Source organism: Scatophagus argus, chromosome 13 (assembly GCF_020382885.2).
Source record: "Scatophagus argus isolate fScaArg1 chromosome 13, fScaArg1.pri, whole genome shotgun sequence".
Classification (NCBI taxonomy): domain Eukaryota; kingdom Metazoa; phylum Chordata; class Actinopteri; family Scatophagidae; genus Scatophagus; species Scatophagus argus.
Window position 1 is genome coordinate 8,584,453 of NC_058505.1, and position 143,111 is coordinate 8,727,563.

General features: G+C 39.2%; 9 protein-coding genes across 19 annotated transcripts; 5 read left to right on the forward strand and 4 right to left on the reverse strand.

The window, feature by feature from the left end:
• The first annotated feature begins 639 nt into the window (after positions 1–639).
• On the forward strand, positions 640–48,663 carry pth1r (parathyroid hormone 1 receptor). Of its 3 annotated transcripts, XM_046408113.1 has the most exons (14): positions 19,140–19,285; positions 19,862–19,966; positions 23,530–23,632; positions 31,062–31,172; positions 31,422–31,540; positions 35,376–35,470; positions 37,331–37,517; positions 42,238–42,391; positions 42,825–42,885; positions 43,912–43,978; positions 44,132–44,226; positions 44,780–44,921; positions 45,318–45,359; positions 45,452–48,663. In XM_046408113.1, the coding sequence occupies exons 2-14, from the start codon at positions 19,964–19,966 to the stop codon at positions 45,812–45,814; spliced, it is 1,542 nt and encodes a 513-aa protein (XP_046264069.1). In that variant the 5' UTR covers positions 19,140–19,285; positions 19,862–19,963; the 3' UTR covers positions 45,815–48,663. The 3 variants fall into 3 exon arrangements, with proteins under 3 accessions (XP_046264068.1, XP_046264069.1, XP_046264070.1); XM_046408112.1 differs by lacking the exons at positions 19,140–19,285; positions 19,862–19,966 and adding an exon at positions 640–1,866; XM_046408114.1 differs by lacking the exon at positions 19,140–19,285 and having other exon boundaries at positions 19,425–19,966.
• Positions 48,664–49,015: 352 nt separating this feature from the next.
• On the reverse strand, positions 49,016–64,431 carry tmie (transmembrane inner ear). The gene is made up of 4 exons (XM_046408115.1): positions 64,091–64,431; positions 55,248–55,365; positions 54,371–54,520; positions 49,016–49,429 (listed from the first exon to the last, which is right to left on the reverse strand). The coding sequence occupies exons 1-4, from the start codon at positions 64,199–64,201 to the stop codon at positions 49,140–49,142; spliced, it is 669 nt and encodes a 222-aa protein (XP_046264071.1). The 5' UTR covers positions 64,202–64,431; the 3' UTR covers positions 49,016–49,139.
• A 3,245-nt stretch (positions 64,432–67,676) lies between these two features.
• ccdc13 (coiled-coil domain containing 13) lies at positions 67,677–76,617 on the reverse strand. Of its 4 annotated transcripts, none has more exons than XM_046407232.1 (15): positions 76,469–76,617; positions 75,793–75,977; positions 75,429–75,571; positions 75,195–75,337; positions 74,963–75,046; positions 74,759–74,875; positions 74,530–74,634; positions 74,214–74,384; positions 73,954–74,130; positions 73,483–73,671; positions 73,193–73,293; positions 72,802–72,864; positions 72,590–72,721; positions 71,822–71,925; positions 67,677–67,779 (listed from the first exon to the last, which is right to left on the reverse strand). In XM_046407232.1, exons 2-15 carry the CDS (start codon positions 75,972–75,974, stop codon positions 67,694–67,696), a joined length of 1,797 nt encoding a protein of 598 aa, XP_046263188.1. In that variant the 5' UTR covers positions 75,975–75,977; positions 76,469–76,617; the 3' UTR covers positions 67,677–67,693. The 4 variants fall into 4 exon arrangements, 3 of the variants coding, with proteins under 3 accessions (XP_046263188.1, XP_046263190.1, XP_046263189.1); XM_046407234.1 differs by lacking the exon at positions 67,677–67,779 and adding an exon at positions 69,027–69,399; XR_006844977.1 differs by lacking the exon at positions 67,677–67,779 and adding an exon at positions 72,138–72,236 and having other exon boundaries at positions 69,693–71,925.
• Positions 76,618–76,651: 34 nt separating this feature from the next.
• On the forward strand, positions 76,652–104,550 carry gjc2 (gap junction protein gamma 2). 2 transcript variants are annotated; one of them, XM_046407242.1, is made up of 4 exons: positions 76,656–76,773; positions 76,942–77,037; positions 99,627–99,756; positions 102,185–104,550. In XM_046407242.1, the coding sequence occupies exon 4, from the start codon at positions 102,214–102,216 to the stop codon at positions 103,468–103,470; it is 1,257 nt and encodes a 418-aa protein (XP_046263198.1). In that variant the 5' UTR covers positions 76,656–76,773; positions 76,942–77,037; positions 99,627–99,756; positions 102,185–102,213; the 3' UTR covers positions 103,471–104,550. The 2 variants fall into 2 exon arrangements, with proteins under 2 accessions (XP_046263197.1, XP_046263198.1); XM_046407241.1 differs by having other exon boundaries at positions 76,652–77,037.
• higd1a (HIG1 hypoxia inducible domain family, member 1A) lies at positions 77,479–79,915 on the reverse strand. 3 transcript variants are annotated; one of them, XR_006844978.1, is made up of 5 exons: positions 79,760–79,915; positions 79,183–79,257; positions 78,903–79,037; positions 78,575–78,690; positions 77,479–78,041 (listed from the first exon to the last, which is right to left on the reverse strand). XR_006844978.1 is itself a non-coding variant. In XM_046407244.1 (4 exons), the coding sequence occupies exons 2-4, from the start codon at positions 79,250–79,252 to the stop codon at positions 78,632–78,634; spliced, it is 264 nt and encodes an 87-aa protein (XP_046263200.1). In that variant the 5' UTR covers positions 79,253–79,257; positions 79,760–79,915; the 3' UTR covers positions 77,479–78,631. The 3 variants fall into 3 exon arrangements, 2 of the variants coding, with proteins under 2 accessions (XP_046263200.1, XP_046263201.1); XM_046407244.1 differs by having other exon boundaries at positions 77,479–78,690; XM_046407245.1 differs by lacking the exon at positions 79,760–79,915 and adding an exon at positions 79,457–79,678 and having other exon boundaries at positions 77,479–78,690.
• Positions 85,522–88,043, forward strand: LOC124068777 (7-alpha-hydroxycholest-4-en-3-one 12-alpha-hydroxylase-like). The gene has a single exon (XM_046407236.1). It carries the CDS (start codon positions 85,566–85,568, stop codon positions 87,099–87,101), a length of 1,536 nt encoding a protein of 511 aa, XP_046263192.1. The 5' UTR covers positions 85,522–85,565; the 3' UTR covers positions 87,102–88,043.
• A 1,378-nt stretch (positions 104,551–105,928) lies between the features above and the next one.
• iba57 (iron-sulfur cluster assembly factor IBA57) lies at positions 105,929–108,349 on the forward strand. Its single transcript, XM_046407243.1, has 3 exons — positions 105,929–106,431; positions 107,173–107,522; positions 107,638–108,349. The coding sequence occupies exons 1-3, from the start codon at positions 106,076–106,078 to the stop codon at positions 108,027–108,029; spliced, it is 1,098 nt and encodes a 365-aa protein (XP_046263199.1). The 5' UTR covers positions 105,929–106,075; the 3' UTR covers positions 108,030–108,349.
• Positions 108,350–108,355: 6 nt separating this feature from the next.
• On the reverse strand, positions 108,356–110,795 carry jmjd4 (jumonji domain containing 4). 2 transcript variants are annotated; one of them, XM_046407237.1, is made up of 6 exons: positions 110,115–110,795; positions 109,856–110,027; positions 109,638–109,763; positions 109,228–109,495; positions 108,985–109,131; positions 108,356–108,891 (listed from the first exon to the last, which is right to left on the reverse strand). In XM_046407237.1, exons 1-6 carry the CDS (start codon positions 110,365–110,367, stop codon positions 108,556–108,558), a joined length of 1,302 nt encoding a protein of 433 aa, XP_046263193.1. In that variant the 5' UTR covers positions 110,368–110,795; the 3' UTR covers positions 108,356–108,555. The 2 variants fall into 2 exon arrangements, with proteins under 2 accessions (XP_046263193.1, XP_046263194.1); XM_046407238.1 differs by having other exon boundaries at positions 109,862–110,027; positions 110,115–110,793.
• Positions 110,338–117,099, forward strand: snap47 (synaptosome associated protein 47). Of its 2 annotated transcripts, none has more exons than XM_046407240.1 (5): positions 110,338–110,435; positions 111,223–111,744; positions 111,930–112,438; positions 112,751–112,875; positions 115,472–117,099. In XM_046407240.1, the coding sequence occupies exons 2-5, from the start codon at positions 111,227–111,229 to the stop codon at positions 115,616–115,618; spliced, it is 1,299 nt and encodes a 432-aa protein (XP_046263196.1). In that variant the 5' UTR covers positions 110,338–110,435; positions 111,223–111,226; the 3' UTR covers positions 115,619–117,099. The 2 variants fall into 2 exon arrangements, with proteins under 2 accessions (XP_046263196.1, XP_046263195.1); XM_046407239.1 differs by lacking the exon at positions 110,338–110,435 and adding an exon at positions 110,820–111,099.
• Positions 117,100–143,111: the final 26,012 nt, after the last annotated feature.

Below are 143,111 nucleotides of genomic sequence, written 5' to 3' on the forward strand. Positions count from 1 at the left end.
TGAAATTTGAGTAAATTAGTTACCACTTGCTGCGCTGCTCTTCTCAAAGCCCAAATGGTTTGTACAAAACACACACACAAGTTCATGTGAGGTCCAACAGGGAGTTAGACTTGTGACCACAAGCTTCTTCACTATGTATAGTGACACATTTCTTTGTCTGTGAATGACCATACATGTCTGTATGTATGCTGATGAATGGTCAGTGTCAACAAGCCACATGAATTTAACTAAACAGTTCAGTATATTTGGGTGAAAAAAGCATGGAGCGTGTTTTTTTTTTTCTGCTTTGAGACTTTTCATCCATTAAACGCTGCAGGGGAAAAAAAAATCAGCCAGCGTTTCTTTTTCAAAGACAAGTTAGAGAAAACTGTTAACCAGAAGCTCTTAATGTTAAAAGCAGCAGACGGTGCCTGAGATAAAAACGGACATCTTCTGCATTATGTTTCGGTAATCTAATCCTACTAGATGCAACTTTTGAGAGACTGCAGGGGGAAAAAGTGGTTTGGCAAAGGCCCTGCGATCTGTTCAATGTAGAGTTTGTTTGAGGGGTGAGAAAATATGTCATTTCGGAGTCGTGGTTTATTCCAACGTAAGAGATTGCGCACCAATGAGAGGCTTTTACGCTCCACCCTACCTGCCTCCTTTCCGCCGCCCCCCCTTTTCCATCCACATACTCACTACTGAACACGACCTGCCGCTTGCCACATCTGGAGACGCTTCCCAACACGAGAAACTTCAACTTTTGCATTTACTCTGCGCAGCAGCACTCAGGCGTTTGCGATTTATCTGTCCGTCAGGGTGAAGTTGGGCTTTCTCTTCATAGTAAGTAGAGATTCTTGAAGTCAAGTTGGCGACTTTCTCTTCCTCTGGGCTTTTTTACATCACCACTGGCAAACAGAGCCCGTTTTTGGGGAGTTTCATACATTCGGTTGCTGTAGAGCTGCCACGCTAGATTTTGATGGGGTTGACCGCGATTTCTGGAAATGACAAACACCACATTTCCAGGTTGTGTTTTCACAACGCGTAAAAGCGAAGCGTAATGAAGTAAAGGGAAGTGCAACAGAGCGGCGATTGAGTTGATTCACGCATATCAAGTGAACAGATCTATGAAAAGTTTAATTTCACACCCTGTCACAAGGTTGTTTTTATTGTTCACTGCTAGAAGCAAGCCTTGTCTGAAACCCTGCTGCTTCACTGCCGCCCGCACGATAGTAGACGTCTGCGTGGATGGTGACATGAGTCAGAGGGAATCAAATTGTGAAATTCAACAGCGACTGGTGATGGAGTGATACATTTCGGGCTTATTTTTGTCCAACACTGAGCTAACATTTGGAAGTGAAGACTGGAATAAGCCAGAAGGCGCGCAGCTCCATACTGAAGTGTTTAAGTTAGTCTGAGGGGAAATTTAAAAGACCTAAAAATACAGCGTTGGTTTCTTCCCTACAAAGAATCATTTGAACTTCCCACCGCAGAGCGAGAGCGACATAAATAGTTCTGACATGTGGATGTAATTTTAGAGGAGGAAAAAAGACAGATGCTGAGAAATAAAGAGAGTGGGCTGAGCTGGGGCATATAGTAGATTATAGGAAATTAAATCGAGGGCTGAGCGAGGCGATTACTGAGTTATGATTTCACAAGCCGCCATAAGCATCGAGAGGCCAGATGGAGTAAAAAAATCACAACTCGCTTCACTTTGAAGAGAGTTAAGTAGCTTAAATAATTTCATCCGAGCATCCTCGTTTGCGTCTGTTCGAGCCTCGCAAGGACTCTTGGAGGTAGAGTTGCCTCAGGTCAGGGATGGGATCCTCTCTGCTGCTCCACAATCTGGACTTTCTTCTCATCTCACTACTCAGCAGTTTATGCCTGGTAAGTCGTTTTATATATTTATATATGCAAGCACGTTTCCTGTGTAATAAGCCAAATGAGATTTTGTATTTGCACTTGTGAACTGGAAGAGGTGCCTCCTGTGTGCAAATCACTGACTGCATGTCAGAGAGCAGGCGGATGAGGAGCTACTGTTGCAGCTGCTCATACGTAAATGTCTTGCATCAGGACATGTTGGGGGAAATGCTAATACCTCCTGAGAGTTCAGTCAGACAAATCATGCATCTTGATCATACCTGCAAAGCTTGCTCTCAGCCTGTGATTGCTCCAATATCCGATCATTGCTTGCCTGAGCCCAGACCTTGAAATCTGTGCAATCCACCGAGTGGACTGAAGGTAGAAAAGAAGTCTAACGGGTTGACACTTGAGTCTGATCTCAGGCAAGCTCTAGACAGATATAGCATGTGGGCAAGAAAAGAAAAGAAGAATAAAAGCCCAGAAGAAAGAAGACCAGGGTCGATGTCAAACACTTTGTATTCACGTCACCTCCTCGCCTGTAATTGCCTCTGTGCTGCGTGTCACACACTTCTACTGGAATTGCTGTTATGGCAATGAATACAGGCAGAATTACAAATAGTTTGCACGTGAGCTCAAATCATGGGAGGCACGGTTTTGCACTGGCACACATATTGACAGCTTCAGCCGTACTGAAGAGGTCGGCAGGGCTCATTAAAAACAATCTGCTGCGATAAGTAATTTTGCTCTTGTTCCATAAAATGCATCCAGCAGTTACAGTTAGAGACTGATCAATAGTGGATTTTCAGAGGTCGATATAATAACAGGGTTTGTAGCAGGAAAAAGCCGAAATAGCTGATTTGATCGGCTGACAACGCTCCCCACCTTCATGAAAAATAAAATTCAACCCTGCTGGAAATGAGCAACTTCATTAGAAATTAGATAAGTGCTGAACTGAAGATCCATGTCAAAGTGATTAATAAATAAATATGGAATTGATTGAACAAAGTAAGTAAGCATGTTATATAGCTTCAAATGTAGTTATTCCACTGTAGAAGTTGACTGGTGGAGCAACTGGCTGATACTGAAAAATAGTGTAAAACCTCCTGTTTGTGCCAATAAATCCGATTAATCGGTCGTAACCCAGTTCCTGTAATAGCCAGAATGTTTCGTAGCTTTGCAAGGCTCTCACCTGCCTGAACTGAAGCAAATCTTCCGGAGAGAGTGGGAGTAAATATTTCATTCATAACTCCAGCAGCACCTGAACAATTTATTCTCTCTCCCTTATCCTTTCACAGCTGTAATGATTTACTTTTTGCCCGACATTGTGGTCTATTATTGCGCTCTCGAATATTGCCATAGCTGTATCCAGAAGGTCTGCTGCACACACGCAAACACACACACACACACACACACACACACACATACTGTGCAAGCAGAACAGCGCACCAAGTTGGTTCTGTGTGTTTTGGCTGAGGCTGTTGTGCATTCAACAGGCAGTTCGCCCAGGCTCTGAGGTACACTGCATTTTCCCAGTGATGTGGTCCATCACTGTACCGCAGTGGACCTCTAGGCTCATTGGTTTAGATGGCAGAGGAAAACAATTATAACAGAGCTGCGTATTTATAGCTGATTCAACATTCAGTCGTGAAAAGGCTCTGTCTGTGGCAGATGTTTACCCGTTTTAAGTTTGGTGTTTGCTTAGTCTTCCTCTGCACAAAAAGATAATTTGTTTCCAAACTGTGACCAAACAGTCCGTAGATTTCATCGAAAGCCAAAGTTGAGAGTGGAAAGTCTGTGTCTCTGTTTAAAGGAAGAATGCAAAACGTTTTTTAAATTGAGACATATAGCTGTAAAACCAGCCGCTTTCCACACACTTACCTTCTAAATGATAACATCCTGCTATCATAAGTAGAAATGTTGTGTTCACAGCACAACACTGGGAGCTGGTTGGGTCCATACGCGTTGGCCAGCATTTTTACCTGAAGGAAATTGGCTGATAGAAGAACAGACAAGCAATATGTCCATTGTGTTTTACACCTCAGCAGGCGTGCTGCAGTGACAGCTCACAGACAAAGCACGACCTCACAGATCCTTTGTTCGGTGTGACTGGCTGCCTCACTTACCCAGTTATTACATTTATTATGCGGAAGCTCTGCTTTCAGTAACCTCAGTGAGCGTTTAATTTCTACCTCATGACTGTGTTTTCCTCTGTGATGACTTGCATGTGTCTGGATCCTCACTAGAGAAGGACTGGAGCTGTGTCTGTATCTGGCTGTCATGGTCGAGGATTATGTCAGCTCTGGACAAAATACGACTGTGAAGGCTGTCATGTTTTGTAGTGCGCAAGGCAGTTCTGGCTAGTTTGATGTGGAAAACCTGGTGTCTTTAGAGTGAGAATTTTTTTAATTTTTTTTGGTTTGGTTCTGTGGTGTGACAAAAATTTCTCGATTAAATCAACAGTGCTCTTGTTCCTGATTACTTGTCACAGTCAGTTTCACACATTTTTTTTTTTTTTTGCCAAAGTATAACTAAATTGTAATGACTGATAGAGAACTGTTAAAATACTCACAGATGAAAGATTTATGGTAATATTTCTCTGTGAAGAACCACTCCTTTGGTGTTTATAGACATGATTAATGAATATGAAACCACATCACGACTGAAGTCTGCAGTTTCATCAAAATGCTTGCAGGAGAAAATCATGCCAAAAATGCGTAAAAATATAACTTTTTATAATAAATCACACCCTCCTTCTTTGTTCATCATTTGAAAATCTTCATAATTCTGAAAAATACAGACTGAACAGACAGAATCTCCTTCAGAATAACCTCTCAGAGTAGCTATCTCCGGCCTTCTCTGGCAAATTACCCTAAATGGAACTTCATAACACAGATTAGACTGCAGGATAATCTCATTCCAATCTGTCTCTGGTAATTAGGGGCAGCAGATTACTTCTCACTAATTCATGTGAACTGCTGGTGCATTCGTGAAATGGGCTTTAATATTGAAAATCTTTTTTGAATGTCCTATTAACTGATCTCCAGTGTGATGTGATCATTTTTTATCCAGTTTGTCTGGGTGTGTGCCACGAGGAGTATGAAACTAAGCATCTCCTTAAATATATTCCACAAGTTTGCTTTTTGCTGACTAATTTGGGCAAAACTGACTTGAGTCGGTTTGATTTCCTACTTTAATTATACTTGCTCTGTAGCTTCATGCAAAGAGTTACTGTTATTTTCCTAATAAGTCGTGATGCAATTGGCCCTGCTGAGTGATTTCAAGTTTATTAAATATTACTCATTCTTGTCTCTCTCTATAAACATATTTTATCTATAATATATAATAATTGAATACATCTTACAGGACAGAATATCTTTGTGAAAACATAACTTTGTCAGGTTGTGTTTCCACACAACACTAAAGATCATTTGACATAAATGAATCTTCTGTGCTTTCATTTTGAATATTTTAGTTCAGAACTGCTGCAATAAATATTGTAATATGTCAGTAATTGCACGCCACAGCAATGTCTTATTGTCCTTTACGTGCAACAACGGTGGAGTGGTTTTCTAATTAACTGAGCAGCACAGATGCATTTCCATTTGAAAAACAAATGACACCCCTTCACGAAAATTACAGGTGCGATGAAAGTAAAAGTCGTCCTACACTGGCTTCAGTGCTTCATGGCTCTAGTCTCTATTAGAAGGAAATCAGTCTGAAATCTGCTTCAATCCAGCCCAGTGACACAGATAACACATTTAACCAGTTTTTCATGCCATATTTACTCTGGGAATTCAAAGGGGTTGGACTGCGCCTTGATCTTGATTCCTTCTCTTATCAGACCCCATTAAGACAAATAGGGACAACGAAGCCCTGTCACGACCAATTTACTCATCTCAGTGCATGTCTGTCAGCTGGTTGTCCTTTCTTATTCCTTTCATTAAAGACCCAATGCCAGATATGCTTACACAGGTATCATCAGTGCGATGTTCACTGGATTCTAAGTAATATTGTATAATAAAGGGCTTGCTTTTTTGATGCTTGTGTGTGTGTGATGCATGACCAGGCCTTATACTGTGACCTTTACTGCTCCCATGAGTGGGAGAAGAGAAGCAATGGGAGCAGTGGGAGGTGTGTCAGCAATGATTAAGAAGCAAAGTGCAGTTTTTGGTGTCAAGATTTGCCTCTTTTTTCTGGCTGCTTTCCAAAACATGATACAAAGTCTTGTGTTTTTTTCCCCACACCATGAACTGATTTTCTTACCGAAAAGCAATCCATTACTGGTGCTCCACTGCCGTTTGTTGGCCTCACAAAGGCTTTTACAGTGTTGACATTGGTCACCTGTTGGTAACTTGCCTGTTGATTTACCAGCCTGCTACTCTCAAAAACAATAAAGCAACTGTGAGGATCCCCCCCCCCAGCCTTAACACAGTTTGTTTTCCTACTTTATCTGGTTCAACTTTAGCAGCTGAGGATCTGGGGATTGCTAATCGTTGCTTGGCTTGAGCAAATGTGAGCTCTCGCATTGGCGAAAACCTTAGGGCCAAGCCTTTGTGAACCCACCAGAATCCACACCGGAAAAACAAACAAACAAACAAACAGACCCATTGATAATCTAGCACGTGGGCTCCCCAACTGCATTGTTTGTAAGAGCATTACTAGGATAAATGCACTTTCAAGCCATTAGTGCCACTCTTTGGGAAGGCTGTATATTTGTCCAGTTGATAGCAAGTGAAAAAAAAACAAAAGATATCTGGATATATACTGGATACTGCATAGCCATAAAACAGGCAGATAATTGTGATATATTTTAATGCTAATCTGACATCGACACTAAAAGACAAAGCGTTTTTCGTTATAGCGTTAATTCGGCTCCTAGTTAATGGTTTTCATCCATCAGGATACTCCCTTTGACCTTGTCTTTCCATGTTGCAGGGCCCTGTTAGTGAGGATAATAACGTCTGGTTGCGTGGAGAATTTTATAGTGATTATTGTGTGCTTCATTTCCAATTACGACTTCAAAATTCCTCATAGTTTTCACTGTGCTAACTAAAGGGTGGAAAAAAGTTGAATTAAATAAGTTGAATAAACTCTGGGGCTGCTAGAGGAGGTTTAATCATGAAAGCACCAGGCGCTTTGTGTCATCAAACCATTGTTTCACATTGTGGTACAGCTCTTACAGGATAACCAAATGTGTTATCTTTTTGCTGTTGCTGTTTAAAAGGAAGAGACAGTTTTATTAGTCCTCACTGATGATTCATTTATGGTTTCTCTCCAAGTTTCATCCTGTTTTCATTTGTGCAGTAATAATCACCAAATATCGGTCACCTTGTCTCACTTTTTTTTCTGAAAAAAGAACCTAAAGCTCAACCAGTTTGCTAATGCTCTCTTTTCCTCAGCCTTCTTCTCTACTTCAGTTTCATACATCTCACCAAGTCATGTTTGTTCCAATATTATAGACAACTAAATACTCTGTTTATCCAGCCTTGGCATATTTAGAGCCATAGGCAAAATCTGTTCAGGCCCCACCCCCACCACACACACCCCACACCCCCAAACAACTCCCTACACATGCCTCCCAAGTACACTTCTTACCATACTCTTACTCATTCTTAACACATTAAAAATTATACTAAAACACCTTCCTGTAGAACACATGTCATCTTTTATTATCTTAAAATGTAACATTACATTTCTTAAATAAGGATACTGTTATAGACAAAAAACTAACCAAGTGCAAATGACTTTGAGCTTTGAAAATCTATTATGTATTATAAATAATGTGTGTGTCCTACGCTGCATTTACTAATATTGCACACAAACAATGAAAGGAAAAAGACGACAGATTTAATCTAATCTAAAAATATGCTATCATGGGTACAAAAACAAAAGTGATTGTAAAAAAAAACAACCAGCACTCAATGTGTATTGCGCCAAAGAAAATATTTTCCCCGTTTAATAGTTTCCTGTGAAAACTGTGGTGGTGGTAACTTCTTCCAACTTCTTCTTATAACTTAAAAGGACCTCGGCTAACAAATTCTTTTCTCAGCTTATCTGACAGGGCTGCCCAATCAGCAGGGTCATAAGTGTCGCCTGAGTGGGCTCGTTGCAGGCTGTTGCTCTCGCTGTACATGATGTAGAGGTAGAAGTGTCTCCATCGTGACATGCTGTAGTGGCTGAATGTGTGGCGAGTGGTTTAATTTCTGTACCTGCAGCCACAGAGAGACTTGTGTGCACATACTATAGACTCAATGTGTTTGTTGCTTAAAAATATAATACATTCATGGTAATAAATACCAATAAGTATGCAACTGTGATTTGAAATTATAATAATAACTGAACTCACTGGACTGAATTCATCTGCTGCAGGAGTAGCACACGATGAAGGGTCTTTCACAGTAGAGTCATCAGGTTGTGCAGCACTGGTCTGTGGCTATCATATTTCATAAGAGCAAGAGCTAGAAAATGATGTAATAGATACATTAAATTAATTAAGTAACTGCCCAAAGTCAGTCACCTAAATAATCTGCCAAATTTCAATGTCTTGCAGTTCCAAATGCACACAATCTAATCTTGTTGGTGTTAGTACAAACATTGAGTTTACATGATTACACTTTTGAAGTGGATAAAGTGATTGTATGATTTCACTCCTACATGCTGATCTTTTATGTTTTTTATTGTGTAAAACACTACAACACCTTGTCTCAGGTACTGGCAATTTAATGACTGTATGAATGAAGATTTTATGATTGGATCATTACCACTTTGAATCACAACCTTCATTAAAACTCTCACAGTCATTTCAATATGTCTTGGAGGCCGCTGTGCGTGTTTGAAATTATCTGTGAGTTTCTTTTTCTTTTTCTTTTTATTTTCTTAAAGCTTTTGTTTTGTTTGGTTTGGTTTGGTTCCATCCTTGGTGTGGATAATCAATATACATGGCGACCTGTGAATTAACAGTTAGACGGGGTGACCATAGGCCAGGAAAGCTTTTAAAGTTGAGTTTAAGGTATAGTTATGGATAGGGATTGCAGACAGCCCACAGTCACTGCACTCACTTCTCGAGTGAAAATGTCATCACCATCGAGTCACTGAAAACACACCAAAAATAACATGTTTACACTCTGAGCTTCGAGAGTATCATGTAATTGTGCTTGATGGACTGTGGGGAAAAGGAAATCAGCAGCAGCATATAAAATTGAAGGATTTGAGAGGGCGTATTCCAGTGCACAGATGGTATTTATGCCCACCTTGGTAAGATGTGATTTCTCCATGCAAATGCCAGATTGGAGACATTCTGTTTTGTAATTTAGTTTTACAGCACGTAATGTGGATTTAAGCAGCATGGAGGTGTAAAATGCAAGTCTGTCGCTGCTGTACATGGCTTGTTTCTGTAGATCGTGAGTAACTCACTGTCGTCACTGGTCAGTTAACATGTTTGCCTGAATTTTCCTGGGATCAGCATGGGATTGAGCTCACAGAGGCAACTTGTAGTGGGAAAATACCCTTCACACGCATATCATTATGCTCTGTATTTCTCTGCAGTGCTTTACAGTGGCTGAGAAGATTCCCGAGATAACTTCAGAATAATCTAATTTGTTGAAGCCTCTCTCAGAAATGCATACGTCTTGTGCCATGGTTATCTTTTTTTTTTCTTTGTATTGACTGACATATTGCTCCATTTATGGAGGGCCTGTGAGTCAGACTCATAACGTGTGTGTTAATGGGAGAGTCTTCAGTTTCACCAGCATGGTAAGGTTATACCACGGCTGTGTTTGACTCAGGAAAGGACTTGTTTTCTTGACTTATCGTGACCTCTGCTTTCTTAAGTTTTCCACTTGAAGAATGCTTGAGTATGTGTAACCCAATGCCACTTTTACACCTCGCTAAAAAAGTTACACCTCTAACAGATACTTTAATGATTTGCCTTCGTCTTATTCATAAAGAGTTGGAGTCAGTGACAAAGTCAGCTTTTTTCCCTTTTTTTGTGCCTTTAATTTTTTTTTGTTTTTTTTATCTCTATGACTTAATGATGCGTTTAGATCCGCTTGTTTGTGCTCGGTGATCCTGTGAATGAGGCATCTTGGAAAGCTAATGAGTAGCAGGTTTACGTTGATGAGTTTAGGCAACGGAGGCGCTATTTAATCACACATAAGATGCTTCAGTGGACAACATCTGATAGTTTCATTCGCACATCTCGCCTCTCACTGTTTCTCTTCCTTATTGAGGTCATAAATGAAAATGACTTTTTTTCCGCAGACAGGCAGTTTCAGCTGAATACAGTAGACGTGCTGTATGTGGTGATGGTTATCTCAGAGAAGTTAAAGCTACAGCCAGGTGTCAAACATTTGACACATTTCAGAGTGATAAGCTGTCTCTCCTCTGTCTGTCTTTGATAAGGTGGTCTGGCTCTGGTCCTCTGCTCATTCACTGCTGAGAATGTCCAGTGTAAACAGAGTCTTCACTCAAGCACCGCATTAAGAAATTGCTTGACAGAGGAATGGCAGAGTATTGAGTAACAGTTCAAAAAGTCAGGAACACCCTGATTGATTGCCAGCACTATGTTGAGTTTCTGATTCTTTTCTGTCACTTACCTGCTGTATCAATATTGTGATGCAACATGCGGACAATATGCTTGGAATCCCAGAGTAGCTCAGTTGAGTTGACATGTGAAAATTCTCAGCAGTGTAGATGCCTTTTCCATTGACCCACAGCTCTGCTCAGCCCTCCCCCCACACTGTTGGTGAAGGGATTGAGTTTCAAATATACAGAAGCTCCCAGACTCATTCTACTCCCCTAAATTCAACAAGAATTCACTTTGTAGACGGTTCCGAGTCAATTCTCCAAATTATCAAGAACTGAAGAGTAGGATTTCACACGTCTGATCCAGCTGTTTACGTGATTTGGTTGCAACTCAAACCTTGGGTAGGAATACTGCCCTGGCATGGGATTTATGGCTGTGAGGAGGCTGTATTTCTTAAAAGGACCTTTATTAGTTTCATTGCAAAACTCTGGGGCTTATGGGTTTGTAACTACGCGGTTCACAGCTCTAGATTTTCCAGTAATAAGTAAGAAATCCATGCACTGCTGGACAGAGGAAATCTCAGCCAATTTATATTCAGATAACAGTGCAAAGTTTTGCTGGACTTTCCTGCTTGAGCTCCCTGGCATTTAACATGTGAGCCAATGAGAGACAGAGAAAGTTATCGCATATCTACAGTTAAACTGCTCCATGTGAATATACTTGTATAGTTCTGGAGGGAATTGATTAATGTTTGGGACTGACATTTAAAAGTGTAATGTTAATTGTGTATTGAAGGTCAGATTGATGATTAATTCCAAGTGTTATTGCAAATTTGTTTGCATGAGTTCTTCTTCCAACATTACTGGATTTTGCTCATCGGTCAAAGTTTACTGGGTCTTCCTCTGGTAAACTGGTGACGTGTGTGTTAGGACAAGCTCCAACTGACCCTGTGGCCCTATATGTTCAGCGGAGAGAAAGCAATGGACGAGTGACTGAGTAGGTTAATTAGGTTAGTTTGCAAAAAAAACACCCAAAAAGTTAACAAAAAAAAAAGCGCAGAAATTTGTTCAATTATTTGAACTGTGTGAATTTTGTTGCAGGTTTATCCTGGGGAACTTTTGTTTTTTAATTAAAATCAAATTTAAAGTTTGCAAACACATAAAAATGTTTGTGAATTAGGACACTGAACCACAGAGCTTGCACTGTCTGTGTTGGTGCGTGTAAAAAGAGGCGTTATTTGAAATGGAGCCCATAGATTTGCTTTTGCATGTACTGCATGGTAACAGCAGTGTTTCAGTACTGAGTTGCAAAACTTGTGACACTCAAGCTGGAACATTCGTTAGAGTTTGCGGCTTATTTCTGCAGTTATTTTTATTGGTGATGTAATGTGGCATGGTAGTTTTTGGAACAACCAGACCAGTGTGGAATAAATTTATTTGATGTGGAATTACTGAATTATTTTCAAGGATAATTTGCATCATAAGGGCTACGCTAAAGAAAAAGTGCAGTAAAACCTAATCAAGTTTTATAATTCCATGTCCAAATTCTGTTTGTATAAACTGTTCTTACAGCATAAGTCATGGCCACAAAAAATATATGAAATGCAGACACAAGTGATGTCACTTGAGGCAAGTAAATATGTTCATATGGAGTTAGAAAGACGTGAGTTTACCAGACTTCTGTGGTCATCTTTGCTTGAGGCTAGCAGTTCGAGGCTACATTTGCTGCTACTAAAATAATGCGCCAGCATTAATGAATGACTTCAGAAAATAAGCACAACTAATGACATTCACCAGTGGAACATGACCAGTTTGTACTGAAAGTGATCATCAGATTCCTTTCCAACCACCGACAACGAAACAAAATGTTTCGTAAGTTCACCCATTTGCACAGAATCAGATTATTCTCCAACCCCATCATCTCTGCTCCGTGGACTCACCATCAAACCCACCCTGCACTCAGTGTGGTCCATTCCCTTAAGCTGGCAGCAGCACACTGGCTGGACAACCGAAGGACAATCACTAAGATTGCCTTTCAGACACGAGAGGTATCACTTAGACTTATTGATCAGCTGTTGTATTGAATTTCATACTAATATTCCGGACATTTTGAAGTGGAGTTTTTGTTGGGAAGAGGACTCACTCATCAGTTGAGCTGTCAGTTTTGAGCTCTGACTGCCTCCTTGATGCCATTTTGACAGCATTTTCTTGTTAACTATCTAGTCGTCTTTGTGGATTTCCCATGTTTTTTTCCAGGGAGGCAAATAAAAATGACGGTAATTTTGTAAAAAGGTTAGAATATTAGCCAATAATAGGATACTTAGTTCAAACTAAATTAGTTTTTTCCGGCCCCCACACCACCAAACCTGCTGGCCTTGGCCTTTTCACAAATGTTGATGATCTGCTTCACAATATATTTTCCAGATTTAAACCCTCTTCTTTTCCTTAGACAACAGTGTAAATAACCATCTTCATACACTGTATAAATAACAGATATTTTTAAACTTTATTCCTTTGTTTTGTGTTTTCGTGCTTCTTTTTACTGACTGGCATGCAAAGCAAATTCATTTAAACTGTGTCATGTTTACGGTGAGCTAAGTGTACATATGGTATCGACTTGTACACAACCGTACAGACTGTTTGCTTTTAGCTACAGACTCTGCCTTTTTACCCATGAGTTCAAGTCATTTTCAGTCAGATAAAAATGTGGTTCAAAGACCTCAGCGCCAGTGACCTTGTAGTAAGTGGGAAGTGCAAAGCTCATGCTGACAGGCCAGCTGCAGGCCTCTCAGCCGGAATACACCGAGGACAGTGTAGTCCATGTGTGCTCACATTTTCTTCACTCACCAGACAGTCTGAGCATCTTCATCCTCAACTGAATGGATTAACATTTGTGCCTTGGACATATTTTAAATCTTTTAAGTGCAGTTATAATGTGATGTTTCTCTATATCTCTGCAGTTAATCCATTAATGGCTCAGTACGTGATTTTGTGACTTTATCGAATCAGATTTGTAGGAGAGCAGCTATTTATAGAGTCAGCAAGTCTGCGATTAGCAAAACTGGCAAATAAAATATATTGGTCAGAGGTAGTCAAAAGTAATAGAACCCTCTTAACTCACCTGGTGTGCTTTTTGCCCTTGTTTAAGCGTTGTAGAATGCTCAACAATTTCTGTTTTGAGTTATGGTTTGACTGAAGCTACAATCTGATTTTCATTTAATCTTCTTTAATAGCTTGAGTTTCAAGTGGACTTGGGTTGTGTGGACGTTTTTTCCTGGAAGTCATGCTAGGAATTATGGCACATGATATTCATGTTAACCCTTACAGCAGTGCTTTAAGGAAAGACGGAACATATGCAAATTTTAAATATGATTTAGAAGGTCACAGTCATGTTATTGCTATCAGGTTTTCTTAATTTCTATGCAGTTGAAAAATGTATGGCAAAGTAAAAATGTTAAGGATAACCTTGTGCAAAAGATAAATTGGAAAACATTTAACTGTTTTGGCAACACGTCAACATTATTGATTACATTTTGAAACAAATACATACCTCATGATTGTTAGTACCGTTAATTAAAAGATAATTCATCTTACTTGCTCTTCTGTTAAATTAGACAGCTCTGGCATGACTTTGCCTTTGAATCATGATTTCAAATTCTTTTTTGTGCTAGAATGGCTCCTTTAAAAAGCACCTCAATCAAGGTAACCCTCTGCACAAGGTTAACTCTCAGCAGCCCCTTCAATACGCAAATCAAAAGGGTGGAATATTAGCAAGCAATGAGAGACACCCTGGGTGATTAAGCGTTGCCTAATTTGTCTACAATTTAGAAGCTTTATTGGGAAAGCAGTTACAATTAAGGGTCTTGCACAAACAGTGTCCTTGTCCTAGTTCTTAGCAGGCAGCAGGCTGCTTTGGTTAACAGTGGAAAAGGGGTTGATTGCATTGAGTGTTGCCCTCTACATGTGTCACCTTTTTGTACTCAGCTCCTTCTTCACTTAAATGTTAAACTGCGTCCACGGCACTGATTGCTGCCTTGTGCCCTGCTCTCACTGTCAGCGGCACACAATATACTTGCTGCGGAAATTATTTTCATCAGGTTCGTAAGGTCACAAGGACAAGCATTGGTTTTCGGCTTCAAAGCTTTCTCTATTGTCCCAGTTCGTTTTAGTCCAGTCCGTATGTTTTCTTGTGTATGTGTGTTTCCTCATGGACAAGTATGTCCACATAGTTTTCTGGTTTCTTAACTTATACCATTATGTGGTCAGAACCACATGCTGAGCTTTTCAGGCATTGCTGTGTGAGTCAAGATCAACCAGAACGACTGCTTTCTGATAGCTGTAGGGCTTCTTCGACTAAGGGTTACTTTATTTTTTGATTTCCTCAATTAATTGTTTACTGAAAAAAATGTCAAAACTGTGAAAAAAAAGCCATCACTATTTTCTAAAGCCTAAGGGAATATCTTCAATTTTTTGTCCGACCACCTGTCTAAAACCAAAACAATACTGTCTTTACAGAGAAAGCAGCAAATCATCATAATGGAGAAGCTGAAGTCAGTGAATGTTTTGGTAGTGATAAAGCTGATCTGTTGTCAGTTAATTGTATTGAGTGATACTTTACGTGTAAAATAACCTGGTGGTGATTGGTTTTGGTTAATTTACTGAGTTAAATACATGAAAAATCTGTAAACTGCAAAAAAGGACTTCAACCTGAGCCATTAAAGGGACGACTGCCTCACTATAAACACTATGACAAAATCTATGTCACAGCCCACATTGTCATATTGTGCATCCCTAATTGCTTGTTGCCTTCTTCTTCTTTTTTAATTTGGAGTTTAGCTGCTACTACTCCCAGTTTCATCAAGTTGTGATTACTCTTTAGTCTTCATCTGGTGGAGTTTACACAAAATTAGTGGTATGTGTCTCCCAAGTCAGCCATAACACACTTTTTGGTTTTCGTTGACATGGAGGCATCATTTCAGAGTTGTTTGTGAAATGTTTCCTTTAAAGCACCAATTAATGACATGTATTTATCACAGTAAGTGAATAAGAACACAGAAACACCTGTGCAATATAATGTTTTTAACATTTAACTCCTTTGTGAAAATAATTTACAACACTAAATAATATGTTGGAAATATAGTGTTATTTTACACTTCTGTGTACAAAAATGAGGGGCACGTGTTATTGTCATTGTTGAGACTGTGTCTGTTGTTCACTCCATCTCCAGAAGGAAGAGGGGAACAGTACAGACTGATCTGTGTGCCGAGAATGCTCGTTTATGACCCGATGGTGGTTGACACTCACATCCATTTAGACGTGTAAAATTGTTTGAGAGTCTGTTACGACACTTTGGCCTTTTTCATGTTAAACAAAGTGGAATATGAATTGGAAAAATCCCTGCAGGCAGCTAATTATAATGTTGACAATTGGATCAAGTGCTCCACTGCTGGAACAAGGTTTAAAGTAGATTTGTTTTAGAGGCTCAAACAGAGAAACATTTGTGGCAGCAGTGAAGACGCTGACATAAATGAACAGAAACAAAATGTTTGCACACTGACTGCTGCACCTGAACCATTAAATCAGACCACATGACCTGACAGTCAATTCACTGTCATCATTCATTTATGAAACCTTTTGTGTAAAAAGAAATTATCTTTGGAAAGCTTTCAGACATTTTAAGGTTTATCTTGTTTTTTTTTTTTTGTTGAAAGTCTCATTTAAAAATGGATGAGTCCATTAGAATGTACCTGCCGTCTATGCTAATAAATATTGTAGTGTCCTACTTTCTGTGATCTCACCTGTTTTTTTTTATTATTACTACTGCAGGTCAACGTAGTTTGCAGTTATGCAATTAGATTAAGTAACCCACAAATGTGACACTTCATTCATTAGTACAACTAATAACAGTAACAGGAAAATCAATCAAACAGTGAATCAATTTTGAATGGCAGAAGTCTTTTTCGCAAGATGCAATGTGTGAATATGTAGTTTCTCAGGTTGCAAAATGTTTGTTTCAGTCAGTGTTTTCTCATGATTCTCATGAAATCAACGTGAATGAATGATGCTTTTTGAATGCTGACATTATCTCATGTTTTATCCTCAGCTGCTCTGATTTAGAGGATTACTGCAGATGTTGCCAAGCTGTGACTGTGAGGGTATCATATGCCATTAATGCTGCAGTGTGTGTGGTCAAACTACACGATCTGTTACATCTGAAAAAAACCTCTTATGGATTATAAATCTACTTTAAAATATATATTTTTAACCCACAATTCTCATAATCTGTACATAAAGAAATTACTATATTTACTTCTATTGTAACACATTGTCCCGCTGGCAGTCTACCACAAGTATTATTAGTTGACACTTTGGTGACACGCATTAAGATATTGTGAAATGTCTGGTGCATTTGATTGTTGCATAACCATTTATAGTTTTTAAGCTTTTGATGAAAATTAAATTGCTGCATTTGCATTGCTGTATTGGAGGAACTCATATTATGTGTATTAAATCACTTATATAACACAAGAATGGTCCTTTTTAATTTGAGAGAACAACACAATCGCAGCTATCCCCTCCATGAGATGCATGCTGCCTCTCAGAGCACACACACAATGTTTCCATCAAGGACAAAAGTGCTGTTCTTCAGGCTTACGACCAGAGCAGGGTATAATTAGGAACTAAATGCTGCTTTAAGTCAGAATGTGGTCTGCAAGCATTTCCAAAGGACAACCAGTCTTGTGGTTTGTGGTTTTTATCATCAAATGCAAATTGCACAGTTGAAGAGGAGTGGCACTGACTCATAGAGTTTATAATATCCAGGAACCTCATCCGCTAAAACATTCATGCGGTGCAATATGTCAAAAGTAACATATTCATGTTTTTTCCAGATAGTGGACAGGCCATTAAAAACAAGATTCAGCGGAGTTATAATTTTCTAGACCCCCCTATTTTGTGGAGTAGAAAAAAAAAACGCACAGGAATGTCCATAACCCCTTGGGATAAAATTCTGAATATATGCCAACAACAAGGAAGTGAATGTTAGCCTATGGTGTAAAGAATGGCAAATGACCAAAACAAGTACATAAAACAAACATTCAACTGTATTCCCATAATAGAGGTGCTTTACAGAGACCAGAGTAAATATTATCTGTATATTATTTATCATCCATGTGACGAAGTGTGATCTGGAGAGGAAAGTCTCACTTTCTACAACCATTTACCTAAACATCTCATCCTCACTGACAGATCAGCCAACAGAGAGAAGCATTATTGGAAAACTGAAGCGATAGAGAGGATTAATATGGTTTGTGTTTCGAGTTAAAATAGTAGCAGAGTTGTTATTTTATGTCAACAGTCCAAGCAAACACTGAGGTATAACACAGTGTGTCTTTGCCCTCTTCTCTTTGCATGCACAAACACTTTAAATGTCGGTTCAATGCTCATCTAATTTTCCCTGAAAAGACAACACTTAACAAGTAAGTAAGGAACAACACTTTCCAAATACTGTATCTCACAGTTAACATACCTCTGTAAAAAGCATGTATCAGTTCAGATCATGTCTGTAGTGAAAACAGCAGTGACTGTTGTTTTTATGCTCATTTGCAGTACAGTATACGCGTCATTGTGTCATAGCCAAACTTGGCAGATCTGACATGCATGATTGGTGTAGGAGACAGTTTATGTACATCAAAACATGTCTTTGATATTGAGACAAATGAGATGTTGCTTTATATTAATTACTTCTCCTTGACATTTTTCCAGGGCATCATGCCTCAGATTTTCTGCTGTTCGTTCCGTTCTGCATTTCTATGCTCGTATTTCGTTGAGTTTGAAGATGGAGATGGAGAGATTGTCGAAATCCCAACTGCTGCTCTGAGCCAGTGACTGATTGAGAAGAGTTAGTTTTTGGCCTCTCAGTGGTCCTCTAGTGCCACTGCCAAGCTTGCTTTTCAATTTTCAAATGATCATATCTCTATTTCTATATCTCTGCTGCTACTCTACTTAATAAAACATCTGAACCAGTCTGTGCCATCTATCACTTGACTTATGCTTCTGGTTATGGTTATGGATATGTTTTCTGTCAGAGTTTGGTCATTAGCTGGTCTAATCTTACTAGTTAAACAAGTTTCAACTGATGGATGATTTTCTTTGAGGGATTAAAGGATATTCGCTTGAATGACCACAGCTTGGCCTTTTTGGGCTGCGTATTTGTTAACAGCTTTCTACCTCCTGTACTGCATGGAGTTCCCAGGAAAGGCTCTATATAGTGATTCATTTTAGCCTTGCCATTATTCAGTTATTTTTATTTGTCAAGATTAAGATGCGTTTTCTCTGTGTGGAAATGTGGGAAATGTGGAAACCAGGATTGTACACCCGTGTTAATCCTGGTGGAGAAAGTTCCTCCTAACTTGAGTTCAAAGATCACTTAGAAGTATAATTCTGTTGCTCAGAAATGCACGATTCACTGCTGTCATGGTTGAATATGGATTTAATTCTCTAGACTACTGTGCACTACTCAATCAGAATTTTGCTCAGTCATGAAGTCTCTATTTTTGGGGGATTTAAACTATTTTTTCATGGTCTGACATACTACTAATGAGATCATTGGGCTGTACTGTGACTTGCAATCCATTGTTGACTAATTATAGATAATTACAGTCCATTGAACTCAGTGGTGTTTCTGTGGTTCATTTGAACTTTTTGGATACTCAGGTTTTTTGTTTTGTGCTTTTCTAATGAAAGTCTACCTCACAAGCTCCAACATTTAACTCTCTTATTCACTGTAGGGCATTTCAGGAAATGACTTTGGTCAACCACAACTTTCTTGAAAAAAAAAAGAAAAAGAAAGAAAAAGCACAAGGCTGTCCACAATCAAGACTGTTGGTAATGTACCGGAAACCCAGTGTCTCCACTCAATGTATGTATGAGGTCTATCCACATAACTCATTTTTGATGCAATATTTTACAAAAAAAGCTTCTTTTTTCTTTAAATTTACCCCTTTGCAAAAAAATATTTAAAAATCAACAAATAAACAGTGAAGATATTCAACAGCAGTACCAGAGAAGCTAAACTTTTATAAGCTAAATATAAATCACTAAAATAATTTAGAAACCAAATGCTGGAATTAGAAAACTAAACTGGAAATGTTCCTTCACTCTCACACTAAATAGCGTCGGTGTTTAGTCGTAGCACTTCAACGCACACACCAGACTAAATACAGTTCTCTCAATATTGGTCTTATATCCCTGCAGAGAGCTACACTTTAAGTCATCAAGCCGCAGTTTACAAAGAAAAATAGAAACTTGTGGTTTATTCAAGCTGAGTTTGTATTCTAGTGATCAGTGATGAAAACACACATATTTATGCAGTGTGTATTTTTCTAATTTCCATTTCAGTTCATTTTTGGCATGCACTCAAATGCATTCAACAAAAAGATTACTGTGTTTTGAATGAAATGAAGTAAATAAGAATGTCCATGTTTCTCCCTGTCAGAGTTCTGTTTACTTTGGAGGTTTGGACTCGGGCCAGTGGAGGAGGAATAGTTTTCAGAAATAATCAGGGGGCGCACTTATTACCCAGGACTCTCTTCTTAAAATGGTAAATGATACTCCTCTCCGTCCCTGCAAGCGGGAGTCTGCAGATGAAGGAGAAATTTCCCTCTTTTTTGAGAAAGAAAACAAACCCCCAGAACTCCATGCCTCATTTTAGTTTAGTGTTTCACAGAGGCTTAAACTGTGCTGTAAAGGTTAAGACACTTATTTTTATTGTGTTGGAACAGCAGCTTCACTTACAAAAAAATTAAACAAAATGATGTGCAAGTCTGTGTTTTCAAAGTGTGGTAAACAGGATGACATTTCATTTCAGTTTGTAGTGTCTGAACATAAAAATGACTCTGATGACAGAAAAAAAAAATCAATCATCAAATCAAGAATCATATAAAGTAAATGTAGAGTACTTGTATTCAAACCACTGACTCTATACATAATGTTCTATACTGATAATGATTTATACAGTATTGCTAATGACACTTGTCCTTTCCGTGCAGTTGCCATCCAGATTCACCGTTTCTGTTTTTCTGTTGGTTGAGTTTTCACCTGAAGTAACACCAGCCAGTCATTGAGATGAAAATAGTATGAACGTCTCAGGAGCGTTCAGTGGAATATTCTATATTGGCATAGTTAGTACAGTAAACAGGTAGTATCTATCCTTGTTCGCCTGCGGTCGAATGTTGTTCCATCTGTGGTTGTTTGCTGTGCAAAGCCATAAACGTCTTCATTCTGTAACCTTATTCAGCTCTCAGACTGGACATCCTTATTTCAGGGCTGAGAGTAGTGAAAATATTGATGGATTGAGGTATTATGGTTTTGTGTGCAGAAAATCCACGACAGCTTGGTATTTACAGTTTAATTTTAAGGTCATGAAATTACGCAGTTTGCATTCAGAGACAATGTATACATGTCTTTGTGCCCAAATAACTCGACATACAGATTTAGAAGTTCCTAACTGCTTATTTCTGATTACAAACAGGCACCAGAGAGGGCTTAAAAAGTCTAGAAGATATGATAACTTTGCTTCGCTGCAGTAGCTAGTCCTTCTGTCATTTGTAGCTGCAAGTATTGTGCTTGCTCTTATATCATTTTTATTTTACTTTATATATAAACTTCACTGCATTTTAGACTTTTTACTCCACTAGATTTATTTGACAGCTATAGTCACTATTTGAAAACTATTTGGTTCTTCCTTTTGTGTTATGAGCACTTTAACTTTTGATACTTTAAGTACATTTTGCTCATAATACTTGTGTACTCTTAAGTAAGATTTTGAATGCAGGACTTTTAGCGTACAGTGTTTTACTTCAAGGAATAGATGGTGTTTTTTGAGGTGAGGTCATATGAGACACCTATCAGCAGTTAGTGTCTTACCTACAGTGGATGGCGGTCGGCATGCCCCCAGTTTGCAGAGGCAGACAGGAGTACACAGAAGCTAAACCATGTACTGCTGTGGACGGGGGCAGCAGCAATACGTACTTTAGTCACATAAAAAAAAAAAGAAAAAAAAATCAATAAGTGTACACTATATTTAGAATATTTTCACCACTGAACCTGCAGTCAGAATGTCCATTCTGACGGGAAGCTGAAGTCGCTGTATCACTCTTTCCAAAGCCACCAGACTCCTTTGACAGAACAAAAATATATCCGTGTAATCATAAAAAGTGTTCTCAGTTTGTTGTTACTGATACCATTAGGCCGAATTTGTTCCGAGTAAGCAACATCTGATGCGTACGTATTCAACAAATGCATCGTGTTGGTCGCATCATTTTTGAGATGGAGGCAGACAAATCAGTTGCATCAAACTGTTGTCACATAGAGGATAGAACATAGTAATTATCACAGTAAAAATGTCTCCACTCTGCCTTGGCCTCTTGTCAGCTGGAAAAGAATGTGTGGTTAAAGTTTGCATTTCAATTTGTTTTATTTTTCTCCAAATGGATGTGGGACATTTTTGTAATTATTTTCATCTATGTATGCATTTAACCTTTTCATTCCCTCTGTCACTTGTTTCTCTTGGCTAAAATGCCTCCTGGCAAATGGATTTCCCATCCCTACATGTACCTGCCCATATCTTGTTCTGATAGACGTATGAGCAGAATTTAATTTCTTTACATTCAGATACCTACAGTTTGTGTCTGAAAATGACAAATACAGTCGCAGTCAGAGAGTCAGCTGCTCTGAGCAAACGTCTGTCTTTAATTTGAACTGTTTACTCTGCATCACTGAACCAAAAAAACAAGCCTGGGTTTTTTTTTTTTTTTTTTTTTTTTGGAGTACCTTCAGGCACACTGCATGGCATACTTGTTAGTTTGTCTTTTATTGTGCGCATGCATATTGCATTTTGCTCCAGTATGGCTCAAAGCACCATGAAAACCTGTATATGACAGAGTAGAAAATCCTGATGATTAAATAGTTGTAGTACTGGGCTTGAATTTCTGTGTTTTCATTTCCACTTTTCTTGTCACGCTCTGTTAAAAATGAATGTGGTCATTTTCAATACAGTCACATTTGTCATTGCCCAAAAGTGATCCACAGGCAAACGGCAAACCAGACAGTGTGACCTATTAGAATGGAAAATGTTTCCTTGACTGGAAAACCACACCTGAGGTACCGCGCCACTCTCAAACACAATGTTTAAAAGCTGAGAAAATATAAGGTGTAAGCAAATGTTGGGAATGAAATGTCTTATTTGTCTGTGTTATAGCTGCGTCAAGTACAATTTGTGAGAAACATATAACCTCAAGAAAACAAACTTGAATTAAACAAGCAAAACTGATACTGTTCAGTTAAGGCAAAAGTCTTTTTCCTACTTTTGTTTTTTTCAATCGTGACTGTTAAGACATAAATAAATATTGACCTACTGCTTTGCTCATGAGCACTTTGACAGGTGGACTGCAGTGGTCAAAGTACAATCTAATTTGACTCTTCCAGATACAGAAAAGACTGTCTAATGTATCCAGACCACCCTGTTGCCTTCACTCATATTCCATTTGAGAACATGTCAGCAGTACATTTGGAGGATTATTTTACAGAAAGAAACTGATTTTAGAACATGCTGTTCGCAGCACTGTGGACAGGGGTGCAGAGGGCAGTGGTTACAGGGTTGTGAGGCACCTGCAAAGAGGAATTCGTGTCTGGACTGGAGATAGAAAAAGTTGTCAATTCAACATTAAGTGGTCAGAAAGGTTGGTACATGGTTGAAGTTGAAAAATCTTGTTTAAGTCAACCTTTCTACAGCCGGCACAGTTTAAATGCTGAAAAACTGCATTATTGAACTACCAAACCCGATATTCGCAGTGGGGATTCATACTTCTGTCTGACAGTATTTTCCTGATGATTCAATCAATCTTTTACTTTCTGAAAGCCAAATTATGTATTTTGTGCCAGTGTTAAGCTCTGACCCAAGTCAGAACTTTTGCTTCAGAAAGAGAAGCATCCAAAAATGCGGATAATGCAAAGCCACCCTCTTAGAATTAGCTTCTTTAAACAAATTGCTTAACAACGTTGGTTATTGATAGAGCTTAATATTTACAGTGTGTACATAAAACATTGCTTTCATTTTCACATCAATATTTCATTATTTTAACTCATTGTTTTCTGTTTTTGCAGGTTTATGCAGATGATGTGCTCACAAAAGAGGAACAGATAGGCCTGTTGTTCAGAGCAAAGCGGACGTGTGAGGGGAACATCAAGTCAAAGCATAAGATTTCTGGTGAGTAAAAACACAACGCTAATGGTGCAGTGCTATTTGACACAGTGGTGCTTTGAGCTAAATGCCAATGCCAGTAAAATGTAGGCTTTAAGATATTTATCATACAGTCATGGAAAAAGTTATTAGACCACCCTTGTTTTCTTCAATTTCTTGTTCATTTTAATGTCTGATACAACTAAAGTTACATTTGTTTGGACAAATATAATGATAACAACAAAAAGTTAAAAAGTTTAATTTAAGAGCTGAAGAAGAAGACTGTTTTTAAGAGTAGCCCTGTACGTGACCTGGTTCATTCGCCCTTCACATGCATTTGCCCTGTTCCACCCATACTGAAACAACCCCAGATCATCACCGATCCACCCCCATGTTTTACTGTAGGGGCAAGACAGTCTGGTTTGTTGGCTTCTCTGGGTTTCCTCCTAACCAGTAAGTTGGCTGGAGTTGGCATCGACTCAAAATTGAATTTATCCCTGAAGAAAGCCTTAGCCCAATCACCAACAGTCCAATCCATGTGATCCCTAGCAAAGAGTAACCGGGCCTTCTTCTGCCTTTCGTTGATGAAGGGCTTCTTCTGTGCCCTGTGTGACTTCAGACCAGCTTCAAGAAGTCGATTTTGAATTGTTCTTGCTGAACTAGTCAAATTTCTTGACAGTGCCCACTCATTTTTAAGATCCGACACAAGGCGGCACGGTGGTGCAGTGGTTAGCACTGTCGCCTCATAGCAAGAGGGTTCCAGGTTTGAATCCCAGTCTGGGCCCTTCTATATGTAGTTTGCGTGTTCTCCCTGTGCCTGCGTGAGTTTTCTCCGGGTACTCCGGCTTCCTCCCACAATACCAAAAACATACACATTAGGTTAATTGGCTACTCTAAATTGCCCCTAGGTGTGAGTGTGAGAGTGTGTGGTTGTTTGTCTTTGTGTGTTGGCCCTGCGATTGACTGGTGACCAGTCCAGGGTGAACCCCGCCTCTCGCCCGTAGTCAGCTGGGATAGGCTCCAGCTCGCCCGCGACCCTGACGGATAAGCGGTATAGAAAATGGATGGATGGATGGTACCAGGAATTATTTGAAGAAAACAAGGTTGGTCTAATAATTTTTTCCATGACTGTTACACACAGTGATTACAATGAATACAAAAGACATTAGGTATTGTTAGACAAATTAAAATGTGACCAGCTGGTGGCCATGTATGAAAGGTTAGTTAATTACTGAAGTCAGAGGGATTCATCCTCCCAGAAGGCCTTGAATATCTGTACCAATGACAGATTAAGTGAATAACATTAATCATCTGTTTACAATGCAACAGTCTGCGGGGAAACCTTGGGTTCTAGCAATCATGTGGATGTTCTTTGACATACAGGTCAGAGCTGTTTTGGCAGCAGCAAGGGGACCTACAAAATATTAACCTGGTGGTATTAATGTTGTGGCTTATCGGTGTATTTCAGTCTGGACAAAAAAAATGCAGTCATGCTTCTTGCACGGATTAAGAATAATAATTAACTAAGAATTAAGAATGTGGGAAACTATCACAGATCCTTATTCTTATTGATTATACAGCAAGGACATCTGTAACCTCTCAGGAGCTGATGCTTTGGCTCACTCTTTACTCCATAAACTAAATAGAGATTTCTGTCATGCAATACAGTGAGAATATAATGACAAAGGGATTACAATGTTGATGTTTATCGTGTTGTGTCCCAATCAAATGAGTGTGTTGGTTAGATAACAGATAAAATCCATAAGCCTGTCCATCACAGTTTGTGTGTATCAACCTAAAAAAATATCTTTTAAACAAGACTGAAGGAAACAAATATGTACAACATACGAGATTTTGTCAGGCTCATGTGGTGGCAAAGTCCCATCTCAGTGAGCTTCATTAGGTTTCCAATAGCGTGATTTTCCACTACCTTAGTTGCTTAGAAAAGAATTCTATAGCAGACACATGTCAAAGAAGGCCAAGCCATTTATCGCAGCAAAACCGTTTCACTGGTGAGAATAAGCTCAGCTATTGATGGAGCTCCCCAATGAATTCCAGCTAGAGCGAGCGGTTCAATGAAGAGTGCAAAAAATCCCCCAGGGGGTACACAGAAGAGATCCTCATGGACACAGATTTGAAATACACATAATGTACAAGACAGGGAATGCCATCAGACTTGCTAGGAAAAAGTTGGAGTGATGGAGGAGGAAAACAGTCTACAAAAACTATAAAGTTTACCAGGAACTGTAGGAGGAAACATCAAATCCAGCAGCAGAAAAAGAGTGAAAAGTAAGTGTGTCACACTGTAAAGACCGCCTTGTTGTCTTGATTGGATGTGATTGTTGATTGTAAGGGCTTATACTAATCAGCTGATGTTGTGTGCGCACACAGCTCAAGACAAATAATGATTTGGGGACAAATTTTTTGGTTACTTTTTGTCGATAGGTTCAAATCAACTACCCTTTCTGGAGCTGATACCAGGCAGTAGTCTGAGCACTGTAAGCTGTAGGTTGCATTCTAAAGTGCGGATGTGTTTTCTTTGTCTTCCCTGTGGCTTTCCAGAGGCTTGGATTGAAGGCAGAACTGATCCTGGAGTATATTTGTGTATTTACGGGTCTCTGAAAAGCACTATTTTCCAGCAGACCCCAGCATCTACTGTATCCCATTGTGGTTACTGTCATTTTGGAATTTGATTGTTCAGAGGAGAATTTCGGATTCCGCAGCCAAACCAGTCATATTATTTTCTCTTTAACCCCAGTGCATTGCGGTCATATTGAATTCCTTGACCCTCCAAACAATACCCCTTATAAATGAAACACATAATTAAAAATGTTTACTTCCAGTTTTTGTTCACCGTGTTAGTGGCCCGCGTCATATTTCTCAACTGTTCATGGTTTTGATAAATGTCCACAAATCCCAAATCGGATTTTAAAAAATTACAGAATTGTTCCCATTGAGAACTGCAGGCGCCAAACAGCAGCTTGCATAAGATGTCTAGGGTTTATATAACAACACTGTGCTTTTTTTACCAGGATGACCATAGATTAGCATCTATGGTCAGAGTAGCCAGTCGAACATGAGTCCTACCTCAGATCTGAGTCTGTGCTGCTCATCTGACCACCATCATGTTTAATCCATCCTGACATGTTGTAGTGACTGGCAAGCCTGTTGTCACACTTCACCAGCCACCTCCAACCACATTTGCAGCTGTATTTTCATTTACATAATGTTTCGCAGTGTGAAGCTGAAGCTGAATTTTAAAACTTACTGGAGTTAAACCAAACTGGAAATTTCACAGGGCAGTGTCAATTTTTAAAATTATTTAATGGAAGGTTGGCATTTTGGGAAGAAGATGAGAAGATAGATGCCACTCGCATGTCTATATTGTAAATATAAAGCTATAGCTAGCAGCCAGTTAACTTTGTTTTGCATAAAGACTGAGAGTAGCCTGGATGCGTCTGAAGGAACAGCAACAGTAACTTTTTGGCTAGCTGCTTTTAGTCTTTGTGCTACACTAAGTTGCTCCTAATCGTCTGCTAGTGGTAGTTTCACATTTACCCCACAGGCAAGAATGTATTTCCCAAAATGACATTTGGAAAAATACACAACTATTCCTTTAATTACAGATGTGAGTCAGTGTAGAGGTTGGCTTAATTGCTTCCATTTCGCCGTGCAGTGTAATGCCAGAATAATTTTGAACAATTTGATGGCTTTAAATTTTAGGCTAAAAAAAATTAATCGCTAAATAAAAATTAAAATAAGAATAACATTGGACCTTAGTACACCTTAAAAAAATACATTTATAATTATTATACAATTATTAGATTAATCCCAAAATAAGAGTTAGTCACAGCTTTTGCAGTGCACTATGTTTTCATGGGAATTTTACTTTGTCTGTACATCAGTTTACACTGAATCTGGACTCTAACAAGCCCATCATGTCCAACTACAATTCTGTGAAATGCTTGAGGTGATGTTTCGGTGGTACATCAGCACATGAAAGCTGACCTGCATACTTTATGATGTTGGCACTCACTCGAAGTGACTCATCAAGCATGTGGTGGCTGTTTTCTGACCTCTTTCGGAAGGTTGCACGTGTGTGTTCAATAAAAGCGGAAGGAATTAAGATAAACATATTACCTTAATAAAGAAAAGAAAAGTCCCCGGTGTGCCTGTACTTAATGCCTCAATAAGCACATATGTACTCATTTAACGTGCTTGATTTGAGATTTTCTTTTTTTTTACTTCATGGCACATGAATTCCTTGGACCTCACTTCATTTGAACTTGATTTGAACTCAATGGTCTCGTTTGGTCCTTTGTAATTAGGTAAATTATTTAAAATCTGGGTAGAGGTTTGTGTTTAGGTAAGAAATTTGAGACAAGATCAAGATTTGAGATAATGCTCAAGAAAGGCATTACATTCTGTTGACCCATGTATGTATTTTCCTTGATGTGGTCATTAGGATTTGGATGGAATTCACTCTTGTAATTTTTGTTTTAACATGTTCCTTTTTTCTCTTGCGTTGTGGTGAGACCTTGAGTCGGTGGGTTGAGGTAAACTCAAAGAATAGCAGCAAGCGTGCATTTTTTAGGACTTTTGCTTTACATCTGTATTTGTCTTGTCTGTCCAGTCTGACCACCCCCAGATTCTTTTTCTGGCATTGTAAACCAGCGGTTTTCTGAACTATTATAGGATGTGGAGTGATGACTATTTTAAAATACTAGTGTGAAATATGGGGTTGATGATGCAGTCCTTCAGTGAGAAAGGATTAGATCCAATGTGGGTCTAAAACCTTGGTTTTTATCATATTTCAACATTTAATCTATTTGCTTTTATTTCTCATTTGTGCTTTAAATACACAAAAGTCTCCATTACGTGACTGAGACAAGGTTTTCATTGAGGGAAGCACTGAGGTTTGCCTGGAGAGTACGGTGAAGGGATGTGGGTTCAATGCCCCAGACCTTGCAGTGTGAAAATAGCTCAGCCTTCAAGCTTGTGGTCTACGTGTAGAATAACATCAACAATCATTATAAAAGCTTGCGTGTATCATGAGAAAATACAATTTGTGTTTTGACATCTGCATGTCAGAATCAAATGTGCTGAAGGGGAGGGGAGGCCGACCTTATTAAAAACCCCAGTGACATCACAAATACCAAAGTCCCCCATAATCACGTTTATATTTAAATTGTGGTTAAGAAATGCACGGGAAATCATATATGTGTGTGTGTGTGTGTGTGTGTGTTTGGTGTTTAATTCAAGCCAGTTACTAGGTGGTCCTATGGCAATAAAATCTATGGCAAAAGTGAGCAGCAATTCTACTTTTACTCCCAGGATATGTGGTCAGTGTGATTTTCAGAGCTAAACGCTGTGTTTCTCCCACCAGAGATCTGTAGGAATCCGTCAGCTCCACTCTGTCTGCTCTTTAATTTTGCGCTCCAAGTGACGGGCAAATAAAAAGCATGTCGTCATTGCTTCAGATGTTTCTTTCTAAGTTTGATTACAGGAATGAAAAAATCTACTGCAAAGAGAGGATAGTTTAAGTTTTATCCTTAACTACTTATTAGTGGTCAAAGTGGGGCAGATGTTTTCAATAATACAACATAAATGCCAAGCCATAAGGGAGGCTTTTGCCAGGAATCTGTGGGGAAAGGGACTTTGCTCCCACTATCAGAGGGTTGAGGTCCACATTTTAGCTGACAATTAAGGGGCTCTATGCTTGGAAATGGCATTTTTCCCTTTGAACCTGCAGCCTTGTCTAAGCAAAGTACAGACGTATCATTACACAATCTCATGTAGTGTGCCCTTCACTGAAAATAGACGACAAACTTTCAAAAGAAAATAGAGAAAATGCTGAGTTCATGTTATAATGATTTCAGGATGTTTTACATAGTACTTTTTTCATTGAAAATAAATAAATAAATAGAAATTTCCCCCTAAGTTTAATTTCTTCAACCATTTCAGTAATTGCAGAGTCTGAACGGTGATTACATTTGTTTTTTAAAATTGATTTGATATGTAGCCTAATGTTTATTTAATAAAAAATGCAAAGACGATGCGACATGAGATATTGTAGTAGACATAAGAGTGTAGGACTTTCACATCTAAATGAGCATCTGCTACAATCAGTTCCCTCGCTAAAAGAGTTCACCCAATGATTAAGCCTATCACCGCCTGATTAATCTCTCTGTATTTTGCATACCAAAGTTTTTAAATCTGCACTCTTAGGTTTCTATTCTACACTGGCACATAATGTAAATGTAAAGATGAATTTTATGCAAACCAGCAAAGACTGGTTTTCTAGAGCTCAAGGAGGGGAATAAACCATAGCAATGGACTACACCTAGTAGGAATATGTTGGAGTCTGAGGCGTCTTAAGCATGTTGACCGTGTTTGTGTAATTTTGTCTCAATCTCAGAAGTGGGAGACAAAAGTTTTATACAGAAGGTTTGAGTTTTATTTTATAGTTGTATTGTAAATTTTATTGCCAGAGCATTTTTTATCTTTATTAGAAAATGACAAACTACGAATACAACAATTAAGCTAAAAATGAATGAATCGATTAGTTGATCAAAAGAAATTTAATTAGCAACGATTTTCATGAATGATGATGTGTTACAGTTGTTTAACCAAAAAAATGGCAAATATTCCATGTTTCTGCCTCTCAAATGAGAAGATGAGTTGCTTTTCTGTGTTTTAAATATTATTTCAAATTGTAAATCTAATGGTTTTTGACTGTTGGTCAGACAGAGATTTATCTTCCTTTTGTTTTTTTTAGACATTTCATCCACCAACAGATTAACTGGAATATAATAAAGATGAATCAATAATGAAATCAGTAATTGTAAGTTGCATGCTGAACTTGACGCAGGACAAAAACAACCTTATGATACAGAGGAGAAAATAAGCTTCATAACATGGTGCTAATAATTTGTCATTAATAGGCCGCTTGAGATACTACAGTGCAGCCAATGTTTTAAATGAGAGCCACACTGAAACCAATTCCATACAACATAAAAACAGTATGATGTTATCTACAATGTGCAGTTATGGAAATGTGCTTCAGCTGACAAACAAACCTTAATGAACACACCCGATTCAGTGGACAGCTTGTTTTCAGCATGCTCGGAATTCCATGATTGCGAGTCTTAATTATATTACAATGGATGGGGAGTTTGTTCTCTGGCTGACCCATGTTTTCCTTAAACAAAACAAAAAAAAAAGGTCTAATTTACAGTCAGACTTACCACAAATTATAGGGCTACTTCTCAGTGTTAATTTGCATACTGGGAGAAGTTTATGTATCTGGCCTACTTTTTAAAGGACAACTGAATCCTTGATAACATATAACATTGCTGCTGTTGTACATGCCTATAGCTATGTAATGCTGGATCCGGGAGAGAACAGCACTCTGTGGCTCTATTTTTAATGGTCACCACTGCTTCTGTGTCCGCAGATGGTTTCTGCTCACCAGAATGGGATGGCATTGTTTGTTGGCCTGAAGGGCCTCCGGGAAAGCTTGTGTCCACCGCCTGCCCAGAGTATATCTATGACTTCAACCATAATGGTAAGACTCTCCCTGGATAAAGTCAGCAACCCTGAAGCTTATTTTCAGTTGATGAAAAATCAGCGAGCCTTGGGTGCTACTGTATATTGTACAATAATTAATAACTTAGGCTCCATCTGAAGCTTTTTTTTTTTGTAATTTCTACAGTTATGGAGATTCAATTAAGAAACAAGCTGAGCATGAGAATGAGTAATTAACTTGTTGGTAAAATGTGTAAATACCCATAGATTTTCCTGTTTTGGTTTCTAGGACTAGCATACCGTCGGTGTGACAACAATGGAACGTGGGAGCAGGCCGCAACCAATAAGACATGGGCCAATTATAACGAATGTGCAAAATTCCTCTACCACAACTATAGCTATGAAAAGGTGAGATCTGTCTCTATCTCCACTTACAGTGCGCTCCTCCACATTAATTAAGAGCAATAGTCTTTATAAATGCATTACTGGGAGAGAAAAAAACTTTCCCGCTGTAGATATTACAGCCTTTTAGGCAACAATTGCACCATTTCACCCTGCAATTACAATCCATTTCTGACATTTTTGACATGCCTTCTCAGTAATGTACAGTGAGAGTAAACTATTCATATTACTAATCACATTTAATGAAATGTTGAGATGACAGTGGGAGATAATGACAGGATGGCGATGTGGTTGGGTTGTGATAACTTGACGTTACAATTAGCTAAGTATCCACTGAAATGTAAACTGAAAACAGTGACACATTAGTTACTTAATTGCAGAAAAACAGAAAAATCAGAAAAACTAGCCAGAAAGCATTCCATTCAGAGAATGATGACTAAACCTTCACAGCAGCGAGACAGTAATAAGGCAGCATTTACACCTGAGGAGTCTGCAGTGTGCTGGAGTCTTGTTGCTTTCCTGGTAATGATGTAATCAAATTATGAGAAGTATTGTTGCACTCCTGTTTGAGGTTGAAGTTATGTAACGTACCTTTACATATACATATACATAAATCTTGTAAATGTATTACGTTCATATGTACTGCATGACCAAATCTATATGGACATCTGAACCTTCCACGCATATGTGACTGTTGGTCATCTTCCAAGATTTTGAAACTCAGCTCGTCGCTCAGTTCAGACGCAGATGATCGGTGATGATTGGCTCACAGTTGGCAGTCCAATCCATACCAAGTGTACTCAAGGTGTTTTATGGGTTTCTGCATTCTAGATCCTCTACACCAACGTCTGACAGCCGTTTGTTGTCCGCACTTTTTATATCATGAAAAGGAGCTACAGAATAAATACAAACACATACCTTTGGCAGTGACACTTGAATGGTCTCAGGTGTTTTCATTTTTTGTCATTTGTTTGTTGCTATGTTTGAAGAAAACGGCTTTGCACAGGTGAAATGGCAAATATAATGCAGGAATGTTTCATTCCTTGTTGTATATTTTAACATTATGCTGTATAATGGTTCACAATGCAAACACACGTTGTCAGAACAATAGCATCATTGTGGAAGAGACAAATACTGTACAATGTCACATGACTATATAAACTTTCTGCCAGAGTCCTACTCTAAGCACCCATCACACCCTTACAGTTTTATTACCTCCAGCTTAAAAATAACTGTTACAAGTTTTTAAAACCACAAATTCCTAATACTGTATACTACATAAACATTATAATTAAGCTGGACCATGTGTCATCAGCCTGTGAGAGTGAAACCTGAGATCATAAATACCACAAGCACTGACATCACCCTCACACCACAGCGCATGTTGAGAAAATTGTTGTGTAAACCAAACAGGGCCTTTTGCCATATCATCCCCATGTGACTAACAAAGGTAGATGTGACCCCGATCGCTGTTACCCCTATAATGTTTCTTTGTCTGTCATTGTCAGAACACAATACTTTCAGTGAACAAACTCTCTGGATATTGTAAGAAAGGTGGAGAACATGGCTATAAATTTAAAAAAAATAACACTTACTCTGCCATTATTGTGTGTATATGTGTACAAGTGTGTGTTCTTGTGTAAGTAAAATTGCATTCTGAACAGTAATGATGCTGACATTGCTTTTATGGATTATGGTCCATAAGCATTCAAATACTCTCACAAATAAAAGTGTAGCTTGTAACCTCTAATTTTGTAGCCTTTAAATGAATGAGGTGTATTATTATGTTAGAGACTAATGTTAAGTGGCTCCAGTTTGTAATGTTGCTATTGGTTACAAAATGTCTTGAACTTTACCAATGAATAAGAGGCAGTAGGAGGAGTAGCCTATCATCACCAGACCTCTCAGTTTATTTTCAATTTCTAAAGGGGGCTGTTATCGGTGGGCGCAGGCCAAAACATCTTTGGCACTGATTGCTGGAAAAATGTAAACAGACTACAGTGTGCAGAGATGAGCTGTGATGGTGTATGTCTATGAACATGAATAGATATATATTTATCTTGGTTTTTAAATGACTGCTGGTACAAAAGGTTTTGGCATTGGTGCAGTACATCACCTCAGCTGGTTGCTGCGATATGGGCTGCAATGGCTGCAATATAATCCTTAGGGGTAACTGCACCCGTTAAAATACATCCTATAGAGTGTTTGTTTTTATTGCTGATGAGCTGAGATTATTTATTTGTTATTTGAAGTGTCTGACAACATTATGGAAAGGGTCCCTCCAGAGATAGACGTTTTTTTGGTTTTTTTTGGTTTTCTTTTTTTAAACCAGAAACAGCAGTTTTAAGGCTCTCCTCAAAGCCATCAGACAAAAGCAGGTCATCACTTCATTCAAATTCCACAGGAACAAAATAACACTCAAAAAAGTCATAACAAATGTTTACCAGATTTGATGCAAAAATATTCTGGTTCTAAACATCACCATGAGAGGTCTGTTTTAGTTTTGATTTTTACTAATTTTATCCAACATCTGCTCTCCCACATACACTTTCCTCTTCCCCTGCTTGAATGTGGTGTCGAGGATGTGGGCATAACCTCATCATGGTGCCCCTCAATTTCTTTCTGACTTCAGATGTTTGTGTAAATAGGCTCCTTATGGAGCGGTTGCAGCAGTTAATGACAAATACATATGCAAGAATAATAGTCCCACCATGCAGCACAACTGTCACACTGTGAACCACCACCACTGGACTCAGACACTGGTTCATTTGGCACAGGATCCTGGTGGTAAATTATAACAGCAGTGGAGTATCTGGTTACATCACTCAGGGATATTGGCCTCTTCAGCATGTTGACGCACAGATGGCCTGGTTAGTGGCTCTCCTTACAGTGTCCTGGCTGCCAGCTCACTGCTGGAAGATCAAACCGCCCCATCCAGCCTTTCTCAGCTCTGAAACCTATGTCAAATGCTGTTTCCATCAGTTACATCTGGACGTTTGAGACATTTCTGTCACCAAATGGAAATGTATGTTAATGTTTAGTGTGAATGTTACAGATGTTTTCCCTTTGTCTGTATTTTGACTTTGCCCCTTTTTACAAATATGCCATTTGTAATAAAATCACTATCTCAATGTTATGAATGACAAATAACACCCTTAAAACTTAAACAAAGTCTTCAAACAACCCAGCTAAAAAATTATTTATTTCCTGTATGCTTAAAATGGAACAAAGGTCTGCCAGTTATTTTCCAAGATGACAGAGTGCATACGATGTTATTTTTCTGCCCGAAGCTTATCTGTTGTACATGAGCATATGAATATAGGCTATTGCTAACAAAATTAATGTGTTTTTTTTTGTGCTCATTGCACTCCTATAACTTTATAGGCTACAATGTTACTAGCAATCTCTTCACATAAATATAAGTCAAATCTTCAGTCTTTTGTCGAATAACATGAACATAACATGAATAATCTAATCCTACACAGCCAAACTGTTACATTTATTAAAGCTTTTGAATAAAATAAAATTGTAAATATGTGTAAATATTAAACATATGCATTTTTTTTTTGCTCACAGAAACAAACATTTTTTACAGTGTACCATATTCGCATAGTCCAGTTGTCCTGCTTACCGATGCTATTCATTATGTTCTACACACAAATACCTGCTTGTTCGCCACATTATGTTTTTGCAATAATATAAATTTTTATAGTTTTTCTTTTAACACAAGAACAAGTTAATCTCAGTAAATAAATGGGATGATTTTCTATTGGCCTTTAAGGTTTCTTGATTTTATCCGTTTTCTCTGTTAACATTCTAACAAAGTGTGCTCTTCCAACAGGAGGTCTTTCACCGTCTGTATCTCATCTACACAGTGGGGTACTCCATCTCTTTGGGATCACTCATGGTGGCTGTTGTCATCTTGGGATATTTCCGGTGAGTTGACGCCGCCAATAGAATTTTTCCAATCAACCACGGACACCCCCAAGAGGAACAGGGTCATAAATCAATGTAGGGCAGCTGCAGAAGGGTTCAAAAGAAGGAGTATAAATGTTTCATGGCCTGATGGTACAATTTCTTATCATGCCATTTCATCGGTCGTGAGCATACAGTGGAAGCATACTCATTTCATGATGACCTAATGGAAAAAAAGAGGCTTTATCATGAAATCACGCAATTTGCCATAGCTGCCTAGGCATGCAATGCAGTTTACTTAGCATCATGGAAACAGCATGAAGCATGCAAACTGTGTCAAACATTACCTTTGACTTTTCCTTTGGCTTTTAACATGATATGTCTACCTTTGAGGAGGAGACTGCCTCCAGGCTTGCAGTAATGCATCCTCCATTGTCTGACATTTAGGTCCTTTTAGGTTATTTTCATGCTGATTTTAGTTTAAGCAGCCAAAGCTTGGATATTGATTTTACAATTCCATCAAGCTTAGAAAGAACACAGATCTTAAACCACAAAGGGTGCACTTCTTTCATTTTCCCCCCACTGAAACATACAAAGAAGATGAAATAAGTTCTTAAAAGATGTGAAGGATTGAGAGTTGTTACTGAATTAGAAGAGCTTTTCTTCTGTTGTAGAAATTTAAGAGATAAAAGCATTTGCCACAGATGTTGTATCAGTCTTATCTTGACCCTCTTACCTGAGAGGCAACATAGCTTAAATGAAGGAAAACCCTACAACAAGGCTGAATTCATTTTTTGTGCAGCAGCAGTCCGATTTTTTTTTTTTTTTGCCAGCTGATTAATGCAGGGAGGACGTGTTATTATTTGCTTATTTTGTTTAGCACAGGGAATATCAAGAATCGATGTGAAGGCGCTGTTTACCAATGTTCCTACCAGCGTGACTTACCATACAGGCGAGTAGTCAGAAGCCTTTAGGAACGCTCCCAACTGGCACCAGGAAATCTATGGGCCAAATGAGTTTAATAAGTTATCCCAGGGGCCCATCTGACATTCTGGCTCTGTGCTCCGGAGCACTCCAGCCATGTCTCCCCTTCAGCATGTCAGCTTGTAGACAGGAGAGCTTATAAATGTTTTCCAAAGAGAGAAAAGGGATATTTCATATTAGCAGTTGTGTTCAGTATTTTTCACCAGGGAAATGTACGCTAGATTAGTTTTCGCCCACCACTCCTAAATCAATAGTTCTCTAAAGGTAGCTTTTCAAACATTTAGCTCAATAATGAGAAAGAAATAGTTAATAATGGATAGCAGTGAGCTTATTTCAGTGTCCAGTAAAAAAAAAATTTCTAATGAGACAAATATTATAGTTCAAGTTGGCTTTTGGAATTAAAAAACATGTAATATTCAGTAAATATTATCATTGACTTTTTTTCCACTGGCCTTTTATTGATGTAACCTTTATGGCCATTGGTCCAGCAGCCTTAATCTAATACTGGAGCATGACCTCAGAAAGGCCCACCGCACAGTAAACACTCAAGACAGTATGTTTTAGAAGAAATTTTGAGAAATAAACTTGTGCTTGTCTGCAAGGAAATTCGCATGCTTTTCTCGACACATGCTTGCAATTTTGTTTTTACAGCTCACTTTGAGCCGAGCAATTCAATATTTGTGCGTTTCGAGCTCCTAAATCTCAAGAATGTGTTATAGTCAGCGTGGAATTCAGCTGGCTCTAATTAGGATGAGTATTGTTCATGTGTTATGTGAAAATGCTAACATGAAGGTGTGCCATCCCACACGTGCTCACACACATAGAAACACCACAGACACAACTTTGAGCAGAGCTGTTTTGATCTCACCATCTTTCTTTGTTTTCTTTTCCCCCCAGGCGATTACACTGCACCAGGAACTACATCCACATGCACCTATTTGTGTCATACATGCTAAGAGCGATAAGTATTTTTGTGAAAGATATTGTGCTCTACTCCGGATCGGCCTTAGAGAACATGGAAAGAGTCACAGTGGAAGACCTCAAGTCCATCACTGAAGCTCCGCCAGCCAACAAAACACAGTTTGTAAGTACACAAATACTAAAACATACATGTGGGTGAAAAAAATCACTCTGTCTTTGAAGATATACGAAGAGAGGAAAAATCAGAATTTTAAATTTAGCAAGACTCATATAGTAATTGTTTTCAGTTAGCGTACATGCTGTACAGTATGGTAGGATTACGGTGTAAAATAAACATTATGGCCAATAATGGAATTTCCCTTTTCCTCTTAACAAAACAATATCAAGACTCATCCTTTTCTGATAGCATTTCATGCTATAATTTGATTTGCAGTATCCCAGGGCATTAAACATTTTGCCTCCAAAAGAGGAAGTGGTATTTTGCAGTCTCACCTGCTTTTCCAGCACTGGAGAAAATAAACTGTACATTTTGTCACAATGCCAAGCATTTACTCGGCCCCTACTTGGCTTTCCCCTTTTCAGAGTCAGTTTTAAAAAATGGGTGAAGACTGGGTGCTTTTCATGCATGCTTTAATGCGCAAACAAACAATTTGCATGCAATATATTTAGTGGACACTTTTATCCTGGGGCTCTTCAAAATGATATATGCTGGATAGAAACCACTTCATTAAAGTAGGTTACTTATGTGACACAGTGAAGGAACATAGATTTTGTTTGTTTGTGCTTGTGTATAAATTAAATTTGGAAAATTTAAAATTTTTTGGACATCATAATTTGATGAATCTGATTCCTGCACATCTGCCTTTCATGTCTTGGATTATTGCAGTTGGTCTAGTCTGGGCTGTTAGATAGAACAGGAACAACCAATAACAGCAACAAAACTTCACTGGCAGGAACTTAACAATCAGCACCTTTGTGAATCAGTTTTATTCCTGAATCAAGAGAACATAATGTTCATAGAAAAAAAAAAAAAAATTAAAATCACAGACCTGCGTCTCTGGGTTAAAGCTGTAAAATTCAATTTAAAAAAAATGCCCCATGGTAAAACCCCTGCTGTAGCCCGACAATGTTTGTTAGAATACAAAATGACAATTATAAGAGTGCTAATGAGTAAGAAGAAGCACTAATGCTGAGTGCTCAAGTACTCATGGCATGGCAATACAGCAGTTTAAGCTGGAGTCGGGTAACTATATAGACCCTGAATAAATCAATGGCTGACTAAATCAGTATGGCCCACTGGGATTTACTCACATCATGTCAGTACTACAGCACATAATACGAACTGGATTATTACCAACCTCTGTCCAAACAAAAATAATCTACATTAACAGAAATGTCACTTTCAATAATCAATCAGTATTTCGATCATTTCAATCTTAAAGGCACAGTTCCTGGATACTCATTTTAAACCTGTATGTTTATGTGACATTTAATTTATTCATTTATTCATTTTCAGTCAACTTAGTCAATAGCTTTTGTGGCTCCCGGTTACTGCTGCTGTCCAGAACAACCCGGTGGGGCCCAGGGGAAATTCACGTGTTTCAAAACCAATTAAAACAAGTAACTTTATCACAAAAGCTACAGCTCACTCCTGTGACACCACCACCACCACCTCCTTTTCCAATAATCTCTGCTCTGATTCTTGACAATCATTACATTGTTAGCATGTAGGTGGTTTCACAGCCAGTCAACTGGAACAAAACATCCACATCAACCTCCAATTTGTATGTATTTGTTCTTTCTTTCTTGTGAAGGGCCAAACACTAAATACACACTTTTCCATATACATGTGCTTGCTTGGCTTAATTTGAGCAAAGTGGTGTGTCAACCTAGAGGTACATAGTTCTGCTTCTCCATTACAGCAGGGCTACCCATTTGAAGGGACGCCTTCAACTGATGACGTGCTGTAGCTCCTCATCTAACTATCTCACTGTGGCTGTTTCTGCTTGTGGTCTTCTCATCTGCAGCATTATTGAAGATTAGCCACAAACAAAACTTCTCTAATTCTGTGTTACATTCTTTAATCTAAAAGTCTCCTGTTATTTTGTTATTTAAAGGCTTTAATGTTGAAGCAGTGAAATCAGGGAATGTTAAGTAACTGAAAGTGAACATTACAAAACAGTAAAATAAAGCAGATTGGGTTGCAGGAGAGGAACTAAACTCCAACTCCAACCTTGAACAGAGGTTCAGCTAGAAGCAAGAAAAGTACTGAGAAAAGTACTGAGAGAGACTCAGAGTGTCTTCTGAGTCTTTAAAAAGGTGGAACCTTGAACAGAGGTTCAGCTAGAAGCAAGAAAAGTACTGAGAAAAGTACTGAGAGAGACTCAGAGTGTCTTCTGAGTCTTTAAAAAGGTCTTTCTCTCTGGTCTCCAGTCTGAATACTGGATGTGAGGTTATGAATGACAAGCTCAGAAAAAGGAATAAAGCAAACTGCTATTCTCAAATCAAGTGCTTCATATTCATTCAGTATATGTTCTTACTTTGTGTGATATATCTGCTCTAATCATACTTGTAAAATAAAAAAAAATACTTACAAAGCCTGAAGTTTTACCTTTACCTTTTAGCTTTACATTTATTAAAGAAAATTCATTTGAAAAGCAACTCAGTAATGATTCCAATACAAAATACATGTATTGTATGGTTAAAAGGTCGTTGTGGTGAGGTCAGAGTCATGGATGGCTGTGGAGAGCATTTAAGCTGCAAATACAGTGCATCCGCAAAGTATTCACACCGCTTTGCTTTTTGCACATTTTGTTATGTTAGAGTCTCATTCCAAAATGGATTAAATTCACACCCTGTGATCAATGCTTTGTTGAAGCCCCTTTAATTGGCAGCAATTACAGCCTCAAGTCTTTTTAAATGTGATGATCCTATAAGGTTAGCACACTTATTTTTGGGCAGTTTCTCCCACTCTTCAACACAGAACCTCTCAAGCTTCATCACCTTTGACTGCATGGCTTGATTTGCACTCTGACATGCACTGTCAACTGTGAGGGCTTATATAGACACGTGTGTGCCCTTCCAGTCATGCCCAATCAACTGAATTTACCACAGGTGGGCCCAACTCAAGTTGTAGAAACCTCTGAAGGATGATCAGTGGAAACAGGATGCACCTGAGCTCAATTTTGAGTGTCATGGCAAAGGGTGTGCATATGTACATGTTACATTTTTTGTTTTTCATTTTTGAGAAATTTGCAAAAAAATCAAGCAAACCTGTTTCACATTATGAGGTATTTTGTGTAGAATTTTGAGGGAGAAATCTAATTTAATACATTTTGGAATAAGACTGTAACATAACAAAATGTGGAAAAAGCAAAGCAATTTGAAGACTCTCTGGATGCACTGTATATAATCCCCAACAATGTTGGCCTGCCGCTACAAATGAAAGCAACCCTGACCTTTCATCTGCAGCTGCTTTGTTACGCTTATGTTGTGATTTACATCCGCCTCCTCAAAATGCGTCCCTCTCCTAGTTTTTGATAGCTTGAATTAATTAATTTGAAATAAATAATAAGGCTACTCTTTTCTTTGCAGAATTAGTGTTAGTGGTCTAGTTAGAAAAAAATCTCAATTTAACAGACAATTTATGCACAGGAGAACAGGTGTATAAATAATTGTTCTTGGATTTTTCATTTTAATTAAGATTTCTTTGTTTTTTTCCACATACAAATCTATAAACATAAGCTCTATATACATCATTCAGATCATTACACATCTTACAAATCAATATGGCTTACATCCTGGCATGCAAGTCAGTACATTTCTAGTCCATACGCTCACTGTTCACACTCTCTACAAATCTGATTATGGAATTCTATATCTATGATAGAGGAGAGGTTGAAGCCAGAGATTATGGAGGTGTTCAGTAGTGAAGTAGTGAGGTAAAGGACATAAATCGATACATCATTACAAGCAGTATTCTAAATTATGTTTAGAATACTGCTAGTACATAAGTAGAAAAGCTTACAGTAGGTGGTAGCAGGTACGCCCCAGTTTACAAAGAAGACGCAGCAGGAGTACATGAAGGTGTAGGAAACTAAGCTGTAGATGTACTGCTGTGAACCAGGACAGGATTAGATTGAGGATTAGATGATTAAACTATTGAAATATTAATGAGGCTCGTTTTCAAAATATATTTGGCGGAAAGTAAGTGTTAAATTAATTGCGCACTAAAAAAAGAATCATCTGTAAATGTGTTGTTTGATTTAACCGACTCAGCGGATAAAAGAATCAATTAAAAAGATAAAAAATAAAGATAAAAGATAAAAGATAATTAGTTGCACAGCCCAAGACTTTGTCTTAGTTGGAGCCATATAGCGAGAGGCTTGGGTTAACCTTCTGTCACAGCAGCACTGGTAACACCTGATAAGCTATCAGCTAATATGAGTTTTAATATTTACATTTTGATAACTATACCCAGTGAGGGTCCAAGCCCTCAGTCAGGCAATTTTTGAACAGGAATGGCACTAGTTAGGCATCAAGGCCACATGGTGACACTAGATGAGAGTGCAAGGAATACATGTCTGCACAAAACTCCATGCAGATCTATTCCGTAGATGTCAAGTGATTTATTTTCATTTCTGTACAAAATTATGTCAGATTTATTTTATCAAATCCTTTAAATAGCTGTTGAGATCTTTTGGTCTGGGAGACACAACAACAGCCTGACATTACTGTCCTGAGAACCATGTCGCTTGTGTGGCTAAAAACTATTATGTAGTATTGAGTATTTGAGTATTATGAAGTATTTGAAAAATGTAATTGTTTTTGTGAGTGTGGGTATTAAATAAATCTGTTCTCTGTGTTTGTGTGTGTGTGTGTAGATTGGCTGCAAGGTGGTGGTGACCCTGTTCATGTACTTTCTGGCAACAAATTACTACTGGATCCTTGTGGAGGGGCTGTACCTCCACAGCCTCATCTTTATGACCTTCTTCTCGGACAGAAAGTATCTGTGGGGATTTACTCTGATTGGATGGGGTGAGCTTGGCTTCATTAACATTTTACATCCATACACGTGATTACAATGTGATTAGTAGACTTAGTACCATGCAAATTAACTCATACAGAAGGTATTTTATTTTTGATGGTGTAATTTATTATGCAGAAACTTTGGGAGAACAATGAGTGGTGCCGTCAAATCCCTTGCATATATTCTATGATTAACAAAGTGGAAACCAAGGCAAATGACTTATGTCTTTGTAAAAACATGGGTTTTACAGTTCCTGCATTGTACACACTGTGCGTGTAAGTTACGTAAGCACAGCGCATACAATGTGGATGCTGTTCAGCCCAGGTTCTACCCGTATGACCAAGTTATGGACTTCTTGTTTCATCATTAGGAGTATTTTGTCACACTGATGGCCATTTTATAAGTTTTTTTTAAACAATTTTTTAATATTTTATTTTTCAGGAGTGCCTGCTATGTTTGTGACAGTTTGGGCAACTGTGAGAGCCACATTTGCAGACACAGAGTAAGTGTGCATAAGTAATAAAGTCAGATTCTTGGTAAGCCTTACAACAAAACACTATGATGATGAGTTACTTGAAACAAGGAAAGCAGGTGCAAAGTATGTTTTGCCCACCTGATGTGGTATCTTCAGTTTCAGTCATCTGAAATCCAAAGAAAAAAAGTCTAAAACTATCAGATAATATTCAGAATTCCTGATTACTGATTACTAGCAGTGAATTTCTGGATTGAAGATTCACTCTCCACTTTGGCTTCCACTTATGAAGTAGAAGAGTGGCCCTAACCCTCCCCTTACTGGAAATATGTGCGGTTACCACATTGGTCCTGTACCACAGTCGAACATTGAAAACTCTGGAGCTGACAGTTTATGGCTATGCTGGTGTACAGCAGCTGTCCACAGGATCTAAACCACTTATTTCATTCTTCAGTTAAAGGGAGAAGCAGAACATTTCTGCCTCCATTCCACCTTCCACCTGCTTTCGCTTCTTCTCCGTTCTGGCAGGAAAGGAATTTGGCTTAAGAGCAAAATCTATTCACAGTATGCCACACTGGTCATTATCAACCTGCTCTCTGTACTTTTTTTGTTCATAGATCTAGGAATCCTGTCCACACAGGCTACATAAATACAGCGAAAAAAAATAGAAGACATGATCTCAGTGTCCTCGTTGGAAGCTGCAGCTCTATTTAATGGCATGTGACAGTTTGGGCCAAGAGAACTGTTTGGGTACCAACTAAAAAAAGACACAGATGTTGTTATTTCCATGCCTCAGCGCAAACTGAAAAATCTTTTCAGAACAGCAAAAACCCTTGATCATGAAGAGGGCTTTATGTGAAGCCCAGGAGCAGTGACTCAGATCATGAGGAATGAAGGCCTGAAACAAATATTTATTTTGACAAGCTGAATTCATTTCTGAATGGCAATAATTAGAGTCACTAGAGTAGAACAGAGGGATCCTGGATTGTCACACCGAGAAGCTTGGGCCTTATTTATCTCGTGCTGATCCATTTTGTTTTTGTTGATCTTCTGCAGGTGTTGGGATTTGAGTGCAGGCAATTTGAAATGGATATATCAAGTGCCCATCTTGGCGGCTGTAGTGGTGAGTGCATGTTCACTGCTTGCACCTTTCCCCCGCTGTGTAGTAAAGCACAGTGTTTCAGTGCACCTGTGGCATTATAGCTGTTGGATAAGACACCTTATTAGGTTTGAAATTACCCTTAATTGTAACATTATGTTTCTATTTTCTCTTCAGGTCAATTTTGTCTTATTTCTGAACATCATTAGAGTCTTGGCAACTAAACTACGAGAAACAAATGCTGGAAGGTGTGACACAAGACAGCAGTACAGGTACTGAGTATTAGCATTGTTTAAAATGATTCATTTCTGAATCCTACAAACCAGCTGTTCCTCTTGAATCATTCATCATATGATGATGCACTTGTAATCTGCTTCACAGCCGTCATGATGAACCCATGAATTCCTTATTCATGACGAGACAGGCTCTAAAATGGGGATTATAGTGTAAATAACAATGTCCCTTGACTGTCATGAACCCAGTTAAGGCTGCAACTCATGATTATTATCATTACGGTCTCATTTCATACATTGTTGAGTCTCTAAAATGTTGGAAGATGGGGAAAAACGACATGACAATGACACAAGAAATACATTTTCCAAGGTGAAATTTTCCCATTGCTTGAAAAGTAGCAAATCCCATTTCAGATGCTGGAAGCAGATAATGTTTTGCAATTTCTCTACATAAATGACTTAAACCTACACTTAAATAACTCGGCCCTGCTGTTTTCACTTTATGTTTTAGCTCTATAATGTGAGGAGGTTTTGCAAATTAACACATAGTATTTTGACAGGATTATAAAATTGTACTGTTTTATTATTACAGAAAACTGCTGAAATCCACATTGGTGCTGATGCCACTCTTTGGTGTCCACTACATTATATTCAATGCCATGCCGTATACAGAGGTGTCAGGAATTCCCTGGCTCATCCAGATGCACTATGAGATGCTGTTCAACTCCTTCCAGGTAAAGCTGTCGCAGTCAGACTAATGCTAATTTAGCTCTCAAGATCTCAATAAATGTTAATGTATTTTTTTCAAGTTGAACAAACACGGATGGACTTTATCAAGTGCTCTGGCTTAAAATGTCTTCATCACCAAAAACAATCTCAGAAAAATAAACATTTCAGAAAAACACTGGAAGGGAACGGTCCCCAGTGTTCATTAGTTGCTTATTGTTGGGATAATTGCTTGTGGTTAGGTCTTAAGATAAAGCGGAAAAGAGATTAGCTCATGATTTAAAATATGATACAAAATATGAATTTATACAGCCAAAACATCATCATGTGCACACAGAAGATAGTTGGCCTTGAAAGAGATGATTGAAATGAGATGAGTGAAATCTTTCTCCACTCTTTTCCAGGGATTCTTAGTGGCAATTATATACTGCTTTTGCAATGGAGAGGTAAGAACTCTGAAGGTTTTATATTTTACACAAAAAAACTCCAGCGTGATATTTAAGCTCTTATGTGGCTAAATAATGTCTTCTCTTATAAGGTGCAAGCTGAGATCAAAAAGTCCTGGAGCAGGAGGACTCTGGCACTGGACTTCAAAAGAAAAGCTCGAAGCGGCAGTAACACTTACAGCTATGGACCAATGGTGTCACACACCAGTGTGACCAACGTCACTGCCAGAGGCCCGCTGGCCCTCCACCTCACCACGAGGCTGGGACCGGTGCCTGTGAACGGGCACCGAAACCTTCCCGGATACGTGAAGAATGGCTCAGTCTCTGAGAACTCTATACCTTCTTCGGGACAGGAGCTTCACATTCCTGATGAGGAGCATTCAGCACATACACGACCCTGCGAAGATGAGAAACCCTCACCTGTGGTGGAGGAGGAGAGGGAGACAGTCATGTGACTTCCAGGACAGCTGCATGTAGGGATGAAAACAGGGTGGGGACGGGGGACTAATCATGAAACAGTCTCAGGATGGTCTGAAGGGGATGGCTGCATGCACCAACACTGCCAGTTTTTTCCTCCTGTGAATTGAACCAGAACATTGCTGAGAGATGAGGCTCAAAGCAAAAAAAGGGTGTTTCACTTATGTGAGCTTGGCCGCCTTTATTTGAGGGATACCGACCCTCATAGTTGTGGCAAATACTCTCCTCTCTTTCGCCAACCACCTGCCACAGTGAATGTGTAAAAAAACAACATGAAAACAAGACTGACGTTTTTTATTTCTTTTCCACTGCCATAACTGTTGTTATCTTGTTTTGCTTTTTATTTTTTTAGCAAATGTCTTGTGCTCAGCGTTTGTACGTAAATCAAACTGGGGTTAGTTACAGTAGTTACCGGGAACAGCCTTAATCACCGATGTAAAGCCAGGTGGATTTTGAGTGGCACATGTGTGGGCAATATCATCAGCGAGTTTTCGGATTAAGTCTGTGTGGGTACACTGAGTGTAGGCTCGGCTTATAAAAGTATTGATGTGCTACTATTTTGAGGCATCTGTTCATGCTTTCTGGCATGGTATCTCATTTGTTCTGCATTGACTTAAATCCACTTCATTGTAAAAGGGAAGGTACTCAGGTAATTGAAGTCCTCTGTTGTTGCACACCTATTTTTATACTTTTAAAGTGGTGTTTTAGCATGGTCGGCATTTCTCTGAGGATGTTGGTTTGTTATATAAGGCTGTGTTAAATCACTTTTCTTTTTCCAAATGTTGTACTGTTTTTTTTTTTTCTGTTTAAAAGCTCAGCATTCATCTCTTTTAATCAGAACAGACGTCAAAGAGTTCAAATGAATGTTTCATATTCAGATTTTCTCCAAAAATACCATCACACACACACACACACACACACACATATACACACTCAACATGATGCCAAAGTAAGAGTCTTTCTTTGACAACTGTTTCTCTCTTTCAGTTCAGCGACAGTATCATATGCAGTATCACATTTTTCAAAGCAGGAGATCTAATTTAAAAACACAGGGGGCAGGAAACGGTCACCTATTTCAGTGGAATCTTAATTAGATCAAGAACCCCAGAAAATTCTGCTGGAATTCCAAGAGTGACGAATATGGTGGATATGAAGGAAATAAACCCAGAAATGACTAACATAGAGTAATTTTATAGACAGTCCAGTATTGTGCTGCTTTTTGATGTATAGACAAGTCACAATGTTTACAAAGATCAGAAATACATTCTAATTGTGAGCTAATAGTATTCATGTGTCTGGATAATATAAAGCTATGTTTCAGTGTATATTTTTTCATGTGTTTGTTTATGGAATGTTTGCAATAACTGATTCTGTATATAGTCCAAAACAAAACTGGTGAATATATGTACAGGTGACAGAGGGCATTCAAACGGACATTTAATGAAGCATTCAACAAGTTATTTTAAGACTCTGTACCTTCTTATTTACAGCACTTAACTGGCAGAGTTTGCGGGTTTTGTCATAGCATCTATTATACCAAAGAAGAGAAGGCATGATTTGCCGCCAGAGAAGTTATTTTGTAGCAATTTTTCTTTGTTCTGTTTTCATCCACCATCTTGTTTACAGTTAGCAAAAGGTCTTAAAGTTGCAGTAAAATCACCCTCCATGAAGAAAAAAATGTTGCTGGTGGACAGTGTAGGAAATTGTCCAAATAAAAGTGTGACATAGAGTGCTGACACTGATTTGCACTTTCATGTAAACACAAGTGAAGCAAATGAGAAAATCAAATACAAATAATGAACTAAGGCCATTTATATTAAAGGAAGTTTTGTTGGTCTTAATCCTGCACTTAGATTTTTAGATCAGATTCACCTAAATGGAGTTTACTTCACACAAATTTCAGCTAATATGTGACCAAAGCTAATATGTGCTTTTTTACACATCTGGTATCCTACATTTTTCTTTTTCTTTTTCTTTTTTTATTTTACATCATACAGTACTGATCAGCTCTATTTTCCTCTTGTTTTACACTTAACACTGACTGACTGACTACCCTGGCTTTCCAGTTTTGGTCCACATGGTGCTAGATTCTTAAAGGTGTATGCCAGGACTCAATTTTGAAAGGTTAAAACGGGGCCTCTTTCAGTTTGTACTGCCTCTATCCAGCAGATTTATAAATGAAATTACTTTTAAATAAATCAGACACTGTTCACTGATTTCCCCTTTAGCAGTTTTTTTGAAGGATGTGACTTGTCAAAGTCTTTGGATTGAAATTGGACCTGACTTTGAAGGGGATCGGTTTTTATTGCTACTCAAGGTGGAAGGATTGAATACAACGGTCACTGCAGGTGGCTACAGGCAAAAGGAAAAGACTGAGGTTGAGGGAAACCTCTGTCGCTGACCTTTACAGTATCTTACTGTATTTAACTAGCTTCTTTTAGCTGGCATTCGTTGCGTTTTTCACCTTTCTCTGAAAACCTAATTCTGACTTTGTGCCCCAGTACAGTTGTATTACAGACAATATTTTAAAATGCAGCTGACTGAAGTGGTTGCTCTTAACATTAAATTTGGCTCTCCACTAATTGCCATTGGCCAATTAAACATTATGTTGCTGTTGTTTAATACAGACAGTTTAACAAAAAAAAATAAAAAATAAAAAGACGGCTGATATCAGAGCATGAAAATATTTTATTAAAAAAAAACACTTGGAAAATTATATTTGAGCACTTTAATATGCTATAATACAGTATTTTGTTCTGATTGTATCATGTAAAATGATTGTGCTTTGGGATCAAGTGTACAGTAAGGCCAATAAATATAGAGCTAATGTTGTATTTCATTGTTTTCAAATACCTCTCATGGAAGTATAAAATGTGTTGTCTTTTATTTATCTCGTGCCGAAATGTGGAGTCAACATGAGTCTTCAGGCTTTAGATATGTATGTGAGCAGTGTTTGCTAAAGGTACATCTCACCTTCTCATCACTCCATAGTGATGTAGGCATGTTGTAGATATCAGTGTAAACTTGGAATAAAATAGGAAGATGTTTTCTGGTCTCTAATGTTCCTCATTAAATTGTGAATAAGACAATAAATGTATAATTTTACTGTCCTCTGATATTCTTGCAACTTTCATGATTCTGAAGTAGACAAATGGTGCATTTTTTTGTATGCAGGATTTTTGTTTATTTTAAGAATAATGTGATACAAATTTTATTTTACAAAAAAAAAAAACAAACAAGTGTGCAAAAGGCTTGCAATGAAAAATAAGAAATGATCTTTTGCAGTGCTTGTCCTTGGAGAGTTCACTTTTGAGCTTTCCTGGCTCCCCCTTTAGCCCCTCCTTTGTCTCCTTTTTCCCCTCTATCTCCCTTCTCTCCAGATTTCTTCCCTTTCCCTTCACCAGCTTCTTTCTTGGTTGCTACCTTTTCACCTTTTTCACCTTTCTTCTTTGTTGATGCATCCTTTTCATCTGCTTTCCCTTCTTTGGCACCCTTGCCCTCTTTCTTGCCCTCCTTGGTCTTTTTCTCTCCCTTATCGGCGTCTACTTTCCCAGAGACTGTTGTCACCTCCTCATTTTCTTCTGCTTTTGCAGCTACAGGAAAACAAGAAATAAAAGGTTAATGTAGCTTCATGGCTGCATCAGGTATCATCGGTGTCCTGCCTGTAAGACTAATTAGAAGGGATAATTTAATCCAACAGAATGCTGGGCTAAGTAGGTTGCATATAATGAAGGCACATCTGTTTCTATCTGTTCTAATAAGCATGGCCTATTTATTCTTTTAATGACATTGTCTGAATGCTGTTTGGGTTATAAATGGAGCACAAAAGTTTTCAGGTAAGGTTTGCAAGTGTTGACAGACATGTTTTTCCTCATCTCATCCTGAGAGTGTACACAGCTGACAGAGGTAGTCAGGATGAATCTCTCATTAAAGGTACTAGATTGTGTTTGGGGAAAGGCATTTAAGCAGAACATACAATGAAATGAATATTTCTGTAAAACAGAACATCTCTTCTGGATTTAAAGGAATAGCTTGTAGTTTCAGAAACAGGTTTACTTGCTTCCTTACTGAGAATTAGATGAGAAGCACATTTGTTGCCACTCATTTCTTTAAATATGAATATGAAGTGGCTTGTTATGGTGTAACGAAGGACTAAAAAGGAAAAACTCATAATCAGTTCTGTTTAAAGCTAAAAGCTAACAATTCACCTATCAGCACCTCTAAAGGTCACTTACTGACTTACTGTTCCTTTATGTGGTTGTTGCTTTTATTCATTCAAAAGCCTGAAATTTAAAAACAACAAGTTGCACTTTCAGGAGGATGACAGACAACTACTGGAGACCTCATTGTGAAGGTAAGTGGAGTTACTGCTCCTGCTCAAGAAATAGTGCAGCTTTAACCCTCTTTAAAACTGCAGCATTTTCATACATAGATTTGCAGCGAGCTATGAGTGTGGATGTGTTCCAGGGTCAAAAGACACTAACCCTTCTAATTAGTATGAAAAAAAACAATTCAACAGAGACTCATATTTCCATTTCCAGTGGCAGAGGAGAAAGACATCGTGGTTTGGGTTAAAATGGTTTTACACGTGTATTAAACCCCAGCATCCATGAGAAAGTCCTGTGTTTGGCCCATCTATTGGCTCACCTCATCCTCATCATCAGGCTTAGGGTCTTTTCCAAGCAGTTTTTGTGCCTAAACTTAACCAAAATGTTATTGTTTCATGTTCATATAACCTGAAACATAGTAATGCACAGGCTAGTGCACCATGAAGAATTCCTTTCCTAACATGTTCTCAGGTACCATGCTTTCACACATTTTTTACAGCCAGATGCCTCTTTTTCATGCTTATCTGAGATAACCTGCTGCTGGCTGTAGCTACACGTTAGACATACATTAGAGACAGATATGAAAGTGGTATTGATCTTATCATCCAACTCTCAGAAAGAAAGCGGTATTTTCCAAAGTACCAAAACTACTGAAATTCTCCATGACTGATGCTTGATTTCCTCTGTAGCAAATAATCTCAAGCCTGTCAGATAACAAGTAAAACTATACGTGGAAAGATCTTAAAACAGGTCACCTGCATGTGGAGATTTTGAACCCTGCAGCTTTTTCCTTCTAATAACTCCTTGGAAAATTTTAGCCCACAGCATTTTCTTTCAGGCACCAGATTTGACAGACAGCTTTTCCACATGAGCGGTGCACCACTAAATTAAAGCAGCTAACAGGGTCTCAGGAGAGAGTTAACACATTTCACTTAGAGATCAGCAAGAAACATTGGTGTGACTGACAATTCAGCAACTATTGTTTAAAAGCTGTCAACATTGCTCAAAGGAAAATTCCAGTTTGGGTCGAACAGTACCTGACTGCTTAAACTTTATCCTAAGCTAAACCAAAAATTTAACCTTTTCTTAAAAAAATGATTTCCCATTAGCAAATGCTGCAGAGACACTATTTACACAAATGAAGGTAAAGAAATCAAATGAGAAGCAGACACCAAATGTTGCTGAGGAAGTGCGCTGCGTGAATCCAGCTGATGTAGGAAAATCGATTAACTATGAAAAGCTAGTGAATAGATTTCTTTGCGTTTTGACTGAATTCTGATCATCTCCACTTATAAACTGCTTTCGGTCGCCCTTATGCTGCTTGTTTCTTCATATACCCCTCTGCCTTTGACAAAACGTGGAGAGATGATGCATCAGTGCAGTGGTTTAAAGCCTGGATTGGTGATGGCTAAATGTCAAATTTTGAAACCCAGATGTGTCTCAAACTTGGACGTTCCTGTTCCAATTTTGGTCAAAGTTGGGCTGCTGGTGCCTTTTTTGTCCATGTGTCCTCTTGCTGACATTTCAAAGGAAAAAAAGTAATCTTAGAAATAATGTTTCTGTTAGTCACAAGCTGTGTCACTCATATCACAAATAAAGCCTCTTGAGAAATGGTGCAGGACTTGTAACCAGACCATTTCTCTTACAAGTGCTGTGAACCTCCAATGACCCTTTCCTTGCTGGTCTTTCAAAGCTTTGGGGAACAGATGTGTTTGAGTTGATACAACAACAGCTGCAGCTGTTTGGTGACACTGTGAACTTCTTCATTTTCACAGGTGGCAAATAGGAGGGATTAATTCCTGACTGTGTCTTTTCAGTCACTGTATTTTTATTTATTTCTTTTTTTCAATGTTTGTGTGAGTGCCTGTGAAGAAGCTGGAGGGAGGGATGATGGAAGCCTTTTGTTCCTGTGTTTGCAATAGATCCTGGTTGTGCAAGTGGAAAGGTTCACTGCTTTCATTTCTCATATTTTATCCCCGATGCTTTCGACATCTTAGTAAGTGTGTGTAAATGGAGGCAGGGAGAAATTCTAAAGAGAGGATATGATTCACCAGGACAGTGTCAATTTGTGTCAATTCCTCCACACATTCAAAAGAGTTGGCATTTCTTGATCCTTATTTTATAACATTTAAGTAAGTGCCAAGTTGTGTGCTGCTGATTTTACTGGCTTCTTCAAAAGGAGGCTTCATTAAATGTATTGTTGCTTTCCATAATTAATTCACAATCAAAACTAAAAGGTTTCGCCTGTGAATTTTATTTCATAATACAGTTTTTAGCCCTTAACTTTCAACAACACCACATTCTCTATTCTCTGTATGTGGCCATTTGGTTTTTCATCTCAGTGTACTCTAAGCCTGACTGGGAAAAAGCACTAATTTGCATATTTGCTTGTACGTTTATGTTGCCCTTTCTCCATAGAAACAAACATTACAGTATGGTTTGTTTTCAGTTCATGGTTGAGAGCAGCCAACCACGCTCTTTATAATGGCTGCAGTCAGTGTACCTCCCCTTCAGCCCCTCACCGAGCCACACGGTTGATTACTCATATAGCCACTGAAGAGCACATACTCCAGTGCACATTGGATCAACTCTCTGTGATGACACAAGGGACCGGAGAGATATGGATGCTCTCACCACAGTTGGCTCACCATGTGATTTTACTTGACACGGTCTTCATGCAATAAAAGCTTATTGACAGCTCATTGCTTATTTTTCCCATAATTAATTACACAATAACTGATGAATGTATTTGTGCACATGACTGCGTGATATATCAGTGAGAGGAACAGGAGAAGACAGATGTCAGTCCCTATCTGTCATATTTCTTAACCTGCAAAAGCCACAGCTAAGCAGCTAAGATGCCTTGGCTTTATTCAAAGTTGGTACAAACACACAGCATGAAATAGACATGCAGCATGGATAAGTGCTTTCACTGCTTACAATAAGAGCAATTTTCTGCCTCTCAGTATTATCAGTCAAACTCTCTTGATGCTGTCATGCAGTCATACATAAAGCAAAAATACATGCTGCTAAAAAATATCTATACGTCTTAAGAAAGAAGAGGGGGGAAAGTATAAGCTACAAAAGAACAGCTGCCTTAAAGAAATCATATTTGCAGAAACAGCACAATCTGCATTTTGTAAAACACAGTAAAAATTTCATTTTGTACAGTACACAATTACTGCTGCATGACAGAAATTTTTAAAAATTCAAATTTTTCTCAAATTGTATTTCCTGGCTATAAATTGAAGAAGTGATGTGAAGAATGTGAGATGCATTTTTAGGTACCTGCATCTCTTTTAAATTCCATTTGCAGTAATACAGTAATATAGCATTTAAGAAAGACTGACTGGGTGTTATATGCATTAAAAGTAGCTACCGATGTATACAGTAGGTTTTCTAAAGTTGCTTAGCCAGTAAGAAGGAATAGGAAAGGCTTGAAAGAAGAAAAGTCATCCCGTCTCAGACAAAGTGAGGGAGCTGGGGAGCTCCTCGCTGACCCTAACTACTGAGGGCTGGCTGTTGTTTGCACTTTGACTTTGGACCTGCTCAGAGACTGTCTGTACAGCAGAAGCATCCGGGGCAGCTGAAGGAAGGAAGGAAGGGAGAAGAGAAGAGAAGAGAAGAGAAGAGAAGAGAAGAGAAGAGAAGAGAAGAGAAGAGAAGAGAGAAAATTTAGTACAACAGAGGAGGAAACACAGCAGAAGAACTGAAATAATTGCAGCACACTGCGAGATAAAAAGAAGAGATAGTAAAAATGTAAGAAATTTAAGGTGGCCTAGAAAAGAAGTTATGTAAAAAGACATCTGTCCTCTTAGCTTTAAACACAAACTACAACAGTGAATCAGCTAATGAGGGTGAAATTTTAGTGACCCAAAACAGAGAGCTATACTCCTCACAGTTACCTCTCCGGCTTTTCAGATGTCTGGGTTGTGCCTTTGTATAAAGCAATTGGCCTTATTAGGCATAATTTATTCCCTGCATTTAATTGATGTCACTAGACTTCAATGTAAAGTTTATCTGTTTGGACACACCAGCATTTTAAGTTGTCTTTGAAACAGGAAATTAAAAGAACAGGAGCACAGCTAACAAGTAGAACCATTCCAGGAAAGTGTCACCTTCGGCTGACATCAGAGCTTGTGCATCTTATTCATTACCAGTTGAATATTGTCATATTAATATTGGAAAGATATTTAAGGCACTTACATCCCGGGATCTCAGTTAGTTCATTCAGAGGTGGCACAGTCTCTAATGTGTTGGCGTATTTCTTGGCGGCCTGTCTTTGCGCATGCCGTGCCTCGATTTCCTTTTTGGTTCTCGGGATTCGACATTTGAATATACAGCACAGAGTGATAACTGAGTAAGGGGGAAAGACAAGCACACAATGAGTTTATTTGAATTGCACATGTTAAGATAAATGTATGCATATATATATAAAATTGGCAAATTTTCCACCCTACTGTGCTGTCAGAAAGCTTTCATGCAGGGCTGTAATTAGAACATATTGAGGGGTCAAAATCCTCACCAATATTCAAATATGCTTGAAATAAGGTCAGTACATGCATACATTTTACACTGTAATTGTGGAACTAATTAATCACATGCTTAAAGTGTCATTCACTGTATGGAGTGAAAACAGATGTTTTTGGTAGATTTAGAACAGATTTGTGAACCGCTGTGTGTGCCCCCAGTGAAACCAAAAGTCACCAATGACCTTGTGGTATCATTTTGATCTAAACTATAACCTTTTCCTAAACAAGTAAATTTGCCTCCCAAATCTCAATTGCAAAAGAAAAGAAATGAAAAGAGTAATTTAACAAACAAAAAGTAAACTGCTAACTGTTCACAACAGTTTCCTGAGTGAGAGTGATGGCATAGATGACCCGGCCACTTCTGGAAATAATTCTCTTTCCTGGTATTATATCAATGTCGGCATCACACTGTGCTCGTTAACTCACTGTGGACGCATGATTGCATGCACAGACATCTTTAGCCTGCAGTTATTTCTAAAGACAGCAGCTCTTTGATATTTGATAATGAATTGTGGAGGTGACATGAAAGTGATTTGATGAGATATACCGACCAACTGCTAAAGCAAACACCGCAAAGATGCCGATGACCTGCCATAACCGCAGCCCCCAGAAAACGACGGTCTCTGATGTGATGGGGTCCGGCTTCTTTGGGGGATCTGTGGGTAAAAGCTGTGGAAAAACAAGACACCATTGATTTATTTTTTTATTTTAAGTGTGTGCACATCACAAATAAACCTGCACAAATAGATTTTACAAAAGAGAGCAAACTTCAAGGGGTAAAAAAGATCTTAGAGTAACTCAAGCTTTACATCATCTAAGAATTATGCTTAGTTTTATGTGCGATCCTTTGATCTTTAGGCAATGTAGTCCGTCGGTAACGTAATTCATGTAACCCCTAACTTCAAGTAAATATGAGTTAATGATTAACTCTGTTTGAATCTAAAGAAAGATGAGTCTGCAGAGTTTGATGTTCAGTCTTAATTTCAGTCTCCTCTCAATGCAAGCAGGTGTCTAACGTTTTTAAACAACCTCACCACGATGTCAAACATCGGTAACGTTGATGTGTTCATTTATTATTCATATAATTATTCATTTAATCATTTAACTGAACGGACAGTTGCTGACAGAAATACTTGAAGAACACCAGAGCTGACTTGAAGGAAAAGTGACTTTCTTTTCAAGTCTTCAGCAAAATGTAAAAACAGAAACAACAACAACAACAACAAAAAAGGCCCTGGCGAAAAGGTTAGCACTTCTTAAGCTACTGCCAAGAAAACAAACACCCACATAACCTGTGGGTTTCTGTGGCTCGTGTCTGCACCTGAATCTCCCCTTACTCGACACAAACAAGTGCTGAGGTCTGCAAAAGTAGGCCGGTTTCCAGACTTTTTGCATTTTCTCAGAACTTTCACGATGGTCTTCAGTGTTGTAATTCTCTGCTGCACAAAATTCAGTCAATACCATCCAAAACAAGCACTTTTCCCATTTCAAAACATCATTCCCCAGAACTGGACTTTGGAAAACAATCATATATAAAAACATACGTGTTGTTGTGTTAGATCAATGGCTTGGATTACTACTTTGTGAGCATTTCTCCCTGTCCTCCATATATTGATCTCTTGATTGGATGATACAAGGTTGTCTTGGAAACTCTACACTTCAGCCCATAAACCAGCAAGCACTGGATCAGAAAATGGATACTTATTACATTTGCCTTCTATACTTGTAATGCCATTATGTGGTGAAATAGAAAAAAAATGCTTTAAAAATAAACTAAAGGGAGGACTTCCGGGTCACCAACGAGATGGTGGCATAGGGAAAGCGCTCTCGACAAAAGAAATTGAAATTTGCCCCAAAATCGAAGTAATATAATAATTGACTTGTGGTCATTGTATGGAACATAAGGGGCGAGGATGACGTCTAAAATTAAGGGCAAAAAACCTGCTTTGGACTCTGAAAAAAGCAACAAAGGGCAGCAACGCGAGGATGCTGACGATAGCTCACACTCGGCGAACCATGGTGGCGATAGCAAGGGAGGGGGGGGCGACTCGGCGAACCTGACCCTCATCCTCAGAGAGATACGCGACTTTAGACAAGACAACAAAAAACAACTTGAAGATATCAGAGAGGAAATGACAAAGTTTAATTCGAGGCTGGTCGAAGCCGAAGCAAGGATCATGGAGAACGAAGACAGATTGCAAAATACAGAGGAGGTACTAGCAGAAATGCTAACGATACATGAGCAGCTCCAAATGAAGCTAGCGGACCAGGAGGGGCGCACACGGAGGGAAAATGTGAGGATATACGGGGTACCCGAAGGTGTGGAGGACGGGCCCAGAGCAATGATCCCCTTCGTGGATAAGCTGCTTAAAGAGAACCTCGACATACCCGAGTCGAAGGATCTACAGATAGAGAGAGCCCATCGTGCATTGGCACCGCAACCACCGGCGGGAGCCCAACCCAGGTCGATCCTTGTTAAATTCCTCAGCTTCCGAACGAAAGAAGATGTGCTTAAGCGAGCATGGCAAAAGAAAGGGTTTATGTGGAGAAACTGCAAAATCAACCTCGACCACGATTATGCACCGTTTATTCTGACCAAGCGAAGAGAATATGCAGAGACACGGAGGGTTTTGAAAGACAAAGGCATTAAGTTCCAGACCTTGTACCCGGCCCGGCTGAGAGTCCACTATGAGGACGAGACTAAGACCTACAACTCGGTGGAAGAGGCGACGTCGGATCTGGCAGACCGCGGATTACCGGTAAAAGTTATCCCGCAGCCGGCGTCCCTCCTCGAGAGGATCCAGCGGTGGTCATGGTCACCGGCGAGGACGCGACGCGCGAAGCGAGCCAGTGGAGCATCAGGATACAGAGAGAAGCTGCAGGCGTTTAGACGCGATCACACAGAGGATAAAGACTAACTTGAAGCAAAATAATGGGTACGGTATATTGACTCCGGAGCAGGTAAAAATTGAACATTAACAAATTAACAATTTAGACGAAACAATTGTATTCATTATGAGGGATGTCGAGACACTGAAGAGGTTTGGTTGTGGCTGTTGAAACAGCGGAGGGCCCTCTAACCCAGTTAGGGAAGAAAGGTTATCCCTCAAAACAGAGGCTGGTGAGTGAAAGAGCCTCAAGGCTGGAAGTATGGACAAAATTTAAAATGTTTCTTGTTGAAAAAGTTCAAGGTTTTTGTTTTGGTTTGTTTTACTGTTATTCTGTTAAGAAGGGATCACCTACTATTTATATGGAGAGGAAGAGCAAGTATTATACATCTCTAATGACATAATGCAAAGTGGACTAGTGAAAATAATTTCTTTTAATGTGAATGGGGTTCTGAATCCAATTAAGAGAAGTAAGATTCTGTCAAAATTGAAAAAAGAGAAAGCACAGATAGCCTTCCTTCAGGAAACACATATGAGTCAATCAGAACATGCAAAACTACAAAGGATGGGTTTTAGACAGGTATTCTCTGCGTCATTTAAGGCAGGACACAAGAGAGGGGTGGCTATCCTTATATCGAATGTACTTGCTTATGAACACATATCAGAGACTGTGGATGAGGGGGGAAGATATATTAAGATCACTGGGAGAATAGAGGGATCTTTAATAACTTTACTGAATGTCTATGCCCCTCCAGGAAGTGACTGGTTACTATACAGACGGGTTTTTGACTTAATGGTTAACTCCCAGGGAGTGATAATATGCGGGGGGGATTTTAACATCAGGTTGAACCCAGCACTAGATTCCTCAAGATCAATTACACAACACCAGCCTCTGACTAGGAAGCTGAAAGCATTGATGAGGGAGTTGGGCATAATAGACGTATGGAGAGAATTTCACCCGACTAGTAGAGATTATACACACTATTCCCACCCGCACTCAGTTTACGCAAGGCTGGATTACTTCTTCGTCTTCAGCTCTGAGAAATTTAGGATCAGGGATTGTAACATAGCAACAATTGACCTCTCAGACCATAGCCCTATCTCTATGTCATTAGCGCTAGGAAGGAAAAAAAGGAAAACTGTATGGAAGCTGAATTCAAATATACTCAATGACTCAAAACTATTGGAGAAATTAAAGGAAGACATTAGAGAATATCTAGACTTGAACGACACAGGAGAAGTATCATCAGCAATTCTTTGGGATGCATTGAAGGCTGTAATGAGGGGGAAAATTATCTCTATTACTTCACATATGAAGAAAATTAAAGGACAGAAATTATCAGACCTACAGGAGAAATTAAAGAAGCTACAACTAGCTGACAGTAATAAAATAAACCCCAATTTGAAACAGGAAATTAAAAAACTCCAAAGCGAAATTGACGAAATATTTACACTAGAAACTCAAAAAAAGTGGGTCTTCTTGAAACAAAAGAATTATGAGGCAGGAAGTAAATCAGCAAAACTGCTAGCATATAGGCTAAGGAAGCAACAAATGGAAAATACAATTTACAAAATAAAGAATCCAAAAACAAAAATAGTTGAAAATACAATAGAGAAAATTCAAGAGAGCTTTGAAATATTTTACAAGGAGCTGTATTCTCAACCCCGGGCCTCAGATGAAATTCAAATAGATACATTTTTGAGTTCATTACGACTACCCAAACTCAGTAGTTTACAAAATGACAGTCTTACCCAACCAATTTCTGTAAAAGAATTAAATTTAGCCATCTCCAAATTGAAAGCCGGTAAGTCTCCAGGCACTGACGGCTTCACTTCAGAGTGGTATAAGGCCTTGAAGCCACAACTAACACCATTACTACTTAACACATTTAACCAGATCCTACAACAAGGAGAACTTCCACCCTCTTGGAGGGAGGCAATTATATCAGTCATTCCAAAAGAGCAAAAAGACAAACAAGAATGCGGTAACTACCGGCCTGTCAGTGTTCTCAACGTAGACTACAAGTTGTTTACATCAATCTTAGCACGCAGGCTAGAAATACTCTTACCTGATCTCATCCATCTAGATCAGACAGGATTCATTCGACACAGACAGACTCTGGACAACATAAGAAGAACTCTACATATACTAGAACAGATAAAGAAAGACAAGACACCAGCAGTAATTGTAGGTCTAGACGCAGAGAAAGCCTTTGACTCGGTTAGATGGCTGTTTCTATATAAGGTTTTGGCAAAATTTGGCTTTCAGGAGAGATTTATAAGAGTTATTCAGACCCTTTATGATAAGCCTACGGCAAGAATTAAAGTTAACGGGGATCTTTCTGACTCTTTTACTTTGGAGAGGGGAACGAGGCAGGGCTGCCCAATATCCCCCCTCCTTTTTGCCTTATTTATAGAACCCTTAGGACAATTAATTAGACAGAGTGACACTGTTGGAGGCGTTGAGGTGGCGGGAATTGAACAGAGGGCAATGCTTTTTGCAGATGATGTTTTGGTTCTTTTGGGGCAACCGGAGAGGTCCTTCTCGGGTTTGATGTCACTGTTGAACGAGTATGGGAATCTATCAGGATATAAGCTCAACATATTAAAGACACAGGTCATGACTTTGAACTTCACGGCACCAAAGAGCATGCAAGACAAATATAACCTGGACTGGGGAGCAGAATCATTAAAATATTTAGGAATAATGGTAACAAAAGACCTTTCAAAATTGTCTCAAGCAAATTATGGACCATTATCGTTGAAAATAAAATCAGACCTGCACCGATGGAATCTTATCCCTTTTCTAAATCTAAACTCGAGGATTAGCGCAATTAAAATGAACACTCTCCCAAAACTTTTATATATCTTTCGGACTTTACCAGTGGAAATAAATGACAATCAGTTTAGGGAGTGGGATAAATGGATATCTAGGTTTATTTGGCAAGGTAAAAAGCCCAGAATTCGATTTAACGTTCTACAATTGAGAAAAGAGAAAGGAGGAATGGCACTTCCTTGTTTAAAGAAATATTTTTATGCTGCACAGCTAACCCCTCTACTATATTGGTGCAATAGTGAGTATAAAGCTAGATGGAAGGAACTAGAATCTGAAATTAGTTTAGATTTACCTCTACAGGCTGTAATCGTAGATAGAGGCTTGATAGCCCAATTGGAAGAGAGAAATAACCCCTGGATTAATTTTACGTTAAAGATTTGGCAAAAAGTGGTTAAAACAAGCGAAATTCACAACATGCTCAGGCTCTTTAGATGGTGTGCTTATGATACAGAATTTATCCCCAATAGAGGGGATAAAAGATTTAAGTCCTGGATACAGAAAGGCCTTACAACCTACCTTTCATTCACACACAAAAACGCAATACAGAGTTTCCAATACTTGCGAGACAAACATGGCCTAGAACAGGGGGATTTCTTCAGGTACCTTCAGCTGCGACATTATTTCAACCAGAAGTGCAGGCCTACTGACTTCTCAAAAACAGAGTCGGAATTCTTCAGGATTTTAAGGTCGGCCCTCGGTTCGGTTCCCTCCAAATCAATCTCAAAATTGTATAATGCTCTGTTTCTGATTAAAAATGAAAATACCTTGTACATTAAGGAAAAATGGGAAAAGGAAGCAGGAATAGAAATTTCGGAGGAGGCGTGGGGGGAAATATGCAGCTTTCAGTGGTCCTCAACTAACTCTATGGAGTGGAGGGAACACTGCTGGAAAAATATAGTAAGATTTTTTAAGACCCCCCACCAGGAAAGATACAATAATGAAGGTTCAATCTGTTGGAGACAGTGTGGGTCAAGGGAGGCAAACCACTCACACATATTCTGGGAATGTCCTAAGCTGAGTTCATATTGGAAGGGTATCTATAAAATATTGTGCACAGTATTCAAAATTCATCTACCCATGGACATAGAGTCACTTTATTTGGGCCATATAGTGTGTTTGAAACAGAGGAGGGATATAAAGCTACTCCAGGCCCTTTTGGCGGCGAGTAAAAAATCAATCACTAGAAGGTGGCGAACTACAACTCCGCCTACCATACACGATTGGTATGGGGTAACCTTAGAAATATTTAAGATGGAAAAATTGACTTACTCTCTGAGGGCTCAAAAAGATAAATTCTACCAAATTTGGCAAAAATGGATTGATTTTGTAACCCCAACGAGAACAGATTTTGTATAACTTTGTATAACACCCGGTTTTAACAACTTTCCCTCTATAGTTGAGAAGAATGTAAAAATGTAAACTCCCTTCAGTTCAATTGTATATAGTTACTGTTTTTTGAAATAAGTGGGTGAATACGGATGAGCAGTGTCATCTTAATTATACGGACTGTAAGGCATTTAAGGACTGAGTCTTGACACTGGAAAACTGCGACATCTGGATGTTTTCTTTTTCTTTTTTCTTTCTTTCTTTTTAAATTTTCTTTTTATTACATAAGTATAGGACTAAAACAAGGAAAATGGGCAGAGTGTGCTATGTAAAATGTCGAAAAGCTGTAAGTTTAATTGTGGTCTTTTTCCAAATAAAAAGATAATTACAAAAAAATAAAAATAAACTAAAGTGGTGATATAGCAAACACAAAGGCTATGCAAAAGGAGGAAAAATGGAATGGAATAAGTTTGCTTTGTTTGAAATTGACTAAAATAATTCAAAAACGTGATCACAATGGAGAACAGTAAGCACGTACCCCTAAGTGTCTTTGACAGTCACCGTTTTAGCAGAATATTTCTTTGACTTCATGTGAAATGAATCAAATACATTTGCAAATGTTACTACAAGCTTAGAATTTGTAGAAAGGAGCACATCTTTCAACATCTAAATAGGTTTTTTTTTTTTTTCCTTTTTCTGCTGTGAGACCCTCAGCACTGGGACAAACAACCTGTTGTTTTTACTGTTTGTCAGACCTGACAGGCTTCAGAGATCCAACATGCCACAATGTGACAGTACAGACTTTCTTCAGGGCCTCAGTACTGTTAGTCTGTCGAGAAGGACGCGAGAACTGGCTGCTGAACTTAAACAAAGAGGCTGCACAAAAATCTGAATCTGAATGCGCTTACACTCATGTTTATGCAACTCCCACAGAAGGATCAGTCTTAATGGGGATATTTAGTGCTGATCTTAAATAACAATTTGTGCCTCAAGAGTAATTATGTAATGCTAAGTCCTTTCCTCTGGAGGGGCATTTCATGTGGCAGGATTAGTCGCCATAAGCTTCAAGTTCTCTTTTGGTGGAGCACGACACAGACTCAGAAGCAGACCGACCTCAAGTTACCTCAGGCCAATCATTATATAGCCAGATTTATTAGATATTTTTGTTTGTTGGATGGTTGGTTGGTTAGTTCGCTTATAACATATTCAATGGCATTTTGGATATCCTTCACCAAGTGTTTAGTTTTTCTAAAAAATCCTTTAGGGACTAATATAGGAAGACTAGCATAACTGAATAGAGGATTAGCATCTAATAATAGAAAAATATGCACTGGGAAATTTGTTTAGTTCTTATATATAATAAAGGACCAGATCCAAAATAAAGACTTAGTAAAGGATATCTTATAGCCATAAAGGATACACACATACATGTGTCAAGTCGACAGTATTTAGATTCTATTTCCTTACATACAAGTTTTTAAATTTCTGTATTTTATTATTTGAATTTTTTTTTACTGTACTTTATGATTTATCTGAAGAACCTTCATTATTTGACACCCGCAGACAAACATAATATTAATTCATGAAGCATCTCCCACTGCCAACTCAAGCTCCTTTTTTTACACTTTTTGAAAGTTCTGAAAAAGTGTCGTGTAAAGACTGTGCTATCTTTGAATAAATATTAACAAATATAATATTCTATACAATATTAATACTATAATAACCTATAACTGCATACAGTATGAGATTGTTTGATTGTTGTTGATTATTCATAATACATTCTTGTTCAGTTTTTAAATCATATAATCAGCATTCGGTTTCCAATTCATTGTAATTTTTTTTGGTTAGTTTGTTTCTGTAGTTTGCTAATCTGTTATTTGTTATTTTGTCAGCAATATTAATATGCTATGTGTTTCTACACAGTGCACTATATAGAAACTAAATAAACTGCCTAATTTTCAATAGCAGAATCTGTCTTAGTACTTTTTAAAATAACAACATTTTTCAGGTGCTTTTATAGTCATTTCGTTGCAGTAGTCATATTTTCGGCAATGCAACCCCTTTCTCCTAAGTCCAAAATCACAAAAACACCTTGTCATACCAGGACTCGCCATATTCATCCTCACTGATCCTCATGTAAGACCATACAGTGTATCGGGTTTCAACATAGTTCACACATTCCTCATCAAGTAAGGCGAGCAACAATTCTGGCAACCAAATAAAACATATACATCACATAAAGCTACCTTTTAAATGGCAGAACACCTGCACCTGCCACAGTGAGACCCACAGGATATTCCTGAGAGAGACCTGTGGAGGACATGGTGATGTATCGGGCTCTTACCTCAGGATCCGGGATCTGAGAGAACACGGAGGACAAGCACTGAGACAGCAGCACTGCTCCCCAGCCCCGCAGTAGGAGCTGAGGTGGACATACAGGCTGATCCCCAGCCATTCTCTCCCCCTCTTTCTCCCTGCAGCCACCCTGCCCTCTCTCTCCCTCTTCCTCTGCCTCTTCCTCTCTTCTTCTTTTTCTCTGTCTGCCTGCCTGCCTGCACTGGCGCCGTACACAGGACAGGACCACAATGGCCCTGGGTGATTAATGGTTACTATGGTGCTGATGGCTTCCTCCCATTCACGTTTATCTGCTGCTCTGCTCCTCTGTATCTTGCTCTTCTCCCACAATACTGCAGGAACCCAACAACACACCGGCAGTAACCACTGTAGGTAGCTCAAAACTGCTGCAATGGAGGGAGCCAAGCCTGCTGTTAGGGTACATTAATTAATTAATAGACGTGGTGTGGTTTACAGCCTGCTCATCCTGCCGGGGACAGGCAGTTAACACAGTGTGTGTGGGGGGGATGGGCAGTGCAGTTCACCACGAGGTTGGCCTGCGCAGGACAGTGAAGCAAAAGGCTGTGAGCGTCATCATGTTTGTTGCCTTAGAATCCGGAGTGTAAAAAAATCCTCACATCCTCATCCTGTCCGTGTGGCAAAATGCAGCGAGCCAAGTGCTGTGAAATGCAATGTTTTCAATGCTCACCCACCTAAGGTCAAAACAGAAAAATATTGAGTCAAATTGCTTCGGTCGCTGTCATTTGTGTTCAACTCAGAAGTGTATTTGTTTGTTTGGTGTGTATGGTGTAGCTGTTCTATAAAGTCTTCAGTGAGAGAAGTATTCTTTGAGTACAAGTACCAACTGAAGTAACTGCTTCAGTTAGAATTAAACTGCGTCAACTGAAGCCAATAACCCCAACAGAAAAGGTTAGAGTAAATCAATAAAGAGAACAACCAAACAGCATTCAAATATCCTTAAACATGAGAAACAAAGGTACAACTAAGAAAATGATGCCTTTCAGTTTGCTGAATTGTAAATCTGTATCTTAATGTTACAGGTGGTCCAGGTTGTGCAGCTAATTCGTATAGCACTGATGGTGTTTTAATCTACAGCAATGTATCATTTTCTCTGAGCTTATCTCGTATTTTGCTTTGGGAAATCTTCATCTTCATCTTCATCAATGACATTTTGGGAAACACATTTGGCGGCACGGTGGTGCAGTGGTTAGTACTGTGGCCTCAAAGCAACAGGGTTCCAGGATTTACTCCGGGTCTGGGCCCTTCTGTGTGGAGTTGGCATGTTCTCAGTGTGTCTGTGTGGGTTCTGTCCAGGTATTCCTGCTTCCTCCCACAGTCCCCAAAACAAGCACATTAAGTTAATTGGCGACTCTACATTTCCCCTACATGTGAATGTTTGAGCACATGTGATTGTCTGTCTTTGTGTGTCAGCCTTTATTTTCCTCTCTTCTCAGTCATCTCCTCTCTTAAACATCGAGCAAAGGATCATTTTCAGAACACTAAGCTTACCCTCCAAAAACTTACAATAAACAGTCATATATAGTCTATGTAACGTGCATGTCAGTCTTTTAATATATTTCAAAGCAATAGAGAGACATAAGAGTGTTTGACTTTGATTGTACCTACCACCAGCAGTAGAGCAATGGCTTCTGCTGGGGTACAGCAACACCATTCGGACAAACTATGTCATTATTACTGTCATTATAATACCAGAACAGACAGTAATATTAATGGAATTTTGTTATTTTGTTTTCCTATGATTAAGATTACATTTGCGAATGATCATTTATTATTTTTTGTTCTTTTATGTGCTTTGTGTGTGTGTGTTTGTCAGGAATATTTTAAGTGTCACACTCAGGTATGCTTTGTCATTCTCCACATCTGGATATTTCCAGTATCAGTTATACAATCTCATCTCATCTGTTGCTGTTGTGAACATAATATCACATTTTTAAATGCAAGGCATTATACTTGACAAATTACATAAAGGTGTCAGTAAAATGATTGTAGAGATTGGTTAAGCATTACACAGAGTGCTGCTTTTCACATGAATTTAAACATCAACCTCTGGTCTTTTGGCCTTTAATAAGAAATGCCATTAATTGCAGTGGATTCTTTGACATCATAGTTCCATTTGCCCAACCTTTTTTTGGGTCTTCGGTTAGTCATTATTAACTAACAGTGACAAAATGTCCTCTTTTCCAAGATTTTCTTTCCAGCAATATATGCTCTGACTCACCCATTAATCACCTTAGAAACTGGGGCACTATGCATTATGTGTATTGATCGAGGAGCATACACTTACATGAACCATGTAGCACACTTGAATTTGACTTCCCTGATGATGATTAATAGGAAATGTATGCAAGCAACCTGCAGCCCTCCCCAAAGGGTTTTTGGTGATAATGAGAACCCTTGTTCTCAGTCTTGGACCAAAATAGCACCCACTGACTGGCTTTTGTCAGATGTTCTGGATGCAATCACCAAACCAGCACAGCATCAACAACTGGACCAAAAATAAAAAAAGCCTGCCCTTTTGTCTGGTTTGCTTACCCAGATCTTCAAAGTTTTGAATTTCTGTATTGTTGTTATAACAACTCAACGCAGAGGAGTTGAGGGACAGTGAAGTATGATTAAGGTAAATGGACTGTTCTTATATAGCTCTCTCCTAGTATGGCTGACCACTCAAAGCACTTTACAGCATCAACCAGCATTCACCCATTCACACGCACATTCATACACTGGAGGCAGAGGACGCCATACAGGAGTGATCACCATTCATATGAAAACTGAAACACCGACAGAACAGCCATCCGGAGCACTTTGGGTTTCAGCGTCTTGCCCAAGGACACTTCAACAGGGATTGAAACATCAGCCTTCTGAATGAAGGATGAACTCTGCCACAGTTGTCCAGGTCAGTTTTACCGAGATCAGAGTGTTCAAAATGATACTCTGGCTTAGACAACTTTAGGAATAATTTAGATGTGAAGAAACTTGTGAACACACTCACTGTGTCTTATTGAGGATGTCTGTGCACTAAGAGCCCTGGTGCTTCCGTCACATGTAGACAGATGCATGCATACTCTGACTGAACCTAAATAAACAGAGTGATCTCTTCTGATATTCTCACCACATTTGACATGCTGGTCAAGAATTTGTCAAGACAGACATATCATATCTTCAAGCCTCAAACACTGGAGGTCAGATCATTTGTCTGATTGTAATACAGAAAGACAAAATGTCTCATCCAGTGGGACAAACTGTGAGTGTCTGACATTTTCATCCTAGATTCTGTATGATAGAGGGAAAAACCATTAACGCATGGTTAAAGTAATGTGGTAGAGCCTGAGCTTAGGGTTTAAAAATCTGTGGGAACCTATATGACAAATTTACAAATTGTAGTACAGTCTAGTACAGTGATGTCAGGAAATGATTACATGAGAAACTGAAGCAGCCTGTTGAGGATGCAGCAACTGAGAGAAAGAAAACATAAGTACATTTTTAAGCGGGGTGATACTGCTTCAACAATACATGTAAATTAGGGTTGTCACAACAGCCTTAAAACATCTCGAAATATCTAAGCATCTTGTTTTTATTTTTTTTTCTTTACTGGATTGATAACATTTGATTGCATCCCACCTTCACAGAGTGCTACAAGAGGAGCAACAGCATATGGACCTGTGAAGACACAATGAGCATTAATCAGTGAATGCAATGTGTCAAAACAAAGCTTCACACATTTATATTCAAAAAGCATACGCAGACAGTATTTCACTGAGCAATAAGCAGCCTCCCAGGGCATCAAGGTGGCTCAGCTGGTGTGTCTTCCCCTTTTGTCTCTCCCAATTACTTTTGTCTCTCTCTCTGCTGTGAACTATCAGAGAAAGGTTAAATTAGCAGCCTGTGATCAGTGGTGCTCACGCACATATCTTCAGATGGCAGGAGATCCCACAGGCGGCGACCACGTTCGTGAGCAAAATATCTATGCCAATGTGTTAGCGCATGTTAGGGGACTTATTAGACAAGTTTGTTCAAAAGGGGACTTGAGTTGGTGAACTGAAACATGAGGACATCTGCTTCAGTGATGATGGACACACATGACACAGCCAGTGATTCAAACATCCAGTGCTTCTTCATCTATAGTTTGGGCTATAAATAAACACTGTCTAAATGCACATATTATATATCCTTCTTCCTTGAAAGTAATGGTTTTTGAGGTGTTATTAAAATGAAAGGAGGGGGTGAGAGTAGGATGAGCCCCAAGACAAGAGTGACAGCTCAGTTACTATAGTGATGGGGAGAAGCAGCTTTTAGATGGAGAACATGCAGGTTACAGATTCCTGTATTCCTGCTACATAGAACAATTTATTTCTGCTTGTCTAATTCAAATAAACAAAACAGTCTCTTCAAGGTGCTGTATCATTATCGTATTTATCGTAATTATTCACTCCAGTCCACAAGTGACCCTCCAGCAGGAAGATCATTTTTATTTACAGTCAACAGAAGTTGATTTAATCTCAGCTAGCTCATCACAATAGCAATTAAAGCTGTGTGCAACAGATTAAACACATTGTGTACGTTTAATTGGCATTTTTGCCTTTAGACCCCATTACTGCAGGACAATAACACGTCACTGACTGTCAGAAAAGCACATAAAACAGTGGTTTATATGCAGCACATGACTAACTACACTGCCATCTAGTGATGCCATCTGTATTTAAACTCACTAAAATACACAACAATTCAAAAAAAAAAAAAAAAAAAAAAAAAAAAAAAAGGAGCATCTTGATGTCTCATGGCAATGAAAAATGTCAATCCTGCAAGGAAAACCATTTTATCAAAATGAGTTTCTAAAGTTTAAATAAGAGCATCAAAGTCAAGATGAGATGTGATAATCAGCTGACAGAACTTGTCTCATTAACACAGTGAATTTCGCTCACTTTGTAAACTTTGATCAGTGTTAAAAAAAAAAAAAGAACAGAACAGCTTGTCGGTGCTTCACTAGTGTCTTAGTTAAAGTAGCAGCTCATTACTTGACTATTACTTTCTACTTACAGTAAATGAATACATTAGGACTCCGCTATTTATTTTCTTTCCATTACATGTAAATGAGAGGCGCTACGAGATGAATGGACTCATAGAGGCACAAACCGTTTTCTGGCCTGAGTAAAGTTCACAGATCCCTCGTATACTGATGGCTAACTTTAACCTCTGCGTTCACAGCTCCACTATTTACTTTAGTTTCTGGATGCAGTCAATGGTCTGCAGGAAGCATTGGTCCAGAACGAGGGAATACCTCTGAGGAGAAGGATGGAGAAAGGAGTCATTCAAACCTGGAATGACAAATAGGTGAGGCTGTTTACGTATGCTGTGTTTACATAAGTTTGTGTTTGGTTTGGTGGGTTATTGGGCATTTTGGAATAAATCTACACCTTTCTGCGTAATACAGCTACATAAAACAATATTAAAATTGTTAGGTGAAGTGTAATTTATTTGAAAGTGATGACACTCTTTAATGACTTAAGTCAACAAGAGTAGTCATATTAATCTCGGAAAACGGTGGGTTTTCACTCAAATAAAACAGTCAAATGAACACTGAGCAGCGACAACTTTTATTTCAAATCTAAAAGCTGGCAGCACTGGCCTTGTTCCCATCCACTACCACATGTTTAAAATAAAAGCTTTAGATTACACATTTGGGAAAATGTTCTACAAGTTCACAAACACTGACTTCATTTTTGAGTTGACTTAAGGTAGATTAAAAAAAAATTAAACAAACATTTTCCCTGAAATCGGATGCAGTTAGGGACCATGACAAGTATTTGCTCCATCAACACCCTTTCTGACGTACATCGCCACATTCGATGCGTATCTGGCAGTTCACTGTCCTAAACCTTATGGTATCTTACCTGTTCCTCCAACGACACATCTCACTCGCCTACATTAAAGGCTGCCTCAACTTCTATCCAGGAGGTATTCAACACAAGCTGTTTTTTGTTACTCTGAGCATAAAGGCTTTCTTCATCACATCCAAACTCTGATATTTTTGTCTTGTGGCACTTTCTCGCTCAGTCCAATGGGGACCTGCCAATCTCCCACAGGGTCCTGGAAGAAATAGTGCGGTATTTGAAGGAGCACACTAACGTAGCCATGGTTTTAAATTAAGCGTGATGTGGAGAGAGGAGGAGGAGGAGGAGGAGGAGGGGGTTTCTGCTGAAATCCTTTTGGCTACATTGGAAGAAAATAACTCCGACATTAGTATGAATGTAGAGGCCACTCCCACTAGGCTACTCATAACCAGACAACTTTCGGATTAAGAAGCAAAGATGACATTTCATACATATGTGTGACATGCTCTGGGGACTGTATGGAGGGCCAGAGTGGGAGTTTGTACAGATTGCATCCGCATTCATTTTCAACCGCTATTCCCACACAGCTGGTTTCAAATCAGAAATGATTAGCAGTAATATTTCAAATGAATATTGATGTTTTTGGGAACTTAGCGGGAGTGTTTAACATTTGGCCTATCACATGTTTACGTACAACCATCCGGAGCCAAGAAAAACTCAAAAAGCTCTAGGGGGGTTATAGCCATGAAGGTAAATAATGTATTAAAACATTTGGTGAACATTTGGTTCCCTTTTTTGTTGATCAAATTAGATGTCTAATTAGTGTACAAAAATATTTTAAAAACAGACATTGCTGCTTTCTCCACCTGTGATGTGCTTATACGGTTGCCAGCGGAGGAAAAAAATAAACATAGACCTAATAAAATGTGACAGTGACATTTAGAAAAAAAAGTAAGCACACGAGATAAGAAACCATGAGGAGACATCCTATCAGTGTCAAACATTTCTGCAATCATTAAGAATGCTTGTCTGATGCCATCAGGGTTAAGTTGAAAAATATGCTCCTCAAGGTACTCGAGTAGTTAAACTAAAGTCACCAAACACGCAAAGGAACCATCTCAGGCTCATTTTGAGGGTTCAAATGAGGAAAAAGACGCAAATCTGTATGATGTTTATGTGACGGGGAGAACCCGTTTCCTGAAGGCTGCTGTTTGTCACATGTGACAGGAGAAGGTAGGGCTCAGCTGGACGTGAGGTTGAGCAGGGACCAGCCCGTTCCCCTGGTTAGTGTCTTGTCTGGGTTGTCACAGAGCCTGCAGGAAAACATGCTTGACTTGTCTCATCACGTCACCGCAGAGCTGCAGGTCACGGTGGAGAGTGCTCTTTAGCGATGCCCTCAGCGCCTCCGTTTCCTCCAGCTGAATGACCAGCCAGGAGACAACATACAAGAGCAACATGAACATCTGTGCAGCCCACACATGAGGTTGTCATGAGCACTGGGCAGTGTGTCCGCTGTCATGCGTCACTATTCTGTCATGTGGTGTAAATTTTAGAATTGCAAAAAACAAAAATCTTGCTTGTTTTCAGTGTCAGGACATCTACAGTATTGACAGTTAAAAATGAAATGTTTACAAATGCCAACAGACTTGCTGGACAGTTTGTTCGGTTTGTCTGTGGACAGTTCCTGGTTTTTTTAGAGACTCTTGCCTCCCTGGTGCTGAGGGATGCTGCTCCTGAGGGGCACAGTCGTGACACTCACAAGCGAGCAAATGAGAAAAATGAAAATCCGTTTTGCATTGTTGCATCATGCTGTTATTCAGCCTTGGCATACCAGTTCTACCCTTGCTGCTTTTGCAGTCCCTACTTTGCACCTAATTCCGTCCTCTCCAGCTGCTGCTCCAGGATCACGATCCTTCGCCGCTCCTCCTCGTACTTCTGCTCTGCCTCCAAAAACTTCTGGTTCGTCTCTTTCTCTCTGGAAGATTCAAGCAAGGCCTCTGATAGTTACAAATCAGTTAAAAATAACGCAGTCCTTCTTGATGATAATTTAGGTGTGGACAAATGAATCTCCTAGATGAATATATTCTAGAGAAGGAAAAGGTAGAAGATTTGCTTTGCTTTGATCTCGGCTACATGTGGTGCTTGACTTATAATTTTGGCAAAATGGAAAAATATGCTAATACTGACTTTAGCCTGGAGGTTGTCTGTCAAAGTCTTTGCTTCAGTGCATCCATCAGTCATGGTTCATACTAAATAAATAAAATCCAAGATCTGGTGGAACCTGGTCTGCAATGTTAAAAAAGCAATAATTGTGCTCGGCCTGGAAATGGACTACAAATGAAAAGAATAGCATAGTAGCTAAGTGCTGAAATGTCCCCGTACACCTTATTAGAAAAGGTAATTTCAACGAGGGGGTAGGGTCTGTCTTGTGAAAAAGATTTTTTTTTTATCTCAATAGAACTTATTAGTAAAATAAAGATAAAATAAATTAAAAGGAATAAGTAATTTAGACAGGGTACCACTGGAATTTTAAAATCTATGTTTCTTCAATTTCAACTGAGTGTAACGACAGTTTGAAAATGGAGAGCAGCGAGATGAAGTATTAAGTATGTATGAAGAATGTGTTAAGTATACGTTACTTTGTCAGCAGGACATTAACCAGCTCAAGGAGTCTGTCCTTCTCCACACAGAGGATTCTGTATTCGTTACACTGGGTCATCAGTGCACTCACATCAGCTGAACACTGTGGACATTTTGAAGAATTTGGGCCCCTGAGAAAAAAAAAACAATATAACACTTAAAATGATTCTTGTTGTTAACAATGTATCAGAGTTGCTTCATATCCACTTACTTGAATTCCACACTAGATCCCACAGCAGGCAGTACCAGTTTATGACCAAATTTAGAAAATGAACTGAAAAAAAAAAGAAAAGTTGACAGTCATATTAACACGAAATCCTTGCATAATACACTGATGAAACTGTGAGGTACCAAGCAAAATCAATAACTTGACTTTAGAAAGCCCCCCGATCAGCCAGAGTAAATTATTAACCCTTGTCTTGCCAGACAAGATGTCTTGGAACACAGTGTTGTAACAGTTAACACAGGAGATGTTAATACGACAGCAACAGTATGATTAATGATTGTCAGTGACTAATTATTAATAAAACTACTAATGTAGTTTGGCATCAGTCAACAGCATATTCCAATTATCATTTAGCATATACCATTAGCACACACACCCTGGAGTTGTTATTCTCCTGTCAATGTCTCCCTCTTCAGGAAGAGATCCTGAACTGCAAGTTGTTGTCTTGGGGCTGGACTGTCTTTCCATGCCCTCTTCCTGAAACAAATTCACACACACAGTACACTGAATGGCTTGGCCAAGCATTAAATGAAAATGGATCAAGCACTAAAGTTTGAATGCACGCATAACTGCTCAACTCAAATGTTTTGCAAAGAAGTCAAACGCGGCGTTATTTTTGCTGAAGTGAGCCTAGATGTCATTCCTGTGCTTTTCTGTTTTGTTTACCTTGAGCGAGAGCCGCTGGATTTTCTCCTCTAGTTCTTTGATCTTGGCCTTAAGCTTCTGGATGAGAGTGCTCTGCTCTGAAGGCTCACTGCTCAGCTGTTGTCTCTGGCTTTGCTGGATCTCCTTGCTCTGTAAGTTCTGCTGTTGGTTGAGCTGTCTCAGCACCTCCTGCATCCGGGTTTGTTGCTTCTGCCAGGAGTAGAAGGGGTTGTAAACATGTGAAATAAAATCCCTGATTATTTACGGTTATTTGTCTCTGTGATGTAGTTAATAAGCCATTAAATGAATTTACCCCTAAACTACAACTTGTCAGATGGGCTTTAATCATGTTACATACTCAACCACTTGCTAACAGGGCTACAATATTACATTTATTCTTGTTGTTACATAAAAGCTAGGAATGATTTTCAATATCCAGTGTGCCTATATGCTGCAAGTCATTCTGACCACCTGCAGATGACGATGCCTTACCAACAGAGCATCCACCAGCTCATCATCATGTTTACCCTTCTCCAGGAGGGTGGAGATCTGCGCCTTCAGAGTTTTCATTTCGGTAGACAGAGATTTATTCCGGGCCTTAGAGGCTTCCAGCTTTTTCTTCACATCCTCGTGGTCTTTCAGGAGGGCCTCATAGTCCGCTGAGATCCTCTGTACAGGTGTAGAAGGAGAGCAGCTCTGTGGAACATCTACAAATTCGTGTTTCATTTTTAATTATTGTGCAGATCACACACCTCAAATGCCTGTCTCTTCTCCTTCTCGATGGTGCGGATGTAGTTGAGGTTCCTGTCTTGAGGGGGGGTTTTCTGTAGGACGCTCACGCCCAGAAATTCTTCTTCTACACTTTGGACACTTGGCTGCCTGCGCTGAGTTGACTGGTTCAACTGCTGCTCAAGGTCCCGCAGCTGTTGTACAATGTACATTTTTGTTAATATCGATTGAGGTTTTTGTTTCATATGTCTGTTGTCTTGTACTAGTGACTCTGCAAAGCACTTTATTAATTCTGTAAAGAAATGTATGACTTTATTTAGAATGTCATTTTTAGCTTACCCTTGTCTGAAGAGCAAGTATCTGCTGAGCGCGACCTCTAAAGCTACCTGGGCAGCTTAGCAACTGCTGAAGGTTAACATCCTCTCCAACCTCACTAATCAAAACCTACAACAGCAGCGGCAGATCATATTTTGGAAAAAGTCACAAAAACAGTATGGATTAAACATCTGTATTGATGTGTTATATTATTTGTGAGCAATTAGACTTAAAACAGGAAAGGAGATACTACCTTCTGAGCTACTTTCAACTCCTGTTTGACAGACTGAACCTGGTTACGATACTCAGACACTTTCAGTTGGGCGGCAGCTAATTTTTCCTGCAGTGATTTCACCACTGGATTTTCCTGCTTTTGTGAAAAAAATGATACTTGACTCAGACTGAGCTGCAATCTTTAAAATCTGGAAGACATAAATATATCCTTATGGTAAAATACCTCACAGTCTTCAGATGAGCTCTTATTCTGTGACTTCTTGTCAGTCTTTTGTCCATTTGGAGACTGCACCAAAGATGCCTGCAGCTACAGAAAGTAGCACAGCATTGCAGTTATTTTATACCCTCTGGAATAAATCATATCATTGCATAAACAATAAAGCAACATATCTTTTTATTTAAACAATATCCAAGAAATTTGACAAAATGATGCAACTAACGCTAAATTTTGTTACCTCTTTCTCAAGCTCTTTGATTCTGTTACTGTTTTGCTTGGATTTGATCTTCTCTCGCTCAATTTCGGCAGTTAGCTCTCTATTCTTCTTGGACAGCTCAACAATCTTGGTGGCTGCTATATCCCCTGCTAAACCCGATGTGCCTAAACAGGTGAGCGGATGAGGCACAAGGAAGCTGTCATTTATTTATACCATCACCGCACTGCAAAGTAAGTTCAAGTTATGCCGTTATACCTGACAAAACCAGTCGTTCTTCTTCTCTTTTCTTCTTCAGGTGTTTAATCTCAAAATCCTTTTCACTCAGAAGTTTGAAGAGCCTTCCATTTTCATCTTTAACCGCCCTCAGCTGGTCCAGCAAATTCTCATTCTGTAGTAGTCTATAGGGAAGTAATTAAAATTAACGCTAAATAGATGAGAGAGGCAAACTGCAAGTTAAGAAAATAATTGTTCATAATGATTCGTGTAGGTGGTGAGTATTTTCAATAAAGATTTCTAATGTGTGCTTTAGATGCTGTGTTTAATCAATGCAGTATCATAGCAGGGAGTACTGGGAAAAAACAACTTGGCAAACATTCACCTCAACCATTGCAAGACTCACCTGTCGTCCAGACTTTCTCCCTGAATACCTTGCTTAGATAGATCCAAATCATCCTGGGCAACACTGGCGTTGAGCTTATCCAGTTCTTTCTCTTTTTTCCTCACCGGTTTTCTTTTCTCCTGCTGTTTTTGTAGTGCTTGGAACTGGAGCTTCAAGTCGTTCAGTTCATCATCACGCTCCATGATCTGTCAGGGAGAAAATAATCAGCTTAAAATGGCAAGAAAATTTTGAGGGAATTTGTTGATGGTATTATCATTTCCTTGGATTTAACAGCTGTTGAGCGGTTAAGTGGTACAGTTTTCAGCACTTGTTTGTTTTAGCTGAATGAAACCCTCACAATTTTAGGTCAATTATTTTCCTAGCGGTCCAAGTTATAATTAATTAACCCACTAAATTTGTGCTCATCTTCTGAGAGCAGCAGCGAAACAAGATCTCTGCTTCTTATTACTGATGACTAAACGATTTGTCTAAATTTGGCAAGTCGAGAGCCCAAACAGACTGAAACTGACTAATTGAATCTTGTTTGTGAAACAAGCAATAGTTGCTAGAAAGGGTGACGAGCAACAGCGAGATAACGTTGATGTTTTGACAGTTTGAGTAGTTTGAGCTCTCTGAACTTTGACCAGTCTTCCAGCTACTACACGTTAAGGCCGTACAAAGAAAAAAAACAGCTCACCTGTCGTTTATCCAAGTACCGTCCCTGTAAATAACGTAGAGGCTGCTTTGCACTGAATCATTTCGGTGGTCGTTGAAGAGCCTGTTAGCAGCTTCCTCACTGATTGCGACGCTACTGTATCCATAGCAACGACACACTACGGACAGTGACAAAATCTCGCGGGAGCAAGAATGTAGGCGCTGTCATCACGGGATATGGGCGGTACCTTGAGAGTCAGTTATACCAAATATTGTTTTGTTTGTACATTAGCTAACCGAAGCTAAATAAGTAAGGTGCAAAATGTCTTTGATTAGCGCCATGTTCAGGTACATTCGGTTTTGCTGTCGGCCTATAAGCAGTTATATCTTGGGATATCTTACATTGTACTTTTTGTACATTGCAGGGGTCAATAGTAAATTGTGATAGCAGATTTATGTATCCCAATACTTTAAAGAAAAACAAGGTAATATAGTATAATTTACATTCCACAACAGGATTCTACAAACGTCCTGTAAGTCAAGCCTTGAACATTGAGCTGTTTCCTACATGGCCACAAGAGGGCGAAATACTCAACGAAGAAGCTGCCAAAGGTAAATGAATCATCTTGATAGTGAATCCCATAGAAGCTTCACAAATAGGCTCCCTCGGTTAACCTTCGACCTTTGACTGGAGCTAAGTTTGTTTCGGAATAATTTTGTGTGTGTATTTTGTGCGATTAAAACTTCAGGAATGACCTGCTCATGTTTATATCTCCTTGGGTGTTACTGTGGTGTTATATATATATATATATATAAATTGGGTAATATTTACTGTGACTCAAGTAGACTCGTTGTGTGCCGGAAGCTTAATTTACAGTTTCACAGCATTAACAGCTTCACAAAATTTAGGTAAAGCATTTCCTTGTTAGATTGAATCTTAGGGTGTGGCAATACATAAAGCTGAGCAATTTTATTAGATGGGAGTGGCGGAGGAATGTTCACACACTGAAGTGAGCACCAAAGATTTTGCAATTACCAGGAGTTACAAGTTAGAAAGTTTCACCTTTTATTGCAATGGTTACAGAGATGGAGCAGAACTTAACAGTCACTTTGAAAACTGTGGTTTGTGGTGCGGCTAATTTATATAGGTTTTACTGAGATGTGTTTCTAACAAAGCTTATTTATTTAAGCGACAAAAGTTAAAATTACATTGTCAGTACAAGTTGGAGAGGTTTCAAAACAACAGCAAAATTTCAGAATAACAAACTAATATTTTTTTATTCCCAGAAAAAAATAAAATCAAAAATCACAGTATTTGCACACAACATCCAACACAACTTTGTGAATAACTTAACAAGGCATCTATTTAAGAATATCACAATATATAAGATATTTTATAGGTTACTGCACAGTCTGCAGGTGTACCTCCGTTAATTTAGCTCACGTGTCTGATGAAGAGTCTGGAAGCTGCTGTAATGAAGCATTGCACCCCAGTGTATCATAACGTAATAATAAAAATATGCCTGTTGAATGAAACAGATTTTATTTCTACGAGAGGCCTTTATGGGTTTTGTCCCTTTTCCTTTTTCCATGTGTTTCGGTCCAGTCTGACCAGTCTGTGATGAACCAAAAAGCATTTGTGTCCTTGTTACTAAAATAATGTGAAAGCACAGGCCTTGTCTCGAAAGTGCATGTTATCAAAGCTGTCCATATTCACTAGGATGCCAATCCAAAAAAAAAAAATCCCAAAAAAAGTGCAAACATTTTTAATTTGGCAAACGTTCATAATCTAGGTTTAGCCTAGTCATACTGTTTTCAGTTGATTTACTAGATTTTCTCATTTTTGATATTTCACTCACCCATCGTTTGAAACAGAGGCAACAAAATGTTATCTGCAATGCCATCTGTCCACACAGATTTCAGACCAACTGGATCTACAACTGCAAACACTCAGCACACACTGGGGTGTTAAAACAGCTGAGATCAATTACACCTCCTTTCTGATACAGAAGTGATTGCTTGACCCTCTGATGTGCTATGCAGAGGACAGGAAATGTGGTGGTGATGATGTGATTATTATAACTATTTACAGTGGCGGGAAGTTGCTGAAGGGATGTGTACACACGACACATCTTGACGTTCTACACACCTTAATATGAAGCGATATTAAGGGACATAAAATATCGGTGTCCACGTACACTTGCGTCTACTTCTGTTGATCTTTGGGTTTTGAGAAGTGGTCTATGTACATCGAATACAAGACCCCTATAAACACAGAAAGAGAAAAATAAGTCATAAGACAGCTCTTACATCGACTTTAAATAGATTTATGGAAAAATAAGAACAAACATCATCAAATATAAACTGTAATAAAAACCAGGATGAAAAAGATGAGAGTATGCAGATAACGCAGTGCACACAAAATAAACAATCCAACAAAGTTCTAATCAGCAATGTGACACTCCCAAATTACATACCAATGACCGCGGCTCCAACCACAAAGCCTTGGGCAGCTACACGGGTCTGAATAAGGTGAAGGGACATTTTCGTATTTCCCCGATTTCTCATTTTCATCATTCTGTATCCAACAATTGCTACGGACCCAGCCAATCCTACAAGGATTTAAAAAAAAAAAGAGACTGATTAGTCCACATGACTGACTCATTTGTAATAAGTCTGTGTAATTATATAATACAGTACATACAATAATATAATACATTCTCATGATGCACCCATTAGGGCGCATTATGTACTCACCCAGTGGGATAAAGGGATTTTCCTTTGCCTTTCGCAGCAACTTGGACTCATTCTCATCATAAGAGGACATCTTGACTAGAAAAAGGAAAGGAAAGTTTAAGTTATTAGGCCACGTTTAGCATTGACCCTAAACATAGCATGCTAGCTCATTCATTGTAGGTTGGATCCACTTTCCACGTTGAATCCTAACTACAAACCTAAGTTACAGTTGTGGATAAGCTTTAAGTTATACTTCACTGATGAGTGATTTTTAATAAAGTGTTTAAATTCGTACCACAAGCTGGATTGTAGCTTAACTCGCTGTTCCGAGCTAATGTCAACGCCACATGAACTGTTCAGAGGTTACACGTGAAGGACAGCAGCAATGAGCTTAAATAACCCTGCCTATCCTGCATATTGTGATACGCATCAACCTCTGCGCAATACTAAATTACAGGCTTTTAAAGAAGCCTCCGTATTGCGTAAAGGACAAACAACACAAAAACGCCAGCGAATAAAACAATCCAGGGCGAGGATTACAGATCTAACGGCACATAAATCGACCAAGACGCCATGTTAAACTAGACCGAGTTCTTACCTGTTTAATGAGCGAATAAAAATGTATCCGGATACGTTTTGTGAGTCTTCAAAACCTAAGATCGCACGGACAGAATGGAGGAAGTGAAGGAGCCGGCTACGTGATGTAACCCATGGATATGAGATAACTTCGAACTTCATTCGCACGCAAATCTGACGTCACTGAATATCACGAGTGTGTTGTGTTCAGGGCCGTAGGAGAAAATGATTTTACAAAAAACTTGTAAATGCCTTCAGGTTCTAAGCCTGCATTTCAGGTAAAGTTCGCATAAAATTTTCGGTTGTATTCTATGAGTGTTTTGAATTTTAAAGTGAGATCAAACAAGACTGTTTTATTGAAACTGAGGTAACAGATGATATAAATAAGGTGCTTATGTTTGTGAATAAAAATTCATTCATCAAAACTACCTGCTTAATATTTTGTGCTGCCCTAAACAGCTTTGCAAAACACCTGTCATGGGAATAGACACAGGACCTCTGGGGGTATTTTGTGGTCACCAGGATCAGGATGTTGGATCCTTTGGGTCCTGTGCATTGAGAGTGGGGCCTGCAGCTTGGAGGGTGGATTCGGCTTATTCCTGCGTATCCCACAGACTGTTGATCACGCTGGGATCTGAGGAGTCTGCAGGCCATTGCTGACACATTCATGAGCTGTTCTAGAAATATGATGGGGTGGCATTGTCAAGCTGGGGCTGTTGCTGATGTTGCCATTTGGTCTGCAATATTTAGGTGGGGGGGTGTGTGTGTCAAAGAACAACCACATGATTGCAGGGACCAAAGGTTTCCCCGCAGACCGTTACATTGTGAACAGATGATTAATGTTATTCACTTCATCTGTCAGTGCCTCTGATATTGTGGCTGATCAGTGTATGTGTATATGTACATATTTGTTTTTCTTTTTACTTATCTGTGTTTAGCTTTATTAGCCATGTCAGTTTTTCTATATTTATTCTTCTTTAAATTGTTTTTGGAGATGTGTGTATTGCAACAATTTATCACCGGAGTCAGTAAAGCTAACTCTGTTACAGTTAGGGTCAGATTATGCTGATATTTTTTTGCAACAGGTCGATGGTTATGGAAAATCCGATGTGTCTGAACGAAGCAACAACACAAGATGAAAGATAGCAAAGACCTGAGATACGACCACGGCCCTTCTACGGACAACCTGTCCACTTTCTATTAGAAATTCTCTGCAGTCTTGTATCGCAATGAGAATAACAGCCTTAGTGATTTTTTAATGTTAGCATGTTGCACTCTTCATATTGCCTTTGCTATCGGAAAACTAGGGAAATTAACTTGTTTCTCTGATGAAGGACTGCTCCGGGATAATAATAACAGGTTTACCGCGTTGGTTTAGGCTTTCTTAAGATCTCTCCCTAACTATTCCCTGCCTTGATGTTTTTCCCGTCTTACGGTAAAATACGAATGAATGACTTACCGATATTTAAACCAAAGCGGTAGTGGGTGGAAGTGAACACTCTTGCTTCACGCGTTGATCTCTGGGATGATGTAACGGCTGGACCCTGTTATAAGGACTCATGGCTGCACGTTTTTGCAACGTGCTGCATCACTCAACAATGTTAAAAAAAAAAAAAAAAACAAAGAAAGAAAGAAAAACTTAGAGGCTAATGATAAGTAGAATTAATTGTCCTCATTTTAAATTTTATGACAGAGTAATACATTTGTCATCTAATCCTATGGGTAACTAGCAACTTTATCACTAATAATAATAATAACAATAATGATTGTAATCAGTTGTAATTTTCGGCTAATAACAACAACACCATGAGTAAATTATTATTAGTAGTAGTAGTAGCATCACAATAGAGGGCACATGCTTTACCATAGTCACCACACCCTCACCACAGAGAATCAGTGTAGCATCAGCCTGTCTGCATGTGTTGACACAACTAAATAACAGCAAAAGATTAAAACCTGAGTGTTTGGGGTATTTTGCTCATGTATATAATTTTAATAAATAAACTAGTATTTCTTCAAAATTAAACATCTTCTGAACAACTTCTAATTCTGGTTCAAGTACGTTTTGTTGACGTACACATTATGCAGGATTATTAGTGGTACTTCTTATTTCAAACAGTTGTACTTTAGCCTGATGTGACAAGGTATTACGAAACCAATGCGCCTACTTAAAACTAAAAAGATTTTGCGAATGAGCTTAAACAGCAGAATAAATCTTTATTCTAATAACAGTAACTTGCCACGTTTTTGTGAGCACTCCTGCGTTGTGTTCGACCTTTTTGAGAATGGAAATGAACAACAGCTTTGAAGCCCTAATGAGCTTGTGGTTTTTCCTTTATGCAATTATGGACTATCAGGCCCCACTGATCATGCTCCAAGCTCTGATGTACACTGTAGATTAAAGATGAGAGAGATAAAGGAGGGAGAGCTGCAAGACAACCATCATGCATCTTCCAGACAACCCTCTAAGAACATGATTCAATATACACGTTTTATATTTATTTCCTATTTGCTGTATGGTGTTATGTAGTGTCAACCCTCATACTACACATTCTGCTGATCCAACCTCTACATCTTAGACCTTGAGAAGAAATATGGAATAATCGACTAATATCTCAGTTCTAACTTGGCATTTGCAGATTTTCACTTTATCTTGTGCACATACGAGAAAATGGTACTGGACTTCAGAGACCTGTGGTAAAGGACACCGCCTCAGTCAAATAGAACAAGTTGTCACAGTCATGCTGTAAAGCAAGAAAACACCTCCATCCAGTGGTGAAGTTGTGAATATGTAGTGAGTTTTGTTAATTTTTAACTACTTACCGTATTTTCCGGACTATAGAACGCACCTGAGTATAAGCCGAACGCACCATTTAAAAAGAAAAAAATATTTGTACATATATAGGCCGCACATGACTATAAGCCACAGGTGTTCACATTGTAACATGACATACGTTTTCAAGTCCGGGCCATCTGCTTTTATTACCTCTGAAAGCTTTTGTCGTCTTTTCGCATTGCGTCAGTTCTTCACGTTGCCGTCTCCAACGTCTCACCATTGATTCATTTACGCCAACCTTACGTGCAGCAGCTCTATTTCCTTCTTGGACAGCCAGTTTGATTGCTTTTAACTTAAAAGCTGCATCATATACATTTCTTTGAATGTTTTACATGATGAGGGTGTGTGCATGACGCCCAGAATGACTGTTAAAAGTTAGGCTTAAAACTAGCGTCTTCCTCTTCGCGTCACCAGGCAGCTAGCCCGTAAAAATCTATAGATTAGCCGCATCATTGTTTAGGCCGCTGAGTTCAAGGCGTGGGAAAAAAGTAGCAGCTTATAGTCCGGAAAATACGGTAATGTACAGTACTATTAGGTAGTTGAATCTACAGCAAAGCATCCTATTTTATAAGATCCTCATATGTTTGATGCATCCCTCCTGTGGAAACCATGCAGGCCTTTATCTAAAAAGTCAGCTTTTCAAAAGCTCAAAGAAACACTATTGTGGCTTATTGTGGTTCAGCTTTGTGACAGCTTTTCTTCATGAACACCAAAATACATTCATTTGCTGAATAACTGAACTTATTGCTGCAGTAACTAGATTCGATTTGCTACAATGAAATAAACCGTAATTAATTTGTTTTTACTGCAGAGATGTCTGTCATGATTTGTTGAGTTGAACAGGCCCATTTCATTTGTCTTTTTTTGTTGTTGTGTTGTTGTTGAAAGCTGAAAGCACAATAATACGGTAATGTGGGACACTTGATACGTTACCTGCACAGTAAGAGAGTACAGTAAGACAGAAACAAAACAATGTTGGCATAATATTTTTATTTTTTCCTCCACTGTCTAAATTACATATATCTTCATGTAGCATTATGTTCAGTGCATAAATTAGCTCCTCGTTTTCTTGATAGAGGCATTTTTATGTTCACATAGTAATTTTTGTGTCACCCCAAAATGACCACTGGTCGCACCCTGGCCACCACCCCATTGAAAATTACCACTGAAAACTGTTTACTTTCAGTATAACTCCTATTCTCTTCTGCTTATGAATCACAGTCTTGAAAGCTACACTTTAATCTCTTAATCCTTTAATCTCTTAACGTCCAACAGGTGGTGCTACATATTCACTTACACATTCAAGAAACAACACAAGACAGAGTGAACAGATGTCTCCTCACTGTGCAGACTTTGGAATTCTGTCAACACTTTGCGTGCATTTATGTAACGTGATCATATGTGCATATGAACATTCTCTTGTAAATCGTCATACTACTGTCTTAGATAATAAAAACCGCATAAGGAGTGAACAATGTTAAGAGAAGCAGAAAAAGCAAAGATACATCTGCCTTGTCAATGCACTACATGCATTTCTGTAACATGCTCATCACAATGGTGGAAAAACAGCATCTCCCTTTGTGTCACCCAACCTACATCAGACAGGGAGCTGGCGTTATCTTTAGTAGCTTTCGTTAATTGCTCATGAATATAGTGTTGATCTGTCTGTTAAGACGTGTATAAAAGGAAGGTCACATTTCACTCAAAGATCAAGGTCGGGTTTTCATGGTCAGGTAACTGGATAATCCAGAAACTACAATAAATAGGTCATTGCCACATTTAGTAAACAGTTCATAATCATTTCATATAGCAAACAGTGCTTGTAAGTGTGGGCTTCGATCCAAATCCAATTAGCTTATGTTAAAAACTAAGCTGTATATTTTTAACCCTGAAATAGTTTTGACATTATTTCACCGTTTTAGAGAAAATATGTAAGAAACAATAAAATAAGAAAGAAATTCTTGATATTTCTTTATGTTTGGACCTTTCATGCTACTTCAATGTCATTAATGGAATAATAGGTTTTCGAAAGTACAACTGAATGATCACGATTTGAATCCACACTTTCCCGTTCTGCAGACAAACTGGTGAAAGTACAAGAAATTGGCTTTTGTTTGTCAATGTGATGGCAGGTCACACGGGACACGCGTTTCTTATCAGGAACTTTCACATGATGTTAACCTCAAGGCACAAATATCACTAGTCAGCCGTGGTTTGTCTGCTTTTTTACTGAGCTGAACTTAGTGAATGACAACTGAAATTTATTGCTTATTCATTGTATAGTATTGAATCCTTACTTTTTTTTTATCATGTTATAAGCTGCTGCTACAAATTTGGTGAAACATTCTATATTGTAACATGTCTTGCCAGGTATGTAAAACACTCATGATTTAGTTCACTTTCATTTAGAAAACCATGTTGGTTGGTTGATGTTACCTAAGAGAAGTCCTCTCATGTTTCTTCTCTTCTCTTGAACTTAAAGCCATTTGTAAAATGTGTGCCCCCTCTTTGTGAATCAGAGTTTCTGCTCCAAGCGAATGCACAGTGCTGGAATTTAGTGATTTGTGAGTCAAAATGAAAATGATTGGCTTTGCCATAATAAGAACATATTGCTCAAAGACACACCTCACTCTTTCATCATTTGATGCCAAGTGTTTGGCACAAAGAACCAAAGGGATTAAAAGACTCTGGTGTTTTCACTGTAAGATATCCAGATGAGACAACATCTAACATGACTTGATTAATGGTCTTTTTTCAAAATATGTAAATAGTTTTAGCTTGTCATACACTGTAAATGCATGCTGAAAATGACCCGTTATACACTATCCATGTGAATTTTACTGTTCCCTATCAACACGGAAAACCGCAGGTTGTTGAGTTCCTGGAATGCAGAAACCTAACCGACAGGGTAAAGGAGGAGCAAAAGCCTATTTATTACGCAGGATGTGAAACTGAACTCCAGTTCACTGCGTGGCTGTCAGAGGAGTCAGTTATGGGGCTGCTGCTGCCGATCCTTCTTGGCTTGCTAGCCGCTCTGATTGGCGGGTTGTACCTACTCGGGGTGTTTCGACAGCAGCGACCGGGCGAACCCCCTTTAGATAGGGGGCTTTTACCTTGGCTGGGTCATGTCTTAGAGTTTCGCAGGGACACGTTAAAGTTCCTGGAGAGGATGAAGAAAAAGCATGGCAATGTGTTTACAATTCAGCTGGCAGGATTTTATGTCACATTCCTTCAGGACCCTCTGTCATTTGGGACATTTGTTAAGGAGAGTCGAGAAAAACTGGACTTCAACAAGTTTGCACAACAGCTGGTGCACAGAGTGTTTGGTTACAAAGCTATCACAGCTGACCACAACATTCTCACGATATCCAGCAACAAGCACCTGAAAGGGGATGGCCTGGAGGTCATGACTCAAGCCATGATGAGTAATTTGCAGAACTTGATGTTGTACAACATCGGATCGGCTGCAGACCAAGGCACCTGGACAGAAGACACATTGTTTGCATACAGCTACAACATTGTTTTTAGGGCCGGCTACTTGTCCCTGTATGGCAATGAGCCTTTCAATTCTGAAGGAAGTGAGGAAAAAGCCAAAGAGAAAGACAGAGCTGAATCTGATGCCTTATTTTATGAGTTTCGTAAATATGACCAACTCTTCCCCAACCTAGCTTATGGGGTCCTGCCACCAAGAAAAAGGCTGGAAGCAGAGAGGCTGATGGGATTCTTCTGGGATGCTCTGTCAGTAAAGAAGATGAAGGCCAGGGACAACATCAGTCGCTGGATTTGGGATGTACAGCAGGCCAAAGAGGAAGCTGGTGTGAAAGAGTCAATGATAAATAGATACATGTTTGTGCTTCTTTGGGCCTCACAGGGCAACACAGGACCCTCGGCATTCTGGTTGCTCCTCTTCCTCATGAAACACCCAGAGGCCATGACGGCAGTGAAGGAAGAGGTAGATAAGGTTGTGAGGGAGTCTGGTCAGAAAGTCCAACGTGGAGGCCCTTTAATCAACCTTACCCGTGAAATGCTGATGAAGACACCAGTCCTGGACAGTGCTGTAGAAGAAATCCTCCGACTCACTGCTGCACCCCTCCTCACCAGAGCAGTGCTCCAGGATATGACCCTCAAGATGGCTGATGGGCGTGAGTACTTAATTCGCCAGGGTGACAGAATGGCAATGTTTCCTTATAGTGCTGTTCAGATTGACCCAGAGATCCATCCTGATCCACACTCATTCAAATATGACCGCTTTCTGAATCCGGACGGGACCAAGAAAACAGACTTTTACAAAGAAGGGAAGAAGGTGAAGTATTACAACATGCCCTGGGGTGCTGGGGTCTCCATGTGCCCTGGTCGTTTCTTTGCCACCAATGAGCTTAAACAGTTTGCTTTCCTCATGTTGCTCTATTTTGAGTTTGAGCTGAAGAATCCTGATGAGAAGATACCTGAGATTGACTTCAGGCGGTGGGGCTTTGGAACAATGCAACCCAACAGAGACGTTCAGTTTCGATACAGACTCAGATATTAATAAAGTCAGTCACTTTTATTTCTCTGATAAAAGCTTTCATTTCCATTTTGATCACATAAGTTTTTGACAGTTATGTTTCTACAGGTAGCTGCAACTAAGGCATGGGGCATTGGTACTGCTTATAATCCTCAGGATATTTTGTTCTGTTGTTCACAGTGATTTACATTGATTTATTTTGTCCACATCTGTTAATATAATGAGCAAATCTCTAAATGTTTTTGAAGTAGAAAAGGTAAAGACACCATTGCTTTGTTAATAATTTGCATGGATCTCTGTGGTATTAGTGTATCCTTATTTAATAATTAAACAAATATATCTCTGTTTGTGTAACCTTTAATATCACAGAGGGCAGGTTTTACTATTAAAAGCTTCCGTCTTATGTATGTGCGATACTTAACCTTACACAATCAAACCAGCATTCTCTGTTTTGTGCATAGACGGAATGTCAATAAACTGGTTTCAAGATAAAGGACAAGTTTTATTGAAGTAATCTTTCCTGAAACTGTGCCTGTCACCATAATGTATTGTGTCACCAGCATGTATTTAGAGCTTCTTAATATGGTTACACGAACAATGATCGTTGCAACCTGTAATAAAATTTTATTGGACCAAAATCTAAATCATTTATTATGCCAGGCTCCGTTGCTTTAATGAGGCTTGAGTAAAAACAAAGTTCATTTGTCTTGAGTTCAGCAGCACATGACTGCTTTAGTAACTGAAAGCTTACTCAGCAACTACAAGAAATTAACCATTGTAATCAAACATTCATTTTGTAGACCCATGTAAGATTAATTATACTGTTTTAACCTATAAATGCAGTTATATGCCTTAGAATGTGTAAAAATATGTAACACCATTTCTGAAACAGTATATGCATTTTGTATCAAGGCTTTCAAGCCTTACATTTATCCTCTTGATTAAAAACTAAAGCTGGTTATCATCGCTGTACTGTGTCTGTGTCCCTTCTTCAAAGCTGCAAGCTGATGGTGTTTGAATTGGGTTTAGTGGTTAGTTAGTGCTACAACACAATCATAAAAGGTTACTAAATGGATAAAACCACAGTATTATGCTAGTGAGTGACAAGTCCGGGAATAGGTATTTTTTTTCACAAAAGAGTTAAATACTGTATTATTTAAGATTGCTCTGCTTCATTTTTAAAGAGAAATGTTGTTTTGTAACCCAAAATATAATTGAGAGACATGAAGGCCCAGAACATGCTGATTTCGAATACTTATTTGGAAAAGTTTGCAAAACTGGATTTAACTGACATATCGATATGTGCTCAGGTTGTTGAGGCCAATGATCTTTTTATTTAAGATGAATTTCACTTCATTTCTTGCGATTCTTGTGTTATGATACCTTGCCCCTCACCCTCCTCTCCTGAGAGCGGCTACGTGCAGGTATCTGATGCGTCAATCAGTGACATCAGGGAGACGCTGGTCAGGCAGGGAAGTGGAACAGTGTTTTGATTGAAAACACAGGCTGTGGAAGCTCGTGTTCTCACATTTCTTCATGAAAACAAATAACGCGTTGCTGTTGGTATGTAGAAAATAAGTGATTACACTAAATGCTCCACTCTCAGAAAAAGCCTCATTTACACACACATTTACTACACCAGCAAAGATTGACTCAAGAATGCTTAAAAAAACTGACATTTTTGAGAGTGATTTCCTCCCCTGCTGTCACACTATAAATGTTTAACGAAACAGCAGCTTTGAAGTGAGTTGAAACATTTAGTCTGTGTGGCTAAATCTGGCACATTAACATGAGGGGCTTGGGTGCTTGTGTCAATTAACTCACATTCTTCATTTACACTACAGTCTTAAAAAGAACAAACAAAACAAACATACTCAATGCCATATACAGTGTAGCTATAGGTTAGTACACATACACACATACCAGGCACAGTTACTAATGGATGCCATATGACATTCTTTAAACTGACTCAGATGGACCTCTATATTCCCAGCATTTGAGAAAACCAAAAGTGCTCTTTGGAAAAAGAATGTGGACTGTTTTGTTTTGTCCTATCCCAGAAAGCAAAAACACATTTCTCAACACTGAATTCTGATAAACAGAAATTAATATAAGACTAAGACTAAGCTGAGGATCACTTTTCATTGATGTGACACAAAATGATTATCTTCATAACATACCACAAGATTACTGTATTATTTTTTTTTATTCTGGCACATCTGCATCTAAAACCAATTATTAAAATAGGAATACTTGAACTCCTAAACAGGTCGATCATACAACGCTGCCTTTCTTGGTCACAATGAATCCTGGATTTCTGGACTCTGCTCTGCAAGGTTGTCATGTATCAGCTAACACAGTGGAACCACATGGAAATTGTTGTAGGTTTTTTGTGACAGAGCTGAGCATCATGTAAAAAAATCTACTGGGTCCAATTTCTGTTCACAATGAGATTAGGTGCAACACAAAGCAATAAAATTATTAGGATCACAAGTTTAATAACCCCGTATTGCTGCTGTTAAATCAGGAAAAGATTGCACTCTTTTTAAAATGTTTTCCCCACCAACTTAAATTTATGATGTCTAAAATGTTGACATTTTTGGAGAGAAGACTATGTTCCTCAACACTGTTGCTTTCATGTTGGTTGAACCACATACACATCTGGTGTTAATGAGCTCCAGATTTTGGTCCTTTTCGTCATCTCCAGGATCTTATACAAGCACAGGAAGAAACTTGTTTTTTCTAACTTGTTTTGCAACTGCAATTATTAGGTTCAGAGTTTTCTGAGTTGTTACTTTAAATCTTTAAGTGTACTGTAAGTGGTCAGGAAAACCAAAAATCTTGTGATAATCCTGTAATAACTATTACCTTTGGCAAACTTATATTGTTTAACTTTCTTGGAGACTTTGTCAGGTAATTTTTCAACCTTATTGTCATTTTTTGAGGATTACGTTCGGACTTTATGTTTCTGTGACATTTCTAGGCAGATCAGAGACTCAAATGCAGAGAAAGACACCAGACATACAGAATTAAAAATTAAAAAAGGGGTCATACACAGGAGGTCAGTCTAACAGAAGCAACAATCTCAAAAAAAGTTAAAAAACATAACAAATACCAGAGTCAGAAAAAGCTGGAAAGCTATGAACGCGTATGGGACAAAACATTGGAAACACCTTCCAACATACACACTCATTTGACAATCAAATGCAGTTTAGACAAAATAAATGTTAGGTGAAATTTAAACCTGCTTGATTCAGCAGATGATAGTTATACTATGTAGGATTTGATGGCTGCTGTTGAGGAACAAACCATAATCAAAGTTGGTCCTCCGTTCCCCAGCTGAGTGAGGCAAGCAAGACAGGAAGCAACATCAGCTAAAGCAAAGCAGTTAATCAGAGAAATTACAACATTATTTTCTGTTTCACAAAAGTTACATTCTAAAGCACAAATAAAGACATCCGAACCTCCACGCAGCCTTGCACGACGGGCCGTGTTGCTGGATTTTGTGTGAATTCAACCATTTGCATCATCCTTTCTGATGTTTGGGATCTGTGTGCGTGTGTGTGCGTGTGCGTGCGTGTGTGTGAGTGTGTGTGTGTGCAAAGCTCAGCTCTACCCTCAGCTGTCTGAGAGTAGAGCTAGTCCGTCAAACAAATGAATGGTTGATGACAGTATTTTGGTGAGACAGAAAGAATCGAGCACAAAAGTCTCCGTATCTGTGACCCAGTTTGTGTGGGTTCACGGATATTCCTGTCAGTTCATGATTAGAGCCCATGCTGGTGCCATACTGATAAGATTGCTACATATGAGTAAAGGCCTTGCTTATCTTCATTGCATGTTGGAAGTTTATGGTTTGTCTCCACTGTAAAATGCTTTTGTACACCTTTAGCTAACTACCTGTCCGTGGCTCCATCATTGCCTTCTTCACTCACAAACCAAAGCCCATCTACTCAACTATGCAGCCCGATGTGGTTTTATTTTTTACCATATTACTATTATTATTATTATTCATAAGATATAGTGTCAGTACTAGCTGTTTACCGATTCACCTTCCTCTTTATGCTTTGTGATAGATGTGATAGTATCCATTTTATGCTTTTCAACCACAATTTCAATAACGTTCCTTCACCTTGACGGAAACACCACTTACTGAGGTGGCTTTAAAAGAAAAGTCCTCTGAAGACTTTACTCTTAAATTAGCTATAGGTATTCATCAATATTATCTTGTGACGGTACAGTATTAGGGAATCGCCTTTTTGAGGAAAGCACCAAGTTATCAGACAGATGAGTCAGACATTGCTCTGCAATACCTTGTCGTTTACTTTAGATTAACCTGGCACCACACCACACCACACTCCCCAGTTACTCATTAATTTGGTTTCTCAATATTTGTGGAGATATGTAGAAATTCAGTTGTGTGGAAACTGATCAGATTTAACTGAGGTATTTATTAAGTATATCTGGTATTAAGAAATAGAATTAGTATTGATTAGATACAAATGATATAATATGCCTCTTACAATGTAAAAAACAATGAGATTCAACTACAAAATGAGAAATCTCGTAAAATCGCCTCAGTGTTTGATGAGAGATAAGATCCGGATTGAACTGGCCATTGGATACATGCGTGCGTCCTCCTGTGAAAATCTGAGTACATGTTCAACAAATATCTGTCCAGTTCAACATAGTGTTTTGGTCAAGGGTAACCCCTGGACTGCGTCATTTGGCAGTGAAATTCATGTCATTTTCCAAAGAAGATTTTCTTTCTTTGTTGACCAAGAAGACACCTCCTTATTCTCAAGAAATTAGATCAGCTACATAAACAATGTGGAAAGGATGTTTAAAAAAGGAAAGGAAGAACAATCTGTCTTTTTTTGAAAGAACAGTTACTTTAAATTTGGATGTGGTCATTTTTTTCTATTAATGGGGTTAAATTATTGATATATTGGTTAGATGTTTAATTTATGGGTTGATGCTTATAATCCATGTGCTGTTGTTGCTTAGAATGAATTAATGAATGCTTAATAACTGTTTTATATAATCTTTTTATTGATTTTTTTATGTCTCATCATACCTTACACAGAAAATCGTGGGCCACTGGTTTCATGGCACTGTTAAACAACACATTCTTTGTTGTCAGATTTAGTATTCACACATTAGGGTGTATTCCTTTTATTATTACAGTTTAAGTTAATTATTAACTTAAAATGTAAGCTGCTATAAGTTCAACTTCAGTGTCATACAAAAAGAGGACAAGAGGTCAAAAACTGCAATGAAAAATAAATAAATAAATAGAACATCAGATCTTTTACATTCATCAAGTTTTTTTTATCCTGCCATGGAAAAAGAAAAGGGGTTGTCACACCATATTTCCATCACTTGTCAAAAAGAAGAAGAAGGAGAGGGGTAAGCCAAGGGAAAGCCTTACGCAAGCTTTCTTGAAAATAACCTTTTAAAATGGCCCCAAAAAACTTTTTTATTCTTCCACAAATTTTTAAAACATGAATCAAAAGAAAGTGTTATGTAGATAACATAACGTGTACAGCAACCAGAAATGCACTGGAGGTTAACTAAACTGCTAAAAAAAATCCTATTGGATATAATGTGGATGGTTGGTCATAAACTTTTTGTAATAATCTCAGATGTCATGCACATGCGTACACACAAATACACACACAGCCACATGAGGAAAAGCAAGGTTTTGGAGGTCCAGAGCTATGTCACCATTAATTTCTGGGTGAATGAATGGGGTGGTAGCACGAGTCGTCCTCAATTAAATAAACAGTCAGTGGTCATGGAAAAGCAGGCAGGGGAAACAATAGGGCCTTTGGCAGGATGCTGGTCTCCTGGGTGTCCTGCCTGTACTTGGTGGTGAGGGGTTTGAAGAAAAATGACCCATTGTCCCTCTCATCCTGCTTCTGAGTAGTGAAACGATGCCTCTGGATTCCTGCCCAGGATGACCTTCCATAAAGCTTAGAATAAACTCCTGCTTCATCCCCATGGACAGGTAGGTACATCCTTTCATTGTAATTGTGTTTCACTGTGGTACGGTGGATTTTGCTGAAGACTCTCATGGAATGCAGTCGTTGGCTTTTATGGATAAATGAAGGCTTTTGCAACCAGCATTTGAATACATGTGGATATGTAGGAATTTCAGGCAACGTGAAGTCAAGCAGCAGAAGATAAGTAGGTTTGATTGTTGTTTTTTGCCGAAACAGTCTGTGGATTTTCTATCTATCTTAATGAAGGTTAAAGAGACCAAAAAGGAGTCATATTCTGAGGTTTAGTTTTTAATGTAGCTGACCATTACTTCCCATTGTGTTGCTCTGTTGTTCTCTCACATGGTTGGTGTTTTGTTGTTATCCTTTGTAGAATTAGATATTCAGTACTGAGCAATTATAGTAAGAATGGTGAATAAAACCTGTGCTCAGTCCCTGTTGTCTTAAAGTGAATTTATTTATTAAAGTGCTGTCTAGAAAGCAAAACTTAACACAGCTGTGATAATGCTGCTTTTTGCTTCATACAAACTTGCAAAAAGAGGAATGTGTGGATCTCCTGACTTATCCTGTACCAACACCTGAGGGTATTACTAATGTGTTCAACTGGATATTCTGAGCCTTTTTGGATGTCAAGTATTTCTTTGTTCCATTGTAAAAATGGTTAAACAATGAGAATATAAAGTAAAAGTGAACACATGATTGCCATCTAGTGGATAAAACATCCCACTGACAAAGGAAAAGGCAAGTAGATAATAATGTGGGCTTTTGAACAAACAGACTTTTAACTATACCAGTTAATATATATTTATAAGCAGGTACTTGTTTCCTGTTCAGTGAATACAGAAAATAATCGCTGCATGAATTATTACATAATCACTTGAATGACCTTGAAAGTTAATATTTCCCCCAATCTGTTAATTCTAGCCAGTGCCTTTTGTTCAGCAGATTGCCTTATCTTAGCAATTTCACTAACTTAATTACTTAAAATGTCACATGTGTTTACTGGTACACACACAGTATGTGCACATATACAGTTTTGATCTGAGCTTTTGTTGCATAAGTGTACGCTAGAGACAGAGGGTATATCGCTGTTATCAGTGGTCCTACAGCATTGCTACCAGTGTCTGGAGTTCACTGAGTTGAAGGAAGGCAACGACACAAAGACATTTGGAAGGAAAGAGCTGCAGTAAACATATCTCTGCTAGTACAAATGACCCTGACTAGGTCTGCTGGTCCTTTGGGCTTGCCCCAGATCTGCCCATGCCAAGGCCAGTTAAGACAAGACAATGTCAAAGATCAAGGCCCTCCAGGTCTGCAAGCACAGCACTGTTATTTTGTTTTATTTGGATGGGTGGTTATGTGTTGGATTTTAGTGCCCTGATGGTAAAAAAAAAAAAAAGAAAAAGTAGAAGAAGAAAAACCTTCATCAGCCAGTAAAATAATTCTGAACGCTATTTTATTTGATTCACTTGAGTGTTTTCACCACATACACTTCAGGAGATGGAATACAGAATACACACTTTAAGTTGTCAGATTTCCTGAAATCTACTGTAATCAGTTCAAACAAACTATCCACTGTGAGAGTTTGTCAAACTTTAGAGGAAAATTCACTGAGGCTCCCTAAAACCCCTCAAAATTCCAAAAATACAGGGGACATCACCTAAGTGTCAATCTGGTCATTTTAAAATCTAGTCATTTTTAAAGACAAGGTGAACACAACTATATTATGCACATGAAATTAGTTCTGAGCAAAACCAAACATGACAGACACAGCAGGCATTCATTTACAGTGGCTACTGTAGTGTTATTAAATCAAACTGGCACACTGAAAACTGGCAAAAAAAAATCAGCGCATTAGAGTTTATTCTAACAGCAGTGTCTGGTTGTTTAGGCAATACTGCCAACACTCTTGGTGCCTTTTTCTATAGGTCAACCCAACACCTCATGTAAAGTATCTACATTGAAAATTTTTAAGTGGCAGCTTTGCTACCAGACTGGTTGGAGTATATCAAGGCAGCAAAATACATCTCCTTCTTGGACAGGAAACAGGCCTGTTCCACACATAGTCTACTTTCAAGGCTTTTCAAATGTTGCTCTGTATTTTTATCTGCTGAAGTGCTTCAAATCATTTGACAGAGCATTTGTGTTTGAAGGTGAGTCCAGATGTATAATATACATTATAATGAAGAATTTTTGACTTTACCCGTTGGACTAAATATTTCTCGTATATGATAGAACACCTTTCATTTTTTAAAAAATCAGTTTATTCAATATATGCTTTCATAAAGAGCAGCCACATTAGTGTGTGTATTTACAAATACATTAATAGTGAAGAAAAGCTTTCATTATTTTGTGAGTGCGGCGCTTAAGTGTAATGCACATTCAAGTACAAGTAGTAGTAGTTTTTAATGTGGGAATTGCAGAGCCATGGTTGAAGGAAGTTGCTGGCATCCACCTCAAGGCCTTTCATCTCAGTCGCTTCAGTGGAGTCCAGCCTTAGTAAAACTGGCACGGGACGCACTCACCCTGGGGGTAGGATAGGCTTGGCTGAGAAACTGGGAGAAAAATGAACAAATGAGATGGGACTGCCACCACTCTCAGGCTGCCTATGGGATACCCCCCCCCCCCCTCAACACACACACACTCTCTCACATACACACACAGCCCAGTAAAAGCAGCTTAATGATAGTAGTAACAGAGAAGGGAGGGAGGAAGGAGGAGGATTCCAAGTTGCATGTTTATGCGCTGGTGTCTTGTGTCACTCTTTTCTCTGAGGGTGGGGGGCACATCCAAGTCACATGGTGGAGCTTGATCTGTTACATAAACACACAGCCCCCAGTCTGCTCGCATCAACTTTGTTCAGTAAATACGTGTGGTTAAAACTCTTGTGATGACATTGGCGGCGGCCAAGGAGAGTTGTCGAGATGTTCACTCCTCCATGTTGCATCACTTCAACCCTACGCTAAGATGCAAACCCTCACAGCTCCTAGTGACCTCTTAAAGGTGAAAATGTCTGGAAAAAAAAAAAATCAATCTGTCAAACTATTTCCGTGATCTACAATGCACAGTTTGAAAAATGCAATACATTTGTGTAGTGCAGTGCTTCAAACAGGATGCGCTCCGCAGCGATTCAGCTGATTGGTTTTTCAAAATTGATTTTGTCTTGAAAGTAAGTAAAGTTTTTGTTTATTTGTCAGCTGTCATTTTAGATTATTTCACGGTTGTTCATACCTCACAGATGCCACCACAGTTGATTAAAAAAAAATGGATCTATTTTACATTTAACGCTAAATCTAACTTTAAACTAATGAATATTAAACACTCTCGTTTGGCAGCCACATGATGCCAGACCTTGTGACAACAGCAATGTCACACACTGTCTTACAGGGGAATACTGTAACATTTTTCCTGGCTCTGGGCAGTCCAATCAATATTTATCAACGTGAACCACGGTTTCCCAAAGCTAGAATAGCCTGAATTGTTGGAGGACACAGGGACGACACATTCACAGCTAGATTACATATTGCTTTGACTGCATGTTTTGTTTTTTGTTTTCACTTTGATTTTGAGAAATTCAAATAATTTGATGCAGTTTCAGTGACTATTGACTGGCATTTTTGATTGGCAATTATAGTATTTATAAGCACTGGATTTTTTAGAATATGGTTTTAATGTCCTCATGCTCATATACGAAGCCCTTAATGGGCTTTCAGTGTTTCCATTCAAGAACACTGCGATCATCTGATGCTGGTTAATTGGAGGTTCCCAGCAACAACCAATTCATTTTTGTCGATGACAGCTCAAAGCTATGGAACACACAGTCTATAAATATCAGTGAGGCCACCTCGATAAATGTTTTTAAAAGAAAGCTAAACATGTATTTCTTCGGTTTAGTATTTCATTGCCTCACATTTATGCGCTTTTTACATGATTTCCATTCATGCTTCTCTTTTCATTTTTGTTGTAGCTTATGTCTGCTATTATTATAAAGTAGAGTTTTTCTCCATTTTATTTTACCATTATTATGGGGCATTCGGTTCCAGATTCTATGCATCGTTACTAGTTTACATTAACTTTGTATCCCTATTTTATGTTCTGTCTTTGTTATCTGAAGCGCTTGGTGCGCGTAATTTCTTTGCTGGACAGCACTGAGCTGCATTTGTATGTGTTTGTATGCAAGTTGGTATACAGTTATTACTGTTATTATTATTATTAGCATTATTACTATTACAATTATTATGCTCCATCTTCAGAGAATGATCAATTTGACTTACCAGAGCTGAGCAATGCTTAACCACCCCTGACTGATAATTATGACCACTGAAATGAAAGACAAGAATAGATTGTAATAAAGTGAGTTTGTTTATTTTGTACAGACCTTGCACTGGGTTACTGTGCATGTCAGATTTTAAAACTGCAAATGAGAAAATCTGGAAAATAAATAATCTGGAAGAATTTTTATTACCAAATATGACTACATCCTTATGAACAGAAAATATATATTCTGTGAATCACCATATGAATAGTGTAACTTCAATGACTTTGTAAATCAAAACCATGCCTAATGAGTTCTACCAACTGTCTAGGAACATAAACTCTGACTGACTTTTGGTTGAATGTTCACTTATAAGCTGTCTCCACTGGACCCTCTGTGTCTTTTGGATGACGGGAAGATTTTGGATGCAGAGGAATGTACTTTAACTTAACAACACGTGCTCATCCGTCCCTTAGGGATAGCACATGTCCAAACCCCAAATGCTCTAGTCATTCCAGCAGCATCCCCTGTCTCCTTTTCCTCAGTGCTGCACCAGGGGTGCTTGCTACGCCACATCTCCTCAGTCAGACGTAGAGGGGAGCCTTGAAGGAAAGGCCTGTGGAGGATGGGTCCTGCAGGCCCAGATGGCTGCAGAGCTCTCATTGGACTACAAACTACACAAACAGAACAAAATCTAAATGCGAGACTCCTCATGTGCTTATATTATCTCATTCTTGACATGTCTCGCCACAGTCATCTTTGCTGTCTAATTGAATATGGTCTCATATTCTCACGACATATTAGGACACAGGAAGACACAGAATTTGTCATCATCATTTACAGGGTGAGTTAAAGCTAGTTTCTAATTGATGGGGGCCTTTGTGATGCTGAACGTTATTCTTCGCTTTATAGAGGTATACAGGTAATAACTAAGGGTTATTGACGGCCTTGTGAAAGTAACATTATAATAATATGGTCACTGGGACAATGACCAGACACATTCATTGATGCAAGCCAGACACTAACTCGTTTGTCTGTCCTCTATTAAAAGTAGTTGAGTTTAGATCCCTTCCCAAACTTGACAGCGAGGTCTGGCACACAAAGAAATGGGAAATTCTTTTCCTATTTTAATCTTGCAATAATCACCTCCTCATCTGTATTATGTCGTGACATTTGAGACTCAGAAATGTAATGAAATGTGTGTGTGTGAGAGAGAGAGAGAGAGACTTCTGTCCACATACAGTCGCTCCTGCTTTCATGTGAAAAATCCATCACGTGCCTTAAGAAACAACTTATAACCTCTACGCTTCGCAGGCTGAGGTGAAAGCTTGAAGAATAAACATGAAGTCGGAAAAGACATGTAACGGGAATGCAGGGTGCAATCCGTCCACTGCTCTGTTATCTGGCCATCTGCCTGGATGGACAATCTAAATATTATGACACTTGATATGACTGAGTGTACCTGCTGGTTACATTCTGGCGGATCTGCACTGAGGCAAGGTGGCTTATGTCTTGGTGTCACTTCTGTCCTCAAACCCCCTGCCTTTGTCTCCACACAATTGTTTTTGCACAACTGTCACCCACTGTAAACTGTTATGTAATTGACATATAATATAGAGGTTGCTAATCTGCATTTACCTTTGTTGGTGTGTGTGTGTGTGTCTGTGTGGGACAGGCAGGGAGAAAAGAAAAGAACGACCTCTTGCGTTTTTATAAGTGTGTGTGAACTGTGCCGTAACTCTATACATCACCCTTTTTCTCAGAGTGAATTACTACTAATTCTGCATAAAAGATTGGAAAGCATAGAGGCATTAACCTGCAAGAAACTCGGGACACATACATAGATGTATATGTAGAGAGAGAGAGGGACAGAGAGAGAGCCAAAGTAACAGAAACAGAGAGAGAGAGAGAGAGAGAGAGAGAGAGAGAGAGAGACCCTCATCATTGGTGTTACAAATGTTGCACATGAGACATGAGCATTGAGGGGGGGTTGACTTTGCTGCGATTAACACGCTCCCCCAGCTGGGTGTTCATTTCAATCTGCAGTACGATATCCACAAGTCTGAACCCTTGGATGAGGGTCATTTGCCAAAGGAGGATTTTTTTTCTCCCTCTCTGTTTTTTATACTTCCTTCTTGGGCAGAAGGCTGGTGTAATAGAAACCAGACACAAGCCAGAATGTGAGGCATTCACAGCAGTGAGACCTCACTTCTACACAGAGTGGGAAAACGGGATAAATAGAAAGTCTAGTCTCATAAGTTTTCTCATTGTTTCTCGTATTTGCCACTCTGGAAGCTTCCAATAAGACGGAAAAGGCCTGGACATTAGGATGGAAGTGCTATCCCGTGGATCAGACTGTGCGGGGGATATCTAGTGAGGGCAGAGGAGACCTTCAGGATGGGAAATGCATGTGCAACTTTTCCAGGTGGGTTGTTTTAGTTACTGACTTTCCCCAAAAGAATCTGATAGAGGCATACCGTTGAATCCTTGTGGATTCCCATTTTTTTACAGTGAAATTTGTGCGCCTGAATTAACCTCAATGAACGATAATGTAACCCCATTGCAGTACACTTTCAATTATTTGATAATTCTTCAATAAAGACACAGCAATTGAACGAGTGTTAGAAGAAGCTGTATTTTCATCCAACAACACAATGCAGGTTTTAACAACGTAAAATGTATTATTAATTTTGCACCTGCATTTTTGATGAGATCCCTAGTTAAACATACACTATGTTCTTAACTCTACATCTTCTTACGCCAACCAGAAATATCCTTACATTATTTTAGAGTATGGAATATGTATATGTAAATATACATTAGTAATAAACTTTTATTTTGTGTAATTTATTTATTACATTTTAATATTTTCTGTCAATGTTGTAGCCAATATTGTAAGATAAACTGTATTTCTAAACTATATTTCTAAACCATTTAAATCATTTAAAGATATGGCCTTTGCTTTTAACTGTTTTAAAAATACTTTTGATTAAATGAAAAATGTCTTTTACTTGGTGTACTTTCCTTTATATGATATCTCAGCAGACATCTATGATGCAAAAATTTGTCATTTCAGGCTTCACTTCTATAAAGTAAAAAATGAACATTTTTAACTAACAGTGCATTCACATTGTTGCTCATAATGTGAATGTGTCACTCTTTATCTTCAGTAAAATCTAATCCTTATTTATTAAACAAATAAGTCCCACTTAGATCAGAAATCCGTTTTCAGGGGAGATTCAGATAAAATGGCAACAGCACTGAAATCTGAAGGCAGCCAAGGCAGCAAATAATCAACATAATGAGTTGTAAATACCTAAACGGCAACAGATATCTCACTCAACATTGCTATGATTCACATCAGATTCAAACTTCAGCGTAAATCCTCAGTGTAAAGTGGCCCTCCTGTCATGCCATCCTGGGGCAGACATGAGCTGCCCACCATAGGAGCCATCTGTCTTGATGTAGCTGCACTCCATCCCCAGAGTCAGCAGTGCTGGATCTGAAGGGGAGGCCTCGTGGCAGGGCAACAGGCGTCTCCTGTTCACTCAGATGGCAGGGGAGATGACACATCCCACGCCAGGGAACACAGTGCGGCACTTATGAGATCAACGTGAACTCGCAGCTCTGCCCCATGAATGAAGGGACAGACGCGCTACGCTGTCTCCTCATCGCAGTGTCATTCACCTCACAGAACAGGCAGTGACTGACTGTGAGGAGACACTGTGAGGTTTCATGTCATCTGCCCCCTAGTATAGCATGTTTCTGAAGTGTTACTTTGAGTGGAGCACACTCCTGAAGCAGAATGGGCTTTTCACACATTCAGAGCTCTGTCAGTGTCATTTTGGATTTTCAGTCTGTCACCCTCTTGTGGTGTTCAGTGTGTTCCGGGGTCAAAGCTGTAATCAAAGTGATTGTTGTGGCTGGTGGGTTGTCGCTAGTGGATGTGACAAAGTGTTTTCGCTCCTTTTGCTTTGCTTTTCCCTTTCTATTTAGTTTCAATCTATTCATAAAGAAATTGTAGCTGTTAGACTGGAATATTATAAATACTGCAAGATGTATGTTCAGCAGGGTGTGTGAATGACATCACCCTCCTTACTGGCCTGAATCAACACAAGCCATTGTCTTGTATTTGGCTGTGCAATCAATCGAGTCCTATAATGCAGATAACTGCTGTTGATGTTTGAGATGTTTATAAGATTCAGATTTACTACTAATTGAGGCTAAGACGGATGAAAAAAATATCCTCACTTTACTTTTACGATAAGTGGTAGAAAATGGATGAATGGACTTTACTTTGAATTATGGCACATTTCCTGCTTATAGGTGCATGCTGGATTACAGCTGAAACAGTTAACAGATTAAATCAATCAATTACATGATTAGAAAATAAACTGGCATCTGTTTTGATAATCAATTAATCAATTCATTGTGTTTTTGTGCAAAAATGGCAAGAAAGATCTAGTTTCATCTGCTCAAATGATACGTGATTATTTTCTGATTTTATGCTTCTGTAATAGTAAATTGAATATCTTTGGATTTTTGGAGTGCTAAACAAATAAAATATGAAATTTGAAGCCTTGAACCTTTTATAGGCAATAATGAGCAGATTAATTGATATTGGACTTGCTAATTGCTGCTCTAGTCTGGATTTGCTTTGGTTAGACAACACAAAGAGCCATTCAATAAAAGAAGCAACTTAAAAAAACATACAGTTACAATATGTTGCCAAAAAATAATGCAATTGTTATTGCAAAACTGCAATTCACTGAAAAGTTAAATTAATCTGCAAGTCACAGCCTTCAACGGGTCCTTATTGGATTTTAATCATTTATTTTATTCTGTCTTTACAGATTATAGTTGAAAAGCTTGTTAGAGCAACATGAGCTGGAGCTTTCTCACTCGTCTCCTGGAAGAGATCCATAACCACTCCACCTTCGTGGGGAAAGTGTGGCTGACTGTGCTGATCATCTTCCGCATTGTGCTCACAGCAGTGGGAGGCGAGTCCATCTATTCGGATGAGCAGACCAAGTTCACCTGCAACACCAAACAGCCAGGCTGTGACAATGTGTGCTATGATGCCTTTGCCCCTCTCTCGCACGTCCGCTTTTGGGTCTTCCAGATCATCATGATCTCCACTCCTTCCATCATGTACATGGGTTACGCCATCCACAAGATAGCCCGGAGTACAGACGAGGAGCGCAGGAAGCTCCACAGGCTCCGCAAAAAGCCTCCTCCTCATTCCAGATGGAGAGAAAGCCACCATCTGGAGGACGTCCTAGAGGAGGATGAAGATGACGATGCTGAGCCTATGATCTATGAGGAAACACTGGAGGTGCAAGAGGCCAAGCCTGAGCCAGTGAGCAGCACTGGCAAAGCCCCACCAAAACACGATGGGCGCCGAAGAATTATGGAAGAAGGCCTGATGAGAATCTATGTTCTTCAGTTGATGTCACGGGCCATTTTTGAAATTGCTTTCCTAGCAGGACAGTACCTCCTCTACGGTTTTCGGGTTAGTCCGTCATATGTTTGCAACAGGGTACCTTGTCCACACAGAGTGGACTGTTTCATCTCCAGGCCCACAGAGAAAACAATCTTCCTTCTCATCATGTATGTGGTAAGCTGTCTTTGTCTCGTGCTAAATGTGTGTGAGATGCTTCACTTGGGAATCGGCACTTTTCGGGACACCCTTCGTCTGAAGAGGAACCGGGGTCGACAGGCGTCCTATGGCTACCCGTTTTCTCGCAACATCCCAGCCTCCCCTCCAGGGTACAACCTTGTGATGAAGACAGAAAAACCTAGCAGGATCCCCAACAGCCTCATTGCCCACGAGCAGAACGTTGCCAACGTGGCCCAGGAGCAGCAGTGCACCAGCCCAGATGAGAACATCCCTTCTGATTTGGCAAGCTTACACCGACACCTACGGGTTGCCCAGGAGCAGCTTGATATGGCCTTTCAAACGTATCAAACCAAAAACAACCAGCCACCCTCTAGAACCAGCAGTCCTGTATCTGGGGGCACCATGGCAGAGCAAAATCGAGTCAATACAGTCCAAGAGAAACAAGGCGCAAGACCAAAATCAGCCACAGAGAAGGCTGCAACCATTGTAAAAAATGGAAAGACCTCTGTCTGGATCTAGAAATAAATCTAATTTAGTAAATCAACGGTCAAAACTTTCAGGTCTCCAGGACTGCACTGTGACACAGCTGGAGGATATGTGTGCGTGAGAAAAGCAACTTTGGACGATAACAGATGAGAATTTCAATCATACCAACTGAAGGAGTACAAGACAGAGTTTTTTGGAATAAAAAAGACAAACACACATGACGAAATGATCAAATCCGGTATTATTATGTAGAATCTTCTTTGTTACTGTAGTGTGTCATTCTGTGCTTGCCATAGCTTCAGGACAAAATTAACATGTGCTTACTTAGTTAAACATCTCTAATTCCAAAATGTCAAAGTATAAACAAGCTGCTTCAGGCTATTTATCTGATCTGCCCTTGACTGCCGCTGAACTGGATTAATTTGAAGAGATTTAAGAGCGTGATTGTGCCCCCAATCCAAATTTGAAAGTCCGGTGAAAACACTCTCACTCCCTCTCACTCTCAAATACACAGTGACTCATTTCTGAGGAATGCTGATTGCTGTTGGACAATGCATGTTTAGTAATTGGGGGAGTATTTTTGGATGTAGTATGTATGAGTTTAGTTGGAAGCAGATTAAATGTGAAATATTTTGATAAAGATAATGAAAAAGAGCTGTGTCACTGTAGGCGCTTCTGGAAAACATCTGCTTAGTGTGATGATCTTCAGTCATTGCGTGCAAAGCCTTTATCTATTTTATATTTTCCAAAGCCTTGTTGTGTCACATCTGAAGGGGGAGAGGTAAGTAAATAGAAAATCTGATTATTTTCTAAACTAAATACTGATTTTCTGCAATCTGAAGCAGATGATGCATGCTTTACAACTGGGAACATACGGTATACACATAGACTACAGTAGAAAAACCCACCCTTAGCTATTCAGTCAGCTCTACATTTATCTTATGTTTAGGCATGTTTAGGTTTTTCTGTCATTGAAGCAGTATGATTTGATTTAGATTTGGATTCAGAGTAATATTTAATCCTGCCTTCACTGTTGTCATACTTCAAAGTGCCTCAAACTTAAAGACTGTTCTTGTATTTTATTCATGAAAAAATAAATTTATTTGAAACCTCTGATTTCTTCTGATTTATAGAAAACATCTGCCTCTCTGCTTCATCACATTGATAGAAATGGGTGTGTTTTTGTAATTGCTAAATGAAAAGTTGAGGAGTTGAAGTTTAAAGAGAAATGTGTTGCCTCAAAAAATAAAAAACATGGAAGGATATACCATTAGACAAAGTGTAAATGACTAAATGATACACACTGATTCAATTTTACTTCATGCTTAGGATGAGGCATGTTAAGATTCTTTTGTTACTGACCACAGTGAAACTGACTGTAAATGTGTAGTCTAAGAAGAATTTTGAAGTGTATTGGGCAGTAAACCTTTAATGAGAAGAATCGTACTTTGAGTCGTATAGAAAATGTTGGTGCAGGTGGGGCCTATACCTTTTACAACCTAAGAAATCACACAAGCTTTTTATTGTCATAAATATGGGAAAATACCATAAAAATGGGAAAAGCAGCACATCAGCTGCCTGCAATAAAAAACAGAAACCTATTAAAACATACTTTTATTGTTAAAAACGAGGCTTAGGGTGTATATGTCAAAATATTGACTCATGGAGACAAACACCCATTTTTCCATTCATTAATTATTAGATAAGTAGCACCAGGTGTTAATAGCCTACACTACACTGGAATAACTCATTGCATGCAGCAGCAAACCCCAGCAACAACACTCAACAACGTCACTAAATTATCTCTATACCTACAAAATAACCCTGAATTCCCATTGGCAACCTGCAAATGTATTGAATATGTATCTAAATTTGACTAGATTTCCACAATCTACATGCCAATATACATTTCAATTTTTTCTTTATGACTGGTGCATCAACAAAGCATCAACCGAGAGAATAATGAGCGTCCAAACTTTAGATAAAGACATGATGTCAAATTACAGCAAGTTTGTTAAAAGTATTTAAATGTTGGATCTGGAGATTTAACTCTTTCCCTTTTGGATTTTACCCCATTCTCATATAACAGAGTTGTTTTGGCAAGCATCCCTACCTCAGGAGAAGGACAAGCAGATCTCACTTAATAGCCTTTATCATCTCTCCACCACTTTTTTAGTAGTCAATTTTAAAATCTTTAACCTGGTAATGAGTTGAAAAAAAGAAATACTGACCATTTCTAATTTAAATGACAAATTTTTTTACAATTGTTCATGTTCAATAATAAAATGTACTGAGATGTGCTGTACATTTTCACCTTTCTCAAGCGTCTGTTACTGAAATTGTTGCTTCTAACCATATCATACTCCACAAACACAAAAAGTTAAGTTTAAGTGCAAAGCTAAAACTGAAGCAAATCTAAGCAGCTTACAAGACTATATTGTCCATCAAGCCTCACGCGAGCAAAACGTCACACACCAGCACGTGCCCAAATATTATCGAGCAATGCATTATGGGATATCGAAATGGAGTCCTTCCTGCGGGAATCAGTTACGATGTCCTGTGTTATGTAGCCGCGTACTTTCGTTAATCGGCAGAGTAAACATTTAATTTCCACACGTAATATACTCCCATACACAATATGGGGGTGTTGTGTTTTGCGAGGGGGGCTTTCACGTCCGCCGGCCTTTACGCCAGAAAACACACCGGTCGGTATTTGTGCGTAACTTCTCTCTCCGGTATTTCAGCTCCAGTCGGAATCCGTGTCAAGAGGTACAGCCAGGACACGACTAACGGTAGCGATGCCACTGGACAGTTTGCGTGCTATCACCTGCTTCACAGGACTTTACTAAAGATCCAGGGTCAAGATACAAGTCCGTTTCTTCAGGGCATTATAACCAACGACATGGAGCTGCTGGAGGAGCCTGGACACGCAGCCATGTACTCACATATGCTGAATGTACAAGGAAGAACGCTATATGACATAATTCTGTACAGGTACAGTGTAGTTTTCCGTTTGAGCAGTTGAACATGTTTTCAGTAAACACGAGGGTGTGGCTGCTTATCTTATCACGCAGTTGCGGTCAGTACAGTTTGGCTCATACAGTCCATACAGATTCCTGCAGAAATGTATTAACTTTTAAGATTTAAGATGATCTGCTTTTGTCACAAGTCTTTTGATCTCCTGTGTCATCAGTTTAACCCCATGTTGCAAAACTACTAAAAACCCCTGATGAAACCATAATAGATTTTTGTAGCAATAATGTCCCTGTGATGAACAGCTACATATCCCCATTCCATTAAGGCTTTAAATTATTATTTTTTTCTTTTTTATTTGTGATCACATTCTGAGATATTTTCAGTAATACACTGGTGTTTTCTGAGCATTTGTGATGTGACAAAAATGGGCACAATGAGCTCATGTGCGCAATTCAGTGAAACCTGTATTTTTTTTTTTTCTTGACAGCAACACACCAGGTGTGAAATATTGTAATCAGTCTTGTAAATAACATTACATTACATTTGAAGGACATATGTACTAATTTTAGTTGTCAGTGACATTTAGTCACAGAGCTTCAGCAGATACTAGTTTTTAACAGCTAGTCAGTTGATTCTGGTATGAGAATGATGCCATCCATTTTGAATAAGTTTAATAAACACTGTGAAATACTTTGGTTTTTATGGTATATATTATTATTTCCTGCCCCAATGCACTAAATTGTCTGTATTGCCTTTCAGTCTGAAAGACGCTGATGCCGGACACGGTGTTTTCCTGGAGTGTGACTCCACTATTAAGGACTCAATCCTGAAACATTTGAAGTTGTACAAGATCCGCAGAAAGGTCAACATAAACCCGTGTCCAGAGCTCTCTGTATGGGCAGTGCTTAGCAAGCAGAAGAACGTGGCTGCAGAGGCCAGTAAACCAGAGCTCTCCTGTCCAGACAAAGCTCTGGTGTGGGAGAGTGATCCTCGAACTCGGGAAATGGGCTGGAGATTGGTGTTAGATAGTCAGCTTAACCCCTTGGATGTCATTGCATCATGTCAGAAAGGTGACATAGAGGAGTATCACAGACATCGCTATGCAATAGGTAAGACCAGAATACATGCCGTTTGTATTAAAATAGAAAGGGACGACAAGTAAGGATGTGTACGTACTCTGCTCAGTAAGTTTTGTTTATTTCCTCTGTTGTCATTGTTGTCTAGGTCTTCCTGAGGGAGTGAAGGACCTCCCCCCTGGGGTGGCACTACCACTAGAGTCAAATCTTGTCTACATGCAGGGTATCAGCTTTAGCAAGGGCTGTTACATTGGCCAGGAGCTCACGGCCAGGACTCATCACACTGGGGTGATCCGGAAACGGCTGATGCCAGTACGCTTGTCAGCTCCAGTCCAAGACCTCCAGGAAGGAGCTGCTCTGCAAACGCAGTCAGGCAAGCCAGCTGGGAAGCACCGAGCGGGGGTTGGAGAGCTGGGACTGAGCCTAATCCGCATGGCTCATGCCAAAGAGGTATTGACGCTCAACTGTTCTGATGACAACACAGTGTCACTTGAAGCCTCTGTGCCAGACTGGTGGCCTAAAGACGTGAAAATCAACTGAAGAGGAGGATGTTTCATAGCTCCCTCAAATGTGACATACATCACATCTGACAGACGTCTCATTGACAGAACCCTCAAGTACAGTATGTTACACTGTCCTTAGTTTTTGCTTTTACTGACGTTGTGTGGCATTAATCCATGCTTGTATTTTTGTTTTGTTTGCAGCAAAACCTGTTTTTGGATTGATTTTATCCCAAATTGTAAAGTGTTGTTCACGACAGAGCAGAGAACAGATCCACTGCAGGATATGCCAATATGCCAACTGTGATGTGGTACTGGTAGTTGTTGAATAAATATACAAACTAGTGATTTAAAGATTCATTCAACTTGTGTAATTATTTTTCTTTATTCATCCATTTTATCTTTCAGTGCAAAAAACAAATTTCAGACATTTACAAGATTGCAGTTCATCTCACACCAAAGGCATAGTAACACCTTTATCATCTTTTTTGCACCCTACAAATTGGCACTTTGCATTCAAGCTATTTCCAGGTGATTATTACATCGTTTTGACGCCACTCAACATCTTATTCCTGATAAAGTAGGTGCTGCCCCCTTGTGGATTGTATGGTGTCCCGAATTTGCTGTAGCATTGTTTCTGGCTGCAAAGTCAAAGCTGAGTGATCAAGCCGCTTAAAGTCTTCATTGCAGATTAGGCATTCAATTATGTGTGCCACTCTTTGCAGGTCAAAGGCAGCATGGTAAGGTCCAAGTGTGGTGAGGGTCTCAGAGAGATGTCGAGGGTACTCAGATGAATCCCCAGAGGAACAAGCATTGAGGAAAGCCATACGGTTGCCAGCAATGATTTTCAGGAATGAGGCAAATTCACCATAGTCGATACCAGAGCAGGCCTTCATGATAACCTGAAAAGTAACAAACAACTATCAATTTGCATGTGATATTGAAAGAATGTTTCTTAAAAGCATGCAGGCTGAGCAGTCTTATCCTTGGAGTACCTGGCAGTGCTGATGCCACGAGTCCATCGTGTTTCGCCACTCACTTATCTCTTTTTGAACAGATGATAGCTCATTCTGAAGGAACTGCCACATGATGTCTATGTTGCAGCCATTCAGCCAGTTATGATTAATAGAGATTGTGTCCTCCTGTAAGACAATTAAAGAGGAAGAAGAATTACTATGCCACAACTGGATCACAGACCAGAACGTCATTTGTTAGATGATTTTACTCTAAGTTCTTACCAGATTGTAAACTTGATGATGCCAGCCACTGGGCACAAAAATGATTTCACCTGCCTCCTGAATAATTTCTAGAGGTTGACAGGCTTTATCGGAGTGTGGGAAAAGGCCTCTGTCTCGAAGTTCAGCTGAAGTTACATCATAAGGGATGTTGCCGTGAGTGTCTCGTAAAAACTCCTCCTGACCTGGAGGATACAAGAGCCATTTCTTCCTGCCACAAATGTTTGCAGACCAGCTATAGGAGCGGAACACATCGGCGTGGAACGGGGTCCTGTTGATGACGAGAAAGTGCATCATACTGGATGAAAAATAAAAATACTGAGACAACTTTTTTATCAAGCAAAACTACTGAAAATAAAAAAAAACTAAACTAGAATCTGGGTATTGTCAACATTACGCTAATTTTTTCACACCATGAGCCTTTGGGTCCCATGTAGACAAACCGGTAGTCATCCACTTCAAGTGTATCCCAGTATTCATTAAGCCAGTCAGAAGAAAAGAAGACTGGCGTGCTGTAAACACTGTGTTCTGGAAAGTCCCTGAAGAACAACAATATAAAATTCATCATGGGTGGTTATATCGTTTGCTCATTGTGCTGTATGAAACCAAGTCTTGTTCAATCAGTACTGACCGATACCTTGACATGTGCCAGTCTTTAAGATAGAGACATCCTTTAGGCGATGAGTGGCCATTTTGGATGTATTCCTTCCAGTAGTGTACAAATTCTTTGAAAGGCATAACTTGCTTAGGATTAGCATTGTACTCCTTGGCATTGCAGTTCGCAACAGGAACAGGAGTCTCATCTGTGATAAAGAACAAATAAATTACAATACATGACAGCAGTCATTGCACCAGAGGCATTAGTAATAAGTAGTAATAAACTTATTTACCAAACTCTTGCAGCAGTTTCTGGAAATTAGGCTTCCCCTCCTCAGACACCCACTGTTTCCTACACTTCCAGTCCTCTGTAAACCTTCTTGAAAACATGCATGGGTGATTGGGAAGCAAGTATTTCTTGAAAAACTTAGAATAGCTAAGTTCCTTGTCGATATAATCTACAAAATGTGAAGACCAGAACTGCTCATACGACTGTCTTGGTATTTTGACCAGGCTGCTGCAGTTACGGTACGCCTCTCTGTCCATGATGGTAAACAGGACCTCGGCTAGCTACTTAGCGAGCTTAGCTGTCAGGGCTTGTACAGCAAGAAACGGTAAGGAAAAGCGAGCGACTCGATTGGTTTGACATTACGTAGCACACATCTTTCCACTTGTACGTCACATTTAGGCTAGACAAGGCAAAAATGTAACAGTGTGCTAAAACGTGTTGTTTTTTCTATTCTGACAACCGGCCGCTGCATATGACCCCATCGCCGAAGATTTCAGGTTATGTTTTCCTGAACGACACACGCTGCTGCTTATTAATTACTGTTATCACCACGACGTATATTAACGTTTCGGTTATTTAATGCTAAGGCTGCTCGCTGTCGCGTACAGTTGGAGACTAGCCGTCCTAGCTAACAGTAATTATTTTTCCAAAACGCTGTCGTGATAACCTTTCTGACAGCAGAATTTTCAAGTCGGACGGTAAACACAGCCGAGCTTGTGCGTGACGTCACTTCCGCAATAAACATCACCGCTTTACTGAGAACAGTGTGGGGTAATGACAACAAGATTATGTTGACGTTTAATAGCGTGTGTGGGCAAATATAATTTTACTACGAGGAATTTTCACATGTTAGGAGGGTTTTTGGCATTATAATGACGTAAGGCGGCCACTTGGATAGAAAGGTCGCTCCTTCAGAGCTAAAACTGCCAGTGTTGACGCCTCAGCTGCGTTCATCTGCTGCCCGGGTGTCTTATTACAATCTGAAGAAGGTATGTTCTCTGTTAGAGAGATCACACAGTACAATGTTCTTTTAAAGTTACTTTAGATGAAGACCAATAGCGTATGCATGAGTATGATACATATGTAATATTCACGTATGTTTGTCCTTCTAGGCTAATGAGTCTGCCTTCTTCCGAAATGAGCCAGGACGTCCCTATCCATAGCTGGCCCGGCTCCTATTACATCAACAGTCAGAAGCGGTGGGAAAATGGCACCCTGTCCCTCACCAGGACCATGGTGCGCTTTGTCTCTAACCAGAGTAAGGAGAGTCTTGTCAGCTTCCGCCTCTCCAGGATCATGGAGATCAAGATGGAGTCATCCAGTTTCATCTTCAGCTCTCTCACAGTGCTTGAAGAGGGCAATGTGAAACACTGGTTTAGCTCCCTTAAGCCCAACAGGGTGGTGGTTTATAATGTGTTAGAACATTTCTGGAGAGAACGCCTTCTTTCCCCCAGCTCAGAGGCCAGAGGGGCTGAATGTCAACCCTCTAAAGGCAGAGAGCTGATCAACCTGGTGGCAGGGGCCCAGAGAAGACTGGAGGACACCGGCAGAGTTCTCAGCCATCAGGGAGAGCAGTTTGACAGTATGATGCAGGGACTGGAAAAGATCGACTCTGATCTTGGCGTGGCTGATAAGTAATGATCTAAATATTTCCCAACTTGATGATATTTTAGTATTCTTTTTTATCTTTGGAAGCCTTTATTCATGTTTTATTCTTATGTTGTTGACTGCCAGAACAAAGTAGTTGCAATACAATAACAGGCTTAATATAGTTGTCAAACGAGTCATACACTCATGATTTCTTCTTACTCTGTTGCAGACTTTTATCAGAGCTGGAGTCTCCCTCCTGGTGGCCTTTTGGTAAACTCCCATGGAAGACTCAGCAGGAAGCCAAAGCTGAAGATGCTGCAAAAGCTGCAGCCACTGCTGCCACTGCAGCTGGGAAAGGCTCCGCTAGAAATAAGGTGATCGCAAGCATCCCAGCTGTAGTGACCAAAGGCGGGGATTCAGACTTAAAACCTGGATGTTTGGTGGTGCTGGTGTCCTCACTGGAGGTGCGAGACACAAACTGCCAACTCCTTCACCGCTTTGAACGAAATGAAGTTGACGAAATCAGAGTGCGCAGTCCTTATGAGATCACTGTTAGACAGCGGTTCATTGGGAAGCCAGACGTATGTTACAGGTTCCTGTCTGCCAGGATGCCAGAGGCAATGTCAGTGTTGGAGATGCAGTACAAAAAGAAGGTGGAGTTCACCAGTGAATACACTGCTTTCAGGTCAACTCCTGTTTCATCTCCATGTGACACAGAGGGGCCGAACTGGAATGAAGGTAAAGCACAGATACACTGAAAGGCCTCCTTATTTTTCTGCGTTTCCATGTCTATAAAACTGACCACTAAGTGGCAGTAAAGGTCTGTGTTTCAACCTCGACATATTGGTAGGCATGTAGCCATATGTAAAAACATTTCATCCACATGACTTCTGGACATGGTTATTGGTGTCTCTTCTTGACAGAAATGTGTTTTGATGAGTCACTTCATCCTGATTGCCTCAGTTGCCATACTTTGAGTTTACTGTCTGGTTTCCTCATAAACAACATATGCACTCTGCACTTTTTCACCATCTCCACCCATGGAGTCAGGTTTTCAGCAGAGGTGCCAAGAGACAGAGCTCCCACTGGAGGTCCCAGCAGGAGATCTGTCCCAGTTGCAGGTGCATGTCCTCCAGCCATCTGTCAGTCAGGCTGAGGCCCAGGAACTCAAACAGGTGAGACCCGTGTGAATGTGTCTTGCACTATTTTGGCATTTATAGTTTTCATATTTGTTTATGTATTTATATATTATGGTAAATAACCCTTTGGTTTTAGTAACATGTATTTTGACAGTTCCATTCCAAACCACAATTCACCATAATGATTTTTATTTTTCATCCTGTATGCTTAAAATGTTATTTAGTGAGACCACAAACCAAAGTCCATCCTGGTTTTAAGAGAGGGAAAGAAACCTGTTCAGTCATTTGGTCAGACTTGACAGCATCTTTCCATTTAGAATCTCACAACACTGAGAAATGTTACAGACATGGTCTGTGGTGGCAAGACCTACACAGTGACGCAAATCCAAACCTATGATTCAGACAATTTTTTGTGTGTGACACACTATTCCAGATATCTTAGAAGTTATTTCATGTAAAACCTTTTCAGAATAAAGCTACAAAGGTGGGACATGTCAGGATGAATGCCAGATAGGACTATATCCCAACAGACTGCGAGTCTCTAAGCCCAATAAAAATAAATATTTTCAAATTTGATATGCATATATTTGCCAATACATATTTTTCCACTACACACAATATAAATCTTTTAAAGAATTTTGACCAAAGTATGTACTGAGCAGGATATTTTACAGTTAAATAATAAACCTGCCAGTGCTCTTTCATTGACCGGTATTCAGATTTTCTCTGCCATTTCTTATCAGTCAGCACATATGAAAACACCAATATATCTTCAATGATTTATTAGTCAGCTCTCATTGGAGCTGTTTTTTAAGCTATAAATGATATATATTACAAGCACATTAATAAAAACATTTTAAAATAGTTGGTCAAACTACCATATACCAGGTCAGCTGCAATACCATATATTGCAGCTGACCTATAATGGTTACTTGTTTACAGCCTTAAATGACCCTCTTTTGTTACAGATTTTCCATCGTGGTTTAGTTAGTTAAAAGTCTACTTCATGATAATGTTTTGTCTACCTAGTGCATATATCATATCTCAAACAAGGCATTCTTTGCACTTTATACCTCATATTTAGTTAATTATTGTACATAATAACAATCTACAGTGTTTCACTGTTGTTTTTGTCTATATATAATCACTTATCAAACAAATTTATCATAGCAATAACAGCATGGGCCTGTCATACAGGTTGGCTCGTCTATTGTGCTTATAAATGGTGCATTGTCTGCAGCTGATAATGGCTCAAACTTCAAAGGACGCCAATTTGGACTTAATGCTAGCCTTCTGTACACACCCTACTCTTACTGGTAATTCATGTCCAGATTAGAATCTACAGTAGGGCAACTTGCACAGAGGGTCACTCATTTTCATGTCCTGCCCAAAGTGCTTGAGCAAATATTCCCCTTTGTCTAAGCATTTCTATATGAGCATTATTGTTTGAGGTTGGAAATTCCAACTTGTTAACAGTACAAACTCATGAGAATGATAATGCATGTTTTGTTTTTTATTGGAATTCATGCATCGTTTTGTTATTCACAGTCCTGAAATTACCCCACTCACTCAGAAGAAACTAGGCATTTTAGCTCATGTATTTTTCTATTAGCTCTAGCCTAAATGTTTAATTTTAGGGAGTTCTACATGACTTAAGTCCTGTAACCATTATATAAACAGCGGCTAAAAACATTCATTTTCTGCGTTTTTCCATGACACAGCAAAACTCTGTGAATGTTAACTGCAATGTGTGACTCAGTCATGTTCTACCAGATGAAATTGTAAAGTCGCAGACCTGAGTGAGTGAATACAGTTGCTCCACAGTGTGTATTGACATGCTATATGTTTTTCAAACTGCTGTCTGGAACTGTTTCTGTGCTCAGTCGCAATGCTCGCGTGCACTTGCGAGTGAAAACTGATATAATGTCCGTATTTGTGTGTGTGTGTGTGTGTGTGAGTGAGAGAGAGAGAGAGAGAGAGAGAGAGAGAGAACATGTGTAGCATAACATAATATTAGTTTAGAAACCATGGTGGTAGGGTTTGTAGGAGTGTTTATTAGGTTTTGCTTGGCACATCATTGTATATATAAGTTGTTCCATCAACCATAACATACACAGTTGTTGGAATATGGAGATGTAGTCACAGTATTTTTTAAGCCCACAAAGAGCAGAAAACAGTATTGTATGATATCAGTGATCCCAGGAGATAAGCCAAGACTTCATACGTTGCATATGAACTATTAGCATATCTGCCACGTGAGTACCTGTTATTGAATCGTGGGTGGTGTTGAACTGTAAAGTTTCTTTCTCATCCGCAGACATTAAGCAGCAGACGAATGTCTTTGTAGCCAAAGGGAGAAGAAAAAAAAAAAAAAAACAACTCTGAATTCTCTGTTTCACCAACACACTCGCTTTTTAACTCCAGGACCCCATCTTTACACCTCTCCACATATGGTCCACATGTTCCACTCTGCAACACTGCTCACCGATTTTCTGTGGGTTTCACTATTTAATCATCTTTTATTTGTGTCTTGCGCCTTAGCTGTCCATTAGTTGTCACTGGGGACTAATGTGTAATTACTTGAAGAAACGACTGTGCATGTGTGTGAGTATTGGATTGTCTGTCTTTGCAGATGCTGATGCAGCTGAAGAACCTCGCCCTGGAGGCAGAGACAGAGCTGGAAAGACAGGATGAAGTTCTGGACGTCCTGACCAGCTCCACCGACCGAGCCACCATGCACATAGAGAAGCACACTTGCCGCATGAAGAGACTGCTGTAGCTTTGACAGCGCAGTAGACACAATGCGGTGACGGCGTTTTTCCGAGAAATGCACTGTAAGCTTCCTCATTGTCCTCGTGGGATTGGTACAGAGTAAGAGCACTGGAATACAGCAGCAGGGACTTGCATATTGTCTCAATGGTTCTTGGGATTTTTGTTGCAGTTTCTTTTTGATGGAATAATCACATAAACACATGGGCTCAACTGTCAGTGATCTCTGGGAAAGGCAGCAGTGTTTGCTTAACAGTTAAGATGTTCAACAGAATCCCTGAAACTGGAACATAAGGCATTATGACTTTAAAGAAGAAAAGAAATTCTAAATAGTAAATGATGATTTTCTTTAAGAGAAATTATGTGCCTCACATGTGTTTCATAGATTTCTTCAAGTTTGTCTTCCTTTTGTCATTATTTCTTTTGAAACAGTTCAGATATGTATGACTGAGATACTTTTATCACCATTTGGTTCAAAATCTTTTGAGAGAAAGGAAGAAAAAATGACCAGTAGTTGTTGGTTCATTACCAAAATGGGCACCTGATTGCCACAGAGGAGAAAGAACTGACCCAGCACCAGGTTTGTTGACTGAAAGTAATGCTTATGGATCAGCTCAGCCAGTTTGCTTGTGGCTGTAAGACAGTGAGTGATCACATACTTGTGCACTTGTGACTCTGATCAGTTGTGGCAGTGGGATTTTGGATGGGGGGGGTTGGGATAGCATGAAACCTCATTGCATGTCCCCAGTGAAATTAGCGAGTCAAAAAAGCAGTGTAAACCTTCCTGGAGCCAGCAGCAAATAAAATCACTACTCTATTTATCCTCTCCACACACACAAAAAAATGAAGACTGACTGTAATAGACTGACAAGTGAAGTTTTCCAGTGTCATCACAGTAATATCTGTGTTTTGATGATGTACTGCCACTCTTCTGTGTTAGGGCACGCTCAGGTCCTAGATGTCACATATCCTGTCAAAACGGTTTCCCTGTGGCTTGATGTTGCATGTCTCAGTATTGCTGCTTTGTATTGCATCAAGTGAAAATGTCCTAATATATAGCAGAAGACTATAAATGTGCAACTAGGTTCTGGGACTCCAATAGTCAACACTCGCTCTCTTTTAATATCATACATTCAATACTCCATGTTAAGGTCTACATCTACTGTATATGTCTCACTGATGACTGATACTATTCTAAATCTGTATTATCTGTAAATGACTGACACATGTATTGTAATTCTGTGATTTTTATTGTGGTATGTTATCACAGTGATTTTGCAATTAGCTGTGAGTTTCACTTGAAATATCTTTACCATGTTTTTAAAACAATAATTTCAGTGCTGTAAGGAGGCATCTTTCTGCTGATGATACCAAATGTATCCTGACACTGGATAAAACTCAATGGTTAGCTCTAATTATAAAGGGAAAAACACACCTGCATCTTTCTTATAGCAAACGAATAAATTAATAAACAAATGAACACACCTGGCATTTGAAGTATTGGAGTGAATTCTTTTGTTTTTATCAGCTTGGAAGACATCACCACTGAAAGCCTGTCATAGCATGCCGTTTGCAATAAAAGGCTCAAGCTATCGTTAGTTAGATCAGTAGTTTGTTCACACAGGCCTTTATGTTTTTGTACATATGTCCGTTCTATTCCCTTGAGCGTGATCCACCCCTTGAGGGAATTCTTTCCAAATTTGGCACAAAGGTCCACTTGGACTCAAGGAATAAAGTGATTCAAATTTGGTGGTCAAAGGCTAAGGTCACTGTAATGTCTGAAAACATGTTTTCTCTTCACGAACTAACAATTACGACCAAAGTTCACAGAAATGGATAAAATGATGAAGTGAAACTGTAACTGTATTTGAATGGATGGTGGAGGCATACAACCACAAGGTGATAATTCTAGTTTCAAATTAACAATGGTTAGAATTAGGAAAGCGGATGTGAAAGGTGTCAGTTGCAGTGACAAACCCACAGCCATCAGACTATAAAGTTCCCTTCAGGTTTGCAAGAGCATCTGAGTGTCATTAAACTCATTGCTTGGTTAACTCAGGTGAGATTGAGGTCCAAGCAATAGTCTTTATTTTAATAAAGCAAAAAACTCCTGGCAAAACACAACACAACATGGCAAAGCAAAGCAAAAAGATTCCTGGCATGACAAGAGAACATTCAAGAAAACACTAACGCTCTGACCAAGGTGGCTGGGAAGACAAGGACTAAATAGACATGACAACGAGACACAGGTGACACACATCAGGAGGGAGAACGCAATCAAGAAAACTAAAAGCAAAGTTACAAGAAAACAGGACACACAGGGGAAGTGACGCTTTTCAAAATAAAACAGGACATGACAAAAACCTTGAACATAATACATGGAAACACATGACAACACAAACATGAAACATGGCACATGGACTGAAATCAAAAGACAAAGCATAACAAAAAACACCAGGCATGACAAGCTGTTTTTTGAGTGCACTGTTCACTACCTTCCCAGCAGACAGACAAATTGAGCAACCAACTGGCGAAGATGGTGTTGTTGCATTAAACAGCCACAGAGGTGGAGGCTTCCTTCAAGAGATGGCGACGGTCAAAAAAGACCTAAAAGGAGCGCAAATCTTCAACTCCAAAACAATCCTTGCTCAAAATTAACAATGCAGGGAGAATAGGATATTTGTAGCAGCATTTCTGAAAATTTCCAGTTTGTAACCTTTATTTCAGATAATACACAAAAACTGTATTGTCAAGAGAATATTGAGAATTCTCCTGAACCTAAATGGTTGGCGCACATCAATGGAACTGAGTCTGAGTAAAATGTTGGTAGAGTCTTTATAAAGTATAGTTATAGTTAGTTATGAACTTACAGACACAAAGCTCACCAGCTTTGTTTAATAAGACACTGTAAATTAAGTGCTGCTTCTTATCTGTTGCCGGTGTGTTTTAAAAGACAAATTGTCAGGCAATACACATAATCCTGAACTATATTCGTGCTCTGCAGAGAGAATATGGATCTCACTAGTTGAGACTTTACTAACCAGTGAAATGTGGAGTTTTTTTATAACCTCTTAACACCTGCTCAAGATGAGCACTTTGGAAAGGTTTTTAAAGGCAAGCTGAAGGTTTTGAACAACCAGTTGACTGAAAATCAGCACAACACTTAATAGTAGTATCTTGGCATTAAATGACAGTTTAAGTTAAAGAAACAACATCATTAATTAACTGGAAAGCAAATTAAGTTTAGTCAGTTCGGAAGAGCTCAGAGGGAGTGAAATGAGTTTCCTGATAGGCTTTATTTCTTAACAAAAAGTCAACAGACAACAGCCCTCATAGTCAGCTCTCATTTGACAAATTATAACAAAGAATATCAAAAACACGTTTAGAAACGGATGCTGATTACTCTTTCAGCTGCTGCGCATGCTGTCATGTGTCAGTGCCTCACTTTTTGTGCTATTCTGTTATGACATCCTGTTGGCACCAAGACTATTGGGATCGGCTCGCCGCCTCTGTGGGCTGCTTTCTCCAAAATGGGGGGGTTACTTCATGTCAACAGTGGGCCAGATTTGATTTGGCAAGTGGTTGAGCACTCAATTATGAATCAGGAAGACACTTTACGCAAAGGGCTTTGAAAGGAGACCGTGAGCCTCGCTCAACAGTCTGGTCCAAGTTAGGAAGAACTATTTACTTCTATTAAACAAAGCCCACCATAAAGAATGTGAGACTGAAAGCACAAGCTGGGGATGCCTACTTATGACACTGTGAAAAGTTCTTCCAGCACAGCTGAAAATGTTTTCACTGTGGACTGTTTATTTTTATCATTTTGAGTGATAAACAGTGAGATTTTGGAAGTCCCTAACTCCAGAAGCACACCACATGGTTATGTGAATTCCAACCCTTAAAAAAAGGTTAGGGAAATAGAGCACACACTGGCGTGGTTTTGAAGCAGCCTCGCAATACAAGGAAGTGGTAGCGGTCTTGTCTGACCACAGATACACGAGATCCGGCTTTGCCTTCCTGACGGATGGTATGGAGACACGAGGGATTTTGCTGGCCTTGACTTCCAAGTCTGTTTACTCGATAGTTCTGCGGAAAGCTCTCTGATTCGAGCAGCGTGTCTCCATCGATGGCCAATCAATCAACTCTTGCTGGGAATAAAACAGCCCAAGTTTGTGGGCTATAGCACATGTGGGTTGTGTTGTGCTCCAAACTATAGAGCCTTATGAATGCAGTGCAAATAGCACTGGAGTCATCATTCACAGGAATATGTTTTTCAGTGTCTATTTGTGACATATTTGTAAAATTAAAGCACTTCACTCCTGCTTCTTGTTTTGTCAGTGTTTCCACAATGCAGTATTTCTCTTTCCTGTGCTCTTATTTGATATATATTCTGTATTTCGGCAACAGTATATGTCATCGGTTACGCTCATGAGTAATTGCTGTTGAGCATGCCTGGACTATATTAACAAAATATTAAAGAAATTTCACATCCAGTGCACCATTAGACTATGCATCAGTCTAATGGCCTGATTTTTGACTCACGTCCTGGCCTGCTTCTTACTCGTGCAGGTGTTGCTGGGTTTCCTTATGCTGAGGGAGTTTCTGGTTTCAGGAAATCAGGCCTGTTGGTTAATGTTAGAACTGGGAAAAAACGTTCCTGGAAGGAAGGTGCTTGAGTCCAACCAGGGGGTGCTTATGAGGTCTACAGCAGAAAGTGATATGACACTCAACATAAACATCATCTTCATGTCTCTGGCTATCAGTCTGGTAACATTTTCTCCTGTGTGTTTTATTCTGCAGGCATAAGGTAACCTGTGGATTTACATGTGACTTCAGCTCTTGTGAATATACATTCTTTGCACATACATTGTTTGGACTCGGATCTTTCTTTGGTTTAGTCAAACCATAAATGTGCTCTGAATGGCTGTTAATATGGTACTTTCCCAGATGCTGAGCTGCATGATGATATCATGTGCTCTTGCACTTATTGTTATGTTTTCCTTGGTCTTTGAGGCGCACTTTGGTTTTCTGGCTTGCGTTTCACAAACTTTTCTCATTTCTGTGCGACAGAGTTAACAGCTACGCAGCCAAACCAAACTTGGCTGTGGTTTCATACAGTAGTATCAGTCTCAAATCAACTCCAGGTGAAATCCCACATTACAACCTACCTGAACTCTGCTGAAATGCTTAGCTTTCTAGCATATAAACAGTGCATTACATGCTACATGTTCATTATTGCTTTGACGAATTTAATAATTTGCAAAATTTAATCAGTTAAACAGTAATTTAAATAATACAGAATAATTTAATTTAAATAAGTTGTTATGTGCAGGCATAGGGACCGTATAGGACATTCATAATGACTTAACTTGAATCTCTTATCCTGTAATGATATACACCATCACCCCGAGCCACCAAAACACAGGGTTAACTTGTTTAATTGCTCACCACCCTGTTGGCCATAAGGTGATAAACTACTACCTAAAAAATATTTTAATAAAAGCATTATGTGTGTTTGTTGGATTCAGTAGAGGGCAGCAGTAGGCTGTTAGTTTTGAGTTTCATTTGATTAACTACAAAAATTCTTTGTACTTCGTGTGATGACAGTATAATTGTATTTATGTTGTGTGGGATCAGGAAGGATACTATAGTGTCCACTGGATGTATGATGTACACGTGTAACGCTTGTCTTGGGGGCGGACATTGGATTCATTCATTGGTCATAAAATGTGGTTAAAACTAATGCTTGTCTACATTTTAATCTTTGTATGTGCATAAGCACAGTAACAGTAACCAACAACAGAAATTTCTTTGCAAGTCTTGTTTATTTTCTTTGGGATACCTTCTTTAAAAATGCATCGCACTTCTCTGCTTAAGGTGAATAAGAATACAACAGTCGCAACTTTGGCACATGTGAGGAATCTTTTTTTTGTGATGACTGGATTATGTATTCATTAAAACCCCATCTATACAGCTCCGCAAACAGGTTGTCAGGCCCTGAGCCAGCTCACACTGCATCAGTACTTTTACAAGCGGGCCCCCCCAGAAACCTTCAGCAAGTCTGTTTTTAGTGGCTCTTTCTGCAAATGGAAACACTTAGCTCCCACAATAAATTACCCACCCAACTGATGCCACACTGCACGGACCCCCAGCTAGTTGCAAACAGACTATGGATTTATATTTTAACATTAAATCTCCTTGGAATCTGTTATAGTATATGTTTTAGTGACTTAGGGTCACATGAGTTGACAGAAAAAAAATAATCATGTGAAGGCTGTTGCACTAGCATGCAGACTGCAGCAGTGGCAGTTTGATTAAAGTTACGGATGTGCACACACACACACAGACACACCTCGGGGGTGTGGGGGGGTTGACACTGGGGTCATTTCAGGATAAAAATAGACTGTCTTGGTTACTTATTTTTCCTGGAGAGTAAACAGCCATTAGTGCAGCAGGCCAATGATTTCAAGGGCAACTCAGCATTCAGTCTAAACTATTGTTTATACTGTGGCTGGATTATTAAAAGAGACAATGTGGTATATCAGACCCTGCTGCTGAACAGAGCATCCCCAGCAAAAACAGTAATGATGGTACCCCTGTGAACACAATCCAGAGAGGGTCAAGACACTGTGAAAACATACTTAAAAGCACTTGACTTCAACTTCTGCATTAAATGTCGAGGTGTGTTAGGACACGAGAACAGCATTTAGCAATCTTGCCCGTGACTGACTGCCCGTGAAATAATCCCAATTATCATTCCAGCAAACCAATGTGTTTGACCACCTGGTGATGTAATTGCAGCTGACCAAATAGATTGTTGTTGAAATATTGCCCTGCTGTTATAGCTACGTTGTGACAGTGTTGTGTGTTCACTGAGGGCCGGCTCAACTATAACAAATACAGCTGAATCTGGGGTTTACATTTCAGCAGGATGACGGCGCACGCAGTGTCTGGGTGGAACTTTGGAGAAGGAGCCTGAGCCGGCAGCCTCCTCTGGCTCCCTGCCAGCATGGTAAGAACAGCCCTGACAGTGAGATCTGTGAAGTCACTGTATAGATGCACCAGTCTATGAGTGTTAATGGACAGTACTGGTTATATGTTTGCACCAACACAAAGCAAAGAGCATGTTTCACAAACTAAGTAAAGCCATGCTGGGGCAGTAGACTGGGCTTGTGATGAGGGTGTGGACCATCAAGTTCAGGTTGGAATTATTGTGATGTGTAGAACTTCCAAAAGGAAGCTGCCAGCCTAATACCATGGACTGCAACTTTTCGAGTCCATGCAACCACAAACGGAAAGCATAATTGTAACCATCTTTGGCCTAAGAATGGGTTTGATTTAGAAACAAAGTGAAATGTCTTTCTCGTTCATACATATCCTCTCTTCTTTAATTGTCTGTTTTTACTTGAGTTGGAAGATCTTGGCTCTTAAATTCTTCCACTTCATTGCAGATTTTGGAGATGAAAAGTTAACAACAAAAGACAAAAAGTCCTGGTTAAACGTAGCCAAAAGCAAGCCCATAAGCTCATTCTCTTTGCTTTTCTCAGTCTCCATATTCTCTTTTTGTGGGTTTATTTCCATAACTCCAAGGAATTTTTGGACAACACCTATTTTGTGGAAACTTCTTCCGCAATCCTAAATGGTTGTCCACGTAACCTCAGGGGAGCAGCCAGCAACTATGTAATTGGAGAAGATTGAGTACACACAAAGAGACCATGGCCTAGTGAGCTATTGAGAAGCTGAAACAAAGATTACCAGATGTTTACCCAGCCCGACCATATGTGAGGTGGTTACAGAACTTATATGCAAAATGTGTGAGTGGCAGACAGGAGGAGCATGAACCTCTGACCCAGTGTCCATTACAGGTACATAAAAAACTGTAAATCCGATTGTCCATGCAAGCCAGTGCAAAACAATGATGTGTTACGCTGTTTGGTTTTCCTTTAAAAGGAAATCTAGTGTTCCTCAGGACATCACTCAGGAATCCCCTTTTACTGATGGAAAGCATGGAGCCGTCAAAACAGGACTGTAATTCTGCTGCCTGGTTTCAATTAAAGCATTGAATATCAAAGACAATCACTCCCATTTTAATGTGCATTTTTTATGTGCACCCAGTTTATTTTGACGGAAAATTTGTGGGTGGAGCACTTGCTAATTGGTATGGAAAACTTGCACCTGTGGTAGACCAATGTTTTGAGAGTCAGAAACATTGAATATTTGCGTTCTTTTCTTGTGAGAAGGAGCCCGACTTCACCCTCAAAACAATTCCAGACAGGATCTGATGTGTAAGATTGTCTGGAACAATACAGTCACACGGCGGTTTTCAGTTTTTCAAGCTTGGACTGCATGGTGCTCTATAATTTGTCATTCATCATGACCATTTATGAACCATTTATCCATCCACTTACCATAAGGCACTGACACTGAAAACAAATACAAAGCTTTGCTACCAGACTCAGACCCTTGAGATCTTTGTAGCTGTAAAGGTGGTATTTTAGAGGTGTTGTTAATAGTTAATAGTGATGCCATGTACTTTGATAAGACCATCCAGTCAGAGCTGAGCGCTAACACATACTATGTGTGGTTTTTTGTTTGTTTGTTTGTTTATGTCAATACACATCAACCTTTTTGACACATCCAGTATTATATCATCGCTATTGATGTGATGTCTATATGATTTGTGCTGTTATATTTATACTAATATACTCTATGCAATTCACCTCCAACATCCTCTTTACATTAAGGTGGTCTATTTGATGCTGCATGCTAACAGTTGATTTAAAATTCTTTATGTTAGATGTCAGTCCACTTCAAGTTTGAAATTACAGCTTCCATCATAAAAATTACAGTTGACTACCTGCTCAAGAATCACTGCTTCACTCTGCCAATGTATTTACGACTTGTTCAGATTCGTCTGATGAGTTGATTCTTGGATTGTTTTCAGCATTTCATGGTTGCCAATATGATGTGGCTGCTCACTGTCTTAGTGCAAGAAGACTCCATGTAGTTTGTGCATTTTTGCTATTATGTTAAAGTAGTCTAACACGTGCCACCTGTGGGTGGTGATTGTTGTCACTCCACAGTCCCTGCTCTGCTGACGTTGCTTTATGCTTGCAGGGAGCGACAAGGTTAGAGACTACAAAGCAAACATCAGTTCTTTACATAAATGTTTGAGTCACAATTTCACGTGAAAGTGTGTGTGAGATTTAGGGGTATCTAATGGCAGAAGTTGAATATAATGTTCCTAATACCATTTTGTGTATAATCACCTGAAACTAAGAATCATTGTGTTTTTATTCCCTTAGAATGACCCTTTTATATGTACAGAGGCAACAGTAATGAGCAGGTTTGTTTGTTGGTGTCATTTGGCTGAATGAATGTATTCATGTGTGGATCTATCAAGACATTCCTTCCATTCTGGTAAGAGACAGAGGTGGAATCACTGTGTCTATATATATGACAATGTGCGTCACGCTCTGCCCTCCTCTCCTCCGCTGTGGTTTTCAAGACTAGAGGGAGATCTATAAGTTACTGTGGTGTTCTGTAATTAGTGGTGAGCTTTAATCTCCAAATTAGAGGGGTAAATCATTAAACATTGCTTACAACTGCAAACAGGAGCACATTTGATGAGCGTTTTCCTTTTAATAAAACAGCTGGCTGACAGTTCATGTACTATCCTGCACTACATTTTTGTAATATTGATGCATTATCAAAAAGAAGTCAGATAATGATGATGCAATGGATCCTACGTATTGCATTTTCTATGTCAGTGAAGATATTTATTCAGCTCTTGATTCCAGACATTGTTTAAGCTCTACATCACTGTATAGTGGGATGCGTTTGGTTTCAAAATAAGCCAACTGTATAACCCACTCAACAAATGAGGCTATGCATGAACTGTTACATAATCTATCCTGTGTTATGTTAATTATAACATAACCAGGAAACTCAATTTGAACAATAAATAAATAAATAATATTAAAAGTTAGTAACTGGTGAGTGGACAGAATCCTGATCTGTATTTATAGATGTACCATCAAGCAAAGGCCTGTTATCACGTGTTTGATTTGGGTCCTAATTAGGCAATTGAAAATATTTTTGTATCAGTAATCGTACTATGCAATTGCAATTGTACTACATAATATATCTGTAAAATGAGTCTGTTGAAAAAAAAAAATATATGTATATATTTTATTGCATGAGTAAGCAAGTAAGGAAATGTCATTATTTCATTCATCATTTTGTGACTCATAATTATTTGTAAGATTTCTTTAAAAATTTGCAGAAACAAAAGAAAAAATCATTTTTAAAGTCCAGTTTATTCACATTGTACTGCAGGGGATATACTGGGTTTAATGCACTGCCTTTTGATTCATCCAGTGAGTGAAACACCAGAGTTGTAGTGGGTCACTAACTTGCTCACACCCATCGTTCTCAAGTTCCTTAGCTTGATTTATAATGATCCAACATTTCACAGTGTATTAGAGCTAGAATTTAATAGTTTGGTGCTCACAAATTGTTTCCCAGAGAGATATGATAGACCTATGAGAGAGGATGAAAACAATTTTGAGTTTATTAGATGAGTAGCAGAGTTATGAAGCAGCTAGGGCCATCAGGGTCTTACAATCCTACAAAACACGTCACTCGATGACGACATGAGAACATCGCACTGAGGTGATACCAAAACCAACCACCTAATCGCAATAACATCATGTCTCCCCAACGAGTGGGCCAACATAGATGTCACGCTTTGCGTAAGCAGTAAATTGGACCCGATCATCCTCAACAAAAGGACTTACTTTGTTGTAGACTTGCACGACACATGAACTGTTTGGATTATTTCACGATAATATTTCTCTTCATGGCTATAGACCCCTATTAACCTCTTTGGATGGTTGTTTTAGTTTCATATGCCCACTGTGCAGTATTATTTAAAAAATATCCAGGTGTTGAATAAAGTTATTTAATCTCTTCATTTTCCAAAGTCATATGCCGTGATTTTGTTATGGTTTTTATATGTGCACACCTGCTCTTGATACATTCTCCTTGAGGTCTTTGGAGAGGTAATAACCACCGTCGATAATGTGAATTCATGGGACACATCCTGCATTTTTACAGTCCATTGAAAAGGTACTGAGAACCAAAGAAGCAGTAAAAGAGTGTATGACACCATGTCTGGTTTTATTATTACCCTCATATGTCAGTTCACACATTACTCCCTCATAACAAGCGAATGCTCTGCGCTCATTGTCTTGCACATAATTTAAAGTAACTGCTATGCATCAGATTTACTGTTTCAATAGATTTTCTTTCTTGAAAGAGAGCCAGCTTCTTTTTCCATCTCAGTGATAGGGGGATTCACTCCATTCTGTGCTCTTAAGGAGCACAAAGTACAGCCCTTCCATGGTTTGGGGTGATCAAGTATCTTCTCTCTGGTTCACCCCTGAAACTGAAGCTACATCTGCGAATATTTCTCTATAGTGACCAAGTCGTAATTTAAGACTTACAACTGACGATTGGAGATGAGGACCTCTTGTGATTTGGGCTTACGCTGCAGCTTACACAAGGCCGCCACACCACAGTGAAGGGGGACATGGGTTTTACAGGCCCACCCGCAAGGAGAACGCAACTATTTCCTCTCCATAAATCAAAACGGACACGCTCTGTCTGGGGGCTTTAAATAGGAACAGAGCATGGTCATTTTTAAAATGAAAAGAGACTGATATTAATTTTTTCTTCTTTTTGGTGCTAAGCTGAATTTAGATGTAGATATGGTACTGTATGTGTGTTCACTTTTCTTATTTTTAAAAATGAATATCAAATAGTTAATTGAAAGTTTTAGCAGACCAGCAAGGGAGTCCTTGAAAGAGCAAAGTTGTGCAGAAAAGAGGAATAACCTCTAGAAAGTAGAAGACCTGAAATTGTCATAACTTCAGTGTTGCTTAAAGCTGCACTGATTTATTTATTTTGGTCTTTTGGGGGTGGCTGCAAACACAATAATGGCATATTTTCACTTTGTGCAGCAGCAAATAGACTACCTTAATTCTGTTGGCACAGAACAACAGTAGAATTAATTGGAACTCATTTCTCATATTTACACTCCTTTTAGCTCTATTTTGGTCTCCACCAGCCACTGGAAGAAATATATACCTCCTTAGCTTGTTAGCAGTCTGTCTTTGTCAGTCATTGATCTTGAGCAGGTAGTGTACAGGGGCTTTTTATTTATCTCTTTTTTGCTGAAAAACACTGATGAGAGTGAAACAAGACAGTATTAACAGCCATGTAATCAAAACAATAAGATATGAGACGCTGTAGAGTTGAATAATCTGTCTGGATTTGTCATTTCAAGCATCCTCTTTCACATTACAGTCGATTGATCTACTGTGGATACAAAAATATTGATTTTGCCTTGAGATGTTTTGAAGATTTGGTATCAGAGCAGTAGTCACAGCACTTTCTGTGGTTATGTCTGGTCACTAATATGACTTCCACTCCACAGACTTTCCATCTGTACTTTGACATATCTAGATTCTCCTCCCATCACAAAAAAACAATTACCACCATTTTCCTTGTAATGAGATTCTCTGCAGGGACCAGGGGTTATGGAACACACATACAGACGAGTCATGACATGACTCACCCCACCGAACAGCGTCAACAAATATGTGCCTGATGTCAATGACACTATGTCTCGGATACTAAAAGCATTCACATCCCTGAGAAAATATCAGGGAGTAATTACACATTTCCTTTGAGATATGAAAATGATTAAAATATGTTTTAGACATCCTATCAACGATGTGTTACTGAATGACTCTATAGTGATGTAGTGTGGAAGGCAAGGAAAGACAAAAAAAAGAAATCAAATCAGAAAAGGACAATTATTGCCACAACACAAATTTATGTCTACTAGACACTTACTGCGACTGGCATGTACAAAATCAGTCTCTCACATCCTCTGTGTATTTGTAAAATGATGAAAAAATGTCAAGCAATGGCAGCCCATACTTCCAATGTAAACCCACAGGAGGATGTCCTGGAACAATTCAGCCAAAGTGTCTGGCTGAGACTCCGCAGAACTGCATGCATGGATAATTGGTCGAGCAGCAGAGGAATGACCTTAAGTTTAGATTCAGGCAGTTAGGAGACCTTGGAGACAGCCTTGATCCCCAGGCTGTCCCTCACATGCTTACTTTGAGACTCTGGTTATATTTTACCATTGTGGAAGTGTGCATAGACGTTATAATCCTTGTGCCATGACAGCACAATTCCTTCTATGAGACAAGTGCTGCAATAATTCCTGTCTTAATGAATTCTGAGTACTTACTGAATGACAGCAGAAAAATACAGTTCTCAGTTTTCACACTATGGAGCATGCAGTGACATCACTGGCTCCCACTGTGTCTGTATGAGCATAATTTAAATACTAGGATAACAGCGAAATGACCCTCAAATATGGAGGAGAGCCTATTCCTCCCAGTGAATAAAGCTCATATCTGTGTCAAAGGGTTTGTCCTTGATGACCATCAGTGAGTGTGTGGCCCTTATAAGTGCATGATAGCCTGCTTAAAACGGTGAAAACTGCCTCTGAATGAGCAAAGACCTTGATGGAAGAGCAAACTTTAGCCCCAGCACACCTCCTCTCATTCAGTTCAGTCAACATACAGCATCAGTGGAGTAAGTACAAGGAGCTCCCCATTGATCAGAGGTGGAACAGAATCCAGATCCAGCCAGCTGGGGCTGCTAGCTGGGGAAGCCATGTTCTTTGCAGTGAGGTAATACTTCAGACATCTGCAGCAGGTTCTAATTATGCCAGAACAACTCAGTGTCTGGCTGTTTTTGGCTAGAGGAATAGCCAACACAAGCCAGTCAACTCTTCTCTGTGCATAAAACATAAAGGCCAAGGGGATGCCCTCATACTGCCCAGCTTCGTCATCAGCTGTGTGAGAAATTCTCAAGAGCGGAAATTCCCTTATACTGATCATGAGATGTGCTGCATATTTGGTCTGAGCTTTTTTTCTAATCTGTGACATTATATAAAACTTAATGTGTCTTAGTCTAGGGGTCATTTTGAAATTAAGCTTCCTTGTTAAATGTAAGAAATCTATGATGAAGATATGAAAGGTTATTCTTGTACACCTTTTAACCTTTGACTGTGCCACAACACAAGGTGGTGCTACTGTATCTCCCTATTTTGTTGCTATGTGGTAGAATGCAGCCAAACAGGCAAACAGGGTAAAAGCCATGTGTTTAAGGTCAGGACTGTTTTATAAACTCAGTATCCAAATTGTCTTCCTGTAAGTGGTGGATGATTAAGAAAGCCATGCTGTACTCAGACTACACTGTCTGAGGTTTATTGCATTCCAAATGGTTAAAGTTACATTGTTTTTTTTATCTTTTTTTTAATGTTGATTAAAATATTTCTGATCTTTATCTACCTTGAAGGTTTCTCTCATAAAGCAAGTTATTTGCTTAGTTATTTTCATAACTGATATTTCCTTCCATGACAAAATTAAAGGGTTGTCAACAACTTAAAATAAGATGGTAATAAGAGCAAAACTGCACTTTGCAGTGAAACCCTTGATTTGAGTAAGCTGTAAACTGTAAGTTGACAGTGATTAGCACAAAAACATTTGCTGCTATAGTAACCCATCAGCACAGTGTGTAATAGAGATGCAGACATACCTGGCAATTATGTTCAGTCTGTTTTAAATGTTCTTTGTGAAGGACTGTAATTCTGTTTTATTGAAGAGTTGTAGATTTACAATCAGCCAGTTGAAAAGTTTGTTTTTTTTTTTGCATTTGCCCTGATGACCTTATTCAGCACACACACACACACACACACATGCATACAAGTGCACATACAAACAACATGTGCTTGCAACGCCTCCACATGTACATACTTGCCGTAGCTCAACAGTAGCTGCAAAGGTAATCTTGACTTTTGATTACACACAAAGCAAAGTGGCTGACTAACCTCAAATCTCATCATTACCAGTGCTTTGGGGGACGAGAGAAACCCTCTGTAGTTCCACCACAGAAATATAGTGGTGACAGTTTAATGGTCTCCGAGCTCAGAACACCACACCCTTGCCATTCTATATTAAAGACCCCATTCCCACCCCAGCACGTCACATCAGGTGCCTGAACCTGCTCTGCAAAGCTTTCTGGGATTGTTAATCTACAAGGGGGTAAAATTCCCTTTAAGTGATGACATTACTGTGCGTGACTGCAAATGGAAATTTCGCAGCCCTCCATCACTGTCACGGCTTCTAATACTAACATTTACTTCTCATTTATTTATGCTAATCAGTAACAACTGGATTTTTTTCTTTTTTTTAAGTGATTTACAATTTGATATGTCTAAATGACTGGAAGCTGGAAGGACACGTTATCATGCTTTCACAATTCTCTCTGTGCCGAGATGAGAAGCTCATTTTACTGACATGAATTCCATTCTCTACGTCTGTCTCTGTCCCCTGCATCTCAGTCTGAATATTCATTAATTTTCCTCTTCAAAGCTTTTCCAAATAATATGACCACTTTTTCCTGTGCAATCAGCAAGCCATCTGTAAGGAGAATTACGACTCACAGACTTTCTGTCTCGCTAAGCCCCATATTCCACAGCTCGGGGACCTGGTTGAGACAACTGTAGAGAGTTGGCTGGAATCTCAGCAGCCTCTGTGGCATGACAGTTTTTTGTGTGAGACACTCCAGATAGGATCCCACACTTTGAGCTGTCCTAATGACTAGCAGTATCACCAGAACCATAAGTGAAAACCTCTGATGTGACAGAGACAGAAGGAACATCATTAATAAAGATAATGAAGCAGATGGGTTCTCTAATGGGTAGCTGGAGTAAAAAGTGAAAAGTCAGTCAGGGGTGAAGGCATGGGGTGTGCATGTTGGGAGATTACCACGGCATGTTTTTGACCTTGACTAACTACAGTAAACACATGCCAGCTGACTTTGCCAAAGATGAGTCAATAAATATCATTGTCTTGATGGCACATGTTTTGTATCTCTGCTATGACAAACTGTGGAAACAAAAAAAAGTAATTTTGTTTGCTTGTGCCAACATTTGTTTGAAAGGATAAAAGGACGGGTCACCTCACATGACTAAATTGGCCTAAGAGCAGAATTTCTGTACGGCTCAATATTTTCTGTAGCAGAGTCAAAACGTTTTATCAAAAGTCTGAAAACGTACATCTTCACTTTTAAGCTCATATCAAAGAATGGCAAGGGATCTCAGCAGGGTGAAGGGCCATTAGACATCTGCGAAAATGGGTCCATTAACTCATTATTCACCCACATGTCTTTCTTAATGGTACTCTGTGGAGTTTTTCACCACCAGTACATCTTTGGAGCAATGTTTTCACATGTTTCATTCGCACAAAGATACAAATGCATGCACACAAGCAATTTAAATTCTTGCTACTGTTCCACTTATGGACAGGCGGCACCAAGGAACACAGCAATGTGCCAGCAAAAGCGGGAAAGAAAAAGCCTCTTAGCAAGCAAACATGGAAGGTAAACAATGCAGGTTTCAGATGTTTTAAGAGGAAGGAAATTGACTCAAGACATTTGTTGGACCTCAAGGATACACACAACGTGTTTTGGTGAGTAATGTTGCACGTAAACAGGAACTTTGTATGTTTACAAGAAAACTTCACAGGGCAACCTAAGTTGTCTTTTAAGTTTAATTTCATTTAGATGTACTTTGTTTCAAGGCCCTACTCTATTTTCCTGTCATCCACAGAAGATAGTTACGTGGTTTTCCAAATTTGGATTCATTTCAAGAAACTGAAACATCACATCTGATATATCACAACATAGCATATGGACCACAGTTTTTGCAGTTACGCTGCTTTAGCTAACTGGTATCATGCTTTGCAATTGCTGTCTCACCGTGTCAGTATCAGCTGACTAGTCAAGTTCTATCGTAATCATTCAGGTACAAGCTCACCTATTACAACCAGACGCTCCATTACTTGACTCACATGCTCACGCCAGTGCTGTTTGCTGCTGCAGCTGTGTCCACTACTTATGTGTCTTTGTTTTTACATTATTTTTATCTCAGATTTGATGTTCATGTATGTATTTAGTAAAGAGCAAAACGTTCTCCAGCAGAGTCCTTTAAGAATTGTGAACAGAGCCTTTTCCACCAGATTTGCTATACAAGATCAAAAAGTAATTGTATTTCTCGGATTCCACAGTATGTAACAATGCAAATTTCCTTGAAAAAGCTCATCAGGAAATTGTCACCTCATTCCATCAGTCAATTCAAGCCATGCCTTGTACGAGTATGCCTTCAGATTTTTAGCTGTGAGGCCTGGAGATAGAGACCTCTGAGAAGGGAAGCAGCATGTTGATACGCCCAGGGGCAGTGGAAAAAAATGCCTGTGTGAACTGTCAGCACCAGATAGACACAGGAGCAGCTAATCTGCTCCCAGGCCACCATTCCCGACCATGTGCCACTTGCACTCTCACTGACCGACTTCCTCCATATGCTCAAAGAAGGAGGTGGAGAGGGTCTTGGTGTACCCACAGCTGGAAATCCTGAGTATGGATACACATGCATGAGGAGGCGATTAACAAACATCAGATGCAATTGAATTCTGGGAAACACACTTCCTGGCAAAGGACCCCCATTTGGAAAACCACTTTGAATGCAGACTTAAGTGTGGCTCGCCTACAGATTGAAGACACAATGGCATGTGAACACAACTGTATTATCTCATTCTGTACACTGGGGTGGTGTTGACATGCAGTTGTGCTTTAATTAAATATACCATTTTCCAGACAATGGAAAATGGATCATCTAATCAGCCACTCTTGGCTGAATGAAAAGAGCAAATAAAGGATTGTTTGCTCAGTGAGTAAGATTTGGAGATGGATTGAAGATGGAGAGCTACAAAGGAGACCAAACCCCATGATATCATATCCTTTACTGTAAATCTCCTCCATGAAACTTACTTCACGATTCATTAGCGCTGAACAGAGTCTGTCTTGTCATTAAGACTGTTTAAATCCTTTGATTGCTGTTGAGTGATCAATAAATAATACTTGATTTGAATGAGGAGGGAAGTTGTCATGACACTGAACAACACAATGTCATGTGTAAGTGTGTTGAAGACCTGTTAATCATTTGCAGTGTAGTAAAGGTCAACAAGTCTAAAAACAGCACTGAAGCTGATTTTGACTGCACCTGCTGCTATTCCACTGGATACATGAGTGTTTTCCCTTTCATGTTGACAGGTGCTTGTCCAAGCATCATATTAGACCCTTTGTGGCTGACACAGTGACCTTATGGCTTCTGCTGCCCACAAGGCGGTCCAGGAGCCGGTCTGCAGACAGATCAAAGTGGGAATCATGCCCCACCAACAGAGATAAATACACACTTCCTCTCTTCTCTTTCACACTGGTTTTTCCCACACTCCTCAAACCCCCATGCTGTAGCAAAGCCAGCTCAGAGGAAATGACAGACCACATCAAGAGGCTCACTGTTGCTTTGACAGGAGTGCTTGCGCCAGCCTTCAGGAGAGAGGGAGAAGCTCTTGCATTCATCGAGGGGTTGCACAGTTATTTGTTTGACTTTTGCAAACGTTGGTCGTGGCAGTACAGCACATCAAAACGAAATGGCTTCATGCTCATTTTGAACCGTGCATGACCTACATTCACCATATTCACACCAGATGCTTTAGAGGAATGCCATTAAGTCTGTGACCATTTGTTCCTTTTTTTTTTACTGCAATCAACCATAATTTGGCCATCAGTCGCACTAATGGCATTTCATATATTATACTGTTTGTGCTCTACACCTACAGAATCTACGCACTGAGTGACTTTTGAAGGCAAACAATATCTTCATAATGTGGGCTACATTTTCACATTTAGTGAAGTCCATTACAAACTGACCCTCCAGTATCAGTGAGTGATGCAAAAAAAGAGAAAAACATCTCACATATTTGTCCATTAGAAATGAAGCTATAAGCCAGGGGATGGTTAGCTTAGCTTAGCACAGAGACTAGTCAGTCTGTGACTAAAAGTACAACAAAGATCTGCCTGCCAGCACCTCCAAGTTTCTCCAATGAACACATTATTCCTTGTGTAGCGTAGAAACAGCAAGTAGTGGTTTTTCACTGGGATGTGTAGTGCAGAATTTCCAGGAGGTCACTGCACCTGGCCGGGAAATAGTCGAGCACGAAAGCCCAAATATCTACAAGTTGTTGTTTTTTCACTTGGACTCTTGTACCCACTAAACAAACAAGACACAGGGTGTTACTTAGTGAATTTTAGAGGTGTTGTTAGGTGTGTTTTTGAATTTTGGTAGTGCCACGCCAGTTGTTTAGCTCGGCTTCCAGTCTTTATGCGAAGCTGAGCTGAGGTATACATCTTACCATCTGCAGTGACTCCTGCAAAGGAAGTCATTGATCATTGTTCCTAAAATGTTGAATTATTTACTTAAGCTACAACATTATTAGATGTGAGATAATTCATTTTAAAATAAATTAACTGAACATTTGTTATTTGTGCAACCTGTCCATGGCACATAATTTAATATTTTGACTCCTTCACTGGTTGACTGATGTTCTTCCCACTGAGTGGCGTATCACAGTCAAATACTTTCCTAAGGGTTTGAATTTATTGCCTTTTAGGCTGCTGGCTGTTCCTGAGCATTGTAATGTAGGACACCAGAGTGCATTTTTATAACATGTAAATCCTACACCTCTCATCTCATCGGAGCCTTATAGACTTGGCTTTGTTGGAAATACAAATCCTGCCAAACTAATTCTAAACAAAAACCTCAGAGAAATGAGAAATGATCAGTTTTCTTGCTCAAAGGTCTCCAGTCATTTTACTTACTGTTGTGTCACTCCTTTCAAAAACTGTCCATCACAAACTAATATACTGTGGACATGCCTCATTTTTTGAGGCCAGGAAACAGTAGCACAGAAACAAGTTGTTCTTCTGGGCTTGGCCTTTATATTTACCTGTTTCCTCCATCTGTGTCTAGCAACAAAAGCCCCTCTCATTTTGGGCAACTCACGGTGTAAATCAAGTGTACTTCTAGCCAATGTTTCTCTAACATGATCCTTCTGAGACATGTACTTGTCATGGCAAAATATGGCAGCTGCAAGGAAAAACTTCTCCTCAAGCAATGAATTATGTTTGGGCATTCCCTGAACAGCGGCTGTTTATATTTTCTTGGGGGGATATGCAAGGCCACCCAAAACAAAATTGTGTAATGTTATATTATTCCACTGCTTTACTACAAACAGGAGAAAATGCCAAATCCTCCTAATAGGCCTGTGCTGCTTTTCCAGTTTTCTGCTCTATTTTATGCTTCTTCTCAGGAAATCCACCCATGCTCATAAGTTTCTCCACCTGTTTGGAAATATGTTTGAATCCTTTCTGGTCGCTGTGAAGGATCATAAGCAAGGCCCTTAATGAGCAAATTAGGTTTGGCAATGCTTTGCACCCAAAATCAGGGAGAATGAATCATTTTGCAGATTCATCTTCTGCAACATCTGATATTGTTTGTGATTTGTGCAAAACATGTCAGAAGGAAGAATGAGAAAACTTAGCCTTGATGTCCCATAGCTGAGTGCAGATCCACTAAATCTAAGTGAACAACTGAATCCAGTTCCATTAAACCTAACCAAATACTTTGTATTTTTACACACAAAAACTACATAGTTGGAACAGATCTGAAAAGACTCAACGTTCTCTGGATTGATTTTTTTGTCAGAAGTACAAGAACACAGGGGGTGGACACATTGGTGGGAGCTTTATGTCCTGCTGTTGTTAAACCAACAACTGTGACAACTGCAAGTCAAGTTTTAAATCACTGGGATCCACAGTCCAAATCAAGTCACTCAGCTTCTCTGCAAATTCAATTCCAAATCTGCTAGATAAATAAATACTTTAAAGTTCTCAAAACGAAATGACAAAACACCCCCATGTTTGTGGGTTACATTAATATATTAAGTCTGACATGATGCAGATTTCTTCACTTTATAAAAATATTGACCTGTTTGTTGTCCAACAATGCAATTCATGCATGTTGCAGTCTTGCTTATGTTTGAAATGTTTCAGTTAAAACTTAATACTTGAATGTTTTTAATAAGCCTCAAAAAAGCCATATCTCACACCAATCAAATCCAAGTCATGTCCTCATTTTTGCAAATTAAGTCTGACTTGACCCAAAATCTCCATTCAGAGATTGCCCATGTCCATGGGTATGATAATATCTTAACATTTATTAACAAACAATATGCTTGCATATTATGGTCTGTGGCTTCACCAAAATGTAGATAGGTCTAATTTATTTTGATTCCTGCACAGTGCAAGAGAAGGCCTTTTAAAAACAACTGTGAACTGTACTTCTGCCAACCAGGTTTAAGCCATGGGAGCAGAGCGGCTGCCTCAGCTAAGAGATGTGGAGGGATACCAGAAGCATGTCTGGCCAATGAAAAACAGGTGGCTGGACAGTACAATGAGTTGTAAGGACAAGTGTAAATTGCTGTTGGCAATAACTGAAGGACTTTAAGGCTGGGTGGGAGATGTCCAGGGAAACAAGGTATTAAAGATAGGACCATAGGCCTCGTAGGTAAGACGAGTGATGCTGTGACTGTTTAGCGTCTTCACCATTTTCACTACTCACAGCCCATTTAACTAATGGGTTTAATGTCATGTTGCTGTTTGTAATCAAAGAGTAATAAGAACCCCAACCTCAGCTACCTCTGCTTTGACAGTCACTGTCAAGGGAATGTCAGAGAAAAAAAGTGCCAGTGCTTTTTAGCAATCTGTTTGTTTATTTTGCTTCTAGTTCCTTTGTGGCTCTTTTAAAGCCTCTGGCACGGGATGATTCCGCCTGGCAGGCCCCCTCCTCTCTACCGCACACCTTCCCTCTTGCCATTCGTAATTACCACACTGTTCGAGTCCTAGCCTGTCCAAAAGCCACTGCAGGTCTGATTTTTTTGGCTTGGCTCTTCTCTGACATGCCTGGGAAGGGCAAGGAAAGGAAATGGGTGGACCAGCCGCTCTCCGTTCCCCCAGAGCAGTCCTGGGAGAAGCCAGCCCAGTGTTTTTCGACTCGGTCGAGCTTGTCAGGGAGCACAGCCCATCTGGTTCTAATAAATCGTCCGTGCGGCTTCGCAACTGGAATTGCCTGACCTGTTTGGGGACGTGATCACTGATACAGTCATTTTCCAAAACAAAAGGGAAGAACTTGACAGCAGTTGTGAACGTCATCAGACTTGTGGTCCCCAAACATCTTTGTACTCTGAGACAGAACAAAGCTCACACTAAGCAGACCTCCCTAAAAGCCTACAGGTCTAGGTGATGGATGTGTGGTGTAATGGTGACCATATTGTAAATATGCATTCTTGCCAACGGTGGGCAGTGTATCACTGTTTCTTGTTTCACGACTCTTGGTAATTTATCAAACGCAGTCTAAGGGGTCATGGTCAGACCAACACTAATTTTTATAATGAGTCTTAAGTGCTCAATTAACCAATTTGTAATTCCATTGCTATCATGCAAGTATTAGGTCAAGGATGGCATGACTCAAGTATAAAAACACTCTCCCGCCATAACCATGTAAGAGAAAATGTTATAATTAGAAAAAATCATATCTTCTTTGAATAGCATCACCTTTTACTTCAATTATAACAGAATACTAAATCTATTTTGCTCTGTGAATGAATGGGAGCATGGGCACACCAAAACAACACACTACACTGTCTATAGCTTGCCAGATCATTAGGTCATGCAGTGCTATGTTGGTAATGTCTGCCTCCCAATCCCAGGCATATATTTATGACCTGTTGGCTGCAAGACTCCTGCTGACTCGTACTTATGAGGTCAAAGCCATCAAAGTGACCTCACCATCAGACACAACACAACATCTGTCCTCATCTTTCACACCTTCAGTGGCTGGGTTTCCTCAGACCTCCCTGCCTCTCCCTGCACTCACTTCTCTCTAATTAGAAACAGTTTGATTTAGCACTGTGAACATGGTAGATAAAATAACAGGAGTCAAGCCGATTAAGACTTAGCAGGGAAAAATTTACAGTGGCGTGTTTTACAGATCAGCGTAATGCATCTAAAATAACACTCTACATTTAGCAGCAGCAACATCAGAAATGACTTAATTCACAATTCACATGACATGAAAATAAAAGGAGCAGTTGTTATATTCCAATATAAGCTTGTCCACTCTGTCTGCTGACATTTGACTGCCAAAGCTTGTGTGGAATGTGTAGGATTCAGTGGTAGTGCCTATTTCCCATTTAAAAACACATCTATTGATGTATGAACAATCGGCATCTCTGACGAAGTATTTGTCTTCTCAAGAGTGAAATGGCATCTCATAAACAAAGCTTGTGATGCAAGTGTCAATCAATTGTGTATTAATAATATTAGCAACCATAATGATACAATATCTCACAGGTATTATCCTGTAATTAAAATGGGTAATAATAGGATTTTGGTGGAGGTTTAGGGCAGGAGACCACACATTGGGTAAGCTTGTATGTGCATAATCTGATTAAAACTTTAAATGTGATTATGAAAAAGAGTGACACAGACTTCACAGGAGTGTTGACATCCACCAGTTTGTTCTTACAGTCCCTCCTGACAGGGCAGGGCTATTAATGTTACTATAATTCTCCTTGCTGCAACTTTAAGAGGCATTTTTTGGAGGATTTACACTCCAATATGGGCTGACACAAAGTTAGTGAGCTGCTGGTATGGATTTGCACATCTGGTACTGGATCATTTGGGTTCAGTAAAACATAGCAAAAGTGTAATAGGACTTTGAGGCAAGGGAGTCCACCAATATGATTCATCTGAGCGTGATGAGGACTGGCCTTTGTTATTGCTGATTTTGGGGGGGATGGGGTGAATCATACTGGGTTGGTGTTTGGTGTTACCTACACTAATTAATGTGGCAAGTGCCTGTCCTGGCAACTCTATGTAGTTGTAGACATAACCATTACCTCACTTAAGGAAGTCATGCAGCTCATTGTCAAACACCCTCTGATCTACAGGGACTTGAAATTATCTGAAAAATTAAGTTTTTTTCCTCTATACAAAAATCGCACGGCAGTTTTAAGCTTAACATCATGATAAATCTAAAACCGTCAACACCAGAGATTCACCCCACATTTTCCATGCATTTTTCTGTGAAGTGTGTGATACTGACCACCCCTTGACTTTCAAAGGAGACACCCATCAGCACAACCTAACAGGCAATGAACAAAGCCTCATTCCTTCCCCCTTATCTGTTCATAATCTATGCACTGAATTCTTTCTTGTGGCCTTTTTGTTCATGTTGTCTATTGCACTATTGGCCTTTTGCAGCATGTCTCAGGAGAAAATTCATGCCTCTTTTCCTCACATTGTGTTCTGGAACTTTGCTATAATAAATTGTCTTAGCACAGTGGTAATAACAGAAACATCTGAGGGCCACATGGGATGCAACAGACCCCTTTGCCTCTTAGTCAAAGAAATTAGAATTCGTTTCTGCCACAGGATAGCACAATATATTTGGAAAAAAGGCAGCCTGCTACACTGTAGCACAGCAATATGTATTTTTTTCCCCCTTTTCCTCCAGGAATGAAACCTTTATCTTGAGAAGGCGACATGAAAAGTGTAACACCTGGTATGTATCAGTAAATTGAAGGGAGGAAAGGGAAAGCCATATGTCCACCTTCAGTCTTCAAAGCAGCCAGAATGTGTATCTAAGTGCATTTGAAGATTGAAACAATCCAAAAAGGAAATTTATCACTGAGCTGAAATTTCTGGGCTCTTAAGGATTTAGTTTCATAAACATTGCATGCTGAATGTTTTTCAGCTCAGACTGATGCCATTTGAGCTCAGGCATCTGCAACTGTCAGGATATTTTCTGTGTGTTTGCCAAAGCGATTCAAGAGTTTCTGTAGTTTTAGCGATGCCATATTCATGAAATCTGTCTTTACGCACACTGAAACAGAAGAGATCTTTAAAAATCTATGTGGCTGTGTTTTAGCATTCAAACTGTTAAAGGCATAGTTTCAAAACTTTGGAACATATGTTAGTTAGTTTTCTTGACCGTTCATTCTCATATCTGTACAGTCATTGTGAAGCTACAGCGAGCACTAAGTTAGCTTAGCTTAGCATTAAGACTGGAAACAAGGGCAAGCAGCCAGATTGATCTGTCCAAAGATTGAGAAAATGTGCCTACTGGCACCTCTGAAACACATGAATTAATATGTCAAAACTTCTTTGTTAAATCTGTACAAAATTGTAAGAGCGAGGTTTGAGGTGTCATACGATTATGCGACTATTACGAGTCTACTGACTTATTGACTTCCTGAAGTCTCGCCATCACCGTGAGGTTGAAATGCGACCACACAGACTCCAGAAAGTTGCCACATAAATTTTTATTTTTATGCTCAAGTTTTTGTATTACATCCTTTTGCAATAAGATATAACACGTTAATTTGCTAGGTTTAGAAAAAATGATTTTGTTAGCTACCACCAGTCAGAGCCCAGCTAGCTGCTCCCTCTGCTTCCAGTCTTCATGCTAAGCTGCTACACATGAGCAACATCAATCTTATAATCTAATTCCCAGGAAGAAATCAAATAACTCTAACTTATGTATAAATGTCAAACTAATTCTGTAAAATTCAGATTGTTCAGATGAAATGCAATCATGTCACATTCGGTTGGATTATCGTGTCTTGATCTGGACTCTGCATTAGTAAAACAGACTGAAACATAAAACTTCTCACTGACTATCCAGTTTCCTACTCCTGGTCCACCAACTACGACTTGATGTTGATAGGATTTTTAATGGTCTTCCTGTGTCTCATAGTCTGCTTCCATGAATCATACCCACCGCAGTAGGCTCTCCGGACAGTGAGGTGTCGTTTCATAATAAATAACATGTGCACCGGTGGGGATGGGGGGGTGGAGTGGATGATAAGTGGACAGAGAGAATCATCATTTACTCTGCTGGAGAAAACCAATACATATGGTAGTTAGATAAACTTCAAACAGAGGAGAGACATCCTGAAACCAGAGGGCTCCTTTGCGTGTCTCTTTAACCACAAAGGAAAGAGAGATTTGGCTGTGTTTAGAAAGTCCCTGTGATAAGATATATTTAAGATGTCTAAACAGAGATAAAGTTATTTGTTGTGCTTTGCTGCCTTGAACGATGCAGTTTTGTTTTGTGTCTTTTCAAAATCGCTGTAGCAGTTCAAATATTTATCATGCTGAATTTACAGTAATTTTCAGTTTTAAATATTTGTGTTCCCCCCCATTTAGAGGGTCTGATTACAACATTTGTCTCATAAAACAGAAAAGATTTTATTTACTATATTATGGCAATGCAATTACAATGTTGCTGCTGCTGAATTTTCTCTTGTTGCCAGAACGTTGTCATATTTTTAACTACATACATTCAGTTGACAATTTAATAGGTACATCTCACCAAAAGTAATGCAGTCTAATACAACAGTATTGCAATAATTCCTGTGTTGCTGTATTGCATTACACAGGTGTTTCTGTTATTTACCTTACCCCCATTGGGTGGATAAAATAAATAAATTCCAGTCAGTATAACACAAAAACGTTCGGCAGCAGCATACACTTACACTTAAATCACCATCTCTCCATTACTGCAGGAATTGCAGCATCCGTTATTGCAGTGACATTGTAATAGACTGCATTAGTGTTAGTTAGATGTGTCTAATAACACGGGCAACAGTGCATATATACATTTGATTCCACAATCTTTACGCAATGCAAGCAGTTGACAGGAAGCAATTTTAGATAAACTGTCATGCATCATCATCAACACACGAAAACCTTCCGCGTACATTTCTTATGGTGTTTGCCATGTAGGAATTGAAAATATTGTTTTCATGATATATCAAAAAAATTAAAAAGTTAGGCAAAGTTCTGTCTTAACTTATAAAGTACTTGATTGTAAAATTATGAAAAATACTGGAAAACAGATGTGTGTGAAAACATACTGTCAGTCTATCAGTCAGTCATTAAAGTATCCAAAACCATCTTCAATCATCGAGGGAGAAAAAAAACACAGTAGAATATAGTGGCTTCCTAACTGTATTAGAGTAAAAATGTAATGTTTTTGACCCTATTGTCATAACGAGAGGGCACGAAGATGTCAGCATTAGTTTAGAGTAAAGTTGCACACATATGTCAGTTTGTCTCACCAGGAGTTTGATCATTTGTACTGATACATCTTCAGTGACAATGAATTGGGAAAAATTGCTGTGGTAACAGCAAGAGCCAATGAGTTCATAAACTTAGCTCTAATGAATATTGATAATAAGAAAGATTAAATTAGTGGTGGTGAGGTCTTTAACAAAGTTGACGGTTCAAGGCAGGAGCATTATATGCATTTCACTTTAAGTGGTATTCCCCTGAAAACGAGGGGAAAATTTGAAAATGTTTCCCTTGTATTTGACCTCATAAGTCAGACAGCA

Bases quoted from the DNA above. Each gene is read 5' to 3' on its own strand.
- pth1r (XM_046408112.1), top strand. From the start codon at position 1,798: ATGGGATCCTCTCTGCTGCTCCACAATCTGGACTTTCTTCTCATCTCA. The intron at 1,867-23,529 runs GTAAGTCGTTTT...CTGTTTTTGCAG, and splicing joins TACTCAGCAGTTTATGCCTG to GTTTATGCAGATGATGTGCT. The intron at 44,922-45,317 runs GTAAAGCTGTCG...ACTCTTTTCCAG, and splicing joins TGCTGTTCAACTCCTTCCAG to GGATTCTTAGTGGCAATTAT.
- tmie (XM_046408115.1), bottom strand. From the start codon at position 64,201: ATGGCTGGGGATCAGCCTGTATGTCCACCTCAGCTCCTACTGCGGGGC. The intron at 55,366-64,090 runs GTAAGAGCCCGA...GTTTTTCCACAG, and splicing joins CTCAGATCCCGGATCCTGAG to CTTTTACCCACAGATCCCCC. The intron at 49,430-54,370 runs GTAAGTGCCTTA...GTTTTCCTGTAG, and splicing joins ACTAACTGAGATCCCGGGAT to CTGCAAAAGCAGAAGAAAAT.
- ccdc13 (XM_046407232.1), bottom strand. From the start codon at position 75,974: ATGGAGCGTGATGATGAACTGAACGACTTGAAGCTCCAGTTCCAAGCA. The intron at 75,047-75,194 runs GTAACAAAATTT...TACTTTCTGTAG, and splicing joins TCAAAGAGCTTGAGAAAGAG to CTGCAGGCATCTTTGGTGCA. The intron at 74,385-74,529 runs GTAAGCTAAAAA...ATTGTACAACAG, and splicing joins TACTTGCTCTTCAGACAAGG to CTGCGGGACCTTGAGCAGCA.
- higd1a (XM_046407244.1), bottom strand. From the start codon at position 79,252: ATGTCCTCTTATGATGAGAATGAGTCCAAGTTGCTGCGAAAGGCAAAG. The intron at 79,038-79,182 runs GTGAGTACATAA...AAATCCTTGTAG, and splicing joins AAATCCCTTTATCCCACTGG to GATTGGCTGGGTCCGTAGCA. The intron at 78,691-78,902 runs GTATGTAATTTG...CTGTGTTTATAG, and splicing joins GGTTGGAGCCGCGGTCATTG to GGGTCTTGTATTCGATGTAC.
- LOC124068777 (XM_046407236.1), top strand. From the start codon at position 85,566: ATGGGGCTGCTGCTGCCGATCCTTCTTGGCTTGCTAGCCGCTCTGATT.
- gjc2 (XM_046407241.1), top strand. From the start codon at position 102,214: ATGAGCTGGAGCTTTCTCACTCGTCTCCTGGAAGAGATCCATAACCAC.
- iba57 (XM_046407243.1), top strand. From the start codon at position 106,076: ATGGGGGTGTTGTGTTTTGCGAGGGGGGCTTTCACGTCCGCCGGCCTT. The intron at 106,432-107,172 runs GTACAGTGTAGT...ATTGCCTTTCAG, and splicing joins TATGACATAATTCTGTACAG to TCTGAAAGACGCTGATGCCG. The intron at 107,523-107,637 runs GTAAGACCAGAA...ATTGTTGTCTAG, and splicing joins CAGACATCGCTATGCAATAG to GTCTTCCTGAGGGAGTGAAG.
- jmjd4 (XM_046407237.1), bottom strand. From the start codon at position 110,367: ATGGACAGAGAGGCGTACCGTAACTGCAGCAGCCTGGTCAAAATACCA. The intron at 109,764-109,855 runs GTCAGTACTGAT...GTTGTTCTTCAG, and splicing joins TGGCACATGTCAAGGTATCG to GGACTTTCCAGAACACAGTG. The intron at 109,496-109,637 runs GTGTGAAAAAAT...CGTCATCAACAG, and splicing joins ATGGGACCCAAAGGCTCATG to GACCCCGTTCCACGCCGATG.
- snap47 (XM_046407240.1), top strand. From the start codon at position 111,227: ATGAGTCTGCCTTCTTCCGAAATGAGCCAGGACGTCCCTATCCATAGC. The intron at 112,439-112,750 runs GTAAAGCACAGA...CCATGGAGTCAG, and splicing joins GGGGCCGAACTGGAATGAAG to GTTTTCAGCAGAGGTGCCAA. The intron at 112,876-115,471 runs GTGAGACCCGTG...CTGTCTTTGCAG, and splicing joins AGGCCCAGGAACTCAAACAG to ATGCTGATGCAGCTGAAGAA.